This window comes from Drosophila innubila (genome assembly GCF_004354385.1).
Source record: "Drosophila innubila isolate TH190305 chromosome 3L unlocalized genomic scaffold, UK_Dinn_1.0 0_D_3L, whole genome shotgun sequence".
NCBI classification, from domain to species: Eukaryota; Metazoa; Arthropoda; class Insecta; order Diptera; family Drosophilidae; genus Drosophila; species Drosophila innubila.
The window spans coordinates 18,378,463-18,517,033 of NW_022995376.1; the positions used below are offsets into that span (position 1 = coordinate 18,378,463).

Genomic DNA, 138,571 nt, shown 5'->3' on the forward strand with positions numbered 1-138,571 from the left:
GCAAATTTGAATAGCGTATAATTGAACTAAGGTTCTATATAAGTTGCAGTACACGTAGTTGGATTGATTATTTTGTTTAGGCATTATTGGCCTGGACTCACAATGTCTCTAGTCAGAGAGCGCACCTTAATCCTACGTGTAAACTTATATGAAAATAAACGCGCAAAGTTACGAGTTGTATTATAATTCTTATCAGGATTATCAACGGCATTCTGTTAAACAAAAAGACGAGTACGATTGACAACTCATAGCTTGATGTTACAAAAATTTCCAACATTTTATGATGTTTTTTCAGTTGTTGCTGTTGTTGTTGTTAGCGTTGTTTACATTTGTGAGCACTTCTTTTGATACACTTTGTTTTGGCCGAACACTTGGCTCCAGTTACTTGGCTAAATCAAATCTTATTTATCTCTTTTATATTAAATATTTAACACAGGACACTCAGAGAGATATTTATTCGGTCACATAGATTGGCATTTATTATTATTATTTTGTATTCTGGCTTGCTGTTGCTTGTTGTTGTCATTATTATTGTTGCTGCTGATGTTGATTGGTTGTTTGTTTTGTTTGTTGTTGTTGTTGTTGTTGCTGTTATTGGTTGTTTGAAACTTACAGAGCTTGTACAGGGCGTTTCACTTATTTATCATACCGACAAGTCTAGCACGCCGTTGTGGTGGCCACGCGCGGCTACTTCTGCACCACGTACGCGTTTTCTGTAGACTGATTTCGGGTCTTTCAGTTTGGTCGGTTTTTCCGTTTGCCAGCCTGTCGTCGCCAAGCGCTTTCCCCCTTTTGCCCCGCCAGGATGCACAAACTCCCACACACACAGACACACACACAGGAGAGAGCAGAGAGCGCAGCCAGTGCACAAGAGAGCCTTTGGAAAACCCACCACCACCAATACCACTGACAGCGGCAGCACCACTACCACCACCATCATCATCACCTACTACTTGAACGGATATCGGCGCTCTGTTGCTATTTTGTTTACTTTCGCTGCGTGGGCGTTTGGAATTGTAGGCGTGTGCTACTCCAGAAACCACAACTTGATATTTGCTGTATTTAAAAATTAATTTCATTAATTTTATTGCCTACTTTTAGGCGTGCAATTTTTCTTGTCTCATTAATTGCTGCATTTTTTAAGCCTACCTGGCAGCACATGTAATTTACAATAATATCTGTATGTAGGTATACAGCGCGCCCACTTGATGGATTCGCCAACACACAGACACACACATAAATACACTCACACACTCACGAAACACCCTCAGGGAGCAGGACATGCGCTGTTGATAACTGAGCGCCGCTCTGAGTAACAATTCTCCCCTGAATCACTCCACAGTTTTTTAATATAGTTTATCAACATGTCGTAGTCTCTGATAAAACAATCATCGTTTATGGTGCAACACGCTCGAAGCAACTGCCACTCACACACACGCCAAACTAACACACACACTTACAGTAGAGCCTCTGTCTCAATTGAGATATCGCCCCTCGCATCCACCCGCCGTTTAGTAGCTGCCAAGGGTGGCAATTGACTAAAGTTCTTAGACAAAAGTCAAACTGGGTTAAATTCAAATGCAAAAGCCCAAACCATTAAATTTTAGTAATGATTTTTGAACAACTTCCAAATTTACCTCCAATATCAAGTCGAATGCGTAACGTAGCGTGCGGCTTGTTAACGACAACTCCCTATCCGAATCCCCCCTAAACTATATGCCGGAAATGACATGGCACAGCTTTCGCATTTCTTTTAAATTACAAACAAAACTAAAAACGCGAAAAACAAAATATAAATAAAGGAAAAAAAAGTAAATACGCGACTAACAGTTGACCTTTAGAGCGTGAATAAATATAACATAAAAATAATACAAATAATTTATCTTAATTAAATTGATCTGAATTTTGTTGCAATTTTCAAATCATAATTTTGAATTGTAGATCGATTGAAAACTTTCCATTAAGAAAATGCAAAGATTGGTAACTTCTTTCTTCTGCATAGTGACATACTTTAATAAACCTTTTTACAGGGTATACAGAAATAATGAAAAAGTACAAGAAAATCAAATATGCGCTTAACACGAAATATTCAAATTTTCTGTGCTTTGCTTGGGACCTATTTTATTTGAGTTTTTATATGCTATATAATTTCAACGTCTAGGCAATATACCGAGCGACTTTTCAATAACAGTCTCTGTCGTCGGAGTCGTTTATTTGTCGCCCTTGCTGCTGTTGGAACTTTTGCGCTGTCGGTGCTGTAAAAGTTCTTGGTATTGCTCCATGGAGCCATCCTCGTGCTTGGAATTAAATGTCTGCTGCTGCTGCTGCTGCGTAGCCTTTTCATCGACGTCCGCTCTTCCCTTGCTGTGCTTCTTTTGGGCACGTTTCGACTCCTTGATTTTATCACGCACACGTTTTCCCAGTCGCGACGCGGCGAGCACCTGATTGACCTTGGAGCTCTTCAAGTAGCGTGTTCGCCACGACTGCAGAGAATTAAATCGCTTGAAATTTAAACATTTAACTTGATTATTATTTCAATTTACCTCAGAGCTGGTTGTCTCCAGCTTCTCGTGCTCGTCCTCGCTGGTGTTTAGCGATATAACATCGTTGTCCTCCTCATCTGGCTCAGCCAGTTTTTCGCTCTTCACTTTAACAACTGGCTCTTCTGCCACTTTGGATAACTCTTCTATCATTTCATGCTCCAGATCACCGCCTATTGAAATGACATCATCGTTTTGATCCTCGTCGTCCACAACGGGAATATTTAGCTGCGCTTGCTCCGGTTCAGCAACTGTCTCAATGCTTTCCATGTTGCTAGAGGGCTCCTCAGACTCTTTGACGGTTTCTTCAGTCTGCACGATTTCAGATGGATTCTGAGTCTCAACAGTTGCTGAGTCCGTTTCAGTTTCTGGCGGCTTCTGTTGCTCATTCGTTTGAACTTGATTCTGAGATTCAGCTTTAGTTTCACTTTCTTCTCTAACCTCCCCCTCTTCGGGTTCGCTTTCCTCAGCTGGTTCTGGTGCTGGTTCTGGTGCTGGTGGTGCAGTTGATTGTGATTCCACTACAACTGACTCCTTTGGCTTCACGGGCGCCTCATCGTCTGTGCTGTCACTTATTAACAGTGTTTCCGGTTCTGCTTGAATAGGTATCACATCCGGTGACGCTGAACGAGATTTCTGAGGCTCCTGATTGATCTCTGGCTTTGATTTAGCTGGAATTGCTACAATTGCTGGCTCCTTTTCCGGTGACTTGGTTGGATTACGATAGTTGCGCTTCAGCTTTATCTTCTTTTTAGGAGCTGGAGCTTCATTTGCATGGTGCCCATTAGTCTGCTGATGCAACTGCTCTTTAGGGGCAATATCATTCCTTGTTTGTTCGCTGGACTTTCGCTTGCTTGCCTGGCTGGATGTTTTTTGACTGTGCTTATCCTTGGTCTTTTCCTTTTCCTGTTGCTTATTTTCTGCCGGCTCATCGTCATCTGATTTCACCTCAATCTTCGTTATGGGCTCCATGGCCAGCTGGGAGCGAATAGCACGAGCTCGAGCCTGCAGTTCAAGCAGCTCCAGAACACTGATCTGTCCATCCGCTGGATTCATATACAGAGAGAGAGAGAGAAATATTAAAGTTTATTAAATAAAATATTTAGTTATTATAGTAGGCAGTTGCTATTAATCTTGCTTAGTATTTATATTAACTTACGTTCCTTATTTTCACTGGTTTTATCGGCTCTTTTAGCGTTTGATTTCCGCAATTTCTTAGCTGTAAATAAATTTTCAAATCAAAACAAAAACATCCAGTTAAAATTAAATTAATTGCACGCCATGGCTACGTCGAGAGGTGCGGATAATGTGAGCCTGACAAACACAGAACAGGAGGAGCAGCAGCCTGAGACGGATCATGATCCCGAGAAGTTCACCGTACGATTGAATGGACAAAAGGATTTGGAGCAGCGACTGAGGGAGTTTAAAGCTGCCTGCGATGCGCATGAGAAGCATGCGAGAAAACGACGCCGTCGTCGCTACTATCACATGGGCCTAATGGCCAAAGTTGTGATGGAGACGACGCACGACGAGCTCCGTCGCATGCTGGAGCACGGAACCTTCACATTTCACGTCGACATGGTGGCCTTCAAGCCCGATGAATTGGCCACCATAATGGAAACTCTAAACATTGCCATTTCCGCACATGCAGATGAAAGGGAACTCCGCACTGCAACAGGATTAGCCGTGGAAATCAACGGCGACTGTTGCCGTATCGGACGACTGAGAAACAACTGTACGACAATGTTGGCACGAGGCGCAGTCGTTACGTTGACCACGAATCCGGCTTATCGCTATGCCGGCTTCAGGGAAATTGTCTATGTCATCAATCTGCACGCCTATCTCAGTGCCATTCGATTGAATGATGTGCTACTCATTGGACCGGAGATACGTTGTCGTGTGGTCAAGACATTGAATGAGGCTTTGGCCGTATTGATTATCGATGCGGGATTGTTAACCTCGTATGACTTCATTGAACTCCCTGGACAGTGTCAGGCATTGGCGCCTGAAGTGTATCCCGAATTGTTTATGAGTGATCTGGAACGTGCCGTTGCCCTTAAAGCCAACTATGTGGTGATGCCAAAGATCCGTTGCAAGGCATTCCTGCGCGCATTGTCTCAGGTAGTTAAAGCCGATTTCAACTTAAAGCTCATTGGTTGCATAGACTTTGAATACGTGCGCAACAATATGCTGGATCTGCTGGGTATTATCAAGCTGTTGGACTACATCTGGATACCGGACATGTTTAATGTGAGCTGTTGCGTCTACAACTACATCATGGAGGATGCATTGCCCATTGCACACTGTCAGAAGAAGCCCGTCATTGGCACTGTGCCGCTGGAGCGTTGCAACGACTTCAAGCGCTTCGAGCTGCACGAGTTCCTCTGGAAGATCGATACCATACACATGCAGAAGAGTCCGTGGTGCAACAAGTATCCCTTGATTGTGAAAAAACTGATGCCCATTCGAGACTATCGCGTTGGCGTGGTACAAAACCAACAGCAGGTGAAGAGTATTCTGACTTCCTACCAGACGATCGTCAACTTTATCATACGAACAATATCAACCATCGAGTGCCAGGCGATATTTGTTTTTACAAAGTGTGAGAACGCAAGTGTCGCCTTGGCTCGCTCCGAGATCTATTGTCCTGTTTATATGATGATGCCACTCAACGAGGATGATGACGAGACGACGGTCAACTGCAAATTCGATTTAGCCCGAACGCTGCACCTGCGACGTAATATGCATCCCATATTATACACTACCGATATCAACGAATGTGGCTATAGTCCAATTGAATTTGGTGTGGAATTCATGCGCCGCAAGGGCTGTCTGGAGGTGGGAGACTTCGTGGTCACCCTGGAGGTGGGCAAGGAGGAAGAGGACAACGTTGTGCTTGGCGTTGGCGAAGATGTCTGCATTCTGCGGGCTTTCTACGTGGCGCCCGTCTTTAACTGTGAGAAATTCAAATATGGTACATGAATCCCCATTTGTAACTGATTCCGTGACGTGCAGTTGTACAGACAATTCTTAGGATGACTCCAAATTAAATGTATGTAATCTATACAGACTTGACTTCATTGTATGATAAACTAACAAGTGCTTTACAACTGGGATGGCTTAATGAAAAGTAGAAAGAGGAATCTGTGATCACAGTAGTCTCTGGGAATGACTTCTTTAGATATACCCACTTACCGCGACGTGATTCACTGCCACCAATGTCGCTGTCCGATGAAATCTCCTCCAGTGAGATGTGTTCTACAATGGCATACATGTAAATAATTGGGTTTATTACCGGGCTAGCCACTTACCCTCTTTGTGCTCCACATCCGAGTCGTCCGAGCTCTCAGTGTCTGTGGGGCAGCGAGTGTCTGCTATAATGGATTTAAGACGTTTGGTTGAGATGCAGAGTAGCTCATTTAAGCAGAGCTCCTCGATTTCATCTAAACCAGTCTTCTGCAAGTTAAAAGTTGGCATTAATGAAACTATGTTTATTATAATCATTTTTACCTTTAGAAACTCTGGCGCCAGATTCATAATCGTCTTTGGCTTCAGGGTGCCAAAGATTTGTTTTACCAACTCGAGACGGTCGTCAATGTAATGAGAAATGGGATGCAGTGTGCGATCTTCCTCAGATTTCTCCTTCTTGATGTTAATTGGTTTGGGTATTTGATCATCTTTACTCCTTTTCTTTGAGCTGCTCATTTTGCAGAGTTTCTTTTTAGCCTTCACTTAAAACAATTCTAGATTTTCAGTTGTGGTTTGTGCGAAACTCCGAAAAGCAAAAGCAGCTGTTCTGCCAGAGTTGCCATTGTGTTCGGTAAAATTAGTGTGATTGTTTAACTATTTCGGCAACAGCTGTGTCCATTTCTCTGACAATTTAGTTTTTACGTTCATTTAATTTAAATTGAGTTGTGTGCACGTTTTAGTTAATTAAACACAGTAAGTAGATCATTACCTAAAGGTTGGCTATCAACTAATACCGGCAGCAACAAACCTTTGAGATTTGTTGTCATACGCGCTTTGCAATTGGATAATCATAGCTTATTAACTTCATTTACAACGATTAATGAGAGTCTAATTATAAGACCTGTAATTATCATGTGCTTATGATGTGTTCATTTTATTAAAATAATTATTTAATAGAATATTGCGCAGTGCTGCCATCTTTTTAGAGGAAAAAGAGCTAAGTGGGCAACAGTAGTTTTTGTTGCTATGTTTTGGTATTTTATATTTTAACGCGCGCAATTTAATTTTAGGTATTGCAAATTTAGAAATGCAATAACTATGCAATAAATTAATAATTTGAATATTTATAAATCAAACAAAATATTAAAAAAAAAATTCTAGCCTCAAACATAAGAAATTGTCTTAAAAAGCTATCAAATTTATAGGTTACCATTTTGGTATTGTACCCAATGTGCAACATTTGGGCCAAAACAGTGTTTCCACACCAGTGGCAGCACTGAAACTACATTTGGAAATCAGCTGTGCATTTTATTCATCTTGTGCTAAGCGAGAGAACGGGACGCGCGATTGTGTCGGTAAAAATAGTTTTTCGTTAAACCAATGAAAGACACCGCAAAAACAACAATACCGATAGAAAACTGCATTAATATGTGTGCTTTGCAAATGTTTTAGAAAAATAACCAATCTCAAATATGATATGAAGCGTGTAAAGTGATAAGTTGAACGTGCAAACACTCAAAACCACATGCATAATTTGAAGCTGTAACAAACGGCGAAAAAACAAAAGTAAAACAGAGTACAAAGCAATTAAAATGAGCAATTCGCGTGGTGGCAGCACTGCGCTGGACTTGGCGCCGCTGCTTGATGGGAACGGCAGTGATAACAGCGACAACGAGGGAAAATCAAATGGAGCTCTGATAAATAGCAGTTCCAAGGAAGTGCGTGCCACTCACCGGGATAGAGAGCGGGAGCGGGATCGGGAGAGAGAGAGAGAGGAAGCCGATTCAGCTATATTTGTGAAGAAGGTTGGCAGCGCGGTATTCTACGGAATCTCATCGTTTATGATTACAGTGGTCAATAAAACGGTTCTCACCTCCTACGCCTTCCCATCGTTCCTGTTCCTCAGCCTTGGTCAGCTCACGGCCAGCATTGTGGTGCTCGGCCTGGGCAAACGTACCAAACTGGTCAACTTTCCGCCTCTGCAACGGAATACGTTCGCCAAGATCTTTCCACTGCCCCTCATCTTTGGCTTCAACATGATCTTTGGCCTGGGCGGCACCAAAGCCCTCAGTCTGCCAATGTTTGCGGCGCTGCGACGCTTCTCGATACTGATGACCATGTTGCTTGAACTGAAAATACTCGGAGTTCGTCCCACGACGGCTGTGCAGGTCAGCGTATATGCGATGATTGGCGGAGCTTTGATAGCTGCCTCTGATGATCTGTCCTTCAATATGCAGGGATACACGTATGTGATGATCACCAATGCACTGACAGCCTCGAATGGCGTCTATGTGAAGAAGAAACTGGACACATCTGAGATTGGAAAGTACGGATTGATGTTCTACAATTCACTGTTTATGTTTGTGCCTGCCCTGCTTCTCAACTATTTCACTGGCGATCTGCAGAAGGCGCTTGAATTTTCCAGCTGGAATGATCCGGCATTTGTGGTCCAGTTCCTGCTCAGCTGTGTCATGGGCTTCATACTCTCCTACAGCACAATACTCTGCACTCAGTTCAACTCGGCGTTGACCACAACAATCGTCGGTTGTCTCAAGAACATTTGCGTGACGTATCTGGGAATGTTCATTGGCGGAGACTACGTATTCTCCTGGCTCAATTGCATCGGCATCAACATCAGCGTGCTGGCCAGTCTGCTCTACACCTACGTCACATTCCGGCGGAAGCAGGCGCCCGACAAGCAAGCCCATCTGCCCAGTTCCCGCGGAGAGAACGTCTAGTCTCAATAGAGAAAGAGAGAGTCGAGAGAGAGACGAGCCAATGTCGCTTGCACTTCTGCCAAAGCCATAAATGTTTTATGTATCGTTAGGAGATGAGAATTGAGCAGAGATCCGCCTTAATAGCAAGCTCAATCTTAAACTATAACTATAACTGTACATATGTAGTTATGTATTTAAATATTTTATTACTATATATAGCTCCTATGTAATCTAAATGTCTTTGTAAACTTATATGCAATTGCTGAGCTACAAACATACACGTAATTAATTATATGAAAATGTCTTAAGTTAAAGAAATACAGACGTACACACCCTCTACATAACAATAGATAATTGAGAATAGAATAAAAATATATATATATAATATATAATGCAACACATATGTATTTGTACAATTTGTTTAATAACTTTTGACGAGACACAGTCAAACTTGATGATAAGATTGCCTTGCGACAGATAAGATATAAGTTATGAGACCTATGTAAGTGCATAAGCTCGTAACACACTTCTTGTAAATATTTGTACTTTTAATTGTTAATTATGTTACAAATGTTCAATGATTAGCTTACTCTGTTTACCCAATCATATTACGGTAGTTTCAATTAATTTCCAACCAAATAAATTATTATTTAACACAATTTTCAATTATTGTTACAAGTTTTATCAGATACAACGGAAGTGTATTTCCTTATAGATAGAACTTATCTTTAGACAACTTGCACATGGTTTCTGCTTCAGCTATTACGCGCTTATCTCAGTGTACCGCAATGCTTATCTCGTTTATATATAAATAAACTATGTGTATATATATAATTAATTATTTAACTTCCCATCTTTTCTAATGAATGCCTTATATATGTGAAATCATTCACGTGTCAACTGGTAAATTACTCATTAATAAGCAACAAAAATAATAAAAATGAAATAATAGATTAGGAATTGAAGATATAAGACTTGCCGGTTGGTCTCATTGGGTTCAGACTTCATGTTTGAAGGTTCAATTGTGTTTAAAAAAACAAAGAGTGGAAGCCAAAACCGGTTATCGAGTTTCTGTCGGTCTTTAAAATTAACCGTTGTGGGGCGGTAATGTTTACTTCTGATTTTTCGTGTCGACAAATTGTTTACTTGAAGCGACGGCTATTATTGAAGCCACGTACAAGCGGCGCTTAAACTATGGACAAGTATTCAGGGTCACATTTATGAGCCGAGTCATACATACAAAATCTCTGCTGCCGTGCCGCTAATGATGAGGTCAACGAGGTGTACATCGACTGGAGGCGCCTATTGAACACGTCATTCACTTATATTTACAGAGATTATGCGGCGTTACTGGCAAAGCTCATTGCCACTGCTCCAGCGCTGCTGGCCGAGCTCTGTGCCGCCGGCTGCCTTGGCCAACAGACGCACAGTGGTCACAGATGCGCCACCCGAGGAGTTGGATGCCTTCGAGCGGGAGTATATGAAGCAGCGCATACATACATCACCATTTCAAAAGCTGCTACTCGGCGCGGGCTCATCCATAGCAGCTCTACTGGATCCGCGAAGGTAAGCAGGCAATTCCAGCGTACTTTAGATACTCGGTGCATTGTTTTGTGTTGGCCCAAAAAAAATTAAAAAATGGTAACCCAAATTTGTAATCTACAGTCAATTCCAAGATTTTTCCACCAAGAAACCAGAGTTCTAAAGTCTATTCCTACAAGTTCTTATTATGCTATTATTAGAATATCTTAAGTGTTTTTATCTTGTTCCTGAGATAGGGTGCAAAACCCTTGTCAGAAACAGGACTTTCACAATTATATAGAATGATCATAGAATCAAAGGACTAATTGTCCTTAAAACATAATTTTAATCTAAAATGTGAAGAATAGAATACCATTATTTTTCGAGAAAAAAATCGACTCACCCTAATATGGGCATTTATAGGCACGACATGATTGCCTGTCTGGGTGAAACCACGGGAGAGAGTGCGCTTTGGAACATTTTGGACAGCATGCAGAGCAGCGAGGAGGGTCGTCGCATTCTTGCCGAGAAGCCGCGCATCAACACCCAGACCATTGATTTCAATCGTTTGGAGGCGTTGCCGCCCGACACATTTGGTGCCACTTATGCCAAGTTTCTTAAAGATAACGTAAGTGCTTATGCCAACCTTTTTCAGGTAGCGACTGCTAAATTCTCTGTAATTCTGCTCGCAGCAAGTGACCCCTGATTCACGCATGGAAGTTCGCTTCCTGGATGACCCAAAGTTGGCCTATTTGATGACTCGTTATCGCGAATGTCATGATCTCGTACACACAGCACTAAACATGCCAACTAATATGCTGGGCGAAGTGGCGGTTAAATGGGTGGAGGCCCTAAATACTGGGCTGCCCATGTGCTATGGAGGTGCCGTGTTTGGAGCCGTTCGTCTGCGTCCCAGGTAACTAGACATTTTATGATTCATTAAGAGTTTTGGGTTAATTTGTTGTGTGCCACTTTTGTGTTTTTAGGCAACGTCGAGAGTACTTGAAGCGCTATTTGCCGTGGGCCATTGAAAATGGCAAACAAATGAAGCCATTGATGCCCGTCTACTGGGAGCAGCGTTGGGAGCAAAATGTGAATGACTTACGCGCAGAATTGGGCATTAAGATGTTGCAATAAACATATTTTGATTTTAAATTCGATTCGTTTTTATTTAAAACGGCGGGCATATCGAAAGCAATCGATCAGTTGCTATCAAAATAAAAATGATCGGTGGAAGTGATCTGGCAGCGCTGTTCGTTGTATTTGCTTTTGCCTTTTTTTATTAAATTAGAACAAGTTGCCAGATCGGAAAATTTTGTAGGGTGGCAGCCCCAATTAGAACAAGTTGCTGATCAAAAATTGTTGTTGTCGTGTCTGTGTCTGCAAACGCTTAATGGATAATTATTTATTAAAAAATCATTATGGCTGAGAAATTTAATGGATTTAGCCACGATGAGATACTCAAAATAACAGGAGTGAAACAGGGAGGCAGGGGAAATGCGGACACAGGTAAATATCATGGCATCATCAACTATTTTGATTGGTTTGCGTGCGTGTGTGTTTAAACAAAACAAATGCTACACATGCATTAACACAAATATATCTACATATGTGTGTGTAACTTGTAGCTTTAAAAATGATGAAAAACCAGCCGGGCATCAGGCGGATGCCGGATAAGATCTTCCGGCAGGCAGATCAATTGCGAAAGCAGCAGCAACAACAACAACAAGCACAGCAGAAGCCTCAACAAGTGGCAGCAACCAAGGCCAAATCGAGATCAACCACGCCCACAGAACCAGAACCAAAAAAAGCGCCAACTCCCACGCCAAGCGATAATGGGAATAGCGAAGAATCTCTTAACTTGGAAAGCGGCCTATCTGAGTCACTTGTCCAGGCGCTTTACTGTGGGTCCGTTAAGGCGCCAACGTCAAACGGCAAAGCTTCAACTGCCACGTATGCAACTGTAAACGACAGCGGAACGACGGACGACAGTTCAATTCTGAAGATAAGCAGCACAGACGACGATGCTAGCATACTGCCCAGCACCAAAGATTCAACTGGTGATAGACTCAGCACGGATTCACCCTTTAAGGGCATTTCCCTGAAGGACTTTGAGCAGCATCGTAGAATGATTGAGGAACAGAACAAACAAAAGAAACAAATGCTGTACAAAGCCATTGAACAGCATACACAAAAAACAGCTGCTGAATCGCGGAAAATAGAACAGATCCGTCATGAACTCTCAAAGTTGGAGAGCGATCTTGCCGTGGATGTAGCTCTCTTGCGAAAGCAGATTGACACAGCCTGCATACATTTTGCCACTGTGGAGTAAGTATCTTTTTAATAAAACCATGAATGTAAATATAAGAAATATAATAGCACTACATTGATTCATTCAATGTAATCTTTGCATATTCGCTATGGTTTTAAAATGATTGATTTTTATGGATATTCATTAATGATAATGATTATGTTTTGAGTACTTTTATACTAACAATTATTTTGGGGTTCTTTTAATTTAATTTATAATTGCAACAGTAATTTTGAAGAACAAGTGTTAGTTATAAATAAAAAGTAATTTTTATTTTAATAAAATGATTCAAAAATAATCATTGATCACAATCCATTAAAAGCATCATATATTCAATTTTTTGTAATTTTTATAATAGAGCTTAAAATAATTACGTTCCCCATTTTAAAATTTTGTTGATTTACAAATAATTCTAATCTTTTATTTAATTACATTTTCAGAAAGCAGTATATTAAAATTGAGGCTCAGTTTCTAAAGGCAAAAGTCGACTTACACAATGCATCTGAGAAAAAGGAACTACTCACGGAACACCTTTGCACTGTTATAGCCCACAATGAGGATCGTAAGGCTCAAAAACTGACGGAGCTGATGCAAAAAGTGGGCCTGGCGCCAACCGAGGATGATCAACCCGAATCGCCTACTCCAGAAAATTAATCGAATCTAACGAATTTCGTCGCATGTTTGCCCAAAACATAGTTACAATAAGATATTAACCTTGATATTAATTAACATGATCATGTAAACAAGCTAATATTAGGTGTTTTAATTTTAAGCATAAAGTGCAAATTGCAATAATTAAATGTACGTTAATGTTTAAATTCTATTCAGTGTTAATTCTTTTCTTTAAAAGCTTTTTCTTAAATTGCTATGCTAAATAAATGAAACTTTCAAATTTAAATTGCGCGCGCCTGCTGATTGTGATAATTTTTGTTTGTAACAGAGTGGCAACTCTACTCGCTATGATGTAGCCCTGACAGCACAGCTGACGGCTTGCTCAAAAACGTGTGCAGTTTAAAACATAAACAAACGCTTTTGTGAATTCCTTTTAAGTATAACATAAACTTTAAGGATGGCTGGACGAGGAGGGCGTGGTGGGAAAACAGGCTCGCTGACAGCGGAGCAGATGCAGGCGCTCGGCTGTGTGGGCAAAGACATGCCACAGGTTCAATCGGCGCCACCTCCAACTTTTCCGCCGGTGCTCAACAAACCAATCACACTGGAGGTTAGTATAAATATCCAGTGAATTAGACACTGTACTTATTATTAGTTTGTGTTTAGACTACTGCAACGCAGAACTATCAGCTGCTTTGGAAGGAGGACTTTTTAAACCGTATTAGGGACTCGCCATACTACATCATTTCCGCCAGCCAAGAGAAGAAAAAAACAGATGTCAAAGATTGGCGAGAGGTAAAGATTAACACAATTACAATTAACCATGTCTTACATTAACCATGTTATCACCATGCAGAAGGCTTTGGAGCGACTAAAGAACCGGGCACAGCCGGAGTTCAACTACAAAGCAATGCCTCGAGAGCTAAATTCAACAAGTCGAAAGCGAGCTGGAGGAGAACTCAAACCCAAACAAGTCGCCAAGAAGACTAACATAGAAGATAGATTGAAACAGTTGGAGCAGAAAGAGCTTAAAAGTGGCGCTGATAATGATAACGAGGAGGTCAAGCAGGAATCCGATTCGGAGCACGAAGAGGAGGAAGATCCTGAAGCCGCACTGGACGATGAAATGGACGAGGAGAACGATTATGCCAACGATTACTTCGACAATGGAGAGGCCTATAACGAAGAGGATGACAACATGGACGATGGTCCCGTATACTAAACCAGAAATAAACAAACTGATGAACAGTATTTGGGTTTGTGATTTACTAATTCGCCACTTTAAGCTTATTTAACACATATTTATCTGCAATGTACGTGGTTATGTAGTTATTTAGAACTTAATCCATGTTGCTGGGGGGGCTGTAGTTCAAGTGGATCAAACCAGAGGTTTTCACCTGCAGATAAAAAGAGATTATTAGAAGGATATTCGCTGATTTGGGTGTGGCTCTACTCACAAATCCAATGGTGCCAGCCAGAATCAAGATTCCGGACACCAGGAAGGCGTTGTACTTGGTGTTGTTCTGGCTGTGCTGCTCCTTCCAGTCACCAGCGGGCACTGGCAAATCGTTCATGGTGGAGTGCTGGTGGTGCTCGCCACCGTGGTAGGCAGCACGCGACATGGCGCCAACTGCAACAGAGTAAAACAATTCATGAATTATTTACTTATAAATTCCAGCTTCCATGATTCAGGAGCAACATTGACCACATTATGTAATTTTTAAGGTTAACAAATAAAGCCGAAAAATAGGTATTAAATACTTGTACCTACCATTTCTCAACAGCAGTCCTTGTTTGACGATGTGTTTGACCAACATGTTTGCTAAAAAGTTGCGGAAAATGTACAAATTTGTATTTATTATGTCGATATTTCTTCGCGTTAATTTTTTACCCACCAGTGTTACTTATGTATCGACCAATGTGTCCAACCTTAAGAAGAGTTGCAAAAATACTGCTGTCAATATCGATAAATTGACTGGGCCTGCCAAACCATTTTTTGTTACAAAACAACAAGTTAAGACAAGTTGGCAGCACGGGTAGTGGCTCACCGAACAGCTGTTTTTGGCGGAGGCGTTCTTCAATTTGGAAACAATTAAAATACATTTCGAATTGCCCAAATACCACTGCCAACATTCCTTAGCCATGCTGACTATTGGCACCTTGGCCAACATCAAGCACATACTGCAAAAGGAGCTCTTCAATGGCTCTGGCAGCGGCGAACGTTTGCTCTCTGTGGTGACGGTGACGAAGACTTTCAAAAAGAAAGACAAGCGGGCCTGTTATCTTTGTGTGGTGACGACAGCGCCCCCAGTGCCAGTGGTCACTCTCTACTTGGTTAAGCAGTCCGAGCAGCGGGAGAGCGAGTACAAGCGAAAGCGTAGCTGGCAACTGGACGAGATTAAGTGGGTCGACGGACGCAACGAACAGTTTGAGACGCACGAGTTTGATATCCAATTGGAAAAGGTTTACAAATGGTACGCCCTTAATTTGCATGAGCGACAAAACTTTTTGGCTGTGCTCAACCGGCAGATACAGAAATATGTGCGTGGTCCACGCGCAGAGTTCCGTAATGTGCCCATCGCTTGGCTGTCCGAGAAGTCGCCGGAGAAGATTGCCGCGGGGCGTGCGGGGCAAGGAAATGTTACGCAAAAGCCACCGAATACGGATGATGAGGAGGACGAGGAGGAGGCGCAGGAGTTTACAGCGTTAACAGATAAGGAAGCCAACGAGCTGGGCAAACTTTTCTCGGAGTGTGACTTTGCTATCAAAGATGCGGAGCAGTTTATAGAGCAACTGTCCAGAGAACTGCACGACTTGGATGGCGTAAGCAGCTGCTAAATCAATGTCTTTAATGTATAACCTATCTTATATTCTCACAGGCCAACATGCAAAGTGTCCTGGCATCGGAGCAAAAGGTGCTCAAGATGATGGAGCACATTGATAATGCAATAACCGAGGCAGATAAGTTTGAAACACGCCTGGATACCTACGAGGACATTCTGGGTCATGTGAAGGAGACCATGGAAAAGATTGGCGGCAAGAATGCCATGATTGAAATCGCCAACAACAATAATATTAAATTGATGAAGGAACTCAACAAAGTTATTGTATGTGTGAAGTGTGTATTTATTAAGGAAGAGTATTAACAAGTCGTGCTGCTTCTTTCAGAGCCAACTGGACTTGCCGCACAGCCAGCAGCAGGCACTCGAAGATCCCGATCTGAAGACAGCTGCCGGACGCAAAGCTGCCATTACTGCGGCTCAATGTCTGCAGCAGGCAATGAATAGCGACATTGATCCCTCACTGCTCCGACTGGAAGCTGTGCAGGATCAGCGTAAACGCTTCGAGAAATGGAAACAGAAGTTCTCAGCGACTGTTAGCCGTTTCCTCAACAATCTCTTCATCCATCTGGGCAACGAGATTGGGGACATGCCACTGACCAGCACCGAATTGACGCTGCCTAATCACTCCAATGTCCATCGCGAACTGACGCCCTATACGGAGCTGATGCACTGGTCCAAGGCCATGGATCGCAAGACCTACGATGGCCTGATGCGTGTCTACACGGCATCGCTGAGCAAGATCTATGATCGCGATGTGAGAAACTTCTTTAACCTGGTAGGTGTTCAATGCAACCGTTTCAATGGGATTTACACTCCAGCTATTTCTTTCTTTAGGCCAAAATGCAGGTGTCTGACAAGCTGCGCAGTTCCCGCGAAGACCTGGACATGTCCACATCGTCACGCAAGTCTGCCGTCTCGACTATTCCCTATGGCACACTGGGCATCAATCGGGATCAATGGGGACCCGGCGTGGACAGCGCTGATCGTGTGCGCTTCGATGCGTTGCTGGAGAAAGTGTTGGCCGAGCTGGAACCCATTGCCTTACAGGAGCAGTTATTCTGCATCAACTTCTTTCAAATGGATGTGATAAGTCCAACAACGAAGAACACACAAACCACTCTGGAGATGGAAAAAGATAAGGGCATTGAAATGTCGCAATCGTTTAACGCCTCAACTGTCTCGCCCACCAGCGGAACCTCAGAAGGTTCCGCCGTGCCGCAAAAGAGAATTGATCGACAGATCAATGAGGATGTGCGGAAATTAATGATGGGTCTCTTTGGCTGCCTGGAGCCGGAGCTAGTTAGCTTTATCCAAAGCTTCGAGCGTGTGGATAGCTTGTAGGAAAACTGAAGATCCTCTCTCCACAATATTTTGATCTAATCCTCATCTCTCTTGCAGTTATTCGCTTTATGTGCTAGTGCGTCTAACGCAGCACGTCATGTCCGCCCAGGACACACATTCCTTTCTCAGCATGACCTTTGCCTCGGCCTTGGTGCAGGTCAAGCGTAACTTTGATCGCTTCATGCAACAACAGCTGCAATCGATTAAGGAGGCAAAGCTTCCCAAGCGATCAAAAGCCATTCTGCCTTATGTGGAGAACTTTGAGAATTTCGCCCAGACAGCGGAAGGCATATTCCGTAAATCGGATCGTCGAACGGACATGGAGAAGTGGTATCTGCAGCTGGTCAATGCCATTTTTGAGGGCATCAGTATACACTCGCAGGAGCATCCTAAGACGCCGTCACAGGTGGTTCGCATGGAGAACTATCATCATATGTATGCACTGCTGGCACAGCTCAAGGTGCCCGGCTTGGATGCACTCAAGAAGGAGGCCAAGTCACGTTATAATGATGCCCTCAAGGCATATGTAACGCAGTACTTTGGCAGACCGCTGGAGAAGCTCAATGTAAGTCAATGCTCATAATATATACTACTCAATTACATCTAAAGATTCCTCTCTTAGCTCTTCTTTGAGGGAGTCCAGCAGAAAGTGGCGCAGGGCGTCAAAGAGACCGAGATAAGTTACCAAATGGCCTTCTCCAAGCAGGAGCTGCGCAAGGTAATTAGCCAATATCCGGCGCGTGAGGTGAAGAAGGGTCTGGAGAACCTCTACAAGAAGGTGGACAAGCATCTGTGCGAGGAGGAGAATCTGCTGCAGGTCGTTTGGCATGCCATGCAGGAGGAGTTCATAGCCCAGTACAATTATCTCGAGGAGCGCATACAGAAATGCTATGCAGGCGCCATGATCAATCTGGAATTTAATATACAGGATATACTCAACTTCTTCTCAGACATTGCGCGCTCCCATTGAGTTCTCTCCGAACGGGCAGTTTACTTTTAAGTGCAATAGTATTTAGAGCGATGTTTTTTAAGTCAAAAATATACGCGCACATATTTAAACAGCTGACTGTGGGAGAGCAACAGAGTGTGAGAGCGAGGAGAGAGAGAGAGCGAGTGTGTGCCAGAGAGTCCAATTAGATTAACCATCGCTTGTTCTGACTCTGAGAGCAGCTTTCAGCTGATTGGCGCGTCAGGGCGAAAACGACAGCGTTAGAGAGATAGTATGTAAGAGATTCCAACTAGATTTTCCAACGTTGCTTGCCCGTTGCGCTTATTCCGAGTCTGAGATCGAGAGCAGCTTTCAGTCAATTGGCGCGCTTCATTCCGTGCGGTTGTTGTTATCGCGTCGTATCTCTTTACTGTTGATTTTTACTGTGTGCATTTTATTTGAAAACTGTTGTCTTGTCGCTCGAGGCGACTGCGTGTGTGCGTTTTGTGATATGCAAATGGGAATTCAAAAAGCCGCAACGATCGCAAATAAATTGGCAACAAACGCGGTGCATATACTTAACGTGGACTCTCTTTCCCTTTGAAGTGGCTACTCACTGTGACTAAGGGTTCGGTTCTAAAGAGTCCTCCAGTCGCAGTCGCAATCCTTTACGTTGGCGGCGCAGGCGTTGCCATTGCCGCTGCCACTTCCTCTGCCGCTGCCGCCGTCGCTGCCCTGTCTCGAGCTCAGCAGTTAAGTTTAAAGTAAGCGACCAGTTCGACAAGTTTTTTCGTTGCCTTTGCATTTTTTATGCACACGCTTTTTGTGTGTGTTCCGTTTCGTGCTCCCTGTTCGTGTTCTTTATATTTCGTTTGCATACAAATGCACACACATACATACACGTGCATCGATACAATACAGCAACAACAACATCGTCATAGTATTTCGTTTCCTTTCTATACTTACGTCTGCAGTTGCTCTTCAACTTCGTTTGTTCTGGCGGTCATCAGTTGTTGTTGTAGCTTTTGCTGTTCTTATTGTAGATGCAGCTTTTGCTGTATTTTAAGTTGTTCACACACATACAAACACACATACATACATGTATAGGCTTTGCTAAAAGCTGGCCACCTTGATAAGCCGCGATTGGCCGAGCAACCTCATCAAGTTCAATGTTGTTGCAGTGTATTCTCAACTTCCGCTATGTGCCTGCGGGTCAAAAAACAATCATTACGAAAAATACAAGTAACGTTAGTAAGTCTTGGATTAAATGTGTATTACATAATAAAATAAACGAATTAAAAACTTTAAGGTTATGCAAAATACAAAAATTAGTAAAAACTATTTTACACTGGCAAAATAAGTGTTTGTTCTCAGTGATTTTATATTAAATGTAAATTCTTCCTTTATTGTGAAGAATAATAAATTTATTTAATCTAGTTTCTTAAAAAATGAGAAATCATTTTGATTTTAGAATTCTGTTTTCTTTTTCTTTTTATTTAATTTTTTTTTTTAATATTTTTCTAAAAAATTGTATACGAAAATTTTGAGACAATATCAATTATTTTCAAGAGCATTTTATTTTATTAGTGCCGAAATCCTATCGAAATTGCAGATATTCTTCAAGTCGACTTAAATTTTATAATGGTAAAATAAAACTGCCAAGCGTGAAAATTACTATACTCGATTCAAGTATGTATTAAAATATAAAATAAACAAATGCAATACTTTTCAGTTATTGATAAAAAGACGTGTGTAATTTCATCCGTTCCATTAAGCGTGACAAATTAAGAGTACTTGCGAATAGTATTTTATTTATTTATTTATATGTTTTACTTTTGTTTTCTTTTCCTATCTACTGAGTATTATTTACTTGGACCATAAAGGAAATGCTATAAATATAAGGCTGTGCAAAATCCGTTGTGAATTCTCATTCCAGTGTCATTCGCAATATTTTTGCATTTGCATTTGCATTTGCGGTGTGTCGTTATTTCTTATTTTGTTTTTTATTGTTCAGCTTTAACATTGTCAAGAATAGACGAACTCGAGTTGCCATTGGTAACTGACAACTGGCAACTGACAACGGGTAACAGGTAACTGAAAGGGGCAGGGGGATCATTAGTGGGGTTTGTGGGCTTTGAGTGAGTCATAAGCGCTCTTCAGACGCTTTTCTTTCGACCATTGTTGTTGCGCTTTATGGCCAAAGAACTGAGGTTACCCCCAAACGAGTTAAATGTGGCAGTTGATAATTTACACTCCCTACAGAGTAATTTAACTATGTTATGTTTTTTGTGAGCAAATAACTGAATTCACAGAAATTTACTCAGAGACAATGATATCAAAGTAAATATTTATTTAATGCAACAAGTGGACTAAAATTTAGCTGTGAAGATAGAGATAATAATTTCTTGTTGATTGTTATTTTTTAATAAGCTTTTTTATTTGTCATTAGTCAATATTTTTGTCAGGTTTTTTTTATTGAAGTTTTTTAATAAACTTTTTTTTTTTTTTACGTATTCTCGTTTGCCATTAGCCGACTGCAGAGCACTGCTATTCGGCCAACTCTTTTTTCGAGTATAAAGTGTAGGCTAATTAAAAGAATAGTTGTTTTTCTTGGCCTGTTTGTCTTGTGGAATCAGCTGCTTTTCTGGATTCAGCCAAATGTGCAAGTTCCCTAATCGCTGACCAGGTCCAAAATTTCAACTGAGTTCTTGACGGTTGTCAGTTGGCAGTTGACTGCACATACGTGACGCTTAAACTTTTTCTACATAGTTTTTTGGATTTGGTAATCAAAAACCTCAGTCTCAACGCCTCGCGCCCCCACAGTGGGTTAAAGTGTGCCATATATATGGATAGAGTGCGACAAGTATAAAATACGAGTATTATATGGTTTGTTTGTATATTCGTACTTAGTTTATTATGCAGTGGAAATGTGCAGTGCACATTGTTTTAAAGTTTAAACAATGGCGTTATACGATAATAGAAATTAAGCGGGTTGCATGTCAGCTGCTGAGAAAATGAAGTCATTCCGAAGACCCACAAAAACAACAACTGAAAATAAAAATAAAAATAAAAAGCAAGCGAGAAAAGTTACAGCAAGTGCTAACTAACTAAATATATGCACATGGGCTTATACGTACTACATAATATAATAATACAAGCAACGTCTGGGCCAGTGAATCTTACTCGTTCTCAAAATGCCAAGCATGTGAACAACAACAACTACAACGACAACAACAGCCACAAGAAATGCATTAATCAAATCCCATAAAGAGGCAACGAGTGCTGAAGGGCCACCTCTCTTTTAGCCAAGTCTACTGCCATAGTCAACCTCTATGGGTGTTAATGTTGTTTTATTTTTTTTTTTTTAGCCAAAACTCGCTTGAAAGTAAAGTAACTCGAGTATAAAAGTTGTTGCGACCATTTATGGTGTCAGTAAGGTACACTGCAGCAAATAATGGTCATGATAATGATAATGATGCACAGAAACAGAAAGAAGAACGCCCTGAAAGTGGTGCAATTTTGTTTTGCCGATGGTTCTCTATAGATGGTGCCTGCAAGTTCTTTGCCATGGCTAGAAAGTGGCCAAAAAGGCAATTGAAGAACAGCAAAACAAAACAGAGAAAAAACAATGTATAAAAAAAAGCATGTTGAGGAAAATAGCTCTGCACTCAATTTGGTAACTGACAGCCGGAGAGGCCAGAAGAACAGACACGACTCGATGACGTCCCCTTTATGTCTGCAGCTACCGCTGTCCCTTCTTCTGTCCCTTCCTCCATTCCTCCCTCTGTTTCGACTTAAACTTGGGTTTCTTTTCACCAGGCAAACGTGCAGCTGATCGTGCGGCGAGTGGAACGTCGAGACGGACTCGTGTCTTACATATATTGTATATAGACCAGTTTTCTGGGTTTTCCATATGCCATGTTCTACATTGCTGTGTGTGTGGCAATTTCATGACGCTTTTGCACGCACAATTGCCTTCAAATAGCAACCAAAATGGAGACATATTCACAGTGAGACAAGACTAAAAATAATTTGAAACAAAGAAATGTTAAAGTCTTGATACCCTTTCAGAATTTGAATTCTTCACTGTTCTTTCGTAATGCAGTTATATTTATAGTAGTAGTCGGATTTTAACATAATGTGCTCAACATCTACAAGACAATTTCAAACATAAACTGTGTGAATTTGGTTAAGATATCTCAAAAAACACCAAAGTTACTTAACCTGAAGGTTATGATATATTAATCCAATCTGTCCAATTTTGACATATGCCCTGCCTGCATAAAATAGCTTCAGTTTCCATAAAACAGAATATACATTTACTGACAGGCTTCCATTAATACCTTACACATTTATGAAAAATTTAAGAGAAACCAAATTGTCTTTTTAGCTGAAAAGAAAAAGAAGCTTAAATTTAACCTGGGATCTATTCATATTCTATCTCTTTTTAATGCGGAAGTCATTGCCACTGTCAAAAGAGGGGGTTTTGACCCAAAGTTCGTGCCAGATAAATTGCAAAAAGATATCCCAAGTGGCGCAAACAGCTTAACACTCGCATATAATTTTTTTTTTGTGTATCAAAATGTGTTGAGTTGGGGGCATCATCAATTATGGCAAATGTTCTATCGCACGAAAGATTCGCATGAATTATTATTTTTTATTAAGAATAATAATTGTTGAGTTTGATGTTTAAAATTAGAAATGAGCCGGAAACCGGTAACTCTACAGCATCCCGAGTTGTAATTATTAATAAGCGAAACGAAGATCTTAAGAATCGACATTGAATCATCATCAACTATTTTTAATGGCATCTAGGAACTCATTAGTATTTACCTGCAGCATTGTTAACTGACAATTTGCATTGTTTCTTGTTTTTCTTGTGTGAAAAATCGAAAAGTCAAAATAAACAGAATTCAATTACAACGACGACGACAACGGAAACCCAATGAAGTTGTAAACGTTTTGTGAGACGTCGCGACCTTGAAATTTTCGCCAGCTCTGTGTAAATTTACCTTTACCCTAAACCTTAATGAAGTTTCTACGGTTCAGTTTACTCACTACTCAGCCGGGTTGCTTCCTCTTTAGTGTTTTTGTTGTTTTTCTTAGTGTTTGCTTCCCTGTCGGCCTCGGGCCTCGGGGCTTGAGTTTCAGGTTCGGATTTGGGCACAGGTAAGGGTATCAAGGGTACCGGGTAATACCCATTGCGAGGAAGGCATGTGAAAAGGTATCGGCATTATACACACTCGAATGATTAATTTCCTGTTTATGCGCACATTGTTCTTTGTTCTTGTTTATGCGGCTTCTTAGGGACACAAGAGGGGAAGGGAGTATCTTATTTTTGGAAGGTTTCTTCTTCTCAATGGAGTGCGAGAAGATAACCTTTAGATTTGCTGTACGTACTCGTAGATAGTTCACTCAGTTTGCTAGCATGTTTAGCTGATATTAATGCAATTACGAGTACTAGCGAAGTCAACTGATCAGATACTTGCACACATGTATCTGTCAGATACATTGTGTCTGTTACACGTGTTGCTGCGTACCATCTCTGCTCGCACAACTGTTCATGTAAACGAACCGCCCGCTCTCTGCTCAGTCAGACTGTGCAACTACCTGACAGGTAGCTCAACTCAACTCAACTCAACTCAGCTCAGGTGAGCTCTGCTTGGTTTAGTCTTTCCGTACCTGTCGTCGTCGTCGCGTCTCTTGCCTCGAGTTCAATCAATTGTGTAGTTATAGTTGATTTTTTTTTCGAATGTTTTGTGTACAATTCTCAGTGGGAACGCATTGAATCCGAATTGCTGAGAATAAAATCCCCAAAATAATACATAAAATCGAGAAACGTTAACGGCTACGACGTAATTTCCTGGAATTTTGCAATTGAATTGAAATTGATTTTCGGACATCATCGAGTACTCATACTCGTTTCGTGTGAATCTAAATGAATGAACGAGAACCTGTATTTAAATGACGCGACTCATTTTCATACTCCATCTAAGCCGACAACGGTCTGTCGAATGAGTTTTATGAAGCAGCACGACTCCTCTTACCAGTTTGTGCAGTGTTACAGTTAAAAAGCCGAAAACAGTTAACAAATTATTGTAACCAGAAATATTGTGAAATTGTTTGAATTATTAAATACTCGCATATGGTAAACCATTCAATTTAAATGGTAAACGTTATTATTAAATCAATTAATGAAATTTATTATAAAGATAACAGTTATCATAAACTTTTTAAATACGATTAAACTTTTTCATATTATTTCATAATTGTCTGAATCGGAAAATTAGTGTTAAAATGATTTTTTCTGCTAATAATAGATCCTGTTTCTAGAATATCTGAGAATTCTCCATTTTTTAATAGCATGTTTTTATTATTTTTTTTCCTTTTAACTATTTTTTGCGATGCCTGGTTATATCACAGCTGAAATTCTCAGCCATGCCCATTAATTGATATCTGCTTTGCCTTTTTTTGGCCTCGTGTTTATTGTTTCTACTTGATTTTATACACGATTCTATTGACTTTGAATAGATTTGTTTGTTTGCTCAATTTCGAATGTGGCATGGGGTCATTTTGTGGCTAATGATTCCGATAATTGCCATTGTGCGAATGTCTTTTTGTTTAACGGACAGCAAGTCAGAGTTGTAGATGGAGATGGAGACGGAGAAGAAGTCGCTTAGCTATGACGTCGTAGATTTGAGATTTGTATTGTTTGGTTTATGATTATGATTGTCAGGTGTAGGTCTTCCTCCCTCCCTTCGGTCTTGTGGCTGCAATTAGACGTAATATTTATGCAAATCATTGCTCAGGCACTTGACGAGTCATAGACAACAACTCCAGCAACAACATTTGCAATATGTCGGATGGAGTCAGGCTGTTTGCTCTTGAGAGGGTTGTGCGAATAGATTGAAACATAATCATTGAATATCTCTGAATAAATGGCTTAATGCTCTTGACCCACTGACAGGTGACAAAAGGACAGACAGACAGACGGCCAAATCTTTTACGCTCCAATGGGGCACTTTAATAACGCAATTTGTTTAATATTTTGAACAACAATAAAAGAAACAGAAATCAGCTGTAATAAAAAGCGAGAGAGAATTAATGTGGATATTCGTATCTTAAATCCACAACGGTTGCGGTCTTTATAATCTGCCTTGATCTTTATAATTGCTAAAAGGGCTTAATGCTTTTTACATTCGTTTAATTACTCGAGTTGGAAGTGCGAAATTGTGAACGTGTGCCCCACAAAAAAAATAAAAATAAAAAATAAAGTGGAGCAGTTGTGGAATGAAATGGAGCCATGGGCCAATTTGACAATTTGTTGCTAAATGCGAATATCAGAAATTCATTTGTAAATTTGTAAATTAATGAAATGAAATTGATGAAGCGTCAACTCTTGTTGTATTTGTTGTTGTTGTCGTTTCGTTACGGGGCGTGTCGGGCAGAGATTTGCACCACTGGCCCCACAGCAACTGGAAACGTTTAATTACATTCGATTGAACAATCAATAAAAAAGCACACATACACACACACACACACACACACACACTGTGAGATACACTTTTACCCGTGTGTTTTGTTTTGCATCTTGTATCTTTGTTGTTATTGACAAGTGCATTGTAGTAGTTTCGATATAAACGGAGGCGGCATCGTTAGTCTTGGTCTAAACCGTAGCACTTTACATAATCTATCTGTCAGATACACACACACATACATGTCTACTCCGATGAGAAACTGTGTCAAGCCGACTGTGAAATGACTAGTCACTTGCATCTGTATCTGATGAATTGACAAGCGGGTGCCGGCTGCCACGCATAGTTATAGCTCGTATTATGCACTATTATGTTGAACTTGTTTCAGTTGTGTTGTTTTTACTTTCGTTCATGTTGCCGCTTGGCAGCAAAATCAACAATAAACACAAGTTACAAACGTACAGAGAAACAAATAAACAATCTCATCTTGTTTTACTTTCCTTTCTTTCCATCGCGACGCGCCAGCGCAGTTGACTTTCAATTATAAAAAGTTAAATACAGATACTAAGAAACATGGCTACAAAGATACAGAGATACTTACATACAAAGTACGTTTTAAACGCCTTTCAGAAGCATTTCAACTTGAAATTTGTTATGCTTTTAGTTTAACGAATGAATCTTCAAATTATAAGTATCATTATAAATGTATCTGTTGGGATTTTGTGATTAAGTGTGACCTTTGTGATTAAGTTCAGGTTCACGCACTCACTCGACTGTTTTATGTGGACTTTCGCTCCAAAAAGCTTAAGATAAATTCATGGAGCTGTTTCCCGGATATATTCAAGGCATAGATCAAAGTTTTAAATGGCAACGACTAGTGTTTGGAATGGAATTAATAATACAAAACATTCTTTAAATGGCAGCTAGTTTACTTAATACTTTATTAATTAAAATTGTATATTATACATTTGTATCTACGATAAACTATCAACACCCTTTGCTTGAATGTTTAGCATATTTCGCTATAAAAGTTTTATAATTAAATCACAAATGTTGACTTCCTAGAATTATGCGCTCTTTTTTCCAGAAAAATTTCAAGTTAAACAAAAGGTTTGGCTTTGCTTTTTATTATTTTTAAGTAAATAAAAACACTTTAATTTTGCCGGCCAGCACAAGTGCAGATTGGGCTAAATGCCGTGTTAATGCTCAACTTGGCAGTGCCAGACTTTAGGCCCAGTTGTAGCTCCACATTACTGGACTGAGTTTTGACTTGAAGTTCAACTTGGGCTGTGGTTACGCGCGGTTGCTTTTGCGTTTGTTTGGCGTTGGTGGTGCTGCTGGTAATAATGGTAGTGGTGGTGGTGGTGGTGGTGTTACTGCTGGCATGTCAGAACCTTTATCAAGCGAGAAGTCAGACTACATGTACTGCAACAACACTGTTATACTTAGTTTTTATACACTTGTATATAGTTTTGTCATGAAATCTGTAAAAGCAAGCAGTAAAATAAAGTTGACATATTCTTGATCAGGTCAACAAGCTGAGTCAATATAGACTGTTAAAATAAAAACCCTAGTTATTTCTGAACCAAACTTGCAGCTTATCTGTTTGGTATTGTCTTCTACATTCAGAATAAAACGAACTAAAATCTGACCAGTTCTTTATACTATATAGCTGTCATATGAACGCTAAGGGTATCGTCTCTTCGGCGTGTTTATAATAACTTTTCTTTCTTGTTCTTGCTGCTTTCGTTGTCGCCGTTCAAATTGAGTGCACAAAGAAAAGCAAGACCAGAATGAATGGTGGCCATAATGACGTACGAGTTGCAGCCTTTACCTGTTAATAACCTGTAACTTGATGCACGGACTGTCGCCTAATTTGACTTTGGTTCCAGACACTGACTTACGCCCAAGAGCCAACGGTCCAGCAAGTCGAGGCCCTATATCTACCGTATGTATAGTATGTGTATGTACGAGTATGGGGCATTTCTCTTTGGATATTCATATCAGTAGCTGTGTCTGTATTTGTAGCTAAAGTTTTACCTGTATCTGTATCTGTATATGTATCTGCAATCTATATCGCTTGCAAATCTTCATTGTGGCTGGCGCCAGTCGCGTCGCGTTTGTTTGCAAAATTTTTCAATAATAAACAGCCGTAACAGTCGAGATCAGCCGACGTCCACTTTGGTGCCTTAATTTGCGTTAAGAGAGCGTCGACGTCAGCTCGTAAAGATTTTTTGTTGTTGTGTTTAACTGACGTAAAGTTTTCTTTTCGAGCAGGCGCTGTTTGCACAGTCTTGAAATTTGTTTAAGATTGAGATACAAATACGAAGGGAGGGTGTTGTTGGCCTGTTTCGTGGTCAGCAAAGGCAACGAACTCATGATCAAAGCTGTTGACCGTTTTTTGTTGTTGTCGAAGTTGTTACTGTTGTTGTTGTTGTTATGGTTACAGATATTTCGAGCTCAGCTCATTTATTTGTGCAAGCGTGCATAATTATTTTGTAAAATGTGCATTCCAAGTGATTGTGATAAGAGCTGTTATTTTTAGTGTTTGTGTGTGCTTGTTTTTTTTTTGAGGCCCAGATAAAATATATGCCATCGTGACGATAAGATGCTTGCCTTTTGTTTGACAAAACGAGAGGCGAGATACAAAAGCAAAGCAAAGAAAAAAAAAAAAACAGTCATTAACAAAATGACACAACTTTTGTTTAACCTTTCTGTCAGGCGATATCATTTGACTCACTTATCGAAATTGTTTTTTCTACTCTACTTCAAATTATAAAAAAAAAATTCATTGACGCTCTTGACTTAATTAATATTGTTGATAAGCTGTTTAAACATGCATATAAATTGTATTTAATAATTTAATAAACAGTTGATGCCAATTACAATATTTTTAAAGATACTAAGCTTAAAAAACACATGAAAGCTCGACAGACAACAACAATATGTTAATTAATCAGTATGATGTAATATTCTAATAGAATGATTGTTTGATAAATATTAAAAAGTTTTTAAAGTACATTAAATCCCGATAAGCTGCTTACTAGATTATTTCTTCAACTAACTAATTTCATTATATACCGCAACAATTCTAGCAAAGCTAAAAGCTATGAAAGCACATGGAAGCTCAACAAAGTATTTTTAAAAAAGACTCTCTCTCACTTCAAAACATTATATTCTTAAAGATGTATCTAAACTCTATGTACTGTAATTATGCCAAATTATAGAGACTTAACTTAATCCACTGATCGTAATAGTTTTCTCTTTTCCCATATTTTAAAACTTTATGGGTTAAGAAATGAGCTTGTTTTTATAAAAAGCCTTAGCTATGATACGTTTTACTAAGTCAACGGAATTCTTTGTTTAACTTTTGTATTGAAACAGTTGCTGTTTACGACTTTGTTTACACGTTTCTGTTTCTGTTTCATATATAGTACTTTCGACTTTCAGATAAAGATATTAAACGCAGTTGACTAAATTAAGCTCAGTGAAATTTGCAACAAAAGTTATTGCTACAATTTGTATTGTATAATGAAATGATAAAGCAGAACTTAATGAAAGTCGGCCAGAGTGTCATAATCGTATAAACATACATAATATGGTGAATTTATCCATTGTTGTAATGGCTTTAGAATGACAGCTTTCACTTTCTCTTAATTCGTTGCGATTTAATAGTGAATTTTACTTTCGATATACGGTTTTGCCTAAGGTTTGGGCTTATTGTTCTGCAAAATTCGAATTTCATTCGCATGCTAATCGTTGTCGCCAATAAGCAAACCCATGAAATCCACATGTGAATCATTTCGTTTGAAAAATGTTAAAGCGGTTATTTTTTTGAGGTTTCGTGTGAACTGAAGCCGGTTCGGCTTTGAACCCATTAATAAGTTTCCGAATAAATCTGCGTCATTTCTCACCATTTCCCCTTCCACTCTCTTTGTCTCCTTCACAGATCTAATCGATGAGCAGCAATTATAAGAATCGTAGCACTGACGAGGCCCTCGCCCAGCAGCTCAGTCTGCCCAGAAGTGTCAAGCCCTCGGCCACGCCCACCTATAAACAGATATCCGGCGGCATGGCGACATTACCACGCCCCGACGCCGATCAGCGACTGCGCAGCGAATCGACGAACGCACGAACTTGCGTCTACATTGGAGGCGCCACAGGAGTCAGCAATGCGGCAACCCTGGATCGACGGCAGCCACAACGCATGTCCTGGCTGAATATGCGACGTGCCAAGGCGGATGCCGAGATGCCCGCCGTGACCCCCTCGCCACAGACAACGCGCAGCTGCATCTCCACGGTGTCCAGTGTGGTTGACAGTGGCGGAGGTCGCACCACAGTCACCTCGGGACGCATCAGCTCCAGCGGCATCATTACACTGAGTGGCAGCAACAATACCTTGACGGATATACAGGGTTATCATGATGATGGCGTGTCCAAGAACTATTCGTCCGTCTCAGTGTCGGCGTCTGCTCATTCCGCGCACAATATCACGACCGCCAGCAATGCCAAGCTGTTGCCCGCCGCGGAGGATGAGTCAAATCAACAGGTGAGACAGCTAAAGATAAGATACAATATATATTTAGAACCGTTCGCAATCTGTTTGCAATTTACATTTATCTAATAGTTGTGCAATTAACATAAGAACGTGAGAAACATTTATTATTAATGTTGTAATATCACTTCCTTGAGAATATTTTATTGTATGCAGACAATTCCGATCCGTAAAGTTTATAAAATATTCCTGAACAGTACTGAGACTGGGGATGCATATATTAAAGTGAAGAAAATTTCCACTTCTGATCTTTGCAATTTTTTTAATGGAAGCAATTAGTGTTTTTTTTAAGTGTAATAAGGCAGAAAAAATTACATATTTTTGTAGTCAAAACCGGCAATTATATAGAAATGGAAAAATCTGCATCCTTTCAGAAAACAAAAGATAAACAGATATTCATCCTAAGTATATCATGAAAATCACATTTATCTGTCAAAGCGTTTTGTTGGTTTTTGTTTTGATTTTGCAAAATTTGCTTATCGAATACAAAATGCGGAAAAACTAAGCAGCATCTGTTTATCAGTTTTCACACTGAATCTTTAGCTGGTCATGAATGAATCAATTTCACAAACTCGCATCATTTTTTGTTCTGTTGAATGTTGTGCAACAAAAACTGGGAATGTACGTGATCCAAGTGCCTCGAATTGGACTGCAAAGAGAATGCTTCGCATTCGAATCGATCAATCGAGGCGCCTAACTAGTCTAAGATCATAGTAATCAGCATGATGGCGCCTACGTGAGATAGGAAATGCTCTCTACTTGTAGATCTTATCTGAGTGTAAGCTTCCGTGTCCGTTGATTTGTAGCAGTCACTGTGCGTTTACTTTTCCCATGCGTTAATTTTCGCGCTTTTTATTTGTTTTTAACATTGTTTGTTTGTCATAATTTGTGACGATGCTGCAAGGAGACAAACTTGTTTGTCTATGCATTGAAGCATGTTGAATGGTTGATCCATGGATTGCAGACAGGCCTTGGCAATCGCAAAAATAGCACAACTCTTTGTTGACATCTTTATAAATTCCAAGTCGTTAGTCAAAAATCGGGGACTGTTTTGTCCACTGTCCAAATATGTTGATTGTTGTTTAAGCCGTTTGTTGTTTTAATGCGCCTGGTTTATAGGGTTGTCTGTTCAACATCATAAAACAAGTTTCGGCATTAGTTTGACGTTTATTTGGGTTAGTGAGGCACGGGTTTTACTTTAGTGCTTACTGACTGACCATCATTGCTTTTCTACTCATCCATTGGTCTGCCGGCCCTGGAGCGTCCAATTGTTTTTTAAAGTCTTTGCGTCTAGCGGCAATTCTACAATTTGCGCTAATTGCATTTGTAATTCATGTTCTGAAATGAGTGCAAAGTGCACATTGAAAATATGCCAAAGAGCTGCTAATTGCTTTTAATTAGGCTTATCATTTAAACAGGAGTGTCCTTAATTTGAAATTAGAAACGGTTAATTGACTTGTTATTGTAGTTTATAAAACTAAAATTAGCGCTATATAAAATGAGAATCTTTTGATTTTACAAATGTTTATGTTCTGTTTTTAATTAGTTAGATAAGCAAAAGGCTTTCTACTCGTATTGTTGTGATAAAGCTTAAAGCTAAGAGATATTGTTGTAAGGAATTCAAGATTTTTATTTTTTATGTGACATATTCTGTTTTTTTTTTTTTATTTATTTGCACGTTTCCGTATATTTCAAATGGGTTTTTTGATATTTATTAATTTATTTATAGCTTAATTTATGTCTAGTTAATTTTTCATGGCAAAGTTTTGCTAGTGAGTATTTTCACCGTAATTAATTGTTATACATATAAATACATAAATTTTTATTTAATTTAAATTCGAAAGACGCCTGCTTGTATAACAGTTTCATAGCACAGTTACGTTAGCAAATATCTGCACCGCAATGAATGTAGCTACCTAAAAGTATGCTACACTTTTTGATACACTGTTTCAACTTTGTACAAATTATAGCACAACTCAAGGCAACAATAACTGCCCGCGTTTGTCGCTTAAGTCTTTTGTTTGCATAGCGTAAAGTTGAATATAAAACAAGAAGTAAAATCATAAAATATATTATTAACTTCTCAGCATGATTATAATTGGTTAGAAATAAGCTGACTGCATAGAAAAATACTTTTCGCTTAACAGTCGCAATCATACAATAATAATTATTTACATGCGCATATGAATACGAATACCCATAAGTCGACTGATTTGCAATTGCTTGCCACAATAACAAACAAAATTACAGGCAGCCGCCCCGTCGCTCACTCAGCATGTTTTTGTGTATTCGCGAGTGTGTGTGTGTGTGTGTGTGTGTGTGTGTGGGTGAAGCGGGTGTTGTACACACCGCACATACACTTGTATCAGTTACTTCATCTCTTATGCTTTTCGTTTCCAATTCGCTGATTAACAAGTTCAACACAACGAAAAATATGCAGCAGCTACTCGACTCATACTTTCGGTGCAAATTCGGCGTCGCGTCGCACAGTTGCACGTTTTGTGCGTTAAGAGAGGCACAGCCCAAAATTGTGGACTGGCAATTTAACTTACTGACTGCCTGACTGACTGCCTGATTTGATATGTCTGTTGAATGATGACGTCATTATTGCTGTCGTTTGTTGCATTGATACAATTTAAATGATCATAGAAACCGGCTCGACTTGCGCTTGGCTCAGCTTGAATCCGACGCTGCGGTTGTGGGAAGCAATATGATAATTGGCGGTTATTAGAATTGCATGGACGGACATGGGCTTTTGAAAGCTGCCTCCGCAGTGAAAGTGGCCAAGTTGTTTGTTCAGTTCAATTCAGCGCAGTGACCAGTGGCCAGTGGCCAGTGGACAGCAGAATTTCGATATGTGTGTGCACAGATAGAGAATCCAAATGGAAAAACGACAATTGGGCAACGCAACGCTGCGCTACACTGCGCTACCGGGTTGGGTGTAACGGAGTACTTAGCTAGTTAGCGATATGGCAGCTATATGGCTTCATGATTTCAACTCCTTTCACTTGCTACTGATTAGACGAGACGCCCCGAAAATCGTAAAACAATAGCCATGTCATAAAGAGACTAAGAGACGGACAGACCGCAATGCTCGAGTGCCCCCAGATGCATCTCTACACCACACTTTACAACATTTCAAGTAAGTAGCCAACGACACAAAGGGATTGTCCGAGCGAGCTTTGAATACGTTCGTCTCTTATTCAATCTGTTGACAAAAGATTTCCAGGCGTCTTTTGTGGACAGTTTCAGCCTCATTGTGGGCACATTTTCACACTCCAATTTCATGTCAAGTTTCATACAATTGACAGACGCATTAATAAAAAACTCTATAAAATTGTATCCGTAATTGTTGTGCAGCTGCAAATGAAAGAGAAGGCCAAAAAGTCTGATGCTGATTCTATGGATTCTATATAATAATGACATTCGAAATCAATTCTATATAATTAGAAAATCAATGAAAGGCTTATTTATAGGCCACATTCAGTTTGTTTCCACTTGGCTCAGATTTCAATTGGCCAGCAAGCCGCACGCTTTTACTTTTAGCCGCCTCGTTGGGCCTTTTATTATTAATTTCAAATCAAGCAGAATTTCAACGGCCACTTTGTTCATTTGAAATGCCAAACACACAAATCTGACAAAAGCTACCAAAAACTTATGAAAATAAAGCAATTATGAATGCTAAACGTATGGCCAAAAGTAAAAATTCTATACCACAATATGCAGACACAACCTGACAGCATGGCTTAATGAACTGCGATGAAGTTGAATCTGCGAATACCCTGTAAATATATAAAGTATTTTATTAAATAGAGATTTCTCTCGCAGGAATTGAAATTTTTACATAAATAAAATACGAGCTGAGTTTGACCAAGAAAAACAGAAGAATAGATAAAAAATTATATGATTTCATTTTGTTAATGTTTTAAAAATTTATAATTTTATTATTTTTTTCTTTTTCATAATGGCAAATAAATTTATTTAAATTTCGCATTAAACGATTCTAAAAATGTCTATGGTAAATAAATACTTTTATGTTAGTTGTATACCAACAAGTCTATACTACAAGTCTATGAAAGTTCAAGTTGCAGGGTATACAACAGCGCTCAATTAATGCTTATCAAACACACATTGAGCACTCGGGAAAGTCACGCTCTCAGCAGTTGGGCCAATCCATCAATACGTCGTTCAATCGACATTTCCGTTGTAAGATTTGATTATGGCCAGGGCCAATAGTTGGCCAATAAAGAACCGATTTAACGATTTTATATTTAAATTTTTTTGTAACGCCAAATATCAAAACTGTAGTTGTTGTTATATTTGAGAACGTGTGCGTCAATAAAATAATATTTTTATTTTCTATTAACGCTCTAAGCTGAGTTTGGCCTGTACATTTTATTTATTTATTGAGGCCCACACTGAGCATTGTTAATTATGCGCCCAGACACGAACTCGATCTCGTTCTCATTCTTGTTCTTGTTCTCGTTCTCGTACACTGTCTCAAGTGCGGGATCGAGTGCGAGATCGGGTTCGGGTTCGGGTTCGAGTCAAGATGATGCGCCAGTTGCGCTCGCATGCTTACATAATAATTATAAAAATTATGAGATTGTGTGCCTGTTGTTGTTGTGGTTGCTTAGAACGTGTTAAAATGAAATTTAATTTAATTGTGAGAAGAAGCATAAGCAAGAAGAAATAAGACGCAATGGCCAAGACTAATAGACGAGTTTCTCTTTGCCTTAGCCCACTTCCTGCTTGGCCCAAGTTAATTATGCCCACGACATGGGAATAACGCGACAGTCGGCTCAACATCTTCAGAACTTTCAATTAGATGATCTGCGCAGCCGCAGCGCGTAGGCGTTTACGAGTGAAAAAATTCACAGAAAATCTGATTTAGAAAATAAAACTCGTAAAAAACATAAGAAATGTATTAAAGAAATGTATCAAAAGAGCAGAAAACATACGCTGTTTGTTTTTCTGTTAAAGGAGAACCAGTGAGGCGTGCTTTATGCTGCATGCACATTGAACGAGCGCTAACAATTGGCGAGCACTGTTCAAGAAACGAAGTGTAAACTCGGCTTGGTTCGTTTGGGTTCGGCACTTGGGCGCTGACTTTGCGCAGCGACTGTGCGATAGAAAGCCACGCTTTAGAGGCTCGCGGCCGCCCAGTCAACGTCAGTTCTGCATTAATGAGAGAGCAGTTCGGTTCATGTTCGCTCGCATGCTACGTGTGGTCGCCCCCAGTGTCTCGCAAGTCCCCCCTCAATTCCCCCTAGTTTCCAGTAACATCAACATCAACAACAACATCAACAGCTTCAGCTTCAACTTAAACTCGAGTGAGTGTTTTGGAAAGAAGAAAAGCCCATAAAACGACGAGCACACTCGTTAATGAAAAAAAAATAAAACTCGTTTCGGTGTCTTATTCGATTTTCCAATCATATTTCGGTCTGCACTTCGCAATTTTCGTCGGCTCTCTTGGCGCAGTCGCTACTTGAAGCTGCTTCGGTGTTGAGTGGCGATCGCTTACCGAGTGAATACGATTCCAATTCGAATGACTTAAACGAATGTGTGAATGCGAAACAAATTCAGCGTCAATTGCTTTTCGTTGCATTACGCATACGCCGTGTGTCTTCAGCGGTTCCGTGTATCGCAATGATAATGCTTGCAATCCATATCTAATGACAATTTACCGCTTCGTCAACGTCAACGTCTTCGTCTTCGTTTACGGAACCAGCACGCGTTGATGTCACTGCTGCCAATGACGTTGAACACCAACAAACAACAACAACAACAATACTAACAATCGTTGAAATCGTTGATATATGATGCGATTGTCGTTGGCAATTCGCAAAAGACATTCAATAAGCGGTTCAGGGCTAAGCAATGAAGGTGTTGCCAATTAATATTTAAAGCGACGTTGTCGTAACGCGATAACTTGTTCCATTTGCATATATGTACACATATGTGCTGAATTTTATCTCTTTATACTTTTATGTCTTTACTCTGCTATTGCCTTTTCTGCATCTTAGCTTATTTTAATTTTTATTATTGTTTTTCTGTTTTTGTTTGGATGACATAAATGTTATCAAACCGAAATCTATACGGCTTAAATTGAAATGTTAAATGTCGCAGTGGAAATTTGCATTATTTTTGTGGCGAATAAAGTGTATTCAATAAAAACAATAAGAAATATAAAAACTGATAATCTCGTTAAAACATTAATTAAATTAACAACAATGAAACGCGTCATGAAAATAAGAACTTAAAATTAATTGCAATTTACGAAACAATTTTATCTAAAAAATCAAAAATAACACTTGTAATTGCACGAAGTACAATATTTTAATTAACAAACATAAATTGTAAACAACAGCAGAATTGCATATAAATACGCAATTTTAGGAAAAACAAAATCAAGTTAAAAGTTAAAAAATTTAAATAATTAACATACAATTTTTTACAGTTTAGCTAAGTTTTCGAAATAAATCACATTAAAAGAAGCAAAAATCTACGTAAATTGCATGCAAGAAATATCAAATGCAAGAAAATGACAAATTCTTTTGCACCTATAAACAATACAAAGTCTGTCCAAAGATGGAGATACCAACAACAAAATATCTAGCCGATTATCTCTATGTTGTACATGAAGATGTGCCCTTCCGATATTATCGAAAAGTAAGTTGGAAATATTTACAAGAGTATGCATTTAAAAAAGAAATGAATCTTTAAATCGTGTTAATAAAAACGATCAATTTATGCTTGGTTTGTTAATAGGGGACATGCATGATGTGCCACATGATATGGCAATTAATACTTGGTTATAGGCAGATTATGAGTACTCGTATAATAGTTCGGCTTATTGCCGCTTGAGGTTGGGGTGTTTTGGCGTTTAGCTTTTTGTTTACATTTTTACAGTGTGGTTTTGAGCTTTATTTACTGCAGTCTGTCAGTCAGTTTGTCCGTCCGCCCAGATAGCTGAGCGTCACTGAATGAATTTCACTTAAAAACGTTCCACTGCCAAGCACTTTTTTATATATATATAAGTATTTGTTGTTGTTGTAATTTTTGTTTTGAGCTGTTAAGTTTTTTTTCTTACTTTTATTTTTTGCCTTTTCGTTTTTGAAAGTATTTACAGCTGTTGTTGTTGAGGTTGTTGCTGTGGTTAGTGGTGTTTTTGCCCCGCATCTAATGAGCTTATGCGGTACAATTCGCAGGCGTCGGCATTTTGGCCTCTTCACAGACCTTTATAATGGGTCTCTACTTTCTTTTGCTGCTCATTACGCGATAGATAAATACGTACAAATATAAGAACTCCAAATGTGAAGCTGTATTTGCGAGTATGTGACTCGAAAAAAAAAAAACAAATAAACATGCAGCAAATTGTTAACTTTTAAGTAAATAAAAGAAAATAATTATTACACAAGCTGAAAGCGGAAGTGACGGAAATGATAATGACTTTGTAATGTAGGTGTTTCACTGTATGTCGTCTGGCATTGCCGGCGGGGCGGATGCTAGACACCTGTTGCTTCTTTATTTTTTTTCTTTTTAATATTAAACAAACACAATTTCTTTATCTCATTGCAGACAAAATGCTCGGTGTTTCGTGGCCTTGTGCTCTGCATTTGCCTGAACGTCAGCTATGCGAATGTGGTGCGCTTCCCACGTGAACTGGATAAGTATGGGTCGGCCTACCTGGTGCCGTATCTGATACTGCTGTTTCTAGTCGGCCTGCCTATGATACTACTCGAGATATCTGTCGGACAGTTTCTGGGCCAAGGGGCGGCACACACCTGGCGTGCCTCGCCCATATTCAAAGGTAAGCAACAGGTTTCTCTTTGGCCATGAATGTTGCACATGGCACGAAGCACATGGCACATGGCAACAGGTTGGGGGTTGCACGGCCGAAAATCAACCCTTGGAATGAAAGCTGTGCAGTGCAACCCTCTGGCAGGACTAAAGCTCATTGCAAAAGCTGCAACTGCTGCACTTTTCCGTCCGTTTATAATTCTCAAGTTGTTGTTCCGATTGTTGTAGCATAAATACCGTTAGACGGTTAAGGATTCATTGGGGCGGTCGTGCATTCGCAGTAACGACGGTTGGACACATCCCGTTTACCCAAATCTGAAATTGTGTCCGTTGGATGGCAGAGCAGAATAAGTTACGCAAACTTTGGTCAAACTCTGAAGCAAAAACAAAGCAAATGCAATTCGCAAAATGCAAATGCAAAGAGCAAACTACTTATATATATATATAAAAAAATATAAACAACAAAAGTCTAAACAAGAAATCACGAAACGCTAAGATAAAATAATGACAAAAAAAATACTATCAGACCAAGAAAATATCAATGCAAACAAAAAAACTTAAAAACACATAAAATACACTAAAAAAACGAACTAACTTAAATGTGACTTAGTAGGTAATGATCATCATCGTGTTTATCAGGACAAAATGAAAAACTCTGAAAAAACCTAAAAAAAATATTAAAAACTTCAAAATGCATTGGTGTGTGTGTCCCGTTCGTGTAATCGCTGGCGCGCCAATGCCGGCATACGGCCCAAGGGCCGGCTGGGAAGAGAGCCCGGGCTCTTTGGGCTCTTTCTGGATACTCACCTCCCTCCTCCTCCTCCTCCTCCAAAGACACAAACAACAACAACAGCAACATCTGAGTACATTCAAGGGCAGCCGCTAACTACCTGTGCCTCACCTAAGTTGTGGTGTACATGGATATGGATGTGGAAAATGATGGTACCATATGTCCAGCTCGCCTTGAGGGAAAATGCTGGCTCGGCGCGTCCACAAAAAATAACCATAGAGACGTTTAAGGCAAATTCTAAATGAACAAAAAAGTATAAACCAAAAATAATTGTAACGAGAAAACAAACGATTCAAAAATATGAGCAATATGAGCAACATACTAATAATGGCAAAAAGCAAAAATGAAAAAACTGCAAATTACGACACAACACCTTCGAAAAGACCTCAGTATAATACACATAATGCTGGGTGCTGCAAAGGAATGCCTTCGTTGTATCGCCCCTTTTTTGCATTTTAGCAATACTTGAGCGCTTGCAATGGCATTTAAATCATTACATTTTACACTTTACACCTAACACTTTATATGATGAAACTTGTATTTATTTTCAGTGAGTACAAGTAATTGCATTTGTTTCCTAATTCATAACTTGAACTCGTTTATTTAAATTTAAGTGCCAGCTCATTGTAAAATTACCAGTAAATTTATTTAGTCAAGTTCTTAGAACAAACAATAAACAATTCAAGTGAAATGACAGAGAAAAAAGCTGCTATATTAGTATGTTAACTGAGACAACTGAATGTAATACTAGGGATGCAGAAACATTTGACAAAATGCAAGCACAGTTTTATTTCATAAATATACGAGTTTTTTGTACCACATTTTTCTGTTTTCAACAAAGAGCCTTTAAAAATTTGCATCGAATTTCAAAATTTAATTATTTTTTTCCATCACTGTTCACTTTTTCTATATTTTCCATTCAGCGGTTTTTTCGATATCTTCAAGCTATCATAACTTAGTCAAGTCTTAACTCAAGTCTTCCTGCGGAATGTCTACTTTATCATAGTTTGCCCTTTTTTTGTCCGCATCAAAGTTTTTCCATCTCTGTCCATATTTTTCCCTTGACATTTCATCAAAACAATGGATTTGAAAAACTCGACACTTGAAATTCGATGTATGACATGCCGATTGATCATCAAGGACGATTACATCATTAACTGAAACCCATATTTTTCAATGTTTATTTTTGTTAAATTTATGAAAACAAATATAAAATAAAAATAACATGTATGAAATACCAACAAATAAAAAATGAACCAGTTTTGGCACAAAATTATCAAATGTGGCAATCGTGGTTGTGAGGTTGTATTATTTGAAAAGGCCAAGAAAATAAACTTAATTTAAAAAAATTGAATAATGTTTATGTGTTTATTAATTGCATCTTACACTTTATAGTTAGCAATTTTAATTCGTATTTCCTTTTGTTTAGGGGCCTGTATTATCAGTCGCTTTGCGTCGTGGGTGTCGGCCATCTGGATATCACTTCAGGCTGTGCTGGCCCTTGCCTATATAGGAATGTTCGCCTCGAATACACTACCATTTCGCGAGTGTGTGGGCAACCTAAAGCTGAATTTGGTAAGTACTTAGTTGTTACTACTCGCAATATATGCAATATTGATTTTATAGTATAATATTTATTTAATTGAACAGAATGGCTACTCGGTGACTGGCAACAGTGGACAGGAGTGCTTGCAACAGACTTTTCTGACTCCATTTTGGCGTAATCCACTTTACTTTGGCCTGTTGGCAGCTGGCCTAATTGGTATCTGGATAGTGGTCATGTTGTGGTAAGTGCGATATGAACAGCTATGATCACAGAAATCCTTTCACTCATTTTCTTTTTAGCACCCACAATGGCAAGATATTACGGCGTAGTCTCTTTGTTTATGGCTTGGCAGGATTGTTTCTGCTCTGCGCCTTGACTGGCTGGGAAGTGCGCAATTCCTTCTCCCGTCACTATTTTCCTCAGCTGTGGCCCTATGACAGCAGCCTGCTGGCGGAGAGCAACATCTGGTTTAATGCTCTAATGCAGGTGCTGTTTTCGGTCAACTGCGGCTTTGGTTCACTGCCCATGCTGACGGGAAAGTTCCTGTATAAGGGCGATGCAGTGCGTACATCCGTTGTGTATCTGTGCTTTAATTTGCTGATCAATGCCATTGCCGTGACTCTGTTCATGGTGCAGTTTGATTCCTCAGCCAGCGGACCGATGGATGAACTGAAGCCGCTAACTGCCATCTATGATCGTGCCCTGTATGGCTCCCCGACGGATAGTGAACTAATGCGTCATTTGATTCCTTCACTCATCTATACACTCGTCATCCTCTCCGCCCTCGTCTCCATCACGGTTGCCGTGTACACCTCGACGCGTCTAGTGCCTCGTCGTCCCAACTATGTGATCTGCTTAATAGCCTTGGTGGTGGCTGTCATGTCCTTCGCAGCACCCAAGTTCCTGATAGCGCGTGTCCTGGACTCGCGCCTTGTGGGCACCTTGGCCATTACGGCTTTGGTCTTTGAGCTGATTTCCATTACGTGGATCTATGGCGCAAAGAACATTTATACGGATCTGGAATTCTCTATTGGACGTCCTATTTTCCGTATCTGGATGTGGAAGTGGTGCAGCTGTCCGGCTATTTTAACCGGAATACTTGTCTGGTGGTGTGCCGACGATGATCAGGATGATCTGTTGGCAGGTTACTTACCACGCTGGGCACCCATACTATTCGCGCTGGCTGTGATTCTCATCATCGCTTGTGTGCAGATCTTCCGCCAGGTGGAGTACAATTTCTTCGGCATGATTTGCGAAGCCTCAAAACCAGCCAAGGAATGGGGTCCAGCCGATCCCCTGGCACGTCACTCCTGGAAGCAATGGCGTTCGGTCTGTCAAGATACTGGACGTCGTGATTTCACACTGCGTCGTCGTGGCACTCGGGATTACACGCACTCCATAAAGAAGGGGCAGTATTCGAGTGCCCAGAAGTTTGCCACAAATGGACAGACGGCACATCCGCACCAGACACATTGGAAGTCCTCCACACCTGGCAACAGTTCGCCCAACTATAGTGGCTCCATGTTTGGCGACTCGGCCATCGAGGAAGACATCAGCGTGGACAAGTTTCCAGGCATCACGCAGCAGTACGTGCCATTCCAGGCCAGCGATGGCAAGCCGCTGAGATACTCACAGCGTGCACGCCAAACGGCCCAACCACAGACTTTAACACGAGCCCCTCCAGGGCCAACGACTGTGGAGAAGCACCGCGAGGTGGTGTACATCAGGCGGCTCTCGGATGGCGGCAGTGGCAACCATTCGACTCGCATCGAGATATCGCCCTCCAATGAGTCCATTAGCTACGGCAATGGCAAAGCGAATGGGAATGCCAACACGGCCATGTCTCGTAATCCCTTGGGCCGATCCACAGGCTGTCTGGCACCGGCGCCGGCGCTGCATCCGCCTAGCAACATCAAGCGATCCGCCAGCTCTGTGGTGAATGTGAACACGCACAAGCTACCTCCGCCCACGTCTGCATCTGCGGGAGATCACATCTGCTGGCGCAAGTTCAATGTCAATCCCGAGGAGTACTCGACGGAGCTGTAAACTGTGGTCACGCCTCAATCGCGAAGCATTCACATTCAAAAGACTTGTTGCATCCAAAATAAATGTATCTGAATCTGTATAAAACTGAAAGCAGATTTATCATTAAGTTATCGAATTACGAACTATGCCCATATGCAAAGTGTATCTTCTAGTTTTGATCTGTACATAGAGAGCATGATATCTAGCATTAGTTTATTAATTAGTCCTTTAATGTATTAAGCAAATTTTGATATACATGTAATTCTGTTGTCATTGATCGTCTTGTAATTGGCGCCTTTCCCTGAGGCAGCCACAACTAGAAAGTGTGAGATCCTTAGAGGATTCCAAGTAGTTAAGATATATGTTTAATATGTGTGCATGTTATTGTCTGTAAGTGTCTGTATGTGGTCTAAGTAACCATGTGTCTGTGAACCTATAAACTAACCATTTAAATATATCTATGTAATATATTTTAGTTTGACATTGTCCTAATATTCTGCGTCTAATTGTTAAGTGAACTGCACAACGATTACGAAAACGATCTTATGTAATAAAACATATAAATAGTAAATTATAAACTGAAATGGTTTTATTTTTTTTAAAGAAAATTGTACATGTAGTTTTTTTTTAATTCAAGTAGCTTCAGTTCAGAGATTAAGTTTATTTTTATAGAGACTTTCTTCATATAATCTTCATTTTTCTAATTTTAGTTTTCTTTACAAAAAAATTGGATATTAACCACAGTGCATTACAGAAGACGTCATAAATTGTCCAGCCTGAAAGTATGCTAAGAAAGTTATGCTTTAGAGTTAAAACTTATGCAAAATTTCAGAAAATCTCAGAAACTGGATTTGAAATATTACTTTAAAATTCTTTCAGTATTAGATTTAAAATATATATATGCGTTCTAAATGATTGAATATTAAATTGGGGAAATTGACATTTATAATTGGGAATTGTCGTACAAATGAAGTAACTTGACCAAATTTGTCAGCTTGTTTTTAATTAGAAACCTGTTGGATATTGCATATGTGTTCGCCCACTACAGTACGGTAAATCAATATAAAACAATTACGCCCACAATTTCGACAATATTCTAGAATTTTAAGTAGCATTAAAACCTGAAACACAAGTCGTGATATCTACAAAATGGCTGAGAACGTTTAACGGTTGCAATACGAGTATTAAAACTATTCGTATAATTATTAATAAGCGAATAAGCGTATGTGTTGCTTTGTATAAATAAAGGAGATTCATTAAACATATTGTCTACAAGCATAAAAGACATAATAATTAATGTGTGCAGATGTTAATACAGATGGTTCCATACAAATTCGTTGCCGAGGAAAGAAGCCAACAGCAAATAGCTGGAGCCATATCTAATGGATAAACAAGTGACTGATTTATGTCTTGAAATATTAGTGAAAATCATTAATGCTCATACTAAAATGCTAATGCTAATCGGTGCTCAACAGGTACACTTGGCGAACGATCATCGAGATGGAAATACGTATCTCGTATGTGCATAAGTATCTTTGTATCTTTGAAGTTGGCTTTGGCAGTGCGACCGCAGTGCTTCCTCTGTTTTGCATAACATAAGAAATGTTGTGGCTTTTAGACGCACATATGTATCTATGTATGAGTATGTGTATGTGTATACATGTGAGTATTTTCAGCTGACGTATTTGCTGGCTGATGAATTTTATACAAATTTGATACACTCGAGGTGAACTTGATTTTTTAGTTTGATGTGGCTGTGGTTTAAGTATTGTTGTTGTTTCTGCTTTTTAGTTTGTGTTTTTTTTTTAGCTTTTGTGAAATATGTAGAAGCACCTTGCAGAAGCGGCTCAACAAGTTTTGTTCGCAACATTATACTAAAAAAATTCAAATTAAAGCTAATAAATAGTTAGGCGCCCATTTTTTGGTTGCTTTGGCTACTCAATAAAAATATGCGATCTGTGGCCACAGCCTTTGCCTTAAACCAAAATTATATTTTATTTACTTATTTTATTTCGATTTGATTTTAATTCGATGCTACACACATAGAAAATCTGAAAACTTGTCTTACTAACCTTCAGCTGACAAACCAGACTCATCGGAGACGCAGAGAAGCATTAACTCCCAGTTGATATGGCGTCAGGTCTAATTATGAATATATATATATATAGATAATAAATCTACTAAGGATGCACTGTATACATGAACTATAGCATACTTTTGGCAGTACATTAAATTTAGCTATAATACGCGGAAACCAACTTATAGATTACACGAAAGTTGGGCTAAAATTCGAATCTAATTAACAGATAATTCATTCTCAGATGTTTGTCGCCAGAGGCGACGAACTTGAACCCCAAATTAATTCAACCGCATACAGAAGACATCAATAAAATCGAATCGAATAAATATGTAAACTCTTAAAAAAAGGAAAAAAAACAAAAAGCAGACTTGAAAATTTGCATGCGAAACTTGTAAATTTTTGGGCGTAGAATCTCAAGTTGTCAAGTTGTCACAGAGCCTTTCTGTAAGGCTATACCGATACATATGTATCTGTTAAATACATACAGATATATATATATATAAATATATTTATTGGAACAAAACAAGCGAGCCAGTTCGCTTTAAAATTAAATAACCCGTTCAGTTGGTCGTTTATTTAAAATTAATTTTCGATTTTTATTTGTCGCAGCTCGCACAAATTTGGCCAAGACGCGTAGAATGTGTTTAGTGGCCAGTTACATACATATAGATATGATATAGATATATATGTTTATGTAGAGCTTATGTATATTTCTAATTTGCTTTTGTTTTGACTTGGAACCCAGTTCACTTAACAGCCTTGTGTCTGTCGGCGCGTGTGAACAAAGCTGCTCCAATTTTTTGGCTTGATTTGCACTTAAGACTTTGCTGCTTCTTTTTATACAACTAGGCTAATTTACCAGCCCAGTAATCGAGCTCTTTGGGCTCTGATGTGCATGGCCATAAATCAAATCTGATTCCGTTTCTGTTTCTTTTTCAGTTGAGCACCTTCCGTTGCGACTTGAGTTGCTCTTGAATCATTTTGAAAGCCAATTGAATAATTGGCTCAATCACGTTTTTGATGACCGCTTGACAGCTGTCATATTTTCCCACTCTTTTGACTAATTATGTATGTATATAAGAAACGCTTGATTTAGTTACACGATCATCTACTTTCGTTTGACCTGCAAGCGTGTAAATTATTACATAATTCCCACAAATGATTCTGAGAGTAACAGGTTTTCTCGGAATCCGATAAAAATCTCGACAGCGACAGCGACACCGTCACCGACACAGATCCCCAACTTGTGACCCTCGGGACAGACCAGCTAAGAGCAGAGTGAATTGGCCAGGCACAAGGATTTCAATGCCAATGGCCGGCAATTGGGACAATAAATTGCCCATTCCAAACTGGTTGCGGTTGGCCTGAAATGTCCTTGGTGCGACTTATTAATGGTTGTTGGGGCAAACACGTTTTCTGGGCCGCCTTTTTTTTTTTTTTTTGTTAACTTGCCAAAAAACCGTCGACTACGGGTTTTGTTTTTAATAAAATTTCACAGCTACTTTATGAACATTATAATGGCATAAATTATAGCTACATCTTAAACAATAATAAATACACCGTTAGTAACCTGTGCATGTAATTAAATACAAATTCGATTCATTACTCGACTGGCAGCAATTGCAAAACAATAAAATGGCCAGAATAACTTTCGTTTAACTTTCGCTTTAACATTATTCGCAATATTGAATGGCAATTAATTTATTGATTGTATTAATATTAGCACAATTTATTCGATTGCTAATTATATAAGCCGAAAAACAACAAGATCAAAGTCACTGTCTTTATTTGGTATTGTTTCCATAAAACAAGCTCAAATAAAATAGGTTCTAAATAATTACCATAAAATAACTGTCAAGCAAAAGGCAAAAAGAAAAAGTCTGCAATAAATAATAATTGAACTGGCAAATACTGTTAAAGATCAGGTTAAATAAATCACCTCACACGTTTAAAAAAATGAATGAAATGATGCAAAAGCTTGAACTCGGCTATTCATTTATAATTTGGGTATGTCACTTGACTTAAAAAATAAGAATTCTTTTTAATTTTTACATATCTTTATTTTGAAATGTCCTTGAATGAATGTTTTGTTTTGAACAAAAAGCCCGAGATCATCTCTAGAATGAGCATCGATTGTTTTTGTATTAATTCAGTTACCCACGATCGATTGTATATACTCTATATTAAAACACAATTAAAAAATATATACATGTATATTTGGACTTCCTTATACATACTAAGAAAAAAACTAACGAAGATTTCAAATGTGATTCCGAACTAGTTGGTCTGGTTGTTGTCTAGTTGATTCGCTTATTTACATAAATAAATATAAATCTAAAGCAGCTTGACAAGAAATAAAATTTGTTCTGCCTTGACAAGTATGTAGATTCATTTCGAGCTTGTTTATATAAAGGATACATTTGCATAAATCATAAGCACAATTAAAGATGCCCAAAATGTTGTATTCTTCAGGTCTGCTGACGCAACTGACCAAAAGTCTGACCGTCCGACAAACTCGACATTTGAATGAAAATATATTTATAACTAAATGTATTTAATGCGGTTTCTATAAAGATCCGCAAAATTAAAATATATTTTTGTACCTATGTATCTCAGTGTGTGTGTCAGCCAAGTTGGGAAACGTGGTTGAATAGACTGTAATAAATATTCAAAAAGCCTATTCTTGTCAGCTCTTTCAGCATTTTTTGTTGGTCAAAGAAATCATGCTTAAGTCTTGATTTCAATTTTAATCGTTGGGGCGTGCAGGTATTTAATTACTAGGATTAGATATAGTTGTAGGCAGAGGATCATCTATTACCTAGACACCTGAATGGAAAGATTTATGGCTTTCGAGAGCGCCATATAACATATACCACTAATTAAATGAGATATTTGCTCTGATAAAAGTTACAAATTATTTCCGCACTGAAAACAAAAGACAAACAATAGCTAGTATTGGATGCTTTATTTTTGATGTTGCTAATTTTCAAATATTGAATAGATCACATTGGAGTGTTAAATATGTCAAGAATCTGAATCTGGTTAGACAACGCAACGCGATGCGGCATCCACAGTGGCACTGGCCCATGTCATGGACATCGGGTGCGTTAATTTGACAAGCCAGTTTTGTAATTAATTTTAATCACTTTTATACACATGGTTTGTCCACTGATCGATCCAAAATATCAACAAAAACACGTCCTTCGACCATTTTGCAGATTGAATAATAGAGTTTCTGTCATCATTGAGTTTTCTACGTTGCATGTTGCAAGCTCTGCGGATGTGCAATGATGAGCAAAAAAAAAAAAAAAATAAAGTGTTAACTTTTCTTTCCTATCCCCAAAGTTTTGAATATTTGCAATGATATGGTTTTTCTGTTTTTCTCGAAGACTTTGTCACAATGACAAATCTGAAATGTCAGCAAGTCGCCAAGTGTCATTGCCTCTGAGAGCAGATGTGCAAAGCAAGTTATGACCCGAATTGTTCAAGTCGTCACCAACAGCATCGCATGTCTGTCTGACGATCTGTCTGACCGTCTGTCTGTCTGTTTGTCATCTGTATCTCCACCTGGGTGGAGGTTTTTTTATCAGAGGCTATGCCATTAAAAAGAACAATTATTAGACGTATGGATAACAATCTGAGCTGAGCTGACGGTCATTTTAGTAATTAGCTTCATAAGGGTGACTTCCTAATGCCAAAGTCGTAACGTGTATGTTTCATTTAAGTGTAACTGCACAACACTCACTTTATACTTTATGGATTATTATGTCTACTAACACACTTTGCTGATACTTAATTGCTGCAAATAAACGCAATGTGATAATGTCATAAAAGTCAAAGCAACACACTTGCCAAAAATTCTCTGCAACTCGATTCGAATATGGAAGATTAAAGAACACGTTATGAGCTCTATACTTCAACATCATGGAATATTAGAAAGTATTTAAGCTTTTACTTTCATTAGCTGCTAAAAAGTAATTATACTTCAACCCACAACAAGTTGGAGAATGAATCTTCATTATCATCAAAATTTTTCAATCAATTAGATGATAAACGGTGCTTTTCAGTGTGACATGAGAATTTTTAAGAAATTTAGATATCTGAGTGAAAATTAAAACATATAGTATATAAAATATTTTCATAAATGATTAATTTATTTTACAGAAACTCGGAATATTAAAGCAAGAAATGACACAGATGCTAAGTTGGTTTTTGAAATTACTTAATATTTTAGTTAATAATTCAATTTGCAGTTAGCTTTCAGGTGTTAAAAAGTATATATACTTTATACTATTTATTATAAAATAAATAGCTGTAAATTCTTCACATTTTCTAAGCTTTCGAAAGACATATAAAGTTGTTTATACGAGTATTAGTTTTGGATTGATAATTAGTACTTCAGTCATGAATTATAATGTTGCAGCTATTTTTTTTTTTTCGATATTTTTTGAAGTGTAAGCACTTGTTGAAGCTGTTCAAAGTCGTTCGATTACAATCTGAAATGATGAGCCAGTTTAGCACCTCATTGAAGATTGAGCTAGATTGTAGAGTAAATATGTTAAATAAGCAGTACTACTAGAAGTGGTTAAACTGAAGATTTGATCAGCGAGATAATGGTAATGTCGGGTCTGTCGCGTGGGCAGCAGACGCCCAATTGGTCGAGTTTTGAGCATAGTCATCGACGCTTTTGCGTGACTACGGATCATGTTTTGGGCAGCAATAAAAATAAATAAATAAATGCAGCTTATTATCTACTTATGTGTGTTTTTTTTTTTTTTTTAACAAATACGTTGCAGTTTTTTGGCTGAGCGGAAACCCGTTTTGCTCGCAAAAAAGATGCGACACAGCCTCAACTTGCACTGGCTGCGACTTCAAGTCGGACTCATCTGAACATCTCGACAACTCTGCATCTCTATCTACAACTGGCAGTTGGCTGCAGTATCTTTTTGTTTTTAATAAAAACAAAGTGTGTTCGGGCGATTGTCGAGCGTGTGTGTTGCTTATTTTTTTTATTATTGACAGCGCATTTTGCGTTTAAAGGTCATTTGGTTATTGGGGCTGCAGCGTCTGCTGATGCGCCTACCTTAACATTCAGCGCTCAATTCCAAAGTTGGACGCCACGACTGACCCAAGATGCGGCATGTCAATACACGCACCAGCAGCAGCACAACCGGTTCATCTCCAAGCTGCATTTAGGCCTAATCTTGGCTGTAATCCCCAACAACGCCTGCGACAGCAATCACAACTGCATGGAATTTGTCTGATTTACGTGTATGCAGCTAATTTCACCTCAAGCGACAGCTTCTTCACCTCTAAGATACACGAACTACTCGCAGTTGTACTAGCAAATATTTGCCTTTGCTGTGGTTCGATTAAAGCCTTGAAAACGATTGCCAAAATTACAACACATCTCAACTCGCAGGCAAAGTGTTCGAATGTTAATCTCGTTTACAAATTAGACTCTGCATGACAATATGTTTAACACTCAAGCCGAGCACATTCATTCCATCAACCCATCCATCAAAAGAAATACTCGTTTTCCAGACAGCAAGAGAAACAAAACTAGAAAACAAAAAAATAATAATACGAGTATTATAGGCAGAAGCCCAAGCAAACTTCCCAACTGACAAAATGACTAAATGGTCAAGTGTCTAACTATAAATACCAATAGCAAGAGCAGCAGCAACAAAAGCAATCAGCAAAAAATTTAGCAAGCGTCAGACAACAACTAAAAGCACCTGTTGCTAGAGCCTTTTTTTAAATGGATTGTTTTTAAATATTTCTTGAAAATTAGTTATTTATTGTTTTAAATGCGTTTACTTATGTTATGCGACTGTTAAGATGCTTCAACAGCGTTGACATTAACATCAAGTGCAATAACAACAGCAACAACAACAACAGAGACGTTGAGTTCAGTTCGTCTTCGAAGCTGCTAAACGACTGGGCCTGGGCTTGGGCTTAAGATTGAGATTGAAACCGAAACTGAAACCGAAACTGGCACCGGTTGGTCAGTTGTTGGCGTCAGCGTCGTCAGTTGTTGCCAGCAGCAACAGCAGCAGCAGCAGCAACAGCAACAGCAGCATCTTCACTCTGTCCGAGTGCTAACAGCTGTCGCCCAAGTCGTCGCAGCAGCAGCGGCAGAAGCAGCAGCTCCCCGAGTGTATATAAGTAGAGAATCTACAAGTTTTGATGCTTTAGTTGCTAGCCCAGAGTCGACCCAGAAGTTGAAGCAACTATTTTGCTTGGCATCGATCAAAAATTCAATTGACCATTGAATTTTGATACGATCGGAACACAAGGATTATACACACACACCGTTGTTACACCGTCATTATCGGGATATTTACTTAAATTTATAAGCGAAACCAGCTGCCGTCTGTTGCAGTTCAAAGTGCTCACTATGGTAACTAAGTTTACTTTTAGTTGCAAAAGTAAAATAAAATAAAGACATTAGTGGTTTAAAAAATTAAAGGAAGTGCCGAATGAGAAAGAAGTGAACGAAAAGACAAACCGACAATAAGCTATATCAATTACTTCTGAACGATTGCTTATCTAACGAGGCAGAGTCAAGTAGTACTCGAGTATAGCTTGTCTTGCTGCCCAAGTGACATTTAAAGAGTTTCAATTTTCCATTTGCGTTTTGTTGTTGTTCAAGGTGCAATTGTGCAAGGTGCAAGTGTTTAAATGACCAACCAGATAACTCTCTGACAGTCATAGAGTTGCTTGCCACTTGGTCACTGCCAATATTACGCATTCGCTCGGTACACCCACGTGGACTCACGACGATGGTCTTCTGCTCATGTTGCTGTCAGAATTTGAGTCTAAAATCATTAACTTCGCTAATATTATGGCTATATTGCTGTGGTTCAGATGAAGCTGCAGAAGCTGCATTCATTTGAGTTTCTATGTCAAATGAAATTAAAACTTGTTTGCATCTTTTGCAAAATTTTCCATAATTTCATGGGTTGACATTTGAATTGGCATATTTAGGCAAATGACCATTAAACGTTGCCTTAAGTTACATATGCATTTTATAATATTCTTGGCGTTGCCATTGAGAGACGATCATCGTCAGCTGTCGTCTCGCTTGTCAATTAATGATCTACAGCAAGTTTGTTACTTAAGTCTTTTGATTGCAACAAAGAATATCGGCAAATGATCAAAGAATTAAATATAAGAACCGTCTGAGCGCAGGGTTAATCATTCATCGTGGAGGTTAAATTTACATAATATTTTGAACTTTATTGGACTTCGTAGCGTACTCTTCCTACAAATTTCGATATCCTTACAAAGTATTTTCATTTCTTTTTTAATAAGTTGAAGGAAAAATCTCTTCTTTATTATTATAGAGCCATTTCTCTATTTCCGTTACCAATAATTTAAAACTATTTTTAGAAGCTAAAAATAATCTTTCCTTATCCTTATTAAACTTTTTTCTATAATTTTTTTACGTTTTGAAATTCTTTTTTAATTTGGAAGAAATTTGTATATCAATAAAAAAGGTTGCCCCTTACGATTTTAGTAATGTGAAAATCGTCAGTTCAAAAAAAAATGCGTAGAATTTAATCATTTCCGAAGACGGTTTGACCCAAATGTGCGTCATTGACGACTATTCGATGTGAATGCAAGGTCATTGAAATGTGTAAAATTAATTAATTAACTAAAAATTAGCATAATAGATTAGGAGATTGGGAGGTGCGCCTCAAGATAAAACAACATATTTATGATCGTTGAAAGAGCCCAACATAATGCAAAGTTAAGGTAGTTCATCTCTAGAATCTTTCTCGAATATTCCGCAAGTTATATAGTGAAGTATGTTTTACCCCTTTGTTGATTCTATATTTGGCAGTGATTACATTCATTGAAATAACTTTAAATAAATAATCTCAATGAATAAGACCCTAGTCCTTTCACTTTCGCATCTCGTCGCAAAGTGCTAACCAAGCATAGGCCCCCCACCCCCTTTGAATTCCCAAGCACTTAAATATCTAAATATCTGAATTTCTGAATACCAAACAAGTTAGAAGATCACCAAATTCAAGTTCATTAACAACAATAAAATGTTAAAAGTCATTTACATTTAAATAGGATACGTATTTTTTTTATTCCTCTTTTGTGATTTTGCGATATGTCAAAATTTGGCAAATATTTTAAATTTATCCCAAAGAATTTGAGTGTATATATATATGTGTGTGTGTGTGCGAGTGTTTGAGGGAACTGAAAGGTGATTTTATGGCAACCTCTGTCAATGATTAGTGCGTATGCTAATTTTGGTGAGCGTTGACTTCAGTTCTTCTCACTTTATTAATGGCCGAAAGCGATTATTATATAATATTGCGGCATTTTATGGCTAAAACTAGTTAAGCAGAACTTTTCGGCCATCCGGTTTGTTGCATAATTAACTATTTTTATAGCAAGCCCAGTGGACTAAGAATATGTTAATTCTCTCATATATCTTGAAGTTATCAAAAAAAAATTCTTAGTTGACGTATTTGAAAATCCGCGTGTCCGCAAATTAATTGCAGCTCTAACCGCACTTACCACTTTCGTTAGCTTTGACAGCATTTAAGCTGACCTTGTCGAAATTTTAAATGGCAATCGCATAAATTGCTAATTATAAAACATTAGATTTGTTGACAGCCCTCGCGGAAGATAGCATGTTAGATGATATGACTTAATCTTTGCATTTGCCCAAACAGAGAGATCTGTCACCAAAGTAATTAATTATTTCACCTGCATTTATGTTTTGATTAGCCTCAAGTTTCAAATTCTGAGAAATGTGAACACAATCAAAATAGTAAAAAATCAACAACATTTGGATAAATTACTTAAATAAACTATATATCAGCTTGGCTTGGTCGATGACTACCGTGACCTAGAGATGCTGTCAAAGTTGAATGTCTTCAACTTTACACGTTAACATTTTAGAGTAATTTCCATCATTGTGTTTGTTATTGTTATTGTCGGTGTTGGCGGTGTTGTCGTTGTTGTTGCGTTGTTAGTTTGAATACTTCATCTAAATGGCTGACATCGTCTGAACTTTAAACGTGTTTTGAGCAAACTTGCCTTGCATCTAGGCCTAGAGCGTTAAAAGCCGTTTAGCATTAGCTAACAATTCGATAAGGCAATTAGAAATAACTTCATTCAGGTGTTTAGGGTCACATCTTTTGCAATTCTTCTTCTAACTATTTCAATTCTATTTTGTCTCTCCACAGAGAAGTGCACTTTTTGTCTTGGCGCTTTGCGTTGTGGCAGTTGCCACCGCATCGGCTGATTCCCATGAGGTAAGCACTCAAAGTTCGACCTAAAACTCTCCGAGCTTCAATTGATAGCTTGACCTATTTCAGCGTAAGGTTCGTGCGGCCGAGGGATACTTCTACCCTACTCCAGATGTACCATTCGAGTTGCCAACACGCACTACCCCCAGGACACCGGTGACCAGGCCACCAACGACCAGGCCGCCAACTCGAGTGCCCTCTACTTATCTGCCTCCCACAAACAAGCCTCAGCCTCCAGTAACGACTCGTCGCCCAACTCCACCACCAACCAGGGCTACGCCACCACCAACGAGGGCGACTCGTCCCCCAACCCCACCACCAACTTACTTGCCACCCACAACTCAGAGGATTACAACCCGTCCCACTCAGCGTACGGTGCCAACTACCAGGGCTACTACCAGAGCTACTACCAGGGCTACCCCTCGCACCACTCCAGCTCCAACCTACTTGCCTCCAACGAACAAGCCTCAGCCTCCAGTAACCACTACTACACGCAGGCCACCACCACCACCGCCAACGACTCGTCGCCCAACTCCACCACCAACCAGGGCTACTCCACCACCAACGAGGGCGACTCGTCCCCCAACCCCACCACCAACTTACTTGCCACCCACAACTCAGAGGATTACAACCCGTCCCACTCAGCGTACGGTGCCAACTACCAGGGCTACTACCAGGGCTACTACCAGAGCTACTACCAGGGCTACTCCTCGTACCACTCCAGCTCCAACTTACTTGCCTCCTACAAATAAGCCACAGCCTCCAGTGACAACAACGACTCGCAGACCACCACCACCGACGACCAGGGCTACTGTTCGTACCACTCGTGCGACCGTTCGTCCATCGAGTACTCCGGCACCAACTTACTTGCCCCCAACAAACAAGCCACAACCTCCAGTCACTACTCGTAAAACAACTCTACCACCAACTCGGGCAACACCACCACCAACCAGGGCTACACCACCACCAACCAGGGCTACCACCGCCAGCTCGGGCTCTCCACCTGGACCTGCAGCCCAGCCCCACCGCCAACGTGCGCTCCTGTGACTACGACTCGTGGACCAGCACCACCACCTGCTTGCACTGCGAATCGTCCGGCGACCAGGGCTCTCCGTGCCACACCGCTCCAACGCATTTCATCTGTGACTCGTGACAACCCTGCCACCACGACTCGTCGTGGCTCACCACCACCAGGGCTGCACCACCACCAACTCGGACTGCACCACCACCAGCCAGGGCTGCACGCCACCAGCTGGACAACCACCAGCTCGTCCGCCACCACCGCCAACGCGCATCCTGGACACCCGGACCACCACCGCCTACTACTGGATACGCGTTACTGCTCGTGCGACCGTCAGGTCCATCGGTGCACCTGCCTCGCATCCTACAAACAAGCTCGGTCACTATCGTGGACAACCCTGCCACCAACGATCGTCGCCCAGCCCCCCACCAACTGGGCTACGCCGCCAGCCGGGCTGCCCCACCAACGGGGACGGCCAGTCCGCCAGCTCCACCACCAGCTTAGCGCCGCCTGCAACAGGGATAACAGCCCGTCCCACCCACGTACAGTCCCACTACCAGGGCTACTGCTGGGACTACTACTGGCTACTACTGGGCTGCTGGGACTGCCCCTCGCGCCGCTGTCAGTCAGGTGGCGCACTGCCCGTGCTGAACAGACAAGCCACCCTCCAGTCACTGCTCGTGAACAACCCTACCGCCAGCCAGGGCTGCACCAGCCAAGGACTGCACCACCGCCCAGGGCTGCACCACCAGCCCGGCCACCCCAACTGGGGCTACGCCCACATCCCACCGCCAGCATTAGCATCCTGTGACTACGACTCGTAGACCACCACCACCACCACCTACTTACACTACAGCTCGTCCAACGACCAGGGCCACTCTCCGTACCACACCAGCTCCTGTGACTACTCGTAAAACAACCCAGCCACCAACGACTCGTCGCCCAACCCCACCACCAACTAGGGCTACACCACCACCAACCAGGGCTACCCGTCCTCCTACACTACCCCCAACTTACTTGCCCCCAACTACAAGGATAACGACACGTGCCACGGTACCCACAACTCGTAGGACCACTCCATACATTCCTCCTCCAACCAGGGCTAGCGTGCCACCACAAACAACCAAACACCAGGGCTATCAATATCCCAAGCCAAGCATTCCCTTTGACTTCTAAGCACCCGGCTTACTAGCTCAGTTATCGCCGTCGATGATTTCAACGACGGTCAAATGGGTGACATTTTATTTCATTTTAATTGAAATAATACTGTCTAATGAGGGGAAGCAATAACTGACGCTCTTTTTTAATAAAAAAACGTATATCTAGCAATGCAATGCCAACAATATTTCTAGGGCTGGATACATCTAGTCAATACAGTCAAAAAGATTTATACAGCGTTTTATGAGGGTGCTCAAAAATCCAACCAACCAACGAAACGAAACCACTGAAGCGTCAGCAAGAATGAAAATCGTTTGTTTTTTATTAATTAATGAATCGCATACTCATACAATTAGGGATTAACTTTGTAAATCTTAAAATCTATATCTCCCTACGCTCTGCCCCCAAACACAATCTTGCTATGTTTTATGTTTCAATCGGAAAACGCCTCAAGACTATTTAGCTCTATATATTGAAATAAAATGAATAACTTTTATACAAATTTCCAAAACCCCGAACAATAAATTAAGTTTATCGAATGTTTTATTTGGCATTTTCAATTTAAAATTGGGAAATGTGTTAATTGCATGATATTGAGAGGGTAGTACGACTAGTATAATGAGTTTGTACTATAAGATTGTAAGTTTAGCCATAGATTTGATATGGATGGAGAAGTACATGAAAGATTTATTTTAGTTTTGCAATTTGTTCTTCATTCTTTGAAAGATTTTAAAATAAGTTGCGAAAGCCATGGCTTTAATCTAGTTAGAAATGTAGCTATAAATCTAAAATAAGATGATTTAACTTGGCATTTATTTTCTTGTTATTAGATTTTAAAAGAAACGTCTAAGCTCTATCGAATCGAACATTTAATTAGTTAGATCATTAATGAGAAATGCTTAAGCTTAATTTTATCTAAGAAGTTCATCTATCAACTCCAAGTAATCGTTTCTATTCTTTAATATAACGTATATATTACTGCCTGTAGGAGTATCTTGAGTTTTTCATGGTCGCTGCATTTTAATTTACCAAATATCTCTTTCTTTTTTACACATCGGTAACACGAAATCATTTATTTAATTATTATATTTGTGTATTTTACTTTCGTATCCACAGAGTGTACTTGTATTGTTGTTAAACTTTCTAATTAGTCAGTTGCAAGTTGTAGATGCAAGTTTTTTAGGGGCTGCTTGGCCGAAACTGCAGGCAGTCGTCTTTGCGATTCGCGATGAGGAAGTCGCGTCAGGTGCTCCAGCTCCAGATACCAGCGATACCAAACCAGCGAAACGGTTAAAGCAAATCGCAGAGTGAAAAAATGTTTATAAGGCCAGTCGGAAAGCCAGAGCCAGAGTTAATTCATAAAATACTGCTGGGTCCGGATCCTGCAAAAGGCGGCATTAAAAAGTCTAAGAGCAATCGCTGCCATCGGATTATGGGCCTGCTATTTGTATACACAATTGTAAGACAGGTGACGAGTGTATGCTGAAAACTTAATACGACTTTCAATTTTACAGATGTCTCTTATGGTAGTCAAGGTCGTCTCCACAGCAGCACAACAACAGCAGCCGCAGCAGCAGCAGCAGCAAGAGCAGCAGTTACTCAACAACATTGAGCCGACAGCAGGTCAGACAGAGATTGAGATTGAGGCGGCAACGGCAACGGCAACGGCAACGGCGACAGAGACAACACCTGGCACAGAAAGTGACATCTTTAGTGATAGCTCGACGCAAGCGGCGGAACGTCAAAACATTGAGAAGATGCGTGCCAAGTTACAACAATTGCAGCACGAGCAGCAGCAACAATATCGCCAGCAACAGTTGCAGATGCAGCTCCATCTACAGCAGATGCATCAACAGATGCACCAACAGCTTCAGATGCAGTTGCATGCGAATGGTGTGGACATGCCGCGGGGGGAAGGCGAAGGCGAAGGAGGTGCTGGCGAAACTGCGTATTTATTGGAGCGTGCCGACGACGTTGCGCCCATTTACGGAACATGGCGCACGAAAGCGAGACGACCCCAGCCACCAGCAACAGCGTTGCAGCACGCAACATCAATGGCTGCACTGCAGCTCAACACGCTGGGTGATAACGACGGCAACAGCAACGGTCACAGCAACAGCAACATGGATGATAATCATCTGTACGAGCGACTGCCCAAGCGATCCGTCACAATGACGCCTCTGCGGGATCAGCTGCCCAGACCTCCGCGTCTGTCCACGCAGCGACCTCCCTCAGCTGCCTTGCTGCGTCGCCAGTTCTCGGAGACACCAGGCAGCCTGGCAATGCGCGATGATTACAGGGACTACAAGCCAAAGCCGTTTAACTTTCCCTTCGAGGGTCCTTTGCCCGAGCACTTTAAGAAGGAGGAGGCGGAGCGTCCTCATATGGCGATAAACAACATCCAGGATATACTCCACAATCTGCATATCAATAACATGATGCCCAGCAAGATGCCGACTCCATCGCTGGTCATGATGCCCACGGGTCTGCACATCGCAGGAAGTTACAAGAATCTGAAGTCGAGTGGCATTGCAAATTTCCTGCGAGGAAAACGCAACAAGAAACAGATGCAGTTCAGCATTCCACTGCCTATGCTGCAAATGGGCATGCCCATGTCGATGTATGGGGCTGCTCCGCATCAGCGTGTGGCCATTGAGCAGCTGTATCCCTTCAAGCCACGCTCTCCGCAGGACATCAATCTGTTGGCCATGCAACAGCCTTCCAGCAAGCCGAGTTCCAAGAAAAACAAGAAGCAGACACAGAGTAACTACAACATGCTGTTGGAGCATGGAAGTCAACAGCACTTTGTGGCCGATCCTTTCCTGCAGAGCTTTCCACCCATAATTACGTTGAATGCCACACGGCAACCGCAGCATAAAAGAGTGCCTTTCAAAGTGAACCTGGACATTTATCCTGTGCTGCCTCCCTCTCGTCCCACCTCTGTGCTGCGTAATCCTTTCCAGACGGACTATGTCATGCCCTCAGCTGCCTCATCGGGATCTATTTATGGACAGTCTGCCTCAACGGGATCTGTTTATGGGCAGTCTGCCTCAACGGGATCTGTTTTTGGACAGTCTCATCTGCAGCATGGCATCTACCAGACGCCTTTCAAGTTTCCCACTCAACCGCCCACGCACATGTCCATGACCTTTCCCGACCAGGCCACAAGGTACAGCCAACAGCAGGCGCTCTATCAATCCCAGAAGATTGTAAAACAACCGCAGCCAACCGAAGATTGCATGCAGACCAATTACAACAACGGCAACGATGGAGCTGTAGACACACACTCCAATCAGATAATGCTACACTTGAATGTCTTTCCAAAACAGAAACCCACTGCGCTGCCACAAATTCGTGCTTCCACGAATCCGTTCTACAACCACAACTTGAATTACAACTCGGCTGGAAGTGGAACAGGACTACAACGCAATGCGATTACAATAAGCGAGCGGGAGCCACCGCTGCCAAAGCCACCCAGTCCGATTGAGCCACGTCAGGTGGCATCCACACAGCAAATCCACTCGGCAAATAGTTCCACATCCGTAGTACAGGCACAACAAAATCAAACCCAACAACAATATCAACAGCATTCAGCTAATCATTCAATTTCACGCAGCGATAATCTGTCGTTACTGGACTTTGAGCATCCCATTGTGGCAGCCGAGGTGCCACAACTGCCACATGCCGCAGCACTCACTGCAAATATGCCCAGACAGCAGCGCTATGGCCTTCAAACAGATCACTTTCGATTTCCCAAGAGCTCGCACATTGATCAACTGGCGGCCGAGGCGCAAACAGCTTCACTTTTCCGCTTTCCCGTTGAGGATCTAATACAGTTTCAAGTGGATGATGCGCTCTAATTCACACTAGTTATAATTTTTGTATACGAAAATAATATTTGTAGTAATTAAGTTTAAACCCACATCTTCACATATCAAAAATAAAAGCAAACCGTTAAGTTTTAATCCAAGCAAATAGAGCTTTAAACCGAAAGTTGCCACTCGTTAAAAATTTCCAACATTTTTAAAACTTTTATGAAATTTATGAATTTTTAATTAGTTCTTCGCATATTTAAAGAATTGTTTACAAATAAAAAGTGTAGCATACTTTTGGGCTAGCACAAAAATGAATACGCTTGATTGCGCAGTGTGTACACACTTGTAAATATTTCATTGCCAGGCGTTTTGCGCATGCGCGAAATGTGTATCAAAACAAAACCGGCAACAACATGAAACCAGTATTTACCTAAGATCGAATCACGCACGCCGTTGCGGCCAGCCAAGAACGGCAACAGGTAAAACGGCCACAAGACAGAAGGTGAGCGAACGTCGCGTCGTTAAGACGTTGCTACGGTTGAATTCGTCGCTGTGAGTGAGGCTAAAAAGCAAAACAAAAATAAAATACAAGAAAAAAAAAATAATTCGGAACGAGAATCAAGTTTCGTACCTGGCGTCATACTCTCGCATATTGGCGTTGTTTTTTGCGTGTGTTTTTCGACTATTTCTCGGTGCGTTTTCGCTGGTCAGCAAAAAAGTGTAATAATCATTTCCTAAGTGTGAATAACTGTGCATCTAATTATGTGATAGACTGTGGCAAACTTGTGAGTTGCGCCTCGTTGTTGCAAACTCATCCAGAACTTGAGAATTTCTGGTCTTTTTATTATTTTTTTTTGCTTAAAAAAGCAACAACTAACAGTGCTGACCATAAAGCTATGTATATGTGTCTTGCAGATACTTATGTATCTACGGGCCTGCACACACTATGAGAGCAACCAGTTCTGTTTTCTGCGCTTACTCGTGTATTTATTTAAGCTGCCTTTTTGCACATTTTGGTCTTTAGTGTGTGTGGCTTGCTTGTTTGCTTTCTTCGCCTTCGCCTTCACCATCACCTTACCCATTTTCAACTTCTTCATTCTCCATTCTCCAGCTGTTTCTTGTCTCTGTCGGTTTGTGCGAGAAAGCCATTGCCAGCGTTTGCCAATCGCACCTCCAAGCCCAATGATTGGAACTCATCGGCATCGACAGCAGCCGCTTCATCATCATGTGCCACTTTTCATATGAGCATAAAGTGAAATTACTGCGTCTGCCTCACAAAAATTTCTTTTCTAGAATTCGTAGTCTGTGCATTAGTCAAATGAGTTTTTAATTGCATTTCGAGTGCGTGACTTTTCAATTAGGCTAAAACATCAACTGGGCAAGGCTTAAATTGTAGTGTAAACAAATGTTTGAATCGAGAATTATTAACTCTGCCACACACTTTATCGCTGACTAAGCTTAAATTCACTGCTGCAACCATAAAACTTACAACAACAACAAGTGCAATATCAAAGACAATTGCATTGCCAACTCAGAGCCAAGGTCAACTGGGCGTTGAGGCTAACATTGAAAGAATTATTTAGTGTTTTGTGTTGCTTTTTTTTTTTTGTTGGTTATTTTGTCTTGCAATTAACGAAAAATCATGTTTTGCATTTTCTGGCAGAAGAGAAGTTGTAGTGTAAATCGTGCCGTGCTTTGTGCTACATGTGCTAAATACTTGAGAAAACAACAACGAATTCTTTGAGCTAACGGATACAGATACATAACGGGCCACTGAAATTAGCAACGGCAACATGTTGCTGCCGTCGCAATCGATGTTGCTGCTGTTGTGGCTGCTGCTGCCGTTGCTTGGATTAACTGCGGCACAGCTGCTGAATCATCCACCACATTTTGTGGCAGGCACCGGAGACATGTCCCGGTTTAGTCTGTCAGAACATACGCCAGTTGGCAGTCCAGTTTATCAGCTGAAAGGTAAGTCATAGCAACTAGTTGCCAAATCAAGGTCTTAACTCCATTGCAGCAACAATAGCCCCAATTCTCACAATGCCTTTCACTAACAGCTAGCTAATATTTAAGCCATGTTTTTCGAACTAAAGTCAAGGGGGTCATGCAAATCTTGAAGTCAGTAATTATTGGCCATTTGATTGTTGTTGTAGAATGTCTAATTTGCTGGTCATTTGATAGTTTAATTATTTTGCAATTTGTGTCTCGAATCTCAAATTGCCTTTTTGCTGACTTTCATTTCATTTGTGGCCAAATTGACATACGAGTATAATTGAAAAATTATGGCCACAACGCCACCAACTTTTGTGGGTAACCTTGGTAAGAGTATTCAGTTATTTTTTGTTTTCTGTTTCGTTTTTTTCTCTGTATGCCTCTTTTGTTGATACATATGTACATACATAATAAATGACTGAATTCATGTTTTGCGATTAAAGCCGAGCAATGTTTTGGTTATGGGCCATATACATAAATGTACATATGACCAAGAATGCAGTTCGCCAATCAGTTGCAACAAACACAAATATTGTATGTGTATCTGTGTGCATTGTATCTGTATGTTTAACATGCGGAAATGCATTTGAACACGTTTGTGCGTAGCAATTGTCGATAGCAAAACAAATGAACCGATAATGGCCGTAACTCGGCACTGATAGTGATAACAATTACTGTGAGAATGGCGTGCGGCCAATTGTTGCATTAGCTGCAGCTACTTGCCACAAGTTGCAGCGTTCACTTTTAGAATCTATGACACTTTTACTTTAATATAGCTGTTAACAATCAATTGAAAGCGACTGCAATTGCAGGTGTGGTTTTCACACCCGTTGACGTAATCGCTTCCTTTCGCAACTTGCAACTTGCAACTTGCAAGTGCCACTGCCACAACAGCTGGGCGGCAACATAATGTGACTGCTACTAAGTCAGAGTGTACTACTCTGTCTGGTGTTACCTTTCGTCGCATGATTATCCAACAAAAAACAAACTGCCGGCATTCACTCTATAGTAAATCTGCACGAGATCCCATTGAGTTGAGCTCGTGTTGGGCTTTAGCTGTGCACCTGCTTTTGTGGCATGACGGCTGCCCCGTTGACACCCTAACACAAAGGCCCAGTTATTACTGTGGCAAAGATGAGGTCTGTAATTTAATGCCGACTTCAAAGGTAGACGACTTTCAAGTTGCATCTCAATTGAGATTTATATTATTTATATCATTTCATTTTTGCGTACTCAGCAGACAGTTGCAAGTGGCAACAAGTAGTTGATAGCTAAACTCAACGAAATGTGTATATACATTTTGGAGTCTGTATATTTACGAGTTGCTTTAACGGCCTCCCAGCCAGTTGGTTTTGCAAGCTGCATCCGTGAGATACTTGTACTCAAACAAACACGTTTAAGCTTACAACTTACTGCGTCTCAAATCAAGAGTGCCATAAAATACACACATACACAGACAGTGAAACATTGCAATCAAATTGAAAAAATAGCCAGGCCAACGAAACGTTTAAATTACGCTGAAACTGGCTAAACTGTGAGCCAGGAAGCCGCTCAATCAACTGCATAATTTGTTATTGCATTTTTGACTGGCAATCATCAAAAGAGATTGCATCACAAAGTTTGTCAGAGCTGCAGTGGGTCAATTTTCTGGTAATTCACTTGTCGATTTCAATATTCAAAAATATATTACAGGTTATTGGCCAATTGAAATTCAAAGTTGTTATTTGACAAATCAAAGATAAAAGCAGCTAATCAATGCAGGCAGCTTAAACAAAAGCACGCTCAGGGCTGCTTACACATGCATACTTAAATAAGGTTATCGAAATGCATTTATAAGATAGTTTGAGAGCGCTATAAACGTCTAAAGTTTTTACAGATTGTTAGCATTATCAGCAGTTGAGTTGATATAGATATTTCTGTCTGCACGACTATTTTTAGCAGCATCTTTGAGAATATTCATATTCATTGTCTTCATTCTGTGGATTAATAAAAAATACAGACATTAATCACGGAAATAAAGAAGAAGGAGAGTAAAGCGAAAGCCCAGAGAGTGTATATTTATCTGAGAGTCCTTTGGATTTATCTACCTGTTATTGTTAATGCGAGCTGAAGAAAGCGGTATCTGAAAGAATGTATGTTTAGATATGTGTACTTAGGAACCGAAGTATTTCCTGTAGACTCATCAGCCGAGTACCTATCTTCCTCTTCAATACAACATGTTAGTGTTAATGGTACACTGATAAAAAAAATGTTCTAAAATCAAGATTTTGGTCTCAGAACTAAGATTTTTGGTCTAAAAAATGCGTCGAGAACATCAAATTCTTGAATTAAGAGAACACATCTTGATTTTAAGAACATTTTAAATAAGACCAAGTTCTTATTTTAAGAATAAATGTTCTTAAAATTAAAATCAAAACTAAAATAAATGAAAATTATTTTTATATTAATATTTTTTTATTTTAAATTTTGATTTATTTATATTTTATTCTGTTTTAGTAATTTTATAAATGTTATTTTAATTTGTTACGAGGCGGATTCGAACCGCCGCCTACTGCTTCACAACTGAAGCGGCCTCTCTAACCAGAGCGCTACGGTGCCATCATTTGTTTGATACGAAATAGTACCTATTTATACTTCCTAACAATTTAAGATTTTTATTCTTATATTAAGATTTTAAGATTTTTTAGATTAATAATCTTAGTTTTAGTAATTTGGTCTTAAAATAATCTTATTTTAAGAACAAAATATTTAAGATGAATGTTCTTGATTTTAGAACTTGGTCTTTTTTTTCAGTGTATAGAGAGAAGTAAGTGATAAGCAGAGTGAGTTTTCGCTTTTAAATGTATTTATTTTTCCAATCATATGTCTCATTTCCGAATGATTTAGTAATTTATCAAATTATATCTCCAAGCAGAGACAGAATGCTAACAAAAATGTTCATTCGCTTCCTATACATTAAATTTTTTTATTAAATCTTCAAATATCTGCTTAAGCTATTTAATTGCACTTCCTAAACATGATACATAAATTCCTTTTAAAATATTTCTAAAAACTACTGATTTTAGTTTCACTAGGATAAGTATCTTCACTTTCTATAAGCTTATGCGATCTTAGATATTGAATACCATTTAATTGTGTATGATTTTGCAAAAAATAAAAAATAAATAAATAACATAATTAGATAGCATGCAGTACTTGTAATTATTTACACTTTTAAACGAAAATGTGCGGCAAAACAAACGCAAATAATTGGGCAAACGTTGCCACAATGCGGGTGGGTTTCCATTGTCTTCGTCTCTGTTCGAGTGTGTGTTGCAGTAATAAATAGCAAAATATTAACAAATACGCTTCGTGGAGCATGAAATCACAACTTATTTATCCCCTGCCAACTGCGTGTACCGAGTGCCGAGTGAAAAGTAGAAAAGTCTTCGACACAGAAAATCTCGCATAATTGTTATTACACAGGGCTCGGTTAGTTTTTTTTTTTCTTCCCAAAACAAGATTCCATATGGAGCAGCAACAACAATCGGGTCCAAATACGAGTACATACAACAGAGACTTATGAGAAATCACATAAAAACTATGTAAACCCGAAAAAAATAGAAAAGAAAAACTACAAAAAACGATTATGTACATTAAAAAGTGGAAACGGCCACTCACGCGTCATTGCAGAGGGAAGTGCGGGTCGGGTTGGAAGTCGTCTTGGCCAGGTTGGTTGGTCTGGTCGGTTTGGCCGGGTTGGCGACCGCAATTGGTAAAGTTGGGTGTAGTGTAAGCTGGAGAACGTGTTGTTTGCTTCCCGCTTTGAGTACAAGTCGTGGAGCTGCAATTGTCGGTTTCCCACCCCTCGGTCTTCCTTTCCATCTCCCAGTGTCTCTGTGTCGTCGTCAAACTTGAACAAAAAAAACTCTGTCTACCTCTTCGTCTGGCTGTTCGTCTGGGCCTGTGCCAAAAGACGTTTTCCAGACCGTTTCTGAGTTTGTGTTTTCGGTTTATTATTATTGTTAGCTTGTGTGCATGCGCCGCTGGGATCTGGGATTTGTTGTCTTTTCTTTGTCAGAATTTCTAATGTTGCCCCCAAGCTGGGCTATGGAATTTTGATGCATGGCATAGTTGTAAGTAGTTTCCTGCGATTAACAAGCACCAAAAGAGAAAGAGAAACTGCCAAAGTGTCTTGGGTAGAAAAAAAAACCATTTTTAGCTGATTTGACCCAACTCCCAGCTAAAGATATATTTTTAGTTACATAGTTAGCTCCATTTCCACGCCCAACTAAACTGTCGACGCATTAGACTAGAAACTTAACAGAAGGAGATTGTGGGAACTTGATTTGCATTTTTCACACGCTTCCACATAAACCTAGAGTCAGTTAGTCAGTTAGTCATTCGTAGTGTCAGTTGGTATGACGTTACTACGACGACTCGTAATTAAAGCAGTGAGCGTGTCGAGCGGCCCGACAAACCGCTTTTACTGCCAACGTAGAGTCACAACTAATTTGATATACTTCTCTAATTCACACACGCGACTAACCCAGGCATCGACCCGGAGGGAGGCCGACTCAAGTACAGCATATCTGGCCCAGTTTTCTCCGTGGATCGGGAAACGGGAGTTGTGCGATTGCGACAGGAACTCGATCGGGAGACTCAAGATACCATTGAGGTTATTATCAGCATCACCGATGAGGGAATTTACGGCACTGAACCGAACACAGTATCTCAGCGTCGTGAGATTCCCGTGCGGGATTATAACGATAATCAGCCCATATTCTTTGGAAGACCCTACACAGCCAGCGTCAGCGAGTCTCTTCCTGTGGGCGGCGAGCTGACAATTGAACCGCCAATACTGGTCGTCGATCGTGATGAGGGCATCAATGCAGAGGTGCAGCTCAAGTGTGTAGAGGTAGGTTGAATAAATCCTAAGTCAAATCATGTTATTCTTACTTTGATTTCGTTTTAGGAGAGCGACATTTGCGATATATTTGAGATACGCGCTGTCAAGTTGGCCGATGGCAATTACACTGCGAGGGTGGCCCTTAAACAGGCACTCGACTTTGAAAGTCGACCCTCCTATATCATGACCATAGCTGCATCCGATAGCGCCTTGGAAAATCGCCTTACATCGTTTGCAACCATCTCAATTAATGTGATCGATGTTCAGGATCAAGCACCTGTCTTTACTAATGCTCCCTATTCCGCAACTATTGCAGAAAATACTCCAGCGGGAGTGAGTATACTGACTGTCAAGGCTATTGATGGCGATGTGGGGATTCCCAGGGAGATCTTCCTCTCGCTGGAGGACGAACCTTTTGGTCACTTTGAGCTGGTGCCATTCGGAGATCCCATCGACGGTACAGCCACGTTGAGAACTACAAGTGAGCCTTTGGATCGGGAGAATCCTGACATACTTCAAAACGGCGGCGTCTATGTATTCTCTATAAGGGCCACGGAGCTGATAGATGGTGCCATTCCCGCAGATCATTCCATCACGCGAGTGACCATTGTTGTAACGGATGTCGACGATCATAAGCCTGAGTTTTCTGCCACCCATTTCAATGTTTCAATTGCGGAGAATTTGGCTAACGGAATGCCGTTGCCAGGTCTTTCCATCTTCGTGGATGATCGCGACATGGGCGAAAATAGTCGATATCAGCTTAAGTTAGATGATGTATCTAATGCTGCAGGCGTTTTTGCAGTCTCTCCTACCGAGGCGCAGGGGCGTACTCCAGTTGTGGTTAAGGTTCTCGATGCCAGTCGCCTGGATTACGATAATCCCGCACAGCGTAAATTCGAATTCGACTTGGTTGCCACCTCGAAGGGCGTGGAACAGGCGAAGGCACGTGTGGAGGTCCATTTACTGGATGCCAATGACAATGCTCCCGTCTTTGCCCAGCAAACTTATCGCTTTACTGCTCCGGAGAATCTAACAATCGATGCGCTAATCGGCTTCGTGAACGCCACCGATGCAGACTCGGCTGAATTCGGTCATGTGCAGTATGTTCTCAAAGGATTTGGTGCGGATAACTTCTATGTAAATCCAGAAACTGGAGGCGTTTATTTGCAGAAGCCATTGGATTACGAGAAGCAGAGCACATATAGTCTGACTGTCGTAGCTGTTGATGGCGGTGGTAGAGAATCTAATGCCAACCTCTTCGTGGATGTCGTCGATGTCAATGATAACTATCCGAGGTTTGAAAGCGATGAATACAGTCGCACCATACGTGAGGGAGCCTCAATCTTTGAGCCACAGTTCTTTGTGAGAGCTCACGATGCAGATGGCGTCAGTCAGGGCAATGGCAAAGTGAAATACGCTTTGGTTTCGGAAAACAGCATTGCCGGAAATGTGTTCCGCATTGAGCCGGAAACGGGAGAAATAACACTGCAGAAGGCGGCCAGATCTATGGACACGGAGCGCGGGGAGTACGAGTTGGTCGTTTCCGCTACGGATTTTGGTGAGATTTTATTCATACATTTAAAATTTATTTCATTTCATTCTGATATTTCCTTTGATAGGCATCCCTCCATTGACAAACACTACACGTGTCCTGGTACGCGTTGGCATCTCCGGCAATCAGCGTCCCATCTTCAAAGGACACTTTCAGAATGTGGAGAATCTGCCAGTCATAGGACCTCCCAGTTACAGGGTATCTATACCAGAGAATGCAGCACCAGGCTACAATGTGACAACTGTTTCCGCACACGATCCCGACGGTCTGGATGATCTGCTCAGATACCGCATTGTAGGAGCCAATGACAATTTCCAGATCAACGAACTGTGAGTTAACAAAGCTTAAATCGCATCAACTCTGACTAACATTAGTTAACTTTTCCTATTTCAGAACGGGTTTGATTACAGTCTCCCCTCAAGCACGCATTGATCGCGACCTGAACATGAATAGCTTCGAGATAATTGTGAATGCCGTGGACTCGGGTAGTCCCATTCCGGAAACTGCAACAACCACAGTCTATGTGAATGTCAAGGACATCAACGATGAGAAGCCCAAGTTCGAGCAGGCGAGTTATGCAGCCTATGTCTCCGAGCGCACCGTAATCGGAGAGAGTGTCTTAAGGGTCAAGGCCATCGATAAGGATCTCAATTCCCGTCTGGAGTACAGTTTGCAGGGTCCAGTGAAGGCCACGACCAAGGCTGGAGTCAGCATCGCCAATCGCAGCAGCTATCCCGTACAGGAAGCCTTCCGCATTGACAGCCAAACCGGAGAAATCTTCGTGAACAGCTCTCTACGTCATGATGTTGCAGCGATTATTATTTTCACAGTGTCTGTGAAGGATCTAAATGCCGAAGTCGATCCAGAGGAGCAGGTGGACACCACTGAGGTGACAGTGTATGTGCAGTCCTTCAAGGACAAGGATCCTGTGTTTAAGAATCCTGGCTGGAGCAGCTCTCGACCCGTGGTCAGCATCAAGATCAAAGAGGAAATGCCCATTGACAGTGCACTTTTCATACTCCAAGCTGAGGATCCTGTGACAAAACAACCAATAACGAGCTTTGAACTGATAGAACCAAAGCAACTAGAATATTTCCAGATATCGGAGCGAACTGGCGAAGTTATACTAAAGAAACGCTTGGACTATGAAGCTCTGGCAGAGACTGGAAGCGCAGAGTTTGAGCTCCAAGTGAGAGCCAACAGCGCCGATCGACAGCGAAGTACCGTCAGTCGAGTTAACATAACTGTTGAGAATGTGAACGATAACAGTCCGATCTTCGAGCAAGCTTCCTACCATGCTACAATCATCGAGAACAAGGGATATCCAGAGCGAGTGGTTCAAGTGAAGGCTCACGATAAGGATGCGAGTCTCAACAGTCGGGATGAGCAATTAGGTTACCATAAGATCATCTACTCCCTGCAGGGAGAGTTCGCAATGCTGTTCGAGATCAACAACCTGACGGGACAGATCGTCGTCGCACATAATCAGAGCATCGATCGGGAACGTACTCCCCACATTCGACTCCAAGTGAAGGCCGAGGACTCTCCCGGAAAGCCCACCGATGCCAAACAGAGCGTTGTTGAACTACTGATCGATGTACTGGATGTTAATGATAATGCTCCCGAGTTTTCAAAGAAAGTCTACAGCACCGTCATACCGGAGAGTGCTCAACAAATGGAGAATGTGTTGCAACTCGAGGCTACCGATGCGGATGAAGGACCTGGAGGGGAAGTGCGCTATGAACTCGTCAACGAGGGCGAGGCCAATGGACTGTTTAACATCAATGCACAGAATGGAATGATTTCAACACGTCGCAACCTTACGGGCAAAGGACGTGCCGAGGCCTATGTGCTCATTGTGCGCGCCCAGGACAATGGGAATCAGGTTCCCAAGCAGCCTACGCTCTTTTCGGACGTAGAAGTTCGCATTTTCATTGGCGATGTAAGTGCCAACGATGGTGTGCCCTACTTTGTGGCACCTCGAGTGGGCCAGAAGGCTAATGTGACGGAGGTAAGTGAACTCAGAATTAGAGACAGATAAAAACAAGTGGTAGGCTACAGTCGAGCACGCTCGACAGTAGGATACCCTGTGCCCAGGTACTCTGTACTGAAAGTTGATGTATATGTATATTGTGACAGATTGGTTGAGATATCTCAAAAAACCAAGAAATTTTTCATACTAAACTTCATTTTTGATCTATCGTTCCTATGGCAGCTATAAATTACAGAGGTCCGATCCAAAAAATAAAAAATTTTATCTGCGTACCGTATCCAGGGGGAACTACTTACCATTTTTGAAGCCTCTAGCTCTTATAGTCTCTGAGATTGACGCGTTCAAACAGACGGACAGACAGACGGACAGACAGACAGACAGACGGACAGACAGACGGACAGACAGACGGACAGACAGACGGACAGACAGACGGACATGGCTTAATCAAATCGGCTGTTGATCCTGAGCAAGAATAAATATACTTAATGGGGTCTGCCACGCCCCTTTCTGCCTTTTTTTCAATGGACTCAGGATAAAATTAATTGTTTTATTAACTTCCTTAAAGAATGCGGCAATTGGCGCACCCGTTTTCCAAGTGATTGCGAGCGATCCGGATGACAATAGCACACCTTCTGGCACAATTACCTATCGCATACTGCCAGATACACCAGACACCGAGTCGTTTAGCATAGATACCCATACAGGATTGATAAGCACACGAGAAGCATTGGATCGCGAGGAGAAGAGCATGTATAAAATTCTCCTCGAGGTGAGCGACAATGGACAGCCCAAGCAATCGGTTACACGCATCCTGAAGATAGAAGTACTCGATGTGGATGATCATGTGCCGAGGTTTGCCAGAGAAATTGTAAGTAAAGGACAAAAATAGTTGTACATATTGAATTGCATCATCTGCCTAAAACAGGATGAAGGACCTTTGCCCATGTCAGTTAGGGAGGAGGAGCCAGCGGGCACAGTTGTTGGTAATTTCACAGCCATTGATGAGGACTTGGGCGAGAACGCAGCCATCGACTATGTCATCATCGAGGGCAACAACGAACAGATCTTTGCCATCGAGCGAACCAACGAGAGTGTGGCCATCTTGAAGACAACTCAACCCATCGATCGAGAGCTGGTTGAGTCCTTTACGCTGACTGTAAAGTGCCTGAAGCTGGGAGAGCCAGCTTATAAATACATTGGCGATGCCTACGATCGCCAGGATCCTTCGCATCTGCGAATTACCGTCAAGATCCTTGACATTGACGACAATTTGCCGCAGTTTGAGAGCCCGGATTCAACAGTGGGCATTCGCATCAATGTGCCCATCGATACGGTGATTACAACCCTGAGAGCAAGTGATGCTGATGCCGAGGCTGCTCCAATTGCCCTTTCCATTGAGAACGTGACCTTTGTGCCGCAGTTCTACAAGCGCAGTCGGAAACTAGCCATGGGTAATTTGGAGAGTCTCTTCACGTTGAACAATCGCACGGGAGAGCTCCGCACAGGGGGATCCTTTGCGGACTATGTCGATGGCTACTTCTTGATGAGGATTTGCGCCAACAACTCGGCGAATGCCAAGCGACAGACCAAGAGCAATATCAAGGTCTTTGTCATACGAGACAAGTCCCTGCTGAAGTTCGTCTTTGCCCGTCCACCAAACGAGATACAGCACAACATTAAACCCTTCCAGCAGCAGCTGCAGAAGAAACTCAAGCCTCTTGGTCTGGAGCTGCATGTGCTGGACACACAAGTCTTCACCCGTGCCGACATGAGTCTGGACTTTACGGCGACCAGCTCCTGTTTCCAGATGTTCCGAAATGGCGCTGCATTATCCCTCAGCGAGATGCAGAAGCTGATGAACTCGAAGGAGTTGCGACACGAGCTCATCGACATTTATGCTGCCTTTGGTGTGAGTGACTTGGAGTCCTGCTCTGTTAGACGCACCCACACGGCCGCTCTCTTTGGCAATCTTCTCATGTCCGCGGGGGCGTGGCTTGTCATCCTGGCAGCCTTGATAGGCGTGGCCGCCTTGGTGTCCCTCTGCACGGCCTGTTGCCTGAAGAAGAAGTGAGTATAGTAACTCTTATCAGGCAATAGGTAACTCTATTTCTTGCTTTTCTCCTCTACAGATTCAAGCGGCACAGCAAGCGTAGTCTGCAGGCCAGTCTGCGAACGCCGACGGAGCACACTCCGACCTCCTATAGCTACTCAATGCCCGCCGTGCTCTACTCGGAGCCCATCTATGGACCTTTGTAGCCTCAGCTCATATTCTGCACAGGCAGGACAGGTCAAGGGCAATGTCGTTGAATTAAAGTCAAGTTATCTAGTGCACAAGACTCAAACCTCATCCGACAGATCTCTCAATCTGCTCAGCTGACGATGGGGCTTCTCTTTTTTAGTTGGCCAATATGAAGGGCACGGCCAAAACAGTCCATACAAGCATAAGCATACTATGCACGTGATCTAGTATGTACATCTAATATACATCTAAATACGATAGACTACGCTAATGTAATTTAAACTGTATATAGTCGAATCAAATGACTTAGGCATAAGTTCAGTTTTAGTTTATCAAGCGAATCGCAAGTCATTTAATGTGTCATCTACGAATTTGTATAGATAGAACAGATTTTGCAACGCCTGAAATAATGTGTATTTTGTTTTGCTAGTAATTTAGTAAAAAATAAATTGCATTTACCTATATTTATATTTATATTTACATTTATCTTATCGTTTATTTGCTCACAAAATGCTAAACAAGTGCAAAATAAATATCACTTAAAATGCAGCAGGAACTCTGAAACTATTCTCCATCCTGAAGCTCCACAAATGGCCAGTAAAGCGAGGAGAGCATGCATTTTACACTGCCCAAACAAATGCATATGTTTTTACCATTAACGTAAGTATATTTATAAAGTTATACTTTACCGAATGTGAACATGTGTGCAAATAATTTGTAGCTGTTACTAAAACAAAATGCATATTTGAACGTTTAAACAACGAACTAGTTAAAATTAGTTTCTTGTTAAATATTTAACGGCATAGATAAACCTTCATAGAACAATGGTTTGATTGATAGATGCTGAGTAAATGAACTCTGCTTGCCACACACCAAAGGGTGCAATCAAGCGTGTGTGTGTGTGTGTGTGTGTGTGTGTTGTTCTTGTGTATGTTGCAAGTAAGCACACAGATGAACTGATCAGGGGTTGCTGGTTGACGGGTCTAAGTAGTTAGCTGAGGCTGTAGATGAAAATACGAGTTATTTTTATAACTTTTTAAAACTCAACAGCAACAACAACAACATGAAGGTGAAATCAAGTGTAGCTCGGGTCAAAGTAAATCAACGAGCAGTAGGTCATTTTATGGGGGTTGTCTCAGCTTGTAGTATGTGTAATTACAGCCCTGTTCTTGCTCGTCCTTTTTAAAATATTCGCATTGTAATTAGCATAAAACCAAACTAACTGCAAATGCGAGTGAGCGAATGAGTGCAGCCAACGAGTACCCGTCGTATATTCGTATATTCGAATTCTGCCAAATCACTTTCCACTTGAACATTGATTGATGATGACGATCGTAAATCACACTTCAAATTCGAGTGACGTCGACTCCCTTTGTTTGCTGGGTTAACAATGACACAGTGACACGGGCGCCACATTGCCACACTGTCTCACATTGCCTAAGCTGCAGTAATCATCATTTAATGCACATGCTAATACCTAAGGCGCCAACTCGGTGTCAACTCCCAATTCCAGCTACCAAAAATTGAGCCACAAGTGCTCTGTTAATTGTCGAAGAAGCGAAATACACAATGAAACTTTGTTTAGTGCAGGTGTCCTGAGTAAACAGTCTGCATAAAAAGTATGTGTATACATCAACTTTTTACCCTAGATTCATTCGCCGACAGTTAGTCAGCCAGGCAGTCAGTGAGCTGAGCAGGCAGCTGGCCAGATGTCCAACTTCAACGGACAAACAATGCTAACAATTAATGAGTGAGCTCGGTCGAAGTTCTCGTAAGGGGAAGTCCGTCATTTCCTTTGCTCTCTCTTCAGCAAATTGTAACAGTTACAAGTATAGACAGCCATGTGGTATAAAATGTGATTGACTTATGAATACCCTATTTTAAATAAAGGTAGAATCATTATTTGGTTAAATTTGAACTATTGTAATTTCACTCAAAAAGTAAAATTTTTTAAATAATATCTCTAATTTTTAAAAATGTGCTATATATAAATATCACGATAACTTTTGGCTTAACCGCTGTTCTATTTTTATACCATATCTTTTACTTTTTCAGCCAAATTATTTTATGAGTATCTTAAATTATCTTACATACTATATTTATAATAAAAAACTTTTAAAAATATGTTATTTATTTTATATTAATTTTAATGTATAATTTTATTATCTTTTATTTACAATAATACAAATTTAAAAAAAATTTATAAGAATCGCTGATCGGTTATAGATTAATGCATATACCCGTTCCAACTTGCTATTTACAGGACAACAAACAAAGCCTTGCGTGCCATTGCCATATATCGTACAGTATCTACGTAAATCATAACGGTTGCTTTCTGTCCCGTCGCTGTCGCTTTAACTGTCACTGTCCCCGTCAGAGGTGCCATAAAAAGAGACTTAATGCCCACCCCACACTGAGTAATTCACGCGATTGTAATTGCAGTTAACTACTTGTTAAGGTTTTCCTTTATTCATTTTTCCTTTCTTTTTGGGGTAAAAATTGTAGTTTTTGCATTATATATTTTTTATGGCAAGCGGCACAAAAGACGCCTAAGCGTAGGATTTTCGCAGATTTTTTGTTTAACCGGAAGTGGCATTAGTGCAAAGAACAGGCGAATGGAAGCGAGGGTAAACACGGCTTAGGTCCAAAATGCCAATCAATCGAACTATTGGCCTTCCTGACACCAACTACCCGTTGTCGCATTCAATCAAGCGTTGTTTACATTAACAATAACTGGGCATGAAACCGTTGTTGTGTCGACATTTTAGCAACAACCTTCAATTCAATTTATGCACTGAAAAAGAAAGAATGGAAAACTAAAAAAAAAAAAAGAATTAACAAATATCAACCATAAATTACGAATGTCACATTCATTATGCACATGGCGCTGCATAATAATTAGTCTTGAAACTGGCGCTCTCGCGTCCTTGTGTCCTTTTCCCAAATATATTTATGACCACTTGATGAACTGCACCCAGTTGAATGGGAATGCTGACATTCTGTTGGGGTTGTGCGCATGCTTTCGTCCTGGTTGTGCTCATTTGCATAACAATCAACTCGTCGTTTGTGGTACAGCTTCAAGCTGCAGTTGTTGCTGCCACTGCCACTGCCACAGCCGACGTCGTAACACTAACGATACTGGGATGGGTTCGTGGTACGGCATTGGGGTAGCACCGTCCAAGTCTAATGGTTTCCATACACAGGCAGCGGTTGTGAAGTTGTAAAGTTTAATGTATTGTTTGTCTAACAGTTTATTCATTTGGAAAAGGAATTTCACGTTGTGTGATTGAAATATGAAATATGACTGTAGTCCTAGGGTAGAAAAGGGCACAGCATTTTCGGAGGTTGCCATAACAGCACAGCATCCAGTTCTACACTAGAAACGGAGTTGTATTTTTATTCAAATTAAATCTGCACTTCTAGTGGATCATGCTGTTATTTTTATATAATCAAATTTAAATAAAATACAAAATGAACGTTGAATTAATTTTAAGCTCAATTCATAATCAAAAAGACATTCTGCGTTAAATTTTAGTATTTTACGGCAAGAAGAGTTCTTTAACTCCGTAAAAGATTTTGCCTAATTTGATTCAAATAAAATAAAAATAATAAACTATTATAAACTATTATTTTAATATAGAATTAAATTTAATTTTTATAAGATTTCTTTTCTATGTAGAATCAAAAAACAAAACGAGTTAAAAACTTTTAGATATGTATCTCAATTCGATTCGTGTATATCTTAAATGATTTCTGATTTACATGTGTTTTCATTTTGTGCGTACCACTTTTGGCTGCAACAATGTGACATAAATCTGCTTAAATTTGACTAAAACCGATCAGATCGGATTAAAATCACAATCAAAACTTGCTACACATTTTACAGTTTCAACTCGCATACACAACACATCCACATATAGACTTATCCTTAGGATGAACATGCACACAAATGCGACAGATTGGCCTGCTAGGAGCGGCAACAAATGTAACAAAATACTCGAACGGCTGTTTGTTTATCCAATGTTTTTCGGTTAGATGAGCACACAACTCAAAAGCGGACAAGGTAGGGCAAAACGAGGATCTACAGTACAGTATATACTCGTACTCCCTTTGCTCAGAGGCAACAGAAACACAAACAACACAACGTCACAGATTTCACAGATAAACCAATTCGAGCAGGGTAATGAATCGCTAAAAAGGTCGAGCAACTTGCTCGGCTTTGCACTCGTTGTACCCGTTGAAAAACAACAACAACAACATGTAGCTGCAACACCAAAGCGAATGCTGTTTAACGTACAAAAGGGGTAAGCAGCGAGAAGGGGCACAAGGCACGTTGCACGTGCACCGCAAAAGGGTTAAAAAATAACTCTTCTTTGTAGATTTTTTGGCAAATGTGTGTCAACTCTACAGCATCGAATGCTAGAAAGGCGTAAAACAATCAATTCGGCAAATAAAATTCGATTTGCGATTGGCAAACGGAACTGAAACGACAAATTGGCACAGTTATGCCTGAATGTGGATTATATTGATGGTAATAATTTTGCCTACAACTGTCATTTATTTTTTTTTTAGAAAGACTTACAATTAAAGAACGTTAACCTTATAAAAATTAAAGGGAATAAAAGAAATAAATTCAAATATAAATTCTGTTTTATATTTTTATTTAAACAGTTTATTTTCACACAATCCATAATCTATTGCAATCTTTATTCTAATAAACTGTAGAAGAGAGAAGAATATACAGAAGTAATTGAAAAATAAATTTTAATTACAAAAATGTTTTTTTTACAGAGATTAGCAATCTAATGAAAGGAATTGCAGTTCTATATTCTTACGTAAAACGTTTAGAAATAAAGGAAAAAATAAATAAAAATGGAATGGAAGAAATCAAGAATAAAATTCAATTCGTTAAACAATAAAGAGAATATATAGATTCTGTATTAAGATTTTTTTATTTCGTCTATTTTCGAGTTGAATCAATGCTCTGCTGCTCAGTGGGTCGTATACAAATCGTACCCAAAGGACTTGCACTTGACGCAGTTGTTATTGTGTTTTCTCCGTGCACCGAGCAGGCAATTTGTTTCCATTTTGGTTTTCTTATCGTCTTACGGCAATCGGCAAATTGTTTAGCCCAGCCTCGTAGGGCATTAGCATAGTCATCTAGACAGGGGGAGGAGCAAGAGGGATACGGACACGTAATGCCGTCATTGATCCTTAGATACATATCTAGAGTTACCCCGTGACAACAGCTATGGAGCAGCCATATAGCATACAGCACGCTAATGATGCCAGACTGTGTCCTTTGCCTGGACTTCTTTTCCCTCTTGCCTCTTCTATGTGAAATGTCCTCTGTCCTGCTGCCCTCATCCATCCATCCCTCAGCGCCAGTTCTGTGGAATTGAATGCAGCTTAGCAGCTCACCCGCTGCGTATTTGCGCCTTTGTAACGCACCAGCACAACGACAATGTCCTGGCTATAATAATGATTATTGTAAAGATAAATCCCGACACCTTCAACAAAGCTGCACAAATGACAAACGCGTCGCTTGGCAAGCGGCTTAGTCCGTATATTGAACTGTACTCTGTGAATGCCTTCGAGATGTTGCATTCCATAGTTCTTGCAACTTCTCTGCTGCAAGTTTCCCCTGTCACCCTTTTTTGGGGTAGTGACAGATCTCAGTTTCCGTGCTGCGTTTGTAACGGAAAATGTCAGTCAGTCAGGCAGTCAGTCAGTCCGACAGTCGCAATGGCTTTTTATTTCGACTCTTGCCGGTTCATTCAACTAAATAATTTGAGTGGCATTCATGCAGGTCCACTTCCACTTGGCTCATGTTTCACTCGGATTGTCGGCTGCTGTAGCCCTTCTTGTTGTTGTTGTTGTTGTAACTCCTGTTGTTGTTGTTGGTTTTAAGGTATTGGTACATTCGTTTTGTACTCGTAATTCTGTGGCAGGTGACGGGCAATCTTCCATTGTTCAACTCACCCCATGTCGAATTCTAAGGGCGCAAAAATGCCCCCTACAATAAACAAGCAACACACACACACACACACATACACGCACACACACATAAAGCCATTCATTTTATGTGCACTGCAATATACAATATTTATTTGAATTTAAGTCTTTTGTTTGAAATCTGAAATCTGCACAGGGTTGTTTGCTTTTGGCTACCAGAAAAGACAGCCTTAACTATCTGCCTTGACTTTTCCCATTTTCCCATATTCATTGCATTTTTCGGGTTTTCTCGTTCAACTTTATTGACAAAAATAAATATTAATAGTTTACAAAAATTTAACTTATCACGTAGGTAATATATTAAACCTGACTGACTATAAAATGACTAGCCCTCTTTGTATCGCATTGCAATGGTAAAGTAGAAAACTACACTAAAACTCAACCTGATCCTGAACCTGTATACAATTGTTTAACTCATCGTATAGTTGCTTTAAATTTTAGCTAATGCTTAAAACTCATTAAGTATATAGAAGTTAGTAGTTACTTTCTTAGTTATTAAAGTGTGTATGTGGCTTACTAGTTAGGTACATGGATGCTCTTACTAAATTTACATGGACAACCGATGTTATTATATAGCAAATGAAGTTGACTATTTAATCATAAAGTGCAAGCTATCATTATTATTTGTTATTTTAGATTGCACTTTAAGTTGAAATATTCAATTCTTTATGAGTTGCACAAAAAAGAAATCAATTGTAATCTGGAAGTGATCTAATTGGTTGATCGTTTGTGCAACTAACTAAATGAATGTTATCAAATTGATTACTAAGTCCAGCTGCTTAGCCAGACTTAAGCAATCAATTTCTTTTTCACTTATTGCAAAATATCAACTGATTGTGAGTTGCGACGAGACTGAAACCTGGAAATGTCACACCACACAAACTGACAGCTGCTCTAAGTAAAAGATTTTTGCAGTTAACAAAAATCAGTTGCTAGAGCAGCCGAGTGGAGTTGGCCAGGTTAAAGCGCCGTCGTAGACTGCACAGTGTCGAACATATCACCCAGAGAGAAGACTGACACCAATGATGCCCCCAAAACTATGCTATACCTGATGAGCAAACTGTTTGTACATGAGCTGCTGCTGGACAGACTCCTCCTGGTAATCCTTCCAGGGTGGCGTCTGGGTGTAGAAACTGCTCTGGTGATGAAGAGCTGGCTCAGATGTTGGCAATGCCGTTGCATTTGCGGCTGCCTCAAAGTTGCTGCGAAACAGATCATATTTCTCCTGAGAAAAGTGACCTGAAACAGTTGGCTCCGAGTGCAGCTCCTGATGCTGCTGCTCCTGCTGCTGCTGCTGTTGTTGTTGTTGGTAGAAGCGCATGCTGCTGCCAAAGTCGAAACCAGGTGGCTGTGTTGACTGATAATCCACGGGTTGATTGCCTTGGTAGTGCATTTGTGGTGTCTGAGAATGTGGTCCATAGGGAAAGATTCTTCCGCTACCGAACATGGGGAATGGCTGGGGATTCACAAAGAGAGCTTCAAAGAGTTCCTTTGTGATGCGCTCTCCACTCAGCGTAAAGTTCTGCAGCTTCTCCAGGTCCAGGTTGATGGTGTTGCCACTCTCGAGCACTTGCTCCAGCGCAAAGATGTAGTTATGGGCAAAGCGAAGTATCTCGATCTTTGTCAGCTTTGTCTCCTCCGGCAACGAGGGTAAAGTTACCCTCAGCCGCTCCAGCGCATCGTTGAGCGTGTGCATCCGATTCCGCTCGCGATCGTTGGCCTTCATGCGACGGAACTTCTTGATGCGCACCACCTGCAAGGGACTCCGTGAACGGGTGACTCTGTTCTTGCCGACGGCATATTTACGCTTTGGTCGTGGCGCATTCGGATCTTCCGGCGACTTCACGGGCGTGCTCGTCAGCTGTGGCTCAAAGCTACTCGCTGGAGCACGACTATTAAGATGCTCCACCAGCGTGCGACCACTGCGTGTGCTGTGATTGCTGCTGGTGTCCAGGAGACCCACAAAGCCAGCCGGTGGAGAGTTAACCGACACATCCCAGCCGCCGGCATATCCCAATGGAGCTGGAACGGGCGGAGTTGCGCTGGCATTGGCCGTGCTGTTGTTGTAGTGCTCCTCAAAGTCCAGACGACGACGGGAGCTGGCATTGGCATCCGTCTCGAAGCTCTTCTCGTAGCCACTGTCGAATGAGGCATCATCGTCTTCATCCTCATCAAACTCAAAGGACTGCGATGGATTGTAGGCGTTGTAACAGGCGGACATACTGCTGAGAAGATCTCTGACTGATAGTTGTAGTTGTAGATATATATTTGTATCTGTATCTGTATCTGTATCTCAATATCTATGCTTCAATGTCAAATCACACGCATTTTACGTTTCCGTTTTCCGCTCAGAGATTGTTTTGTGTTTGTTGCCTTAACCGTTTCGCGTGCCCGCACCAACTAAAAGCTGAACCGGAGTGCGCGCCGGTTTTATTTCCATTACGTACTCTGCCATTAGTGCGCAAGCTGCAGAGCTGCCCAGTAAGCCCGCTGATTTAGACAACCGGCAACAACCCTCGGCGCATTGTCGTCGGTCGCGACGATGGCGGCGCCATGCCACAAATCCCAAAAGATATGCGCGCCGTGATTGCCGCTCGTTCACTCGTTCGTTTGCTCGCTCGCTCGGTGTTGCCCCGGGGGTTGCTTTACCCACACTCACTCACTCACACACACACGCACACACTCACAGTTCCAAGGGCGCACACAAACTCGTACCAGTTAAAACACGAGCATTTTTTACGCTTTGCTAACCCGTCGGAACGTAAGCCAATCGGAAGGATGTGTCTGTCTGTTTATCTCTTGGTTCGGGAGGATCATTGAGTGCGCCACATTAAAGTTCAAAGCGGCATGCCACTCAGTGTTATCAGTTGCTTTTGTCACAACATTGAACTTGTGCCACTTCATTTGAATTGCTCGCAACTCTTTTATTTTCTATAAACCGCAATAATCATATTGGACTTACGCCTATCGCTAAACGAATTACCGCCACGTGGCAACAAGCAACACTTCCGCAAGCGCAACATGTGAAGATGCCACACTCCCCCATTCCCCGTTAACCTAGGCGTCGGCACGTGCCTTCGAATTGTGCTTGAGCTTCTTGCTTTCGCTTTCCGTTACCAGCTGTTGAAGTGGCTTTGTGGCCAAGACACACACACACGTACACGCCCACAGAATTGCGATTGCAGCTTTGAGTGGCTGCCGTCTGCCACTTTCCACTTGCCACGTGCGAATTTGTTATGATACCCACGCCAAATTGACGACACGAGTTAGCACTCCACAAATTACTGCTTAAACGGATGTCATTTTGAAGGATTAAGTAAGCTAATTGCTAAATATGAGCATATTATCAAGATGTCAAATATGTAAAGGTTTGCTTAAATAAATAAAATTTAATCAAATGCATTCTTCTTTTTTTTACTATATCTGATTTTATTTAGCTTAACATTTAAACCACATAACCTTGTGGTAGAAAAAAAATATATATGTATATTAATTAATTATATAGCATTATAGGTTTAAATAAAAAAGACAATTACGAAAAAAATACTTTTTTTTTAACAAAATTGAACCAATTACAGAACAGTCATACTTCCGTTTTAAAAACTACTAGTCGTGACAGGGTGGGTCAATAAAGTTTACAGAATTAATAGGATAATATGTGTTGCTTTAATAGCAAAATATATGAAGAATAATACTATCTTATTACAGTTTTAAGCTTAATATAAATATGCTACCATTATCTTAAAATTATATTAATTTATTAATTACTAACACAAATTATGGGACTGGACTTTTACGTTGACATTTATATATTTTTCTCGATTATGCTTATTTAAAAAAAAATTGTCGGTGAATTGCTTAAAAAAAATATGTACATTTGTGAGAGATCCTATGGAATTATAAAGATTATTTATAAAGCGAATTAGGTTGATTACTATGGCCAGAAAATATCTTACTTAATCTATTCTTTATATTTATTTTAATAGGTTTAAAGTTGTTGAAATGAGGATATATAATCACATTAAGTTCCGCAGCTCCTTTTTTATCTGACATAACACTTATAATGCCATCGAAATTCACACCACAAGGACACGTGTCGTCGCGGCGTTGCACGCAATTGTTGGGTGTCAATTTGTTGTTTTTGGTTGCAAGCTCAAGTGGCAGCAACTGATCGGTCGCGTGTGGCTAATTGAGATTTTGTGGATTCATAATGCGTATCAATTATACAGTTAATTGAAGTGAGAGTGGGCACACGCGTCCTGCTGAAATAAATATATGTAAAAAAAAAAATAGTGTAAAAAATGAAGGAAGCTGCATTTTATCAAATATTGTCGTCCAAGTCTCACACACAGCCTCCAGGCAGCAGCGTCACAGTTGCTCAAACCAAACAAGAAGCCATTATTATACACGCAGAAAACCCCTGATTATAGACTCCACAGCCTGTGTACATATATAATCACATCAAAGTCCTGACACAGTCCGAGCCAAAGCAAATAGTACATACGCACTGAAAATGCCCCAGGCTAATTGCATTCTAACAAGCGACGCAAATTCAATTTTCCGAGCTGCTTGTGTGCCCAATTCTCTCTTTCGTTCCCATTTCTATTGTGTGTGTGTGTGTGTGCTGTGCGTGTGTGATAGTGTGTGTGTGCAACCCCGACTGCATTCGTTTCAAGCACGTAGCCCTAGGCAATGTCTGTCCGCCCAGAAAACGAGCGAAGCAATTGCTTTCCATCTTCAGTAGGGCACAATTTCCTCTTCATAGAGTGGATGCAATTCCATGGGCATGGCCACCTCCGGAAATCGATTCACACTTATTGGCACTGCCACTGGCTCTGGCAATGGCGATGACGAGTCCGAAGAGAGCTCTATGATATCCGAATCCGCAGTTACATGCCGCTCTTTTACTTTCTGCACTTGCTTAATCCTGTTAGTCGTGAGGCCAGACTTGTGACCACGTCGTCGTCTCACTGTAGCTGGACGCACTGACTCCTCCTGATCTGTTGAGGTTGAAGAATCGGACGTAATGTGCTTAAAGCGTTTATATTGCTTGGAACGTGGCTTGGCAGTTATCAAACGTTTCGATTGCGTTGGCGTATCGGAAGTTATGTGCACAAATCTCTTGGTTATTCCGCTTTTTGTCTCTGACGTGATTGAGGAGGCATTGCTGTCCTCCGTTTGGTTCTGGCTCCGCCTGCTGCCTGATGCGGACCTTTCTTGCTCGCGGTAATATTCCCCGAAATCGGTTCGTTTAACAAGCACACGAACTCCGCGTAATTTCTCAATGTCCTGCGTTGTGAGCTTATCCAAACGTACTTCCACCTGACGTGTAAGACACTCTTGGACCAGGCGTGTAGTCAAATCGGCAGTTTTGGGATACGTATCCTTAATTGCTGTATCAAAGTAGCCTTCTGAATTATCTACAACCATAGCGTACTTTAACTTCTGCGCCTGCTCCTCCTCTACGGGCTCCGATTTTACTTGTATCGCATCCGTTTCCGTTTGAGGTAGTTGTTGTACTTGTTCAGTATCCGCCTCTAACTCAGTTGCCGTCACCGTCTCCACCTCAGATATTGCTGCTATCTCCGTTTCCGTTGCTTGGAGGGCAACCTCATCCCCGGGCAGCACCTTCTTTTTGAGCTGGAACACTTCTGTCTCCATTGTTAAATCAGAAGTTGGAAGCGGTGGAGGCGTTAACTCTTTACTTACGCCAAATTCTCCCTCGTCGAACTCATTCGCGTCGTGCTGGGCCATCGTTGAGGTTCCCGAATGCGAACTGTCCGCTTCACTGTTGCTGCTGAAACGCGATGACCTCAATCCAATCTCGTCAACTGGGGCAACACATTCACTCTCCTTGGCTATCGTACGCTGCTTCAGACCCTGTAAGTTTCTAAACTTGCTGAGAAGCGTGTTACTTTCCAAGAGCTTATTATCATTTTCTAAACTTATCAGCTCATCCTTTTCGAAACTCCATATGTCCGCAAATGACCTAAAACCATCCGTTTCATTGCTATACTTGGCTTGCGCCTCTAACATTTCACCAAACGAGCGCTTCTGTGGACTCGGCTGCTCCGGCGGTGGATTCGGTAGTTCTGGTTCAGGCGTCGACTGCGGCGATTCAGTTGCTGGCTGTTCCTCCTCAGGCGCGACATCGGGAGAACGTCGTCCACTGCGCATGGTCCTGTCCATGTCTGTGATCATTGCGTTGGCCACTACAGCAGCAGCTCGGATGCGAGTGCGTCGTCCCGTGCCCGTGTAAAACGCCTCTGAATCATCGGATTCCTGTTCCTCCTCTTCATCTTCTGATATAACTAAAAGCAAATAAAAGAGTTCATTAGGTATTTCTGCAAAGATTTTATCCATTAAGCCAACCTTCATGCCAGAATTTCCTTGTGTTGCGATTTCGTTTTCTATCCCTCACTGCCTTTTCGCGGGCTGCCTTCTGAATAGCCTCCTCATCTTCCTCGGCACTTAGTTCCACATCCGCCTCTGCGGTTCCAGCCGCATTTTCGTACCCCTCCTCAATTGTGCCATAGTCAAGCTGAGGTCGGTTCTTGTATTTTGCATAATCGATCTTTAAAAACTTTAGTCGATCATTGGCTTCGGCCATGTTGAGAGCCACAAATTTGCTCTTGAGGTCTGTGCTCTTTACCAAGGCGCTGCAGCGTTCGTGTAACGTGGGCCACTCTAGTGCCCATGAGTAGCGTTTGTTGCGCGGCTGAAAAGCCACTGTCAACAGATCATTGACTATGCTTCGTGGCAGTCGCAGTGCTTGCAACGCCTTGCAAATGGGATCGTAATCTGTCACGGGGGCGTTGTGATTCGTAATGGCAACAATTTCGTCCACGTCAATCGTCGAGCTTAACAGTTCATATTTGATGAGATCTAGTTTATCGATACGTGCTGCTGTTCTGCTGGAGCTTATCTCTAGATCGTCCTTGCGCTTCTTCTTGATGCGCGAGCAACGTTTTACCTCATTGTAGTTGGTGCTTGTTGGATGCAGGTAAAATGCAGTTAGCCAAAACTCTGCCTCCATGAAGCCATGTTCCGAAAACACCTTTGCCAAATCGGCATAGTTTACAGAGAGATTATTCTCTAGGTTAAGCATAAACTGAGTTGTTAGGCCAGGATGATACCGCCAAACTTCGATGGTGTTTAGCTTCTGGCCAATGATCTTAAGCAACAGTGCAATCTTGGCAAACTGCCAGCCCCTAAAGCTCTGTGAAAGCAAAATGCAAATGAGATTGGTTCGATTACATAAAGTTAAAGACTTACGCGTTGTGCGAGCAATTGATAGACACACTCGAGCACCTCCTCATTGTTGGGAACATTTTGAAAGACAGGATCAATTTGCCTATCCAGTTCTTCGTCTACATCCAGCAGTGGCTTTTCGTCATCGTCGCAGTTCTTGTAGTTGCCAATGTTGCTAGCCCGGTTACCCTTGCAAATCTGCTGTTGATAGTTAAGGTTTAAATTCACAGTGAGCGGAAATGCGTGACTATTGCGTTGTAACTCCAGTTTCTGCATCTCGTTCAACAAAAATTGTTCGCTGTCTTCACGTTCTTTTACATAGCTGTGCATCAGAACCTTAAACTTTTCTATGTGCGCCATAAAATCGTGCTCATTAAGTGCCATTAACTCTAATAACTGGTTGCCCAACACGTAGCTGGTGTAAGCCTTTAGCATAACAGCAAACGGTGTAACCAGGCTTAAGTCGAATTTTTTAAATACAATGCTCTCGAAGAAACCTTCCTTGTCTAATCCAAGACGCACACACACCTGTGCAATTAGTCTAGCTGGAGTATAGTCTACCTCATGAGGCGATTCCTGCATGCTTTGCGCATAGAAGCGTATGTTGTACATCTGAATTAATATTTCGTTTAATTAGACATAACTTTTATATTGAAATAACAAATCAGTTACCATATTGTCTATCACGTAGCCGCGATTATCATCCGCAACAAAGACTGTGAGCAGGTAAATATGTCCGACAAGTGTGATGGACACTTGTTCGTGCTCCAGGCTCTCACATCTTGCACTGGCGTTGCACTTTAACCAGGCGACGAGAACTCGCAATGAGAGTTGCTTAACAGCTTCCCAGCTGCCGGCATCAAAGAGCTTTAGTAGACGAAGTATAATTAAATGCAGGCGTTCTTGCATTAGAAATGTAATATCTGCAACAACCCAGATTAGTGTAAGTCTAAAACAATTTTACACTTATACATACCTTCTGGTGCGGCCACAGGAACAGAATGCTCAATTATATGATGTTTGTTCTTCATCAAGTCTCTAAAAAGCCGCTGCAGATAGGGAAGACTCCAGGGACTGTTTTGAAAGTTAAGTATATACTGCCAGTCTATATCGCAGAGTCCTTCAATCTTTGAAAACGCAGAGGTAGCCTTGCTCAGATAGTACAACAACATTTGCTTAAGACTCTCTGAGCAGCCAATCCACTCCTGGCTGAACCACAACTGTAGGGTATGATGTGCCAGCACCCTGACAATGTATTTAACTTCTCCTGCGATGGATTCTCGGCTATGCAAGCGACACACATCCCAGGCGTAAATCAATTGCACCAGCCGGTCATTGGCCATCAGCTGATATACATCCACATCACTGGTGACCGTGTAAAATACGAACAGTTTCTGTAAAGAAAAATCATTTGCTTAAGGACTAGAAAAATTGCTCAACAATTTTCTTACAGCGTTAAACTCGTCATATTTAATCTTTGAGGCGCACTCGTAGAACTTTTCTTCATTATGAAGCTCTGGTAGTATTATTTCCATTGCGAGCACTTTATAACATATACTTAAGAGGTTAAACAATCAAATTATTAGCCATAATAAAAAGAAAAACAAAGAATTATTTTCAGCCGGCAATTCTGTATTAGAGATGTGCAACAACGTTGCAGGGCTGCCATCCAAAAAAATTTTTCGATCTGGCTCGATTTTTACCCAAACAAAAATAGGTATTCTAAAATAGTGTACATTTTTCCAATTCTTTTTTTGTATTTTTTGGCTAAAATTTAAAAAAAGTTCCGTGATTTTGTTAATTTTTTACTGAGTTTTTTAAATTTATAAATTTGTAATTTTAATCAGTACTGACAGCTATCGATACAAGTAGCTATCGATATAAGCAAGACATATATAGCAGCGAGCTAATGTTAGTGTGCAAAGCGCGAACTTTTTTAACGTACCCGTTACCAACAATCGATAGTTCTTATTTAAATTTATGGTAATGAAAATTGCCAAATTCGATAGCTTTGCAATAAATAAATAATTTGATAAAAATTTAAAATTCAAAATTAGATAAATAAAGGTGCTGATTTTAAAGAAGAAGTTAGTCACCGCTCGGGGAGAGAAGTTACAAATTTAATTATAAAAATAATATCAGAAAATCAACAAAATTCAATCAAGTAATCTGCAATAATTTATATGAGCTTCAATATTAATATAAATTAAAAATAAGGTATTTTTACGACGCCGAGCGGTATTTTCTAAACACGTTGGTAAAACAAATAAATTAAGGAGGCGCATTTAGAATTTTTTATTAAGAATATGATATGGTTAATTATGGAATATTAGCATGTCATTTAAAAATAACTTTGTCTTTATAAAATTGGTTAAGTCTGTCGTATAAAATATCAATTGCATTTTGAATATTAATATGTATTTGTAAAATATTAAATTAAAATAGAATCTTTTTTTGCAATCACCCACATGTATACAAACCATGTTGGTCGCACAAAAAGATTGCTTTTGTTGCCAGCTGGCATATGCAAAGTGCAAACAAATTATTATTAGCTGCCAACTGCGTCTGCTACTTCATCTTACAATGAAAGCGCCAAGGGTATTCCTATAGAAATGTGGCCATTATAAAAAGGCAATGTGTGTATGTGTGTGTGTGTGTTGAGGCCAGTTGGTCAACAAGCGGGGCTTCAACGCGTGCAACAGTGCATGGCTGCAATTCAGTTGCCTTAAAGGCCAATCCGTGGCATTGTTCAGATTTTAAGTGATTTTTTTCGTTGCTTAATTTGATGGGAATATTTAGATGGGGACAGCAATTAGGCACGAAGCCCAAATAATATTTTCCATGTAAATAGCGATTGATTTACAATCGCTGTACAAGCAAAAACACATGTATCAGAGATAACATTATTTCTAACCAATTTATCAGAAGCGAAATCAATTAGTAACTACGTAAGAGCCTCTGCCTCGGGCTTATCGATCGGTCTTCTGCATAACCCATTCATTATACGCACAGGTAGCACTGTCAGTGTCATAAATATTCCCATCATCGTTTATTTGGCGTTGGCCCCCACCTAAAATGGCTATCAAATGGCACACAAATGAAAACCTGTTGATATCCAAAAGACAGACAACGAGAAAGAGAGCAAGAGAGACACATGCATGTATCAAAGGTGCGCTTCTGTCGTAATTGAAGAAGTATTTTTGAAGGGAATTGAAGTGTTGCAAAAAGAAATGAAGCAACAACGGGCTGTGCAACATCAAGCTACCCCATAAATATTCATGAAGCTCTAAAAGGGTTTTTACTTGTGTCGATGTTTAGGTTGTCCATGCTGCGGTGTCTCTGCCCCGACCCCGACCCCGCCCCCGACCCCTCTCCCATATACTTCTCTTGGATGCGAGCACACAAATTGACACTAAATGGAAAAATTGTATTGACGAGTCGCCAATTGTCATGCGAGTGAAATGCAATTGCAGGACATCGACAAAGTTGGGTGCTTTTAGTTTTGGGGAAACACGTTTAATTTTAGCTAAGAGTATCACCATGGGCGTTGGCTTAGGCAAAGGAGCTGTCGATTTTTCTTAACGAGCATGCACATGAATTTGAATGAGATGAGCCCACGCATATGTTGTGGTCAGAGTTCAGAGTCCAGAGTCTGGCGATGCTCCCAGGGGATGGCAAATAAACATTGCAAGGGCGCGCATGTGTGCCATCAACTTCAAATCGAAACGAGTCCCGAGAAAGGGCACAATGGTGACGGCGACAGCGATAGCGACGCCGACGTCGACGTCGACGCTTTGTTGACTGCCCCACTAAGTAGGCAACACTTTTGGCCACTTCCGTCGCGACGCGTTGCTGCAGCCATCACAATGCCATGCTGCCTCGACAGGCCATTGTATCTATGTGTGTGTGTGCGTGCACTTCGTGTGCCACATTCGTATTTTTCGTACGCAACAATCGTGCGTCGGTTTCGCTTCCGTTTTGATTTATAAACGGGCGTCGCGGCCGAGTTGCGTATCATTAACAGTTGATCAACAGGTTTGCGCACACATCCCGAGACCAGAGACCGAGGCTCGCCTTTAACAATTCATTGGCAGCCAGTGAAGGAAGAAGCAGAACGAGATAGAGAGTAATCCATTTGCCATATTTTTGCAGTAATTGAATTGCAACAGCACCGCAATCTAGTTATAAAAGTCATTTCGTGTGCTAAATAAAAAGTAATAAAACGAATAGATACAAGTGCATATACAGATTGGTGATATACTCGAGCCCACAACTCTACGGAAATCGACCACAAAAGCGGAAGGTGTTGGGCTGCTTCTGATTTTAAAAATATATAACAAAAAATCGACAAAGAGGTGAGTTGATAATGAAAAGCTTTTTGTGCAATTTAATCGAATTTATGCAAAGGTAAAAGCATTTAATACTTCGAAATGCATTGCAAGAAAAATGTCACAAGAGTAATTAAATTATTTCTGAGTACATCGAAAATTAAATAAAATTTATTAAGCTGTTTTGAAGCCATAGAAAGACTTTTTCAAAGGTTTTTGTTAGTTATTAGGCTTACAATATTTCAAGTAATGGCAATGAATTGAATTTATTTTAAGTGATTTGCTGACTTTTGTATCTATTATAAGTCCCTCTTTACACAATTCCTAGACGTCGTTAGGCAGACAGCGTAAATTTGTTTACCATGTCCACTTAATAATAGACAAACTTGTTGGCTAAACAAAGCGCAGGTCGCATTAAAAATTGAATGATTAGCAAGTCCCAGTAGGGTGCCACTTTTGGACAGGACATGGAGCAGTAGGCAGAAAAATGTTAAGGGTGAGAAGGAGATATGCATAACCCATAAAAAAGCAGCTCCAGTTGAAGACACCAAATGTATTTGCACTTCAGTGGATATTTTGTTTATTTACGAATTATTGTTGATGCCACAGCTCTTCATGGCTGAATCATCCCATTGCTGACGATGATTTTTATTCAAATGCGATTCGTTGTGCGTGGGATGGAGACAGGAAGGAAACCTATTTAAACAAAATACTTATAGGCAAATGCCATCCTTTGGCAAATATTGGAGCTACTCGAAGACGATGCTTTGAAAAGAAATGCAAACTGAGACACGCCTCCTTGAAAAGCCCCCTCGATCCACAGCAAAAAAAAGCATTTTCATTTTGGCACGCGAATTTCTCTGTATATATAGTACAATGAGCGTACTTTAATATGAATGAATTTATGTGGGAATGAATGTATTTGTGTATCTTTAAGAAGCATCCTTTGACCAAGTGTATACACCTGTCTTTGTCACTGGCATTATTCATAGCCATGTCTGTCCAGGATACTACTGAATAATACAGTGACTCTTCTCAATCCCAAACTCAAACTAAGCTTGAAATTCGCTGGAATGTCAGCCACCAACAAAGCCATAAATATTTTCTGTTAATTTCAATTAGAAGCTGCCCAGCACGTGCTTTTGGCTTTTGGTCCTGGTTCTATTCCTGACTGTGGTCCTGGTTAATGTAACCAAGGACAGCGCCCAATTTGCCGTTACCAGGTCGAGTGTGTGGTCATAAAATTTGATGCGTGCCCTATCATCGCATTGGAGCCATCTATTATAATTTAACTCAAAGCCGCTAAAACTTTCATCTGGGCGTCAATCAATCAACGACAAGCCCACAAATTAAATGCAAAGTAAGACAGCATGAAACCAGCGTCAATCCCAATGCCAGTTTCATTCATACAATCCGTCAACAGTCAACAGCCAACAGACTGGCAAACAGACTGGCCAACAGCTTGGCCAACTGCAGCCAAAACAGCACGACGACAATCGTACACAACTCGTCTAACTTTGCCAGCTTCAATTAACTATACAATCCCACATTGACGCCATTATATGTAGTAAGTAGCCAACTGAGTGAAACATCATTTAATCAGGCACCCCATTCAGATTCAGATTAGATAGCAATAGCTCCACATGCTGTCGTTTAGTTTAGCGTTGAACTTAACGAGCTGAACGAAAGTGGTTTTAAAGACTTAGCACCTTTGAATGGTTTTATTCTGTAGACGATTGCATTCAATATGGTAATTAGCAGTAAAAATTTGAAGGTTATATATTTAGAAAATTCGTATTTTTGCTCTAAAAAGTTACTGATAACTTAGAAATTCATAAGTCAGCTGGTAGAATACATTGCATATTAAAAGGAATAAATTTCTAAGTTATTATCAAAAATTATAAGTTTGAAAAAATAAACTCTATATATTTTGTAAAAAGGTTCAATCTCAAGTTGAATTTGCTTATAGAGTAATAAATAATAAATGTATAGAAATTAATGTCAAATTTGCATATATTTTTTTTTTATCAAATTTAAGGAGACATTGAATAATCGGCCTCAATTTTAAGTAAGAAAGCTCCGGATAACAGTTAATATTCAGAACTTTTTTATAAAAATTTAAATATTATTATGAACTTGTATTTTTTTAATAAGTTACGATTTTCTGATAATGCGTCACAAAATATATCTTAGTCTTTAAAATGTACATTCCGTCGTCTGCCGAATTTCTAGACTTGATGAAATATTTTTAAATGTAAATTTTTGAACTTGCTACAGGATATCTTTTACTCTCAGTTAATTAACTATTAATCGTCTCTATATTAGAGAGCAAAGACTTTTATTGGACCAGAATAATGATTATTTTGCTGCATGCACAAGCATATGAATAACTTCCTTGGGACGATGTTCAAACAGACGACAGGCGCTGTTGTTGTAGTTGTAATAGGTGTTGTTGTTGTTGTCTGTCAAGCGAGTGAACTTTGAGATGGGCGACGGGCGTCGTGGCGTCAGAGTTCATAAGTGCAATTCTCAGCCACTTAAGTTGTTGAGCAAACATGGCCATAATCTTAGCTATCATTATCCAGTATCGTTTTAAAGCATAGGAAGTGGTTGGCCCACACACACACACACACGCACACACACACACACACGCATTTTGAGTAGAACAATTTCATGACTCTGCAATTTGGTGGTACACGAGCCGCCAAATCCGCGGGACTATATGGCGTATGCGTATTATCATTAGAATGCTGCTGCTGCTGCTGCTCGGAAAAAGCTACCGCCTACCGTTAGCTGCGAGTATTTTCACCTCACGCTGCAACAAGACATTAATAGGCCATAAATTGTAACTGTTATGCGTTGTTGGCTTTTAACACAGCGGTTGGCATTTGGCTTGAACTGAACTTGGTAATCCAACGTCACCGTCGGGAGTTGAGTGCCGTGTTGAGCACAGTGGAGGGGAGCCAGGGATGGAGGAATGGAGGGAGGAGTGTAGAATGGACAGCTATGGACAGCCGCCCCACCGCTTTCAATTAGAGTGGTTATTTAGCTAAATCGTTACGCTTGTTGCCGTAATTTGAGGCGTAGGCGGAAATGATTGCCAACACCAACACCAACACCAACACCATCACCAAAAACAAAGCTATGCCACAGTGAAGCACCCCCCTGATGGACTCCAGGGAAAATGCTCCTCACACAGTGGGGAGCGTTGTCGATGCTTTGACTTAATTGGCGCAAGCATTGTACTCTATTTACACAATTCCGTGTTTCAATTTTTCATATTTTCACTTGCTCACTTTTTCCAGGAACATGGCCCAGTTGAGGACTTCCGACGGCTGCGGGACACACAGCATTGTTCTTTTGCTGCTCCTATTCCTGTGCAGCAGTCAGGCGGCAACCATGGCCAACAATAATGAGTTGGCGGCCACAGGTTTGTCTGACCAAGTGGTTGACCAACTTGGCGACAATGATCTCTACAATAGCAAACGCGCTTGGCAATCACTGCAGAGTTCTTGGGGCAAGAGATCTGGCGATCCAGCTGCCTTGGATGTGGATGACGCCATTTATATGACGGGACACTTTGTGCCCTTGGTCATAACCGACGGCACCAACACCATGGATTGGAACACCTTTGAGCGCGTGGCAAGTGGCAACAATCCGGAGCAACAGCATCATCAACTGTCCCAGTCGAACGAGGAGATTGAGGATATCAACGGCGACAATTCGGTAGAGAAACGAGCCTGGAAGAACATGAACGTGGCCTGGGGAAAGCGACGTCAGGCCCAGGGCTGGAACAAGTTCAGGGGTGCCTGGGGCAAGCGTGAGCCGACCTGGAACAATCTGAAGGGCATGTGGGGCAAGCGTGATCAGTGGCAGAAGTTGCACGCGGGTTGGGGCAAGCGTTCCATTTCCAATTAAACTCGCTCGATCTTTATAGACAGTCTAGGCAAATTACACGTAATACCCATGGATTTACATACATATGATACGATTATAACTAGCAAACTAACTGTGTATAACAATATATACTAACAAACAAACTAACTTACTAATATTACGTGCATTTTAGGTCAATGTTCTTCATAGAATTCTCGTTCTAGTTGCCGTTCTCAATGTCTAGTTCAATGAAGTTGGGCTCAATTCCGAAAATGTATGAAAGCGCTCGCCACAAAAATGCAAATCTTAAGAAAAATCAAAATTTTTTGTAATTTGCACATGTGTTTGTATTTGTGTTTGTATTTATGTATTTATGGTAGCTGAAGTCAGTATTATAACGAATTACCAACAATATAATATGCATACAATACAAATACACGAATGCAATAAAAATCTAGTAACAAACCTTAACTTAGTTAATGGAACTGTGCATATTTTTTAAATACGTATACCTACTATAACTTAACGAAATGGCAATTATATAAATGCAATTATCAAAATAAATCAATAACAATACATTTCGTTTTACTTCGGACAATCTTTTTCAGCTACCAAAAATTATTATTCTTCCTCTTTTTCTTGCTCCTGCTTTCTTTTTGAAAACAAATAATGAATTATTCAATACAATAATTTTATTTATTATTTTCATGACCTTTTAAATGGCTTACTTAATTATTTATTTTTTCAATTCAATAATTTCCTAGGCAATTAAACAATTATGAATGGGGAGTATAAATAGGTTGAGCTTTCTTGAATTGCCGCAGTTGTAATTGGAAAGACAGAGATGCGTTATCAACCCCGTCTTCGAGATGGAAAGGTCGTGCCCTTACATTGGCCGTTGGCCATGTACCGTCGCTTGAATCATATTATCTGGCCACTAGAGGATGGAACAAGTGAGCGAGCTGTGTTTATAGAGAAAGTTGTACTCTTTGTGGGATTTCTGATTTTCTGTCAGCACAACGAGGTGGACTTTCATTATTTGTTAGCCAATCGCCATGATATTGATAAAATGCTCACAGGAGCACCAACTTTTCTGGTTCTGCTTGAGATTCAGATACGTGGCTTCCAGTTGGCAATCAGAAAGGATGACTTCAAGCGCTTGTTACAGAAATTCTATGCAGACATCTATGTAACTCAGGAATCGGAACCAGTTTTATACGCCCGTATTCAAAAATGGCTACTGGCCACACGTCTCAACTCAATGGTTTATCTATTGGCCTTGTTGAACTTTAGTGTGGTGCCTGTGAAGAATATCATCTATCACAGGAGAGAAATGCTCTATCAGCAGGTTTATTTATTCGATAACACCAAGTTGTACTTCTTTCTGCCTCTGATCTGTTTGAACTATTGGATTGGCATCATCATTACCACAATGCTCTTTGGCGAACTGAATGTCATAGGCGAACTAATGATGCATCTAAATGCTCGTTTTGTCATCTTAAAATCTGATTTGAGCCAGGTCGTCACACGTTTGCTGGAAGTGGAGAATTCTTCGGAGATTGCAGCCAAATATCGGAGAGCTCTCATTAACATTATGCGTCGGAATGTTGCACTGAATCTTTTCGGCGAACAGATGGAAAGGGAATTCACTTTTCGTATCTTCACCATGTTTAGCTTCAGCGCCATTCTCCTCTGCATTATGGGATTTAAAGCGTATACAGTAAGTGTATAAATTATATGAAAACAACTAATTACTAGCTTGAACTTCCTTTCTTCCTATACTCGTAGAATCCCATTGGTAACATCGTCTATATCATTTGGTTTATAGCCAAGTTCTGTGAGTTGCTGGCCTTTGGAATGCTGGGATCGATTCTCTATACAACGGTGCGTTCTTTTACAAATATATTACTGTTTTATCATTAATATTAATTTATTGATAGACTGATGACTTGAGTGTCATGTACTACAGTTGTAAGTGGGAACAGGTTATCTATCATTCGAACAATGTGCAAGAAAATGTGTTACTTATGAAACTCGTCTCACAGGCAATTCAGATTAACTCGCGCCCATTTTTCCTCACTGGTTTAAAATATTTTAGAGTCACTTTGGTTGCTGTACTTAAGGTAATTTACAGTAATTATCTGTTTAAGAGTTTTATATAACCTCTAAATTATTGTAGATTATTCAAGGTGCATTCTCTTACTTTACTTTCCTAACGTCGATTCGATGAGACGACATGAACTATTATTATAAAATAAATTCAAAGTATTAATTTAAATAAATTTGTATGCATTAATTTCTTGTAAACTATTCAAAAAAATAATTTAATCTGAATTTAAATAATAAAGTCCCGCGCAACTGTGTTTCAAAGCAAACAGCTTTTCTCCGACAATTTAATTATTTGACAGAGTTACCACACTCACCTAAATACTTTTATCGATACATCGCAAAATATTAGAATTTGTTAATTTTGTATAATGTGTACACACTGCTAAATTCCGCCAATTTGCGGCATTACTTTAGAAAACTGCATTGTAAATAGCTGTAATAATTGCACAGAAGCATGCATTTCTCAGGGAATAACTGGTAAATATGATAACTTAGTAACATGTCCATGGTTTCTTAAGTAGTTTTATTGCAGCTCGCCACATTATCGTAGCCCCAACTTGCAGCACAGACAAAAGTCGTCGCTGTCTCGTGTCAATGTGCAGGGAAGTCTCGAGCTTCGTCGACGGCGTGCAGAGGCCAGAAACTATTTGAAATGGGGCTTTATAAACATAGTTCTATTGGCGGTGCTGGCTTTTGATATATGCCAAGCGTGCATTAGTGATAATTCGCTTTGGTACCAGGCCGAGTACACAGTTGGCGTGCTTATTTTTCTGAGTGCGGTCGCCTGCATTGGCAAGTACATTTGGTGGCTAATGGTGGACAGTGGTCCAGTTTCCGTAACTGAGCTGCAACGGTGTCTGCTGGATGAAACTACTGGTAAACTATGCTCTGGAGTAGCATGTAACAATGTCATTATCATATTTAATCTAATTTTAGATAATTTGAGAACTCTTAGTAAAACGCCAAAGCCGCGCTCTTACGAACTGGACTCCGATGATAATGATAGCGGGCCCATCATCAATTGGCACTCTTCCTTTGAGGACAGCCGCTGGGGCACACAGTCGCCACGCCGCAGTCCCAGTCCAACACGCACTCCCCAGCAACAGCAGCAGTTTAACAATCAATCGTACAACGTTTCCATGGGCGCTAATAACTCACTTAATGCCAGCAACCTGAGCAATGAGTCTGCCTACATGTCGCCATACGCAGAGGTTTGCCGCGACGATTTCCCAACGGATGTGCGCAAGCTGCCGGCGCTGATGAGGAGAGCAGAGCGAGAACGCGAACGCAGCTATGCCGAATTGGCGGATGCATCGAATGTACAAAACATGGATTCGAGCAACTCTTTCTGGAACTACTGCAACAATGCAGCTTACATGCTTAAGCGATCCATTTACCAGCTGGCCCCAGCACCTGTAGCCTCCACTGAGAATGCACCAACATCCATTGAAGAGTTTGGCATCGTTCAGTTCAAGGACAGCAACTCTGAGGTCATTAAACGCATCTCCACGGTTAAATTGTCGCAATATTTAAGCAATCTCAGATATGTATGTAGTGCATTCGGCTCATGCCTTGTTACTAATTGTATATTCTTTTAGTGGATATCTACAACCATTTTGCAGCGACTGGTCAAACAGATTGATCATATGGATGAAGTGTTCCGACAGCGTGGCCTAATCGATTTGAAGATCGGCGCTGTGGGCCTGGAGCGTCTACGCAAGATCTCAGAGAACCAACAGTTCGTGCAGAGCTGTGCACCAATGCTACCCATGCTTCTGCCCTTTCTCGATACCTTCAACAATCAGGAGTATCTGGTACAGCGCATAAGGGAACTCTCACAAGGCTCCTGCATTGGCGACTATCGCTGGAACTCGGGCAATGCCCACAACGGCCAGGAATGGGGAGATCACCTGCCCACAGACGCTGCCGTGAGTGCTAAAGACATTCATTTAATGCATAATACATGTACTCATATTTCGCATTTCATTTTAGATACTTTTCCATCTGTTTTGCGTGTATTTGGACAGCCAATTAATGCCACTTCCTCAAGGCGGCGGACGACCCTTCCACTCGCGGTATGTTCTTACTCGCGAGGAGAAACGTTCCACAAAGGACATTATAAATGCAGTTAATAACAAGGCTCACTGCGCCATACTCATTACCAACAACCAGCTGAAGCCAAAGTTTAATTTCATCAGCGAAAAGGAGCTGCACAACTGCGCCTACGATCGAAACAATTTGTTTTACGTTATCATACAGTTTCTGATTTATATGCGCTCACACCAGGAATCGGCGCTCGAGGGCGTCAATTTGGGCAAGAGCGGCATTAACATAATGTGCGTAATCGAAGACTGAGAGCAGCTGCATCACATTAAGCAGCTTGTGACTTGTGACTTGGCCAACCGAATGGCCGTTACTCTTAAATTATATATATTTCTTATTGTATTGTTATAACCTGCCTGACCCGTTGCTTCAAGATATTAAGCCATTAAATTATGCATTGTAATTATCAAGTCAATTGCCAAGACAACAACAAACTGTAAACATCAAACTGTCCGTGGTTTTTGTGGTCAAACAGCAGTCGCTATTGGCCGCAATGCATCATCACGAAAGTGTCATGTGAACTTTTCAGCGTACACCATGCGTTCTCCTGTCTTCTCCTCCACCTTCTTGTTGTCGTTGCGGTAATTGTGGTCTGCGTTTTGCCAACAATTAACTTGTGCCTTGAACGTCATCGAAGTCAGTTGAACAATCCCCTCCTCATCCCTACATGGGATTACATGGTGAGGGACAAGGTCCTGGGCCTGTGTACAGGTGCAGTACTTTAATTGTTATTTCATGATTTTCAATATCGAGCTGGTCAATGGCCGCGACTCTTGGACAGTGCATCGGCTCATGTGCAGTTCCACACTTCGGAGACTGGCAAAATTAATGGTTTCCGGCAAACGGGTGTCGTCATTCTGGCGAGCTTGACAGAAGCGTTAAGAAAATGCTGCTTCCTGGCCAAAGGCAGAGGCATCATGTGCAAGGATAAGTCCAGGATGGCAAGGAGTGTGAATGAATACACACACACACACAGTTGCCGTCGTCAACATGAACTCTTGACTGCCTTCTGCTTGCATACACTTAAGGCTGGTTCCTTCTCGAGCTTTGCAAAGACCGCATCACCATTTTTCTTGGCCATGCTCATTTCAGCCACTGCTCCGGTTGCTGTTTCTGTTTCAGCTCTTTGTTCATTTGACGTTGAATCGCTTGGTCGGTTATTTTAATGCCGTCGCTGTAGCCGTCTTCGTTTTCGTCCTGCTCTCCTCCCTCCCTCTCCTTCTTCTAGTCCTTGTCGTTGCTGGCACCTCGGGTGAGTAATGTGCTTGGGTTGTCAACTTTACACTTTTATCCCTCGCATTATATTTGCTTTACCTACACACACACACACACACACAGACAGACTTTCACCCTCTCACACCCTTCGTCATGGAGGGTGATATGTTTTCTTGATACTTTTTCTCAAGTTGTAAATTGGCTTAAAAATAATTTGTCAAAGCATTTCAGCGTACGGGGACTGGGACTGGGATTGGGATTGGGTTTGGGCCCTGAAGCGACAGCGACGCCTATAGAACTGATGCTGATGCTGCTGTTGTCGCTCGCCATTTTCTTGCCAAATTGTTTGGACCTTCATGGAGTGAAATTCTTTTAAAGAAACGCATGTGCGCGTCTTCATATCCAATTAGAAAAGTTTTCCTTCGACTGCACCGTAATTGTGTTGATTAGTGCGGCTCGATGGCTCCCATGGTTTTGGGTTATCTTCAAGCTCCTTCAAATACGAGCGAGTTCTTTAAAGGACATCAATAGGCCTTCTTTTCTATAGCTGACTTACAAAAACTTCGATCTAATATTATTCCGCCAGTCACTTTGTGAGGCTTCTATACTTCCCATCCTTATCCTCTACCATTCTTCTACCACAATGTCCTGGCGCTGCTTTAGTCCTGCAAATGTTTATACACAATAAACTGGCTAGTGGCAAAGCTTTTACTTTTCGGCTTTCCTTTTTCCTGCTTATTTATTTTCCACTTTTGTATACCCTGTAGCTTAAACTTTGCCAGCGAGTATAAATAGTTCTGACATTTGTATGTGTAAGATATACAAATAAATTTATGAATTGGTGTCCTATATCATTAACATGTGTATATTTGTATATTCAAGTTAGTTTATTTCACTTTATTATTGAATTTAAATTGTTATAAAAGTTTCTCAATAATTAATAGGACATTTTTTAATATTCATGATTTCTCTTAGCTCCGAATTTATTTTTGGAAAGATAAACCAAACTTTAACGTGTTCGATTGCATTAAACTTAATTTATATTCTTTTCTTTTGAAATTTTTATAATTTAGCATTCTTTTCTTTTACCTGTAATCATAAGAAGTCACTTTCTACAGTATCCCCAAGTCGAGCAGTTGTATTATTGACAATTTTTACTTGTTTTCCATCTACTTCTCGTTTTGGGGGACACATTAATGAACAAAATATTTTCCCTATTATGCGCCAATATGGTCGCCCATATTTCGGTTTATTTAATTTTGCGCAAATAAAACGGAAGTGGCATTTTTATTTTTACCATCGTCTGGGTCCTCGCTTCTCTTTACTCTCCTCCTGGCTCTTGTTCTCGATTCTGTCTCATATTTGTGCGCTTCATAAAATTCTGATGTGAAGCCAAACAAACTTGCGACAATGATGATAATGTCGATGCTTAAATGTTGAACAAATATTTGGCGCAGTTTTCTTATTTTTTTTTTATTTTTTAAACAAGCGAAAGCAATTTGTGTAGTTTCAGACGAGAACAGCTTTAAGCAGTCGTCGACTTGCTTTAGCCCCTCCCTCTGTTCCCGCTCTTGTCCCTGTTGCTGCTAGACTCTTGTTCTCTTAGCCAGTTGTGAGTTTTCCCAGGCAGTTGCCACAGCTACAAGGAGGAGAATGAAAAGGAGGTTTAGGAAAATGGCCATCATTTGCTTTTGAAGCGCGCCCTCAACGGCAATACGACTCTTGTGTTACAGTCGGTCCGTTAATGGTCGAAATGAGTTTTTATGGCAACTACTTGGCAGAGTTTTAAGCCATGCATTGACTCACCAGTATTCCATATATAGTACATATGCATGCACTCGATGCTAATGCAAATCCATAGCATACTCGAAGCTCGACTACTGAAATAATAATTAGAAGCCACCAATGCGAATTACTGCAGTGCCAACACCACACACCTGTACAGCTGAGTGTGTGAGTGTGTGTGTGTGTGCTTGTCGTTTCCAAATTAGATGCTTGCGTGAGTGACGATTGCTGCAGTGCAACCGCTGTTGGCCACTTCAGACTTCAATCCCAATGCTGATAACTTACGCAACTAAGCTCTACCAGTTGCTGAAGCACTTCGGACCACCAATGGCCTGAGGAGACTCCAGTTTGCAGATTGGGGAACAGGGAGCATTTGCATTTAATCGGATTTGTTGTCCAGATTACAGGTACCAGGACATAGTTCTGATTTGAGCACAGAGCGCACGAAGAGCAGCACAAAAAGAACAATCACTTGTTGTGTAACTTTTTATGTGATTGTCTGTGTGTGAGTGTGTGTGTGTGTGTGTTTTGACCACAACCAATGCCATGACAAATTAACGTTGCTGCCAATTCTCGTTGCGACTTGTTGGGACTCCATATTGATCCTCTTGTTGATGCTCTTGCTGCCAGCTGTTGGAAATTTAATACTCTTGAAGAGGTAATAATAACATGATGACATCGTTGATGCCAAGAAAATGCAAGCGACTTGAGATTGGCAGCGATAAATTGGTAGTTAACTCAAGAGCCGGGAACTCAAAACTCTTAAACTTCACTCAGAAATAAGCTTGGAATAATAAGAAAATAATAATGTTTTTGTATCAAAGTTTGTTGTTATCGACATCAGTTTGCATTTTAATTCCTCGCAATTTCTGGTTTAAGTAGAGTCTTAAATATCTTCTAGAAACTACCAAGAATGCATTAAGCACTACGGGGAATTTCTCCCCTCTCCCTCTACCTGCTTGTTACCATTGTAATCTTTGCTTCAAGGTATACGTAAGCCTGCAATAATAATAATATTGAATTTATTATATAATTCTTGCACTCTTACAATTTCTATATACTAGATACTTAAGAAGTTACCTCCCTATATCCAAGAAAAGATTACCTCGAGAGCTCCCTAAGTACTTCGGGGAAGTCCAGACTATTTCTCCCACCTGCTTTTTGCTACAATTGTGCGTGTAGGTAGCAAACCGGAAACATTGTAAGCATTTCCGCTTTATATCAAATATAAAAAATGACTGCTTTTAGACATGTTTGACAAAAAGTTGTACATCAGATTTACACACACACACTCACACAGATATTATGGGATGGAGTACATATAATTGCATAAATCAAACTCAAACATGTAGCATGAAAAATCGCATTAATTTATCTGCTCACTGCGCATACATCCACTGCCTATGGCACACCATCTACACACACACACACACACTACACACACACACACTCGCTGATAGCTCCATCCATATAGAGAATCTCATCCTATCAACTTTACAAAGGCGCTGTGTAACATATCCGCTTATGTCAATTTTTTTTACTACTCGTACATACTCAGCTTGGAGAGTGGGACGCTTCGCCGTCGTCGTCGTCATCGTCGACGGCATCATCAACGAGACGAGGTCCTTCTACTGATAGTCCTGTTTTCATTCAGCCAGTTGTCACTGTCAGTTTTGGCTTCCACTGTTTGTCACATCGCTGCCTGTCGGTCTGTCTGTCGGTCTGTCTGTCTGTCTGTCGCTTGGTTGGTTGGTTTGTTTGTTTAAATGCAACATTTACTTTATGGATTGTTGCTATATTTTTTCTTCAACTTTCAACCCGAAAAACACAGCGTATAAATTTCACGTCAATTTCTATACACAAAGCGAGCGGAAAATGGAGAAGGAGCTCAGCTGTGTGAGCCCTTGACTGATGTGGCCCTTCACAACTTTGCTCCTTTTTAATAACTTGCCCACACACACACACACACACACACACGGACACTCACAGCCACACACGAACACATACTAATGCGCTAATAACCTGGTTCTTGTGTGCGCTTTAAATGTCCTCTTCATGGTACATAGTTTAAAATTCTTTATAATTGGATTGCTTCATCTAAAGCTGACCCCTGCTTCGGCCACGCCTCCAAGCCCTTGGGGCAGCACACATTTTTTATGGCCACTTCGGACCTAGAGACGTAGTCAATGTGAAACCCAAAATCCCTTCCCGCACTCACCCCTCCACTTTGCTTCATGGCACGTCAAAAAGGATTTTACAGTTGACGCGTACAGACCAAAGCTTTTCCAAGTCCTCCTCCCCCTCTCAACACCCAGCAAAGGCTGCAGGGTGGCCATTTTTTTTCGGTTGCCCGGCCCAGACGTGCTCCTCTTGGAGCATAGGCTGGGCATCCGGTATCCGGTATCCGGCATCCCACACATGTGTGGCACTTGAAGCGATGATATGTTTCATTTCACACGGCAACCGTTAACAATCCTTTCGACCGCATACAGACAGACATGCCCATACCGAAATACCGTATACGCCTCCATCCTTCTCCTCCTCCTGCCACGCAACACTGAGATTTATGTTTTCTTGTAAACAAAATAACGGACATGCTTGAGGCTACGGCTTGAGGAGTGCAAAAGGTGAACCGAGCGTGAGCTGACATCAGGATTAGGCGTGTTCCGGCCTCCGTATTCGATTTTTCCTTCAATGCGTGTTGATATGACCTCGCGATTGGGTGTGTGAGTGTGAAGCATGGGAATTAATTATTCAATGGATTAGAGAAGCTGAGAAATCGTATTCCTGAGGCAAACTGAAAACTAGCCGTTGCCTTTGAGTGACTTTAAGACTTACTGATGTTAAAGAAATGTTGTTTTTGTATTGGAAAAAAAGTTAAAATAACTCCATACGAATGTAGACAGCTAGACGAGGCAACTACAACCCCTTAAAGTATACATTATTGATCAGGATCAATAACCGAGTAGATTTCTCCTTGTTTGTTTGTCTGTGTGGATACATAAATCTCAGAAAAAAGTATATAAAGACTTCATATTTGGTACGTAGGTTTGTTTTAAATAAATAACAACAGATCTAGTTCAAATTTTTCAACGACGAGTTAAGTTTCCTGATAACTAGCTGATAGACATTCGGACTTAAAGATAAATTTTAACTGGACTATAACAAACAACATTTATATCTTTGCCCTGCTCTGCATCAACTTTAATAATTTCAGAAAATTAATAAAAGTAGTTATTCAAGAAATTCTTTCAAATATCATGGAATCAAGGGAAAAAGAAGAAGGAGTCTGGATCATATTGTCTAATATTTTTCGTATGTAGTTTTTTAATGACGCCTTAGGTCTATTATATCGATAATTAAAAGATACTTCTTTGCAATTATTTTTAATATCATTTAACATCAAACCATAACTATGTATATTATTAAAATTTTAGTTTAATCTCACTATAAATTTGCTTCAAATTATGTCTAGACAGCGACCCGAAAGTATATCCTCTGAATATAAGCAAAAATGTTTTTATTATGCCGCATACGTCGACGCATCTACTGAGAATCAGGTCTGAGCCTTGGGCTGCCTCTTATTATCCTGCCACATACAAATATTCTAATTTGCATATGCTTAGCAAAAGACTCGAAACTTGGTATATACACTTTGCTGTGGGGGCCATTGGAGATTTTTGTGGAAGAAGCATTAAAAACTCTGGCAACGCCAAGGACAGGCCAGCAAATTATATTGCTGATAGGGACAAGGGGAGACTGAGAACACTCATACGCACCGTGTGCGCCACAGGTGGAAGGCAACTTGAAAGAAAGCATAAAAAAACGTTAAAAAAACGAAATTGCACAGCATGTCAAGCGGAAACTGCGCACAGGAAGGAGAGCCTCAGTTGTAGACCCTGTTCAAGTTACAGGCCCAACCTCAACCCCAACTCCAGCCGCAACCCTCCTGTTTACCTTACCTGCCAGTGGGCCATTTAACATTCGGCATCGTTGCCGGTCTCAGTTTCAGTCAAATGTTTGGCTAATTGAGCAAATCGGTAAATGGCTCTGGCAGTGGCCCACTTCCGGCACGACCGTAATTATAAATCAATTGCTTGCGGTATTTGCTTTGAATTTAACGATATCGTATTCGAATTCGTATTCGAATCTCAATCTGAAACGGAATCGCAATCGCAATCCAACTCCATCAGCGTCAGCGTCAGCGTCAACGACAGCGACTACTTCGAGTTGCGTGACATTTGGCAAATCCTTGGGGCCGTTTTTTTTTTCTTTTCCATTTTTTGCCGCACATACTCGCTGGCAGAGCCACTGCCAGACACGCTCTGTTGCCACCTCTCCCCTCTGCACGCTCCGACAAGTTGAATCGTGCCGTTTCTACACATTCGCACGGGCTGTTTTTCCGAGTTTGTCTGCCTCTCCGTTTGCTTTCAATCTGCGCGTTGGTTGCGCTGCGCTTTTCTTTTTTCAATTTCTTGTTGAATTTATTTCATGCAGAAAAGCAAATTTCATAACTTGGTCCTCCCCCCCGACCCACTTACCCACACCCATCCACCCGGCCACGCCTTCGTTTCAATGCTTGAAACTGTTTTTTATGTGTTTATACTCGCATTTGATGCGTTGCCTTTGGCTGGTTTACTTTGCAGCAAAGTTCTTGTAAATATTTTTGTATGTATTTTTGGTGTCCCGTCCGGAGGGCCAGCGTCTTCCTTTTTGCCTCTGGCTGATCCTTATCCGATTTATGTTGTATGTACACACACGAATATTTATATTGATTTGAGGCTCCGAGTCGCCCAAAAGGCTCAAGCATTGTTGTTTGCCCGTGGCGGCTGTGGGAAATGGTCCCGTAAACGTTTAATAAAATATGATTTCAATTGATTCGCAAGTCGCATTTGAATCAAAATGTGTGATATACTCATAATTCGCTGCTGCTGCCATGTCCTTCACCCTCTCCAGCCAATCTATGTATGTTATATAAAGCAGAGTGCTCAAAGGACTATGCCTCGATCTCTGGAGGCTGCATCTCCATTCAAAGGCCTGTCCATGTCCCTTTTCCTGTCTGTTGGCCCTGTGCTGGGCCACAGTTATCCGCTTAGATCACTCAACTAAAAAACTCAATTTGCATATTAATATTATTTGGGTTTTGGCCGATGCCGTTGCTGTTGCTCCGACTGTTGGGGCCACTGTTCTCCACTTCGTTACACTTAGCCCGTTTGGTCCTTTTATCAAACAAAAACAACAACAAACTGTCTAAGCAACAGTAGTTGAATTGAATTTGCTCTGCTTCAACGCCTCTCTGCTCTTTGATATCCCATGTCCTTCCTGTCTCTCTCACTATCTCTCTCTCTCTCTCTCTCTCTGTCTCTCTGACCCACTCTCTGTCTCTGCTTTTGGCCTTCTCTGACAGTGAGCAGTCCCTGGAGCATACCTTGAAGCGTTAGTTGAGAGAACTGTGCTCAATATTAAGTGGTAAATCTCAAACCTAAATAAACCAAATGTAAGGAGGAGGTTCTTTAGATTCACCTGAAAAGAGAATCCTCAGGTCATCATCGAAATGCTTAAGGTTTTGTTACTGTCAAGAGCTGCAGCTCCTTTTGATAGAGATTAACATGCATATGATTGTGATTTATGAAAATGCCACTGCAGCCTGACAATTGGTAAGTGGAAAGTGGTAAGTGGTGTCCATTTCTCCCTCGATCTTGACTGTACAGTATGTCGACTGACAGCTGCAATCTAAGAGATGTTTCATAATCGCAAACGTTATCGATACGATTTATATATTATGTATACATATTTACAGTACAACTTCTTTGTTGCGAATTTTGTATAAGGAAATTTACCCAGTTATGAATTAATCTCAAGAATATCGTTTTTACTTTTTTGAGACTTTCTTTTGTTGTATCTTAACTCTGTTAATTTTTCTCTTTAATCAGAAAGTAAAGAAACAATGAAATTTATAAAATGTTGCAGTCAATTGAAGAGTTAAATCTAAACAAAAAATTATAATTAATAATGGAGAGTATTATCGTTTTTGTATGTTGAAATATCGGCAACTCTTATCAGAGAGCCACAGGACGACCATATCTTTATAATGAAGTGATATTCTGGTATTTTTCACGTTTAGAAAGATTCACTGTACAACCATAACTGCCAGAGATGACAGAGTGCCTGCCTGACTGTCATAGCGACGACACCCAGAGATTCTCGCATACTTACCATGACTATGAGTGTGAGTGTGAGTGTGAGTACTATGAGTGCGAGTACGAGTACTCGCTGCACAATGGAACATATAAATCGGCATACATAAAATGTCGTTACAAATATTTTATAACAGGAAATCCGTTATTTATACGCACATTGTGCTAGCTGATGGAGATGGAGTGGGAGCTGCAAATGGAGATGGAATGGAGAGCTGCAGGTTTAGTTGTAGATGAAGTGGGTGGGGATCATAGCGGGAGTCACTTGGTAAATATGAATGAATGTTGTTTGCATGTCGTCTATCGCCTGCCATTGCCTGTCTTCCCTCCATCTTATGTAGCCTCTGCTGCAAAATCCTTATGAATTGACTACAATTTTATTTATTATTACTCGTTCTATTTGCTGCTGCTCTGGCACTCTGTTCACTTCTTCTCTGCTCTGCTCTGCTCTGTGTATTGCTCTGTGTACTGCATATTCTGCCGCATTTCTATGGCACTTGCGACTTGTTTTGAGCCATACAAAATGACGTTCCCAAGGCAATTCCATTATGGCTCACAATCCGCTGGCAAATTGCAAAAGCTCAATTGATATTGGCTCTCTTTCGGTATTCTCTGCATTTGTCAAACAAAAGGCGGGGCAAATAACAACGCCCATCAACAACAACAGCAACAACAATCAGAGAGCGTAACTTTAAAAGCGATTTCAAACAAATAATTGGCCAAACAACATAATTGGGCCGACAGCAACTTGGTAACTGCAAACAGATCAATAGATCAGTCAACAGCTTATAATAAATACCTTGTGTTTAAAATGAGTTTAACAACTGACAGGAAATTCAGTTAGTCTATATCTGTGTGAACACTAAAATCAATAGTAATTAATATATTCATTGATAAATACCCTGTAAGTTATCACATAAATTTATAGCTCATTAAAACGATGAAAATAAAATAAATGAGCAAATGAATGGAACCAGAAATAGCTGAAAATAAAGTAAAATCAATCAATATATAATTTAAAAATATATATTTTGCTATAGATACCCAGCAGAATGCAAACTTCAACTGCTAATTCAATTGACAACTTTATTATATGCACACATGGCGTTTGACACAATATACCCTATAGGTGGCATAATACAGGGCATAACAAAAGCAAGGAGAAAGGATTCTTTGCTAAACCTAATTAAAAAGTTGCGTAAATTTTGTGTTAAACATTGTTGTTGCTTGTCTGCTGCGGTCTACCAGCACTCGCTCTATCTCTCCCTCTCTATCCTCTTGCGTCTCCCTCTCCGCCTCCTTCTGTGTGGCTAAGGCAAGGGCAAGGCTAATACCAGCCTATAGATGTCTGTCTCTCTGAGCTGCGGCATGCACCTGTAACCGCGTTTCAACAACTTCTTCTCCTCCTGCTCCTCCACCGACAGCATCTGTTGGATGGGCAAACCCAGTTCTGTCGGAATCCTTTCACAAAGCTTTCGAGCATCGGAGCGAAAGAGATGGATGGCCTCGATGAGGGCAGCGTGTCGTTCATGGAAATCTCTCTTGCCAAGCAGGAACTCATCAAGTGCAGCCACCAGACGCATCACAATGAAACGACTAAAGCGACGCTTCACATGGGAAATGGGTGGTTCCACAGTTGGTCTGACTTTCAAGTAACTCAACAGCGTTAGGATCAGTATGAGCATTAGCTTAAACCCCACTACAAATAGCATAACAACCATGGGCTTATCCTCCACCAGCTCCAGCTGCTCTCGCCAGCAGATCAAGTCGCAGCCGTACCAGCTGTGACCATAGTCCAGGATAGCAATGAAGATTATGCAGAGCAGGCCCGTTGCAGCCAGGACATCGTAGTGCAGACGCAGTTGCACCACGAGTTGCTGCCGGATCCCAAACATATTTCCACTTGATGTCAAAGATAGATAGCTTGACTTTTTGACTTGGAATTTTGACTGGAAAAGCGAACTGAACTCGGAATGGGAGATAGATTTAGGGATGGAAGTAATTTATATTAAAACAGAAATAAAAACAAGTGGGCGGCTACAGTCGGGCACACTCGACAGTATGATACCCTGTGCCCAGGTAGTCTGTACTAAAAGTTGATTTTCGACCGAATGTTCCTATGGCAGCTATATGATATGGGTAACCGATCTGTACCAAATTTGGTCAGAATAACTAACAGCAACTTAAATGCATACTCTATGAGTTTGGTTAAAATATCTCAAAAAAAAAAAAAATGTTCATACTAAAACTTGATTTTCGACTGCGCGTCTCTATGGCAGCTATATGATATAGTGGTACGATTGGAGCCAAATTTGGTCATGATGTATAATACCAGCCCAGATGTATATTGTGTCAGATTGGTCGGGATATCTCATATTAAAACTTCATTTTCGATCTATCGTTTCTATGGCAGCCATATGATATAGAAGCCCGATCCAAAAAAAAAAAACATACTATCTGCATACGGTATCCAGGAATCTACTTACCAAGTTTTAAGTCTCTAGCTTTTATGGTTTCTGAGATCGACGCGTTCAAGCAGACGGACAGACAGACAAACAGACAGACGGACAGACAGACGAACAGACAGACGGACAGACAGACGAACAGACAGACGACTGTTGATCCTGATCAAGAATATATATACTTTGGGGGGTCTGCCACGCCCCTTCTGCCTGTTACAAACATTCTTCCAAACACATTATACCCTTTTTTGCACATTTTTAATGGGCTTAGGGTATAATTAAGCGAAAACTAGAATTATTTTAAATATTTTAGTTGTTTCTTTTGATTTATTATCAATCTTAAACTAAAGTTATTTTGACCAAACTTATTTAGAAATGAAATGCCTTTTACTATATTATGAAGATCGAGGGAGTATCTTAAATTATTTATTTTTCATATTATCAGAGATGCGCAAGGGCTGCTCGATCTGCTGGCAGCAAGGGATTGTGGCGTCGTTCCGGAGAACGTGAAGCTGTCTGTCTTCGCCAATTCGCAACAGGACGATAGCGATGAGGAGGTGTAGAGTGGAGAGGCTTCTGTTGGTAGTAATGCTTATGAATCGTCACTGGACGCAGATTCAGCTTCAGTTGCTCGGCCCGCTTGTTAGCCAAATAACGCTTCCTATCGATGGCACCCACTGTATCTTTGACACCGAAGACCAGATGCAGAAAAGGTTTCACCAAAACACTCAATGCGACAAATCCCAGAAAACCGAAGACGGCTGGCGAGATCAACGTGAAGAGGAAGACGCCCAATGTGAAGGGATTGAGGATGGTGAAGAAGGCAACGAATTTCACAAATGGATATAAGACGTGACCCACATGATTGAACCACTCCTTCTTCTTCTTCTTGAAGAGGTTGTTGTGCCGCAAAAGATACTTGATCTTGCTGAATGGAGCTGCAGGAGTTGTCGGACGTTTGGTGGTTACGATCTGTATCACTTGGGGTTGTTGCGGATGCGGATATGGATAGTTGTGGGAGTGATAAGGCTGCTTGGTGGGATTGGCGTAGATTAGATGCGCCTGCTGACCAATTATTCCCATTTCTTGAGTTGGCTTCTTTCGTCTTTTCTTTCTCTTCTTCTTCTTGTCTTTGTCACCTTTCTTCTTCTTGCGCTTCTTACGCTTCTTTTTTCGCTTCTTGCGAGTTCTTTTCCTCTTCCGTTTTCCCCTCTTACGTTTGCGCTTACGTCGACGCCGAATCCTCTTGCGTTTGCGCTTCTGACTGTCCTTGGCTCGTGTCGACTCCGCCGGCACCGCCTTGTGCTCCTCCAGCGGCTCTGCCACTGGCTGTAGTACCTCAAACGCCTCTTCCTCCTCCTCCTCCTCCTCCTCCTGCCCCTCTTCGTGCTTCTCCAGCTCTTGATTCAGCTGGGCAGCCAAATCAAAGGGTTTCACTGTGCTTGTTTGCTTCAGCAACTTCTCCTGCTCCACGTGAAGTGCCTCAAATAAATTGAAGCTGACATTTGATGTCTTCTTTCGCAATTCCTCCGCCTGTTGCAGGGCCAAGTGTTCGAGCACGCTGAAGGGCTTCACTGTAGTCGTGTGTTTTTGTAGCTCCTCCAATTCCTGTTGCAGTTGCTGGACCACACGGAAGGGCTTCACTGTGGTCGTCTGTCTCTCCCACTTGTCCTGCTCCATTTGAAGTGCTTCCAATATGTTGAAACTCACATTTGTCCGCTTCTGACGCAACTGTTCAGCCTGTTCCGTGACCAATTGTTGTAGTATATTGAAAGGCTTCACTGTGCTCGTATGTTTACGCTTCTTTGCCAAATCCTGATGCAGTTGCTCGACCACGCGAAGGGGCTTCGGCGATGTAACCAACACTACTTCTTCATCTCCTGCCGACTGTGTCTGCCACATCATCTGAGCTTGCGGATTCCGAAGGCCACGCCCACTTTCGGTCCCACTTTCATGGTCAGGTCCACGTTCCGCGTCAGCTGCGGTCTGCATGAGTTGCGCATGGAAAGTTTCAACAATTTTTGCAAAATTAAAAACATTTAGGGGAGCTGCAGGGACAATGCTCCCACGTCCTTCGTCCTTCTCTAGCTGCTTGCCGCTAAACTCAAACTTTGCTAATCCATCACGCCTCTGCTGCAGCTGCAGCTCCAACTCCTGCTCCGGATTCAGCTCGATCTCCAGCTGGGTGCGTGCCTGGCCGCAGTTTTGTAAAATCAACAAAAATATAACAAAGTTCCTAACACTTTCGGCATTTCGTCTTTGCCCCATTTCACTTCATTTTGGACGACTGGACAAGGACTCCACTCGTCTGTCGTCAGTCGTCAGTCGTCAGTCGCGCTTGTTTAGGGTTAGGGTCAGGGTAATTCTTCGACTCAGTTTTATGTTTGATTTAATTTCAACTTTTGTGCTCGACTTGCGAACTTCAACTGACGTTTCCTTCTGGCCATTGCCACTTCATCAGCTCGGTCGACAGTCGTCTGTCGACTGCGTGAGTCGTCAGTCGTCAGTCGTCAGTCGACAGTCAGTTAGTTGCCTAAAGAACTTGGCAACTTGTTGAGCTTGTTGGTCTGCTGGTCTCGCCCCTCTTGAACCCATTTGAGTTAAATTCGTACTTGTACTTGATTTCTGGGTTGTTCTTTTCCCTTTTTCGTGGGTCTTATTTGCTTGTAGTTTTCTTTTAAAAGTAAAATTTATTAGTGCTTAGTACATCATCAACGTTTACTGTTATGACAAATTCTCCAACTTACATTTAACAACTTGTAAAGCACTTAATTACGTTTTGAGCACAACAGCCAAAAACTGCTGCCTAACTTGCACGGCAACAAACTTGGCCCTAACCAGAAGTAACAACAACAACAACAAGAACAACAACCTTATTTCGGGCGGGGAGCAATGCGAAAGCGAAAACGAAAATGAGACTGAGAACACGACTATCACAACGTGAATTATGTGAACTGGCTCTGAAATGCAAAAGACTTTGGAAAGTGCTTAGTGGCCAATTGAAGTTACAGCCATGGTTATGGTTCTGAGGTCAGCATATTTTGTATATGCCTAAAACTACAAGTAAATGTTCAAAAATGCCAAGATATTAAGAGCCGACATGTAGAGATTGCTAACAAATTGAAAGGGGTTTGAAAACACTTGGATATTTTCAAAATATTTAAAATAACTCAAATAAATAAAATTTAGAAGCAGAACTAATTAAGAGTTTTAATAATTCATCAAAATCGGTTAAGTTATGAACAAACAATGAAAATATGTATGAAAAAAAATAACAAATTTTGGAAAAAAATTGTAACATTCTAAATGAGCAAAATTTTGTTGCAGAATTAAGTAAGAGGGCAAACAATGAACAGAATAACAATGTTAATTAGAATCGGTTAAGTTTTGATAAACTTAATATATTGTTGATTTACTGTCAATTAAAATCCATATCTTTTTTCTTTTGATGTATGTAGACTTAGTGAGTGTTCATAGCGAAGTCGATTTAATTATATTGTCTTTATATCATTTATAATGACTACAAGAGCTACAGCATCCAAATTTGGAACGCTAGTTCTTGTAAATAAAGCTAATAAGAATTGCTAAATAAATTCTAGACTCGATGGATAAATGTCATAAGAGTGGAATTTTTAGTTATATTTGTTTATTATCTTAGCCGTTTATCTTTATTATCTTTGGTTATTTGTGGGTGAAATGTGCATATAATGTTAACCCCTGTGATCTGCAATCAATGGCATTTTTAATAGCCATTATCGATGAACGCTTATGGCAAAATTTTATTAGACACTTTGCTGAATTACAAAATATACAGACAGAAAGAATATATGTGTCTAAATGTATGTAACGCGTTTTACGAGATATTACTTTATAGGTGGGCGGCAGAGAGCGAACACATTAATAGCTGTAAAAATTCTGACAAGTGGCAACTGCTGAATGTGGAAGTAAAAATAAGAGTCAGGACAGGTGTTGATAACAATGGCGCCCCATCAAAGTGATTGACTGCGACACGCGCCCCAATTGAGTGAGTGTGTGAATGAGTGTGTGAGTGAGTGAGTGTGTGTGTGAGTGGCCCGTGGAGAGGCTGTGTTCCAGAGTTGGCCTCCAAATTCCCTTTGCTCCTGTTTCGGCCCCCCCTTTCCCTGCCCCGGTCTCCGTCTCTGTTTCTAGCTGTGGCACTCGCTTTGGCCCTCTATATTGCCAATTAGGCGGGGCATGCAATTTGAACAATTTGAGCAATTTTCAGCACGTTGGGGAGCCCGTAGCTTGGGCATCCAATAAAAGCAGCAGTCGATCGGGTACTGATTGACATATTGTGCCAGTTAGTTATTGGCGCCAGACGCATCAAATGACGATTGTTGCCATGGCAGGCATCCTTCCTACTATACTCTACTCCACTCTACTCTACTCTACTCCTCCATCCGCCTCCATGCATACCGTGACGCTAATTTGATTGCGCTTGCCACACAGAGACGAGTGTAATGGGAACAAAGCGTTGACAATTTCAATATCAAATTGTAATATAAAACTACAGCAAGCAAGCGGAAAAACTTCCAACGTATTTCTCTCATTCCACAAGTACAAGCAAACACACACTCATACACATCTACGAATATTGAATTGAATTTTTCTTAACTTATTACAAGATGTATGGCATTGTTAAGGGTCTACTCCAGCTGCCTTGCCGTGTCCTGCAGACGCCGCCAACTCGCTTCAAGCTCGATGCGAAAAACATGTACGACAAGCTGAAGTTCGAGTTCACCGAGGAGAACTTGTGTCGGGCCCAGACAATACTCGGCAATGTGGGGGAGAAGGAGCAGCGAGGAGCTCTGCTGCCACTGCTGGACTTGGCCCAACGCCAACATGGATGGCTGCCGATCACGGCCATCACGGCTGTGGCAAACATGTTAAAGATCGAGCCCTTTGAGGCATGGGATGTGGCCAATTACTATACCATGTTCAATCTGCGACCCACTGGCAAGTTTCATTTAACCGTGTGCAACTCGACACCTTGCTTTCTACGTGGCAGCGATGTCGTCCTGAATGCCTGTAAACAGATATTGCAGCTGAAGGAGGGCGAGACTTCCAAGGACATGCAGTTCACCTTGACCACAGGTTGTTGCAAAGGCGCCTGTGTCAATGCGCCTGTTTTGGTTGTGAACGATGACATCTACGAGGATCTCACTGTGCCCGACTTGGAGCAGATTCTCAGCGACTTGAAGGCGGATGTTGTGCCACCAGCTGGTCCACGTAGCGGTCGTTTCTCCTCTGAGCCGCAAACGGGACCCACCACTCTGCTAAGTGAGCCACCTCCAGCTGGATATGGCATGCAAGATATCTGCAAGAACAAGAACAAGCCATGTTGAAGTCGTCCAGTATTCTGTATTCTGCATCACGATGGGTGCATTTTGATTTTAGGTCAATAAACGTAGAGTCCTTGTGGCAGCAATGAGCATTAAAGTGCGAGTGTACATATTATAATGCTCCTGTTGCCAGCAGCTGTTGTGTTAAGCTAAGCTTGCTATCGTCCTGCTCCTGCTGCTGTTGCTGCTCCTCATTTTGCTCATTGCATTGTTGTGTCGAGTTTATCCCTTGCAAAGGACATGCTTTGCAATTTCGAAGCGCCGGCTAAATAAACAACAAACACAAATGGCAGCCATGGCGAATCAAGCGCGAAACAACGCCCGAGTCCAAGTCCAGATCCTGTCCTGGCCCTGGCCTGGCCTAGTGTCTCCTGCCTGCCGACTGCCGACTGCTGTCTGCCCTATGCCATGTCCTGTCAGCCATTGCAGCAAGTAATCAGCTTTTGTCTTGTCTCCCTCGCTTCGCATTGCACGCTGTGGTTTGACCTCGGGGCCGACCCCTTCGGCATTCTAATGAAATGTTGCCAGCCAACAACATGCAACAACAGCAACTGCCACAACAACAAATGGCAACAACTGCGATAGCAACAGCGTCGATATTGTTTTGGCCAAAATAGTTTTAATTGTTGCACGCCCCCAGAAGCGCATAACAAGTTTCTGTTGTTCCTCGTACCACAACCCTAACAATAGGTCAGCATTGTTTTATTGCACCATATCGTTTATTTCCAAATAACTGAAATCAAATCTCAATAGATAAAAAAAACAGGATATCGAAACACGCTTTACGATTTTATTTTTAGTATTTTTTTTCTATAAAGTTCATTAAGATAAACGAATCAGATTTTAGCAGATTTTATAAAATTTCTGACGAACATCATTTTTATGTTCTCGGTATAACATTTATTATTATCTCTTTTGAAAATGAATTCAGAAAAAGAATATTGTGCATTTTATTATAAAAATCAGATTTTCAATGATTTTTTCTATTTTTAATGCTCTCTTTAAGCTGAAATAAAAACATTTTCCAAAGTAATCTGAGTGGGTACAATATTTCCACAAAATGAGTAAAATTCTTTTATATTTGCGGGAAAAAGATGTTTAGCAAAAATATCAAAAATTATTGGATAAATATTCTTTTTATTTTTTCTGGTTAATTTATTGAAGATGTACGTTACTTTCAAGCGATTTTTTTAAAGTCTGACTGCCTAGCTAAAGTGAAACATTAAAATATATATTTGAATTGAATATTTTTATTAAACTACTTACCTTAATGCATAGATTGTTGATTTTATTTAAAGTATTTTTAGTTAATTTGTAATAAAAATTTGTATTTAACTACATATTAAGTCTCTAGCCCATTCTAGGATATCTCAAAGTCGCTCAATTAATTATTATAAACTTTAGGAATTGTTTCCGTTGCATTTTGTGGTTTGCTGTTAGACAAACAACTCGACTCGAACAATGCAGATTTGCAGTTTTAATAAATCTGTTTGTCACTTTTGTTTGCCACTTCAATGGCCATCAGCAACAGCAGCAACAGTTTTGGCAGCATGACACGCCTCTCGCCTCCCGCCCACTGTCAACTGTTCACGTCCAATGTCCCACCGTTCACCGTTCACCCTACACCTCCCTCCTCTATTTTAAGTGTCCTATTGTCGCGGTCCCAGCGCATGGCGATGAATTTTTAAATGAAAATTGTTGCTATTGAAAGTTTTTAATTTGTGTGTGCGTGTGTGTGTGTGTGCGTGAGTTTTATTTATATTTCATGTTGTTGTTGCTGTTGCTTTAAGCTTCCCCTACGGTCTCGCCCCGTGCCCATTTTGTGTGATTTTCGCTGGCTGAAACGGCACCTTTGGGAAATTAATATCCTTTTTGGACGCTGACACGCGGCACGAGGCACACACACACACACACACACAGAGGCATACACCACAGCCCAGTTGCTGACCCAAAGCTAAAGCCAAACTGTGGGCAGTGTCCTGGCCAGCGTCCAGAGTCCAAAGTCCAGGCTTGTCCAGTCCCAGCTCGTCGTTGCCACCAGTTGAAGTCACGCGGCAGCAACGCGTGAGCTGAGCTTCAACTTATTGCGGCCACGTTGCACGTACGCCCACATGCCCCCTCCCCGCCTCTGGCCACGCCTCCAAGGCTGGCCTTTGTTTTTAGTTTGCCATTGCTGTTGCTGTTGCTGTTGCCTGTCGTTGACAACTTTTGTTGCGCCCGCTCAGTCCGCTTTGCTGCTCCCGACTCGTCCCCTCCCGTCCCCCCTGCCCCGCAGCGCCCGCTTACCGCATCCATAATTGCTGCTGGCGGCAGTATCCTTGTTATCCTTGGCCAGATTGCATGCTGTTTTTTTGCGTAACTGTGTGTCGTGTCCTTTATTACTTTTGCGCAATTACTCATTACGTTATTGCATTTCATACTTGTGATATACACGCATAGTTGACTAAGCAAACAGGAGCGAGAAACGAGAAGAAGGACGAGAATGAGGACGTGAGCGAGGGCGAGGTCGGAACGTTGCCAGGCTCTGCTCTGCTGTGTTGTGCTCGGAAATAATTAGAAATATTTTTGCGCAATTCCATTGGAGAGTTGTCCAATTTGGTTCAGCATTTAAAGGAACAGGATGAGGAACAGCAGCAGTGGGGAAGCTGCTTTGAGTTCTCCCTTCCTTGTGGAAAACTCTTTCTGGGTTTCGGCTGCTTTTACCCGGGCAATTGGCGCCTTTTGTACACGAACTGCACTTGTGCATCCTTCTACTTGCCCGCGGCCTTGTCGCCAGCAAAGTTTTCATTTGCATGTTTCTAGTTAATTGAATTATGCACAACTTTCCGCTTCTCCGCTATACACTCTTCACTCTTCACTTTCCACTTTCCACTTGGCGCTTTGGGCGCTCCAACATTTATATAAGCGCTTTGAGGCTGCAGTCGCGCCAACTGTGCGCTAATATTAAGCATACGGCCCGCCAGCCGCCCCATAGAGCTCATTAGTTGCCATCCACGCTCCAAGTCTATTCCTGTTCATGTCGCAATAAGCGTTGCATCGCCGACTCTTTGACTTTTACGCCATTTGGGACCTGCTGTCGGATCCAGCTTTAGCTTTAGCTTCAGCTCTAGCTTCTCTGATTTCCTTTTATGTACATGCCATAAAAGTCCGAGTTCGAGGCGCTTCAAGTTTATTACATTCCTAAGCTGTGCACCAGCTCCCAGATTCGTGTCATCGGCTGGCAATAAAAGTGCCGCTGTTAGTTGTTGTTGTTGCTGTTGCTGCTGTGGCTTCTTCCTATTCTTAAAAACAACGTGCTATGACTCCACACATGGCCTGGAGAAATGGGAGGCTACTTCTAGGGGATAGGGGATAGTGGGCAGGGCGCTGCGATGGCTCGTGCGTAGTCAGCCGAATTTAAATTTGACTTTTATTAAGCGCAAAATCAAAGTGGAAAATTTATCTGACTCTCGACGCTGCCTCTTTTTGGCATTGAGCATGCCGAGAATATTTCACGACTGTGCCATCGTCCTCTTATAGTATACGGGGAATATAAAAGCAATTTTATTGCTCAAGTTGTGCTGCTCGATAGGATAAGCCCCTCATTTATGCTCGTTGCCCGGCAACATGTTGCCGTTCATTGCCATTCCCTCTTCCCTATCTTTGCTGCCATAATTCCAATCCGAATCCCAAGTCCAATCTTTGCGGGCGGCTGCCACTTGCCACCGGCATTGTGGGGCAAGGTGGGAGCGGGGGCGAGTACGAGCTAACTATTAAAGTGCTGTTAACTTTATTATTTCGAGCACTTGTTGTATAATGTGGCAGCGCTGTCATGGCAACTTAGTGCCATAGTTTGTGAGAAAAACACACACACACAGAAACAAGGGAAAACCGATGGCAGGAGAATTGAGGGGTTGGAGAGGGGCAAATCAAGAAGTAGCAAAGTCATAATTTGACAAAAGTGGCTGGTGGAAGGCGAAATAAATATGCTCGGCAAATATTTGCTGCAAAATAGCTTTTCTATGCAAAAAGTTGCTGTTGCTTTTTCATTTGCTTTTTTTTCTACTTATTGTTGCTGTCGTTGTTGCTGTTGCTATTGTTGTTCTTTTTCAAGTCTTGTTGCTATGTTGAGAGGAGAATTCTTGTCTTATATAATCAAAAAAATAATACATGCAACTTTTTCCATTCGCCTGGCTTCCACCCACATCACAGCGACGAATTGTTGCGAAACTACATGAGAAAAATCGTAAACATAATTTTTTCACTCCTCAAAAAGAGCTCAAACTTTGAACCTCAAGAGCTGTTCTTCTGTTTTAGTATCCAGGCGACGGGATAATGCTACCTCTACCAAGAAAACCCTGCGTTGCTTTTTCTCAGAAGAAAAACATTTGACTTATCACCTTTTAATTAGCAGCAGCTCTTTTTCCCTTCTTTTTCACATTCTTATCTTGATATCTTCTTTAAATAGGGATATAAAGAAAATATATTAGGAATGCTTCATATGAAATAAATAAGTACGCTTATTAGACTTCTTTGTTCATAATTATCAACTTGATGCACTGAAAAAAAGGGTTTCCAAGAAAGTCACTTTAATTTTCATAAAATTGTGTGTTATTTATTTAAAATTATTTAGTACATTTATTGTTACAAACTAATATGAATTCGGTTTGTCTGCATACTGAAGCCATAATGAGTTCAGAAAAATTTTACTTAAATAATAATAACAATCTCAAAGTATGTTAAATAAATATAAAAAGACGAACTAAAGTATGAATAAATTTTTAATAGTCTGTAATACTCGCTTATAGTTTAAATATCATACTAATATCTTTATATTTTTTTTATTCAAATTTGTTTGTTTCCATCTATTGTTATTTAATGTACTTTTAATCATTATTAAATTTATCAAATTCAATTTGAACTGAGAGTTTTTTTTTTGTCATTATCCATTAAATACAACTTCAAAAATTTTATTTATGTATATTTGTTAATATTATTAGATCAATTTAATTCAACATAATACCATAAACTACAGGCTTAACAATAATTTGATGTTACAAGGAATCTGTCCTTTATAAAATAAATCTTTTTATTCCTACTTATTTAGTTTATTTTATGTTGAGTTTGGAATAATCCCATAAGACATACAGTTAAATGCCTTTATATGCAATAGTTTTTAATGAACCTAAGTGTGGGGGAGGAGCAAAAGCACTGCGTTCTTGGAAAAGTATTTATCTTATAAATCTGTACAGTTTTCTTTTCTTTTTTTTTATTGTGCATTGAAATGCCTTTGCTAAATTCATAAAAGCATTCCAAGTATTTTATAAGTATTCAATTTGCAGTCTTTTTTTTCCAAGTATTTCAGGATAAATGCTTATCATTAAGCTATGGAGAATTGCAGAAATGTTTTAATTAGTTTTGAGTTGTTAAATTGAATTTCACTTTTTGGTTTTGTTGGGTGTATTCTCATTTCGAGCCGCGATGCCCAGTCACAACCCTTGAGTATTTGAAATCAACAAGAATTGCGTTTGGACAATCATAGCTAAAAATCGAATTAACCAAATATTTGTTTACTCTCGACTAGCAATTTTGTGCTGAGCCATTGCCAAAAAGCTTTCAGCCGCTGGGAATTTTGTCCAGCTGTTTTTTGGAGAGTGGGTGATGATATCGGATGGCCAACTTGATGGCATTTGGCATTTGGCATCAACAGCGTCAGCTGCTTCATTTCTCCATCACTTTCGGCTGCCTTCCCCTCCGCACTCCCCTTAAAGTTGATAGAAACCCCTTTTTGGGTATAGTGAACTCCCTTTCAGCTGGAACTTAATACAGCGATGGCGATGGCGATGTCCATGGCCATTCGGATGCTTGCTTAAAGTCTTTCACTCCATTATACTCAGTCGCATAAAAACACAACTTACCCGTCCATGTTGGCTGTTGGCTGATGGCTCTTGGTGTCCGTGTCCGTGTCCGTGTCCGTGTCCATGTCGGTGTCCATGTCGGTTTCGTGGCACTGCGAACTGGAACTGCAACTGGAGCTGGAGATTGAGATGGAACTGGAGATGGGGGGCCTGCCTCAGGGCTGTCAGCTTGGCTGGCCATAAAGTGTCGGAAGAATCACAAAATCATTGTAAATGTTGAACGAATCTCGCATTACACGCAAGGGGCTGGCGCGTGTTGTTGGCCAAGACAACTTTTGTTAGTGCTGCGTAGGAATGGGAGAGGGAGGGAGGGAGGTAGGTGTGGTGGGGTGGAGTCTAAACGGCAGGAGTAAGACAAGGAGCTGCAGGAGGTGACGTAGTTGGACTCTCCTTGCGTTGCACTTCTTGATTAAATTTTTGCACTGCAAGTGCAAAATGAACTTGGCTCGTTCTCTCTCGCATATGTCCTCGCCTCAAAGTCGTCAGTTGTTGGGCAGCCGGACAGACGGACAGGCGGACAGACGGTCAAAAGGTTTAGTGTCCTGGCTGTAAGCTGTTGGTGTTGGTGTTGGCGTGTTTGCGGTTTTTATTTCGCCTTTGCCCTGTCTGTCTTGCGTGTCCTTCCGCTGTCTTTTTTATTGTGGCTGCGACCGATGTTGCCCATTGTTGCTAACTGTAAAGCAGCATTCCTTTCTCGCGTTCACTGCAATTTTTATATGTATGTATTCGACTTGCACTTGGATGATACTCATAGTGCTACTGTTCGCGCTTGTGTGTGTGTGTGTGTGTGTGTGTTTGTATGACCATGGCCCGTGTCGATGTGGTTTGCGTGTCAGGCAACGGTTATTACAATATCCTTTTTGCTGCTCATCGCCATCTTCCCCCGCCCTTTGTGTTGCCTTTGCCTTTGATAACAACATCAAACTGGTCTTTTGCCTTAGCCAAGTTGCTCCATTTTACCATTAAATTTTAAATTAAATTGTCCTGCTATTCTTATGTGCACTTTGTGGATCTATTTTTGAGCTGCTTTTATGGACGTTGTTAATTGGAATTGATTGAAAGTTATTTGATGTTTGCCTTTCAGCCCAATCCCAATTCCAAGCCAAAGCCAAAGGCACCTCCCTCAGCCTTAGCCCCCGGCTAAAGTGAACAACTACCGACAAACGACAAACGACAACAACTGGGAACGAAAGCAACAACAAAGTTATGGCATGGAACACAGCTTTCCTGTTACGTGTCTATCATTGTGTGTGTGTGTGTGTGTGTGTGTGTTTGTGTGTGTGTTTGTGGGCTGTGTTGTTAATAGACTTGCAGAAGTAATTAACATAATTTAATTAGGTGCTCGGCATTAATTTTACGCACGGCATTAAGTGTTGAATTTTAAGTGTTTCCATTTTAATTGAGCGACATTTTTCAGTCACGGAGGCAGCCAATAAAACGCTCCAACATACAAATAACAATGATAGGACAGGGAATATAGGAGTGGGGAGCCAGGGGGAACAATCAGTGAATCCCGTCACCGCTGACTAATTAAATGAAACAATAGGTAATCCTTACCTCCAATTGCGCTCGATTCGCGTCGAAAGCAGACTGAAATGATGATAGAAAATGTATAATAAAAATACGTATTTACAAGAATATGTACTTTATATGAATTAATGATAAATTATCCTCTTTGTCACATATATGCTCTCGTGTATTTGTGAGCTGTCAATATACGTGTATTCTCTATTTTGCTTAAAGCGTATTAAAAATGTAGCTTGTACTGTTGCTTTTATGGCCAATGAAACAAAGTTCCCGAAAGTCCCCCCTGCCCCGTGTACTCTTGCTCAACCTTTTGGCCTGTCGACGAACATTAAAAGGCTTCTGCTTTGGCAGGACTCGTAAAAAGTAGAGCCTAATAAAAATGCCACAGCACGTACGTCAACCTACAGGCATTAGACAAACTGACGCATACACAGACACAGTACATAAATAAGTGTGTGTGTGTGTGTGTGTCTTGTGTCTGAGTGAAATATAACAAAAACAACAAAAGCTAAATTCAGCTGCTGTTATTAATTTTCGCAGCGCAAACTTGTTCCTCATTTGCCCCGCAATATCCTGTGATATCGGGTAATCAGACGATGCTATCCAGCTTCCAACCCCCAACACCCAATTCCAAACCCCTTTCCCGGCCTTTTATTTAGCTATTTGCAAGCAGTTTGATTTTGTTTCTCGGCTGTCTTTTGTGTATGCTCAATGAACGAGAGAGAGAGCATGTGATAAATAGCGAGGGTAAGCGGAAAAGAAGTTCGGGTCCATATCGAATTGCAGTTGTTGGTCCATTAGAGGAACCACTTGACTCCCGGGGGCTTTTAGCACCGGAAATATGGAAGAGCGAGGGTGCCATAAACCAAAAACAAATGCCAAATATTGTATTGCCAATGCACACGCGTTGGCCAAAAAGCCAAGCAGTCAAGCAGCCAAAGTGTCGACTTCAACTGAGTAAATTGAGCTGCTAATGGTTCCCCGACATACACACAATGACAACGACAACAACAGCAACAACAATGCCAAAAGTCGTCGTTATCGGCGATGTCGTTGTCTGTTGGCCAAGACAAAGGCGTAACCAAAAGAAGAAAAAAAGAAGCAACAGCCGTTGAGTTTCCCAGGGCATATCACGCATACGCCGCGTTGTACTTTCGTTTTTGCTGTTCCTGCTTATGGTACTTGGTAAATTTAATCTCAGAGCAACTTTATTAGGCCACGTTAACTGCTACTTTGCCTGCTACTTGAGTGCCAACTTCAATACACTTTAGGCGGCAGCTAAATGAAGTTGTTGTTGTTGCTGTGGCTGTTGTTGCAGCTGCTGTTGCACCTGCCGCACTTGAGAGGTTGACAGTCGTCGGCTGCTTGTTGAAAACTGCCATTAACTTGTTACAACTTCCGTGCGCCGCCTACACAACTGGCTGGCTCTCACTTCCTGTGTGCCCAGGGTTGTGGCATGGGGAACGTTGAGTTTCCATTGCTTCAGTTGCATCTACTACAATTTCCTAAGCCTCTGTCGACTGTTTTTCATTTTTTTCCACCCAGCTTTTTGTGCATTTTATTTGCAATATTCGCTTAAGAAGCGCGCGTCCAACTTTTGCCATGACTTCCGCGCCCGAGCACTTCATCTTCTTCACACACACACACACACACACACACACATACACAAACAACATAGAAAAAGGCGACGCATATTTACTTGACGTAAGGGCGTAAGGTCTGGTAGGGGGCGTGGCAACAGCCGGCATTGTTTACCTGCTACCTTGTCAGGTCTTAGACAAAGCCAAACAATTTGCGTCAGAAGCACCTGCTGCCCCGCAAGCTCAGTTCCCCACCCCTTATCTACTCCTCTCCCTACCCCTTTTCCTACCTCTTTCCATTTGCTCTGCTCTTGATTTCGGTAGCAGCTTTTGCCTTCATCGTCGTCGTCATCATCATCGTCATTATAATGAGAAAATTGTTTCAATTATGTTTGTGTTTAGTTGCTTCAATTTGCTAAGCAACATCATTAAGTGCCGTTACTTAATTTAACCCCCTTCCAGCTGCTCCCGCCTAGTAGTTGCCCTCCTTCAGGTCATAAAAATAGCAACAACCCTTGAAGTGACTTGGAAGAACGTCTACGAATAAAAGCAGCTCACAAAGTGCAAATAGTCGGGCACAAAGTATATGAATAAAACAACACACTCATCCACACACACACACACACATACACATACACGTGAAAGTTTACTGCCTTCGGTTCACGTGGTTATGGCGGCAACGTCAGCCGGAAGTTCGAGCTACTGTTGCTCAGCTGTTGTATATGTATGTTGTTGTTTTGTGCTAATACTTTGATTTTGTTGGCAACAGCAGCAAACGAGCGCTTGAATTATTTTCACATTACAAACAAAAGCGAAGGCCAAAGCGAAACTGACTTCAACAAAGAAAGGTTACAGCATATTGCAGGGTATCTGTCGGTCTAGTACACCCGCGTCAGTTACTGCTGCAATTATTAGTAATTTTGCATATTTAAGTTTACTTTGTGGTTAAAACTGTGACTGAATGAGGATTTCTGTTATTTTTTATTATCAGAATTGAAGAAATAAATGTGTAAACTATTGTGTCATCCTTCTGGGGAGCATTATAGTGTATTGATTCTCCCATCAGGGGAAAGATGTGGGAGTAGTATTTACCCCATTCCGTTTGTCAATTGATGTAGCATATTGTGACGTTAGTCGCTATCAGTGCAAGAAATCCTACAAAAAAGCTCCTTTATTGCATGCACAGCACGTTCGTCTGTTTGTCTGGGCTGACTCGGCGCTTCTACTCCCCCTTCCCTTCCCTCCTCTTCCCCTCGCCCGCCAACTCACCAACTGAGGTTCATTTGCAAGCCTCAGCGTCGGTTGGCAATGTGATCAAGCCTGCAATCTGCAATTTCAGCCAGAGACGCCCTAAGGTATGCAACGAAATGTGGCAGGCAGCAAAATAAAGTTTAATTTGAATGCTTCTTCTGTTGAACGTCACACGTTGCATGTGTGTGTACAGATGTGTGTGTGTGTGTGCAGTTTGTTGGTTGTCCTGTTGCCTGTCCCAATGCATTGGGGAAACTGTTGGAAAATCAAAGTTATTTGTATTTATTTGCAAAATCGTGCAGCGCGTGCAACAGCAGCAACAATGCCCATGCCACAGACAAGCTGCAGTAGGAGTCTTTCTCTCTCTTTTTGTTACTCTCTCTCTCTCTCTCTCTCTCTCTCTCTCTCTCTCTCTCTCTCTCTCTCTCTCTCTCTCTCTCTCTCTGTCTATGTGTGAAATAACTCGCTTCATTGCCTACGATTGCCGTCACAATCTCCTTATTTGTCATACCATTTTTGCCTCTTGTAGCAGTTGTTGTTCTGCTTGTATTTGCAAGATATTTTAACGTCAATATTAAATAGAAATCCTGCTCCAACTACAAGTGCAAGACCTGAGAGTGTCTCTGGCCCGGCACGCACGTGCGACACGTTCACAAGCCAGTTGCCGTTTGTCCATGGAGCATCATCCACACAGGATACAGTACATGGGACAAGTCCTTGCCAGCGCCTGGACGTGTGGCCATGTAGCCAGGATGCCTTCAATGAATTGGCTTTAGCCATAAGTTCGCCTTAACGCTTATTTACACTTCAAATGGTTTCCACCTAGCTGTCAATTCTGCAATAAATTTATATTGCGATTCTTACAACATATCTTTAATTTGGCATTTTATTGAGTGCCAATAAAATTAAAATTTCTCTCAAAAATAACCATTAAATTGATATTTCACACAAATATTTATGTTGCTATAGCTAAAAGTAATTTATGTTACTTTAAATAGTGAATGAGTTACTCTTATTATAATTAAAGCTTCGTCTGCAGTTAAACGATACTTTGAAAATTTAAAATGAAACGCAAACAGTCTGTCTGTTTAATGTTTGCCTTTGGATCAGCATGAATAAACAAAATAAATTATATTTTGCTGTTATGCAATATATTCGAGTTTCACATTGATCTCTGATAAAGAGCAGAAACGCGGTAATTTGTTTATCCTGAGGCTCTTTTCAACAAAATATATCAAGAATTTTATCAGCCATGAAAGGAGTTTTCAACCATTTTGTACATTTATCTGTTATTAATTTACAATATTTCAGATGAGGAAACGCAATTTAATTGCTTTGAATTGGAAACGGCAAACAAAACTGCAAATGCAGCCTGAAATTTGCCGAATTGCTAATGCAAATTCATGGAAAAAGTGCAAAGCACATTGACTGCTTATCAAACATTTATTTATGGTTTTAGTTCCCAGGAGCATTTGGAGAGGAGGCAGCAGCTCCCGACAGGACTCTAGTCTATGGCCTTCTCACCTCTGGCCTTACGCCTCTGGGAAATGCAATGCATAGCCCCAACAGCCCCCAAATCCAAATGCAATGCATAAATTTATTGCATGCCATGGCACAACACACAGCACAGCAGACAATTAAGAGCCTCCAGCCTGTAGAGAAAGGAGCAGAGGATGCAAGGATGAGGATAAGGAGAGCACTCGAGGCGGCAGCCAGCAGATTGGCTCGCTTGTCTCTGCCAAACGTGTGCACTGAATGCATAAAACGAAAATCTCAAGCCAGCCAATGTATGAGTATGAATACGACTTGCTCTGACTATACAAACACAGTGAATACCCTTTTAACCGAGGTCCGATTTTTAAAAACTTAATTATTAGAGAAAAATAATATGTTGTAATGATTTTTAATTAATAATTAAAATGAATTATTAATTTATATCTTTTTTTATCGTAAAATAAGTGTCAAAATTAATTTTAATAATTTAATTTAATAATTTTCGATATCTTCAGCATTTCGCAAATTTTTTTATAAGTATCATTATCATAGTTAAAATAGTTAAAATAAATTATAGCTTTAATTCTGTTAAAAAACTTGCTCCAATTAATTTTTGCATATATTATTAGATTTGTTAGAGTCTGTTTTAAATGCTTGTATTTTGAAATTATATCAATCATGCATAAATTTAAATGTTAAACATATTCAAATTTATCTGCTTTAATTTGTTGCTTGTCGTTCAGCTTCTGGGAATTGTAAAACCCTTTTTTTGTAGAGGGTAAGGCGAAGGCGTTGTAGCTGTCGTCTGGAGAAGTAGTTGTTGTTGTTCTCCTTGTTGCTGTTGCCTTCATAAATAAAACAAGCGAGTGGCAAACCGGCCCCAACGATCCTAACCAACCAGGACAACAAGCATGCCGTAGTCCCATGATTGTGTACTCCCATCCTGGGCTCTGTGTTCTGTATGTAATATGATTTAAATTCAATTTGCGGCATTTGTTATCGATATCAAGACAGAGCCGTATACTCTCCACACACACACACACACACACACACACACACACATTCTCACAATTACATGCTGTAAAATTTGTTTTCAATTATACACTTATACGATATGCTTGTATATGTGAGCATGTGGATGACGGGGCGCATACGCAATATTTTATAAAGGCTCTTTAAAGCAATTGCAAAATTTGTTTTTGTTGCCGCTTTGTGCGAGGGTGGCCATTGCTGTTCTGGTATGAATTAAAAGTGAAAATGAATCGAGCGTTGTAATTTGTTTGTGCATTGTGCATTGCAAAAGTCAATCAAATGTTTAAGCCACGTATCCATGCAGCAACAGTAACAGCAGTAGCAATAGCAATAGCAACCTCTCTCTCAGTTATTCTTTTTATCCCTAAAAGTATGCAGCATGTGTTAAAAATTTTAACAACCAAAGTGGTTTTTGAGCAAATTGCAAAAAATCGCAAAGAGAAAACGCATTGCCAAGGCAACACACACACACACACACACACAGAGAGAGAGGCCAAAAGGGTGTTGAGTGTGCCAGTGTGTGTGTGTGTGTGTGTGGCGGATGTGGCTGTGTGTGAGTTTGTGTGAGTATGAGGGAAAACAGTTGCGAGAACTTGAAACCGCAATTTACTCATTTCGTTTCGTTGCGTGGTTTTATTTCGCTTACGAGCAAATCCATTTGGTTGGGGCTTAACTTTCTGCGCCGTTTTTGGCAGCTGTTTGATACGAGTTTTGTTCTGTTCTGTTTTATTTTATACTTTTTTCTGTTCTATATGGTGAAACGAAACAACCAACGGACCGAGGGACCAACCAACCGACCAAGCAACTAACCAACCTCAAACCGAACTCATGCCAACTTCAACTTCAAGTGGCTGCAAAGTTGTTTAAAAGGCTGATTTGCAACACATACATACACGTATATGTATATTCAAAGTGAGTCTGTTTGTGTATGTGTGTGTGTGTGGGTGAGTGTGTGGGTGTGCTGTGCTGTACAAATTGCATGGCGCTTGGCTCATTAAGAGCGCCATGCAATTATAAAAGCAATGCAAACTGGCAACTGAAAAACGTTGGCATGGCGCCCAAAAAGGAACTTCAAAAGCAAACGGTTTATTTCGTACGAATACGTTAGCACAAAAGCGTACCAACTTCGCGTCATTACACACACACACACACACACACGCACACTCGCACAGAGAGCTGACGTGTTGGCCACTTGACTCATTAAAAAGCCTTACTCGTTTTATGCGTTTGCTTCTCTCTCTGTTTTATTTTTTTTTTTGCGTCCAGGTTTTTCTGTCTGCTGCTGAAAAGCGCTTCAATTGCAGTTTCAGTTTTCATCTCTTTTTTGAACTCAAAGTGTTGATGAAAGCCACGTTACCTGCCCCCCATCTGCCACGCCCCTTAACCAGCTGTTACAGTGTTACACAGACATTGCCATGTAGCAATTTGTAAGCACTTTTAAGCCGGCGCACGAGTGCTCGTTATGCCACTTTTCAATGAGTCATAGGCGAGGTTGGCAGGGGGGCGTGGCAGTGGATTCGTGTGGCAGGGGGTGGGGGGGACGGTGCAACAACTCAACAGGTTGCCACTGGCAAATGTGCATGTCGAGCCATATTAATTATACATTATGTCCGTGTACACAAGCGCATTAAGTTGCATTATTTCCCCTCCGCTTCACTTCACTTCAACTTACCTTCTTCGTGTTTGTGCTTCTTCTTACCGCCTTCTCCATCAGTCTGTCCTTGGCCATGGCTAATCTCCGCCAGTTTGGCTGTGCTGTGCTGTGCTGTGCTGTGCTCTGCTGTGTTTGTGGTCCCCCGAGTTCGTCAACTTTCCCCGGACACTGGAAAAACCAAAAGCAGGAAACATAAGAAAACTAAGTTAGTAACTCTCGACGAGTGGCTTTCTCTTTGCAAATAAATAAGAATAAGTGTAGAACTCTCTCGCTTTCTCTCCCTCTTTCCAGCTAATATTTATGTGTATCTTTTGTAATTAATAAAAGTTTTAGCAGCACACACAGATACGCGCTGCGAAAACTTTGTTCATTTTTCCTTTACCCCGGCGACTTGCATAAATTGCGTCAAATTAGACAGAAATATTTAATTAATCTCCATGAAAGTTAGTTTATTGAATTATTCACGCCGCCAAAGTCGAAGTCTTGGCGTCGCCTAATGTGTTAGCCCAAATAAAATTGCAAATTACTTTCGCAAAGACTCATTAAACGTAGTCAGTTGGTCGAGTTGGTTGCTATTTATATGTCCATGAGTGTATTTCCTTGTCAAGACATGCCGATTGTCATTAGGCTGTCTTCTCTGTCATTCTTGTTGTTGTTGTCGCTGTTGTTGTTGTTATTGTTGTTGTTATTCTTTGGGCATCTAGGGAAAACAGCTGCCCTTGACAAATGACACGATTTACATTATGCTCGATGCAATTTTTCCATGTCAAAATGGACAGCAAATGTGTAGACGCAGATGGTAATGGGCAACAACAAAGGAACAACGACAACGACAACGACAACAAACAAGTAAACAAATGACGCGCACTGCATGCTGATGTTCTTAAGTGTATGTGTGTGTGCGTGTGTGTGTGTGCGTGGCTGCATCTTAAGCGGAAACGGAAGTCATTTCGTGCCACGTCGACGTTCATGATGTTTCGCTGATGTTCATGTTGAGTTTTATGGCAAATGCAAATACATAAATAAAAATAAAATGTAATTTTTCATTTAGCGTTGCGCTTGCCTCTCCTTTTCTTCGCTTTGCTTTTCTATTATTTTCTTTTCTTTTGCGGGCGTTAGTTTCATGTTGTTACGTTTTCCTTTTGCTTTTCTTTCTTTCTTTTTTAATTTGCGCCACCGGCCAGGAAACTCCGTCACAGTTACAGTCACAACTTGAGCGGAAGTGTTGAATTTCTTACAAAACTTTTAACGTCAGCATTTGAGTTTTGTTTGTAGTCGACTTTCGGGTTGTGGTTTCTTGTGCTTTGATGCGGCTCCGCTTACCAATAATTATAGCCATTCTTTGAGCAAAGTTTTCACTTAAATGTAAAGCACTTTAAGATGGACTGACCCTCTTTATGTTGTGGATACCAATCACATTAAAAAGACAACACACACATTCTTTTTTTGCATGGCCAAAAAACCAATGCCGATAAAGATGTCAGCATGATGACAACAATTTGTAAAAAATACTTGATTTATTTGCCCAAAAAAGAAACCACAAGAAATGATGAGATGAAGAGATGAAAGCAGGGAGACACTATACACAAACAAAATTAAATGTGCTTCTCCAGCTGTGCTAATGGCAACTGGAGTGAGATGGGAAAATGGAGCTGAGTTTGAGACTGTGAATGCTTCATCTTGTCGCCACACAACTCACGTAATGAATGCAAGACAGAGCATGAAAAATGGCACATTCTCATATACACACAATAACTGGCAAATAGGGGGCGTGGCAGGGGCAGAGGGAGGTGCATGCGGTTGGCTAGCATATAATTTTCAATGTTGACAGGCAGCAAAAGTTAATAACGCACCATATACGATAATGGCCAGGCCATAACCAAACACAAATACACTCTTGAGGCGTCAGAGGGAAAGGGAGAAAGAGTGGAAGTGGGAGTGGGAGTGAAAGAGAAGGACAGAGAGGCCTCTAAGCGCACCACCATCCACTGACCAGTCACCACACTAATAGCGTCACAAATGGCCGAGATTTAGCTGGCGCAGAGGGTGACAATTGGGGCAGAAACAGGGACAGGACAGGAGCTGGACAGGAGCAGGACCTGCCATAGAAACAGGACCGACTTCAATTCGATTGATGAGCTCGGCAATATTCCAAGTGGACTGTGTAGTGTGCAGTGGAACCACACGATCCATACTTCACCCACTTCTCTAAATTGTGAGCAATTAACTTACTTGATGGCTGCTGCCAATCACAGCGACCTGGCGCCTGACACTTGTCGTTGTCCACGTCGTCGTCGTCGTCGTCGTCGTCGTCGTCGTCGTCGTCGTCGTTGTTGTCCCTTATCCGCGCTGGAGCTTTAAAATCCGTCACTCCCTCTCTCTGCTTGCCTCTCTCTTTCGTCCACACTCTAACTGACTCTTTCTGCTTGTGACGTGAGGTGGTTTTTCTTTCCTTTTTTGCGGTCGTCGTGCCAAGGATTTTCATTTTCATTTTAATTTGCTAAATACGCTGCTTCCCAAGTGCACTTCCAATAGAGCTGGGTGGACGATAACGAAAAGGAGACTAGTAAGGGTTTAAGAAAGGGAGAAGGGAAAGGCAAAGGGGTTATAAAGTCGAGCACATAATGCATTAAGCGGATTAGGGGCGTTAAATGCTTTGATTTAGGATACGTGCGCCAGCTGTGATATGCGATAATTAATTCAGCTACCTGCTGATGGTGATATGTGTAGCATTTGGACAGAGGGAACCAAGGGGAAGGCATGCAATATCACCCATACGCCACGTGGTGCACACACAAAGTAATAAGCTGAAAGCTCAGTGATGATAATCATGTTGATGATGTTGATGAAGACATGAAGGCAAGTCATTTGTTGAGAAAAATGTGCACTATGTCGCCAAAATAAGTCAGCCTTATAACATGCTGGCACCCACGCGACTGCCACGCCCCTGTTGCCCTAGCCAAGGTGCGAGGTTGCATTTTCGCCTAGGCAAGAACATAAAACACAATGCAGCCGACCAAATGAACATAAAATGCCACTCACTTTTCGCCTCGCAGTCACAGTCACGAGCAAGTGGGTGCATGTGTGGAGGTGTCTGGTGCAACACTTGGTGGCAACACTGCATTCTTTATGTCGTGACAAATGCAATTCTGGCGCAAGCATCTTCATTTGCATTTTGGCACTGCAAAACATTGCGACGATTCTCCCAAGGGAAGTGCGGGGTAGGAATCGAGGTTGACTTGCCTGATAATGGTAGAAAATTTAATGCCTGTGGCAACTTCATTTAACTTTTTTAACCCAACTCAAGCAACGAACGTATCTCTTGGCTGTAAATCCATTGCACACACATACACAAACACATACACGAGAGTTCTGCGCTACATTCGCTATTTTGTTGAGGTGACAAAAAGCTGCAGCAATAGGAAGAAGGAGGAGGAGGAGGAGGAGGAGGCGAAGCAGGCAAAACAGGATGAGGCAGGACCATCCTGCCAGCTGCCACACAATCTGCCATATCACTGACAGTTTTATCGACTTAACAAAACTAACTGCCATTAGTTTCACTTTGCTGCGAGTGTCGCTGAAAGGCCACGAAACGATGCAGCATCCAGTGGCAAAAAGTTGTCCATTGTTGTGAGGTGGGTGGAAATAAAACGGAAAGGATTCGGATACGGATTTGGGTACAAAAAAAAACAGCAAAACAGAAAAGAGGCGACTGCCAAGACAAAGCCAAAATAAACACAAAAACACAACAACAACAAAAACTACAAAATGGCCATAGATAAGCGGAGGAACATGAAACGTGAGAGATGAGAGATGGGAGATGGGAGACAAAAGACGAGAGATGAGAGACGTGAGACGAGCTGCTTTGGGCAGGACGTTGAAAAATCACTTTAGCATGACCCCAAAATGTCTATTTCATTAATACAAATAAACCCCAACGAAAAACCAATAGACGATGCCAACCAAAACAAATCGTTTGTGCGTCCTGCAACGACATTCAGACAAATTAAAATGAACATGAAAGCGACGCAGATACGAATAAAGAGCAAAAGCAAAGGCCTGGGAACCCCCTTTCCAACCCCCCTCCTTCCCTTCCCACTTGATTTACCATTTCTTTTGCCGCGCCACGCCCAGCCGCCTCTATACCGTGCACGTCTTTGGCTATTGACATTAAAATTTGTCATTCGTTTTGGACAGTTTTTTTTTCGATTTTGCTGCCTGCATTTATTATACTCTGTAGTGACAAGTATACTTATTTTGATTTCTAAGATGGATTTAAAATAGAATAACGTTCTCTAAAAAAATAATATAGAATTTGGGTGAGTTAAAAGTCCTAAATTTTGAGTGTTTTGAATTAAAAATTTTTTATATCTATTTAACTATTTTCTTAGGGTATCTGCCAGTCGAACCTAATGATTTTTTTTACGTCTTTCACTCATTTATTTTGCATTTTTCCATGAGAAGGCTCAACATTTTGTTAGACCTACTTGAAATGCCATGCACGCGGCTAAGACGACCGCAAAATGTCCTGGAAGATGGCGCAGCTAATCAGGCGAGTGCTGGAAATAATTTTGAACAGGCTGATTGTGAAAAGTTGTTGTTGTTTTTTTTTTTTTTTTGTATTTTCGGCGATTGATGAGCTCCATTTGAGTCCATCCGATGAGCTGTCATTGTTTGGACAACGCTTCATTTATATTTGTATTTCATTAAAATTATTGCCAAGGAGCTGAAGGCGAAGGCAAGTTCATTGTATGTGTTCTAACTCTGCGTGTGTGTGTGTGTGTGTGTGTGTGAAGAAAAACTAATTGATTGACACAGTTTTTGCCGGTCAGCGTGTGCCTGGTTGATCGATTGATTTAATTTATTGCAAAAAGCAGTTCGAAATTGATGGAACTGCCTGGCAAACCGAAACGGAACTAAAAGTGTAATGCTATTATGCAGGACACTGTAATACACAGCAGAAGAAAGAGCGAGAGAGAGAGTGAGGGAGGGATAGAGAAAATCATGAAGATTGAGAATTGTGGGGGGTTGGTGACTCTCCATAATGTCATCAAAGTGGCTACGAAATGCATAAAGCGGGCAACGTTGGCGAAAAGTAGAAAAAAAATAGTGAGCTCAAAGCAAAGGCAAAGGCAAAGGCGCGGGCTAAAAGCCAAGGAAAAATCGATAAAATTCTAAAGTGGCTGTAGGGACAGAACCATAGAGAAGGCAGTGGGAGGAGGAGCGGTTTGGGATTCGGTCGGAGTAGAAGCTGGCACACGATGAGAGTTCGACTTTAGTGTCGTCTTCGTCTGCGTTGTTGCTTTGAGCGCCAAGAGTTGCACATTTGCTTTTGAATTGAAGTGGCAAAGTTGCAGGAGGGTTGGAAAGAGGTGGTGCGGGGGCAGGAGCGGGGGCAGGGGCGTAGAAAATTGCACTTTTCATTAAACTGAAAATAATAATACTCGTAACAAACAGGATGATGATGCTACTTGTGCAACTGCAACGCGGATCAGCGCCACTCAACGTGCCACTCCACAAGCACTCTGAACTCTGTCTGCTCCCCATCCCTACTCCTGATCCCTCCGCTCTCTCTCTCTCTTTCTCTCTCTCTCTGACTCTTTCCTTGAGGCATTTTGAAGCGCTTTGGCCGCATTACTCGACTAGTTCCTGGCGCCTGTCATTCATCAATGGGCGAGCTGACTCCTAGGGGGTTGGTCTGTCGGACGGCGGGTGGAGCGAGGAGGGCGACTGCTGGCAGCTTGGAAATTAGTTGGTTGCATGCAACTGACATCAAAGTGTGTCAAAAGCTGAAGGCAAGCTTGTGCAAGTGCAATGGCAAAATAATTTACACAACTTTTGTCAACTCACGAGACGATGAAAAATCGAATTGTAAATCGAGAAACTTTAAAAGGAAGTGTGGCGATGCTTTTCAATTTCCGTGACAAAACGCGTAAAACGTACACCAAATTCAATTTGGCAGCAACCCACGCACTGTCAGTAGAGTGGGAGAGTGAAAGGAGAGAGTGAGAGAGAGTGAGAGAGAGAGAGAGAGAGACGCACTAAACGCTGTCAAGCATTTAAATCTAACATTATTGCATTTAGCAATGAATATGTCAACAAAAATGCAGAACACACGCCAGTAACAAGAGTAACAGGAGCAAGGACTCCTTTGACATATCCGTTGAAGACAGAAACGCCTTCCCCCCTGCTCCTGCTGCTGTCAAGACAGACAATCAGCTAAATAGACGAGTGCATGCCAAATGTGCTGAGTGACATGCTAAGCAAATGATGAAGAATGAATGCGAAATGGTAATCGGAATGGAAATCGCAATGGAAATGAAACTGCTATGGCTGATAGGAAATGGAGATGGAGCTGGAGCTGGAGCTGGCGCTGAAGATGGTCATGAAATAAGCAAAGGCAGTGGAAATGAAAATGGGTAGGGAAATGGATAGGGAAATGCGGGACCCGCACGTTTGATTTTGCTGATTTGCGAGTCAACGTCAAATGGATCAACTCGTCCTCAAATGGAAAGTCAACGAAGCGCTCCTGCTTAGCCAAAAGTTAGCCAAGGTTTTGGCCAGTTCATCTACGGTCAGTAGCCAATGGTCAATGCTGTTGCATTAATCAAAACGTATCGAACAGTGGCCATGTGTGAAATTGTCCAGGACCACTGATTGCAGATAGAGAAGCTCAGCAAAAGAAGATGCATGGCCAACTGAGAATGAGAAAGAGAGTGTAAAGAGAGTCCCCGAGTTATGCAGTGAAAAATAGTCGAGTGCATGATAAATGGAGATGCTGGGAACGTGGTCAGCGCGGCAAATGGCAAAGCAATTTTAATAAGGAGTAGAAAGCAGCAAAAGAAAAAAGTTGAAGAAAAGTCGAAGTGGTAGAAAAAATGAGGCGACCACAAGCAAAAGGAAACTATGCTTTGTTCAAGAGATAAGCAAAAAAAAAAGGAAAGGATATAAAGATTGAGATTGTAATGTCGATGGCGATGGCGATGGCGATGGACTTGTGTACCAACAGCAAAGTAGGAACTAGGAATTATGTGTTTAAGGATGCGCTGATGGCGCTTGTTTGGCGAGCAAACAGCACGTCCTCAACGTTGTTCTGCTCCTGCTGATGGTCCTGGTTGTCCTCGTCCTTTTGGCCATGCTTTGCACTTACTTTGTGCGCATTTTCAATTTGTCAAACGCATAACGAATGAGCGTGATTGAAGTGCCAGTCGCAGGACATAGACATGGACATGGACATGGACATGGACAGGACTTGGAACTACTACAGCTACTGCTGATATTGCCATTTTGCTGTTGTTTCAGCTACTTTAAGAGACTTGGCTTTAAGTTGTGCACACACACACACAAACACACACACATACACACCGGAATTGCCATGATTAATCATGTTCTCAGCCTCGACCTACGCTTCAACTTCAACTACAGCCTGTGCCTGCCTGTGTCAACGGCTTCTTGTTGTTGCCAGTTTGTTTTACAGTCACCCATATAATTACAACAACAGCAATAACAACAACGACAACAAGAGCTCGAACTCGAGCTGGTTGCATGCATAATTGTGTGACAACACGAGGAACAAGCTGACAGGATGCAGCAGGATATACGCAGTAACTCACGCGTTCAGTCTGCCAACAACTTTGTCTGCGCCTTTGGTTTTGATTTTGACACTTTTCAGCAACACCAGCAGCACACACACACACAAACACACACACACACACACACACACTCACTTATATCCCTATTGCCAGAGTGCAAACAAGGCTGTCATAAATGCATTTTATGATTTTAATGAGTTTTCTGTTTATGTTTTGGGGCTTTCTTTAGACGCGACATGAAATGCCTTTAAAATTGCTGACATTTTAAGCAGCTGCCAAAACGATAATAAAAACTGAAAGAAAACATAAATCAAAGTGCACGAAATTCGCAGGGGAAGATTGTAAAAATTGCTATACTAGATAAGGCAGTACGATGGGCATACCCTATATTGAATTCGAAACACGATACACGCGATAACAGGTTACGAGTTTAACTTGCAGCTGTTTTACGATGTATAACGCACTCATATACAGAGAGAGAGAAGGAGAGAGCAAGTGAAAGAAGAGAGGGAGAACCGCTGGTGGCATTGTTAAGCAAGTGTTATAAAACATTTTTGATAAATGCAAGCGAAACCGCAAAATATCATATGAATGATTGCGTTCATAAATAATGGTCAGCACCGTCGCGTAACCACCCGCAACCACACATCCTCCCCCCTCTCCCCTCTCATCACCTCTCTGCCATTTCCTGCTGTTCACTTTATATTTTTCCCTCGCACCTTGGGTTAAAATTTATGTGATTTTTGCTATTTGTTATTTGCATTTAATTAAATGCAAGTGCGAATAAAAAATGTACTCACATTTGTTTTTGTTCGCAGTGTTTGCACTTGAACAATGCTTTTTAATTAGAAATCAAACAAAATGCAATTGGTAAATAAAATCAATGCTAACAAGTGTGACAAGCGGTTGCAGCAAATCCAAAAAAAACAAACCGGACAACCCCCGGATATGCTCCGGAACCCCTCTAACCCCCTAAAACCCCTAACCATACAACAGTTATTGACTGCAACAAACGGCAAAACAATCATTAATTTTTGTATATCGCTTGCATTTGGCTTTCAATTTTGATTGCAGTTTTCGAGTTTGTTCGGTCAAACAAACAAATCAACTGCCAAATCCAAACTCCGGCTGCTTTTCTCACTTTTTTTTTGGGGGGAAGCAATTACTAAAATCGTACGATGCACCTGTTTGCCAATATGCCTTTCCATCTAACCGGTCCTAACTGGCCTATTCGGATTTTCTGCTTTTTGCATACAAATCTGTATCATGTCCGCCGGCCATCAAATTCAACAGGAAGTGGACAGCGGGAAGCACCGTGTGTGGTGAGGGGGGAGTGGGAAGCGGCAGCTGCCAGCCATTTTTTATGCAGCGTCAGTGACAGCTTTAGAGTCATGTATTTTCCTTTTTTGCTTTTTTAAATTTATAGCTTTTATTTTGAGGCCATTGTAGATTAGTTTTTTATGGCACAATCGCAAACTGATTAAAAATATGAAGGGCTTCCAACGGTCGCAAAAATCATTGTTTTTTTATGTTCAAAAAGTTTTTTAGATAGTCTGTACTGACAAGTGGATTTTTTCATATATAAATTTCGCCTAATCTAGACAGGTCTGCCGGTCTGTTTGTTG

General features: G+C 41.0%; 19 protein-coding genes across 21 annotated transcripts; 13 read left to right on the forward strand and 6 right to left on the reverse strand.

Moving 5' to 3' along the window:
- Window positions 1-1,985: 1,985 nt before the first annotated feature.
- LOC117789279 (nucleolar protein dao-5) lies at window positions 1,986-6,351 on the reverse strand. Its single transcript, XM_034628401.1, has 6 exons — window positions 6,051-6,351; window positions 5,852-5,996; window positions 5,736-5,798; window positions 3,700-3,759; window positions 2,544-3,586; window positions 1,986-2,483 (listed from the first exon to the last, which is right to left on the reverse strand). Exons 1-6 carry the CDS (start codon window positions 6,243-6,245, stop codon window positions 2,211-2,213), a joined length of 1,779 nt encoding a protein of 592 aa, XP_034484292.1. The 5' UTR covers window positions 6,246-6,351; the 3' UTR covers window positions 1,986-2,210.
- On the forward strand, window positions 3,684-5,610 carry LOC117789280. Its single transcript, XM_034628402.1, has one exon. It carries the CDS (start codon window positions 3,822-3,824, stop codon window positions 5,520-5,522), a length of 1,701 nt encoding a protein of 566 aa, XP_034484293.1. The 5' UTR covers window positions 3,684-3,821; the 3' UTR covers window positions 5,523-5,610.
- On the forward strand, window positions 6,350-11,122 carry LOC117789282 (ubiquinone biosynthesis protein COQ4 homolog, mitochondrial). The gene is made up of 5 exons (XM_034628404.1): window positions 6,350-6,482; window positions 9,781-10,012; window positions 10,391-10,595; window positions 10,660-10,883; window positions 10,954-11,122. Exons 2-5 carry the CDS (start codon window positions 9,786-9,788, stop codon window positions 11,102-11,104), a joined length of 807 nt encoding a protein of 268 aa, XP_034484295.1. The 5' UTR covers window positions 6,350-6,482; window positions 9,781-9,785; the 3' UTR covers window positions 11,105-11,122.
- On the forward strand, window positions 7,011-9,380 carry LOC117789281 (UDP-sugar transporter UST74c). The gene has a single exon (XM_034628403.1). It carries the CDS (start codon window positions 7,322-7,324, stop codon window positions 8,465-8,467), a length of 1,146 nt encoding a protein of 381 aa, XP_034484294.1. The 5' UTR covers window positions 7,011-7,321; the 3' UTR covers window positions 8,468-9,380.
- Window positions 11,123-11,348: 226 nt separating the features above from the next.
- On the forward strand, window positions 11,349-13,101 carry LOC117787206 (RAB6-interacting golgin). Its single transcript, XM_034625672.1, has 3 exons — window positions 11,349-11,476; window positions 11,596-12,295; window positions 12,719-13,101. Exons 1-3 carry the CDS (start codon window positions 11,389-11,391, stop codon window positions 12,930-12,932), a joined length of 1,002 nt encoding a protein of 333 aa, XP_034481563.1. The 5' UTR covers window positions 11,349-11,388; the 3' UTR covers window positions 12,933-13,101.
- Window positions 13,102-13,301: 200 nt separating this feature from the next.
- On the forward strand, window positions 13,302-14,139 carry LOC117788284 (DNA-directed RNA polymerase III subunit RPC7). The gene is made up of 3 exons (XM_034627002.1): window positions 13,302-13,500; window positions 13,557-13,685; window positions 13,747-14,139. Exons 1-3 carry the CDS (start codon window positions 13,348-13,350, stop codon window positions 14,110-14,112), a joined length of 648 nt encoding a protein of 215 aa, XP_034482893.1. The 5' UTR covers window positions 13,302-13,347; the 3' UTR covers window positions 14,113-14,139.
- On the reverse strand, window positions 14,135-14,850 carry LOC117788285. The gene is made up of 4 exons (XM_034627003.1): window positions 14,786-14,850; window positions 14,662-14,712; window positions 14,348-14,520; window positions 14,135-14,287 (listed from the first exon to the last, which is right to left on the reverse strand). The coding sequence occupies exons 2-4, from the start codon at window positions 14,705-14,707 to the stop codon at window positions 14,231-14,233; spliced, it is 276 nt and encodes a 91-aa protein (XP_034482894.1). The 5' UTR covers window positions 14,708-14,712; window positions 14,786-14,850; the 3' UTR covers window positions 14,135-14,230.
- A 67-nt stretch (window positions 14,851-14,917) lies between these two features.
- On the forward strand, window positions 14,918-18,135 carry LOC117788283 (exocyst complex component 1). Its single transcript, XM_034627001.1, has 6 exons — window positions 14,918-15,713; window positions 15,770-15,997; window positions 16,059-16,508; window positions 16,568-17,070; window positions 17,132-17,639; window positions 17,697-18,135. The coding sequence occupies exons 1-6, from the start codon at window positions 15,033-15,035 to the stop codon at window positions 18,042-18,044; spliced, it is 2,718 nt and encodes a 905-aa protein (XP_034482892.1). The 5' UTR covers window positions 14,918-15,032; the 3' UTR covers window positions 18,045-18,135.
- A 223-nt stretch (window positions 18,136-18,358) lies between these two features.
- LOC117788282 (sodium- and chloride-dependent neutral and basic amino acid transporter B(0+)) lies at window positions 18,359-42,774 on the forward strand. Its single transcript, XM_034627000.1, has 6 exons — window positions 18,359-18,766; window positions 29,427-30,026; window positions 37,614-37,845; window positions 40,055-40,200; window positions 40,276-40,412; window positions 40,471-42,774. The coding sequence occupies exons 2-6, from the start codon at window positions 29,436-29,438 to the stop codon at window positions 42,215-42,217; spliced, it is 2,853 nt and encodes a 950-aa protein (XP_034482891.1). The 5' UTR covers window positions 18,359-18,766; window positions 29,427-29,435; the 3' UTR covers window positions 42,218-42,774.
- Window positions 42,775-57,048: 14,274 nt separating this feature from the next.
- LOC117787182 lies at window positions 57,049-59,703 on the forward strand. The gene is made up of 5 exons (XM_034625634.1): window positions 57,049-57,192; window positions 57,248-57,268; window positions 57,362-57,774; window positions 57,853-58,720; window positions 58,778-59,703. Exons 1-5 carry the CDS (start codon window positions 57,049-57,051, stop codon window positions 59,591-59,593), a joined length of 2,262 nt encoding a protein of 753 aa, XP_034481525.1. The 3' UTR covers window positions 59,594-59,703.
- A 1,638-nt stretch (window positions 59,704-61,341) lies between these two features.
- LOC117788474 (cadherin-23) lies at window positions 61,342-72,691 on the forward strand. Its single transcript, XM_034627256.1, has 8 exons — window positions 61,342-61,519; window positions 66,076-66,440; window positions 66,498-67,989; window positions 68,051-68,312; window positions 68,377-69,994; window positions 70,542-70,844; window positions 70,902-72,043; window positions 72,106-72,691. Exons 1-8 carry the CDS (start codon window positions 61,342-61,344, stop codon window positions 72,230-72,232), a joined length of 5,487 nt encoding a protein of 1,828 aa, XP_034483147.1. The 3' UTR covers window positions 72,233-72,691.
- Window positions 72,692-79,176: 6,485 nt separating this feature from the next.
- Window positions 79,177-80,611, reverse strand: LOC117788714 (basic helix-loop-helix neural transcription factor TAP). The gene has a single exon (XM_034627555.1). The coding sequence runs from the start codon at window positions 80,449-80,451 to the stop codon at window positions 79,273-79,275; it is 1,179 nt and encodes a 392-aa protein (XP_034483446.1). The 5' UTR covers window positions 80,452-80,611; the 3' UTR covers window positions 79,177-79,272.
- A 1,906-nt stretch (window positions 80,612-82,517) lies between these two features.
- On the reverse strand, window positions 82,518-87,096 carry LOC117788190. Of its 3 annotated transcripts, none has more exons than XM_034626867.1 (7): window positions 86,933-87,096; window positions 86,458-86,875; window positions 86,154-86,404; window positions 85,506-86,093; window positions 84,603-85,449; window positions 83,940-84,541; window positions 83,677-83,878 (listed from the first exon to the last, which is right to left on the reverse strand). In XM_034626867.1, exons 1-7 carry the CDS (start codon window positions 87,014-87,016, stop codon window positions 83,810-83,812), a joined length of 2,859 nt encoding a protein of 952 aa, XP_034482758.1. In that variant the 5' UTR covers window positions 87,017-87,096; the 3' UTR covers window positions 83,677-83,809. The 3 variants fall into 3 exon arrangements, with proteins under 3 accessions (XP_034482756.1, XP_034482758.1, XP_034482757.1); XM_034626866.1 differs by having other exon boundaries at window positions 83,677-83,881; XM_034626865.1 differs by having other exon boundaries at window positions 82,518-84,541.
- A 2,419-nt stretch (window positions 87,097-89,515) lies between these two features.
- LOC117787387 (allatostatins MIP) lies at window positions 89,516-94,253 on the forward strand. Its single transcript, XM_034625896.1, has 2 exons — window positions 89,516-89,836; window positions 93,115-94,253. The coding sequence occupies exon 2, from the start codon at window positions 93,119-93,121 to the stop codon at window positions 93,725-93,727; it is 609 nt and encodes a 202-aa protein (XP_034481787.1). The 5' UTR covers window positions 89,516-89,836; window positions 93,115-93,118; the 3' UTR covers window positions 93,728-94,253.
- Window positions 94,254-94,529: 276 nt separating this feature from the next.
- Window positions 94,530-95,915, forward strand: LOC117788475 (odorant receptor 74a). The gene is made up of 4 exons (XM_034627257.1): window positions 94,530-95,405; window positions 95,474-95,569; window positions 95,626-95,808; window positions 95,865-95,915. The coding sequence occupies exons 1-4, from the start codon at window positions 94,530-94,532 to the stop codon at window positions 95,913-95,915; spliced, it is 1,206 nt and encodes a 401-aa protein (XP_034483148.1).
- Window positions 95,916-96,184: 269 nt separating this feature from the next.
- Window positions 96,185-98,338, forward strand: LOC117788655 (transmembrane protein 209). The gene is made up of 5 exons (XM_034627486.1): window positions 96,185-96,271; window positions 96,327-96,670; window positions 96,731-97,341; window positions 97,393-97,722; window positions 97,787-98,338. The coding sequence occupies exons 1-5, from the start codon at window positions 96,249-96,251 to the stop codon at window positions 98,147-98,149; spliced, it is 1,671 nt and encodes a 556-aa protein (XP_034483377.1). The 5' UTR covers window positions 96,185-96,248; the 3' UTR covers window positions 98,150-98,338.
- A 9,827-nt stretch (window positions 98,339-108,165) lies between these two features.
- LOC117787476 lies at window positions 108,166-109,015 on the reverse strand. The gene has a single exon (XM_034626018.1). It carries the CDS (start codon window positions 108,987-108,989, stop codon window positions 108,405-108,407), a length of 585 nt encoding a protein of 194 aa, XP_034481909.1. The 5' UTR covers window positions 108,990-109,015; the 3' UTR covers window positions 108,166-108,404.
- A 982-nt stretch (window positions 109,016-109,997) lies between these two features.
- Window positions 109,998-111,824, reverse strand: LOC117788476. Its single transcript, XM_034627258.1, has 3 exons — window positions 111,720-111,824; window positions 111,060-111,542; window positions 109,998-110,912 (listed from the first exon to the last, which is right to left on the reverse strand). The coding sequence occupies exons 1-3, from the start codon at window positions 111,822-111,824 to the stop codon at window positions 109,998-110,000; spliced, it is 1,503 nt and encodes a 500-aa protein (XP_034483149.1).
- Window positions 111,825-114,158: 2,334 nt separating this feature from the next.
- On the forward strand, window positions 114,159-115,016 carry LOC117787603 (NADH-quinone oxidoreductase subunit E). The gene has a single exon (XM_034626170.1). The coding sequence runs from the start codon at window positions 114,203-114,205 to the stop codon at window positions 114,920-114,922; it is 720 nt and encodes a 239-aa protein (XP_034482061.1). The 5' UTR covers window positions 114,159-114,202; the 3' UTR covers window positions 114,923-115,016.
- Window positions 115,017-138,571: the final 23,555 nt, after the last annotated feature.

What these genes read in the sequence shown, in the direction of transcription:
- LOC117789280 (XM_034628402.1), top strand. Translation starts at nt 3,822, where the DNA reads ATGGCTACGTCGAGAGGTGCGGATAATGTGAGCCTGACAAACACAGAA.
- LOC117789279 (XM_034628401.1), bottom strand. Translation starts at nt 6,245, where the DNA reads ATGAGCAGCTCAAAGAAAAGGAGTAAAGATGATCAAATACCCAAACCA. An exon ending in GGATGTGGAGCACAAAGAGG is followed by an intron (nt 5,799 to 5,851) that starts GTAAGTGGCTAG and finishes ATGCCATTGTAG; the next exon opens with AACACATCTCACTGGAGGAG. An exon ending in TGGAGACAACCAGCTCTGAG is followed by an intron (nt 2,484 to 2,543) that starts GTAAATTGAAAT and finishes AATTCTCTGCAG; the next exon opens with TCGTGGCGAACACGCTACTT.
- LOC117789281 (XM_034628403.1), top strand. Translation starts at nt 7,322, where the DNA reads ATGAGCAATTCGCGTGGTGGCAGCACTGCGCTGGACTTGGCGCCGCTG.
- LOC117789282 (XM_034628404.1), top strand. Translation starts at nt 9,786, where the DNA reads ATGCGGCGTTACTGGCAAAGCTCATTGCCACTGCTCCAGCGCTGCTGG. An exon ending in GCTCTACTGGATCCGCGAAG is followed by an intron (nt 10,013 to 10,390) that starts GTAAGCAGGCAA and finishes GGGCATTTATAG; the next exon opens with GCACGACATGATTGCCTGTC. An exon ending in GCCGTTCGTCTGCGTCCCAG is followed by an intron (nt 10,884 to 10,953) that starts GTAACTAGACAT and finishes TTGTGTTTTTAG; the next exon opens with GCAACGTCGAGAGTACTTGA.
- LOC117787206 (XM_034625672.1), top strand. Translation starts at nt 11,389, where the DNA reads ATGGCTGAGAAATTTAATGGATTTAGCCACGATGAGATACTCAAAATA. An exon ending in CAGGGGAAATGCGGACACAG is followed by an intron (nt 11,477 to 11,595) that starts GTAAATATCATG and finishes TGTAACTTGTAG; the next exon opens with CTTTAAAAATGATGAAAAAC. An exon ending in ATACATTTTGCCACTGTGGA is followed by an intron (nt 12,296 to 12,718) that starts GTAAGTATCTTT and finishes TTACATTTTCAG; the next exon opens with AAAGCAGTATATTAAAATTG.
- LOC117788284 (XM_034627002.1), top strand. Translation starts at nt 13,348, where the DNA reads ATGGCTGGACGAGGAGGGCGTGGTGGGAAAACAGGCTCGCTGACAGCG. An exon ending in ACAAACCAATCACACTGGAG is followed by an intron (nt 13,501 to 13,556) that starts GTTAGTATAAAT and finishes GTTTGTGTTTAG; the next exon opens with ACTACTGCAACGCAGAACTA. An exon ending in ATGTCAAAGATTGGCGAGAG is followed by an intron (nt 13,686 to 13,746) that starts GTAAAGATTAAC and finishes ATCACCATGCAG; the next exon opens with AAGGCTTTGGAGCGACTAAA.
- LOC117788285 (XM_034627003.1), bottom strand. Translation starts at nt 14,707, where the DNA reads ATGTTGGTCAAACACATCGTCAAACAAGGACTGCTGTTGAGAAATG. An exon ending in AGGACTGCTGTTGAGAAATG is followed by an intron (nt 14,521 to 14,661) that starts GTAGGTACAAGT and finishes ACTCTGTTGCAG; the next exon opens with TTGGCGCCATGTCGCGTGCT. An exon ending in TGGCTGGCACCATTGGATTT is followed by an intron (nt 14,288 to 14,347) that starts GTGAGTAGAGCC and finishes TTTTATCTGCAG; the next exon opens with GTGAAAACCTCTGGTTTGAT.
- LOC117788283 (XM_034627001.1), top strand. Translation starts at nt 15,033, where the DNA reads ATGCTGACTATTGGCACCTTGGCCAACATCAAGCACATACTGCAAAAG. An exon ending in AACTGCACGACTTGGATGGC is followed by an intron (nt 15,714 to 15,769) that starts GTAAGCAGCTGC and finishes ATATTCTCACAG; the next exon opens with GCCAACATGCAAAGTGTCCT. An exon ending in TGAGAAACTTCTTTAACCTG is followed by an intron (nt 16,509 to 16,567) that starts GTAGGTGTTCAA and finishes TTCTTTCTTTAG; the next exon opens with GCCAAAATGCAGGTGTCTGA.
- LOC117788282 (XM_034627000.1), top strand. Translation starts at nt 29,436, where the DNA reads ATGAGCAGCAATTATAAGAATCGTAGCACTGACGAGGCCCTCGCCCAG. An exon ending in AGGATGAGTCAAATCAACAG is followed by an intron (nt 30,027 to 37,613) that starts GTGAGACAGCTA and finishes ATCTCATTGCAG; the next exon opens with ACAAAATGCTCGGTGTTTCG. An exon ending in TGGATAGTGGTCATGTTGTG is followed by an intron (nt 40,413 to 40,470) that starts GTAAGTGCGATA and finishes TTTTCTTTTTAG; the next exon opens with CACCCACAATGGCAAGATAT.
- LOC117787182 (XM_034625634.1), top strand. Translation starts at nt 57,049, where the DNA reads ATGTTTATAAGGCCAGTCGGAAAGCCAGAGCCAGAGTTAATTCATAAA. An exon ending in CCACCAGCAACAGCGTTGCA is followed by an intron (nt 57,775 to 57,852) that starts GCACGCAACATC and finishes TCACAGCAACAG; the next exon opens with CAACATGGATGATAATCATC. An exon ending in ACTATGTCATGCCCTCAGCT is followed by an intron (nt 58,721 to 58,777) that starts GCCTCATCGGGA and finishes GTTTATGGGCAG; the next exon opens with TCTGCCTCAACGGGATCTGT.
- LOC117788474 (XM_034627256.1), top strand. Translation starts at nt 61,342, where the DNA reads ATGTTGCTGCCGTCGCAATCGATGTTGCTGCTGTTGTGGCTGCTGCTG. An exon ending in TCCAGTTTATCAGCTGAAAG is followed by an intron (nt 61,520 to 66,075) that starts GTAAGTCATAGC and finishes CGACTAACCCAG; the next exon opens with GCATCGACCCGGAGGGAGGC. An exon ending in AATTTCCAGATCAACGAACT is followed by an intron (nt 68,313 to 68,376) that starts GTGAGTTAACAA and finishes TTCCTATTTCAG; the next exon opens with AACGGGTTTGATTACAGTCT.
- LOC117788714 (XM_034627555.1), bottom strand. Translation starts at nt 80,451, where the DNA reads ATGTCCGCCTGTTACAACGCCTACAATCCATCGCAGTCCTTTGAGTTT.
- LOC117788190 (XM_034626865.1), bottom strand. Translation starts at nt 87,016, where the DNA reads ATGGAAATAATACTACCAGAGCTTCATAATGAAGAAAAGTTCTACGAG. An exon ending in AATATGACGAGTTTAACGCT is followed by an intron (nt 86,876 to 86,932) that starts GTAAGAAAATTG and finishes TTTTCTTTACAG; the next exon opens with AAACTGTTCGTATTTTACAC. An exon ending in GCTACGTGATAGACAATATG is followed by an intron (nt 86,094 to 86,153) that starts GTAACTGATTTG and finishes ATATTAATTCAG; the next exon opens with ATGTACAACATACGCTTCTA.
- LOC117787387 (XM_034625896.1), top strand. Translation starts at nt 93,119, where the DNA reads ATGGCCCAGTTGAGGACTTCCGACGGCTGCGGGACACACAGCATTGTT.
- LOC117788475 (XM_034627257.1), top strand. Translation starts at nt 94,530, where the DNA reads ATGCGTTATCAACCCCGTCTTCGAGATGGAAAGGTCGTGCCCTTACAT. An exon ending in TGGGATTTAAAGCGTATACA is followed by an intron (nt 95,406 to 95,473) that starts GTAAGTGTATAA and finishes CTATACTCGTAG; the next exon opens with AATCCCATTGGTAACATCGT. An exon ending in CTTTGGTTGCTGTACTTAAG is followed by an intron (nt 95,809 to 95,864) that starts GTAATTTACAGT and finishes AAATTATTGTAG; the next exon opens with ATTATTCAAGGTGCATTCTC.
- LOC117788655 (XM_034627486.1), top strand. Translation starts at nt 96,249, where the DNA reads ATGCATTTCTCAGGGAATAACTG. An exon ending in ATTTAAGCAATCTCAGATAT is followed by an intron (nt 97,342 to 97,392) that starts GTATGTAGTGCA and finishes ATATTCTTTTAG; the next exon opens with TGGATATCTACAACCATTTT. An exon ending in ACCTGCCCACAGACGCTGCC is followed by an intron (nt 97,723 to 97,786) that starts GTGAGTGCTAAA and finishes ATTTCATTTTAG; the next exon opens with ATACTTTTCCATCTGTTTTG.
- LOC117787476 (XM_034626018.1), bottom strand. Translation starts at nt 108,989, where the DNA reads ATGTTTGGGATCCGGCAGCAACTCGTGGTGCAACTGCGTCTGCACTAC.
- LOC117788476 (XM_034627258.1), bottom strand. Translation starts at nt 111,824, where the DNA reads ATGGGGCAAAGACGAAATGCCGAAAGTGTTAGGAACTTTGTTATATTT. An exon ending in AGCTGGAGATCGAGCTGAAT is followed by an intron (nt 111,543 to 111,719) that starts CCGGAGCAGGAG and finishes CAACTCATGCAG; the next exon opens with ACCGCAGCTGACGCGGAACG. An exon ending in TGCGAAAGAAGACATCAAAT is followed by an intron (nt 110,913 to 111,059) that starts GTCAGCTTCAAT and finishes GAGGAGGAGGAG; the next exon opens with GAGGAAGAGGCGTTTGAGGT.
- LOC117787603 (XM_034626170.1), top strand. Translation starts at nt 114,203, where the DNA reads ATGTATGGCATTGTTAAGGGTCTACTCCAGCTGCCTTGCCGTGTCCTG.